Source organism: Aythya marila (genome assembly GCF_965140915.1).
Source record: "Aythya marila genome assembly, chromosome: 3".
NCBI lineage: Eukaryota > Metazoa > Chordata > Aves > Anseriformes > Anatidae > Aythya > Aythya marila.
In genome coordinates, this window is record NC_139044.1 from 45,899,135 (window position 1) to 46,043,313 (window position 144,179).

The following is a 144,179-nucleotide window of genomic DNA, read 5'->3' on the forward strand; positions in this document are numbered from 1 at the left end:
GCTAAATCTCCTACTTCATTCTAGATATGTCATTATCTGAGTATTGGCCTCACTTCCACAGTCACAGGGATTATTTTGTTGTGATTAGATACTTGTAACTGGTATAATCCCTGCACTTTCTTACACAACACCTGTCCAGAGCTTCCCAGTTTGTCTTCTGGGGGAGTGTAGATGCAGAATTATGTGGCCTTTGTTTATCAGGCGATGGTAGGGAACAGCTGGGCTCCAACTGCAATTTTGGATAGTTCCCCATCTGTAGAGTCATAATTTCTGAGTGCAGAAAGTCTGGCTGCTGCCTGAGCTAGCACGTGCGTGTGTTTATGTGCACTGAGAGCAGGCGTAGGCTGAAACTGGAAGGAAGAGTGCAGATAAGCAGAGGGAATAAGGCTGCAGACTGTGACACCCTGCTTCTGACTGCTGCAGTCCTGGAGTCTGTGACAGCTGCCTGCAGGAGCTGGGGCCGTCCCAAACTGAGGGTGTGTGTGACATTTTGAAGCCCTCAAGTACACATGCAGCAAGTCTTCTCAGTCCTCAGCCCCTCAGCAGGTGGTGTTTGTGCTTGCAGGTGTGGATGCAGTCATTCAGCAGGCTCTGGTTTGCAGACAGAGCCACAAAGGTACCTCTGCAGGCAGAGCATTATGCAGCTTGCTTGGTCTCCCCTGATGGGGCTGCAGCCATGGTGTGCTGCGTGCAGCCACACCTTGCTGTGGGCTACGCTTTCCTGGACCACTGGAGGTATGGAGGCAGGTTTAACTGGCTCTGGTTACACAGCAAGGGAGAGCATAGAGCAGGAATGACACACTGCCCCTTTTTTTAGGCTTTCTAATCAGGGATGGGGTGCAGCCTGAACAATGGCAATCAGGCTTATTCACAGCATCTCCATCAGCTCACTGCAATCCTCTCTGGTTCTGGATCAAGGAGGTGTTTTCAGCATTGTTTCTCATGGTAATTTGCACATTCAAAGCTGCTTTTTCAAGGCTGTGTAACCAAAACTGCCAAAACAGAAAGCTCTCGTAAGAAACCAAACTTCAGAAATTAAAGGAAATAAGCTTTTGTTCAGAGAGAACAAGAGGAAATGTAAACAGTGCATATAATCTACTCTTCCTCCTAGCTTTATGCTCCCTCTTGGGCAAGGAACGGCTTGCTTGCTTTTTCCTAGAGAAGCAGATTTCTATAGACACTCTCCAGAGCCAGGATTTCCTGATCCACAGATGCTGTTGGTAGACAGAAGGCAGCTAGATGTCTCCACTCCACTGCAGTTCTGACCAGTTCTTGCATGGGCATTTATTTGTTAGTTTTAATTCATTTTTTTTTCCAAATCCAGTAGATGTGAGGGAGGACTGCACCAAATGGTAGTTAAACAACCCTGAAATTTGTTTTCTTTCTTCTGCTATAAAACTGATCTTTTGTCCAACAACCTACAGCCTTCTTGTAATACAAAGACACTGCATGATTTGCTAGTTATTTTAAGATCTATGTGCAAGCCAGATAGATGCAAATATGTGCAAAACAGGAAAGCAAACTTTGCTCAAGTGAAAGCTCACCTAAGAGGTCCAAGAATAGGTTAATGGCTCATGGCTCACCAGGTACCCAAATGTTGTGTACTCAGAGTTGGAAGGACTATTAGGATGACTGTCTGACGTCAGGAATAGTGGAGCCCACAGAATCTCACCCCCAAAATTCTTTAGCAATATGGTAACATCTGGAATGATGTCCAACAAGTCTTGAGCTTAAAACTCCAGACAGAGTGGATTGTGTCCTGGGGAAGCAGATGCAGTGGTTAGTTACTCTAAAACATGGATGATCTTGTTTAGCTTCATTTTTCAGGCATTGGATCGAAGTTTGCACCTTTAGTGTGTTGTTGTTGTTATTATTTAGTGTTTATAGCTTGATTGGCATCACATGGAAGTGAATTCCAAAGACCTACAGAAGCCTGTCACCTCAAGATGGTTCTCTTTCAAGACATACATTTATAAATCAAAAGAAAAACAAACAATAGTGTTATTTGGGGCCTGTTTGGCTCTTTCTATCAAACAGTTAACCAATATTGATCTTGTTGCTCTCCCTTAATTTGCATATACTTGCATAGTTACTTCCTCCTAAGGCATTGCTGTTGTGCTCGTTGCACTATAGTAACCATGTGTATGTGCTCTTAATGGTAAATGAGGGGGGGGATACTGGCTGGGGTAGACTGCAGTGAGGAGGAGGTGAGCTCAATACAGTTATTTTCCATTTGTTGTCATCTCTAGCCATCCACATAATCACCCCACCTCGGGTGGCAGATAACTGGGGATCCTGGGTCTGCTCTTTTGCTTTTCCATTGTTTTGCCTAGGATCATCGCCAAGCAGAATGACCCATGGCTATATCCTGTTTATATCTTTTTTCCCCCCTATAATATTGGCACTACAGTAGCTTTTTTCCAGTAATCTGGAACTTCCAATTGACTTTCCATTGACTTCAGTGCATTTTGGATCAGGTCTTAAAATGAACATCTGGTTGCAAATTCATTAGCCAAGGCCTAACAGGACAGCCTCCGCAAACCAAATACCTTCAGACTTTTTGCTTTAATACTCTTTGAATGTCTTATTGTCAGTAAAAAAAATAAAAAAATAAAAATATGGTGGTCTCAGGAAATGTAAGACAGTGGCTCCAATAGCACTGTCAGCGTGGCATTGACAACGTGCTCACCTGCTGTTCTCTGATTCTGTTATTTCCTCTTCAGAAGTATAGCTGAACATATTTCTGGCTACGCTGCCCAACACACAGGATTTACAGCTCAGCTGAGCTAATGTTGGTGTTGGAAGGCTACCTTCTTAATTTCTCCCATTCCCTTTCCATTTAGTCAAGAAATCGTGCTGCATTTTATAAATTGGTTCCAGGTTCTCGGTAGGTGCTAGGATGAGAATTCCCCTGCTCTCCCCCAGCCAACAGGTTAGCAGCAGGCACTGGCACCACCATTTTTATGTAACAGTCGAGTCCTCTTTTAGAACCTGGAAGGGATCTAGGAGGTATTTTAGGCTTTGAGGGTTTATTTCATCTGCAAAGAAGATATTCAGCTTTCTAAAACTCCAAATAAATGAGAGTCAACCTCAGCTATATATGTTTGCATTTATTACTATAAATACACAGGCATATAAAAGCAGAGAAAATAAAACCTGACCCACTTCATCTATCCTGTTTTAATTTGCTTCCAGTAGTTTACGCAAGCAGGAAAATACATAGGGACACAGGGGAAAATAGGTTTCTAAAGAGATTGCATTAATCTGAAAAAAAAAAAAAAAATCCCAACGCACATTAAGAAAGGCAAATTTGATAGTTCATTTAGCAAAGACATCAGTGCCTGTAGACACAGAATTTTTACAGCTCTGCTGGATTCCAGTCTTTAAAAGTTTTTTTTTGTTGTTGAAACAATAAATTTATAAATGTTGTTCTCATCTTTTTTTGGACTTTGTCTAATCAGTTTAAAGTGTATGCAGATTATCTAGATCTCTCATGGTGTGGATTTTTCTGACTATCAGTGCATTTATAGTTAAACAAGTGAGGCATTTGGACTGTAGTCATTTTGATTTATAGCAGCAGGAACAAAGCGAGAGAGTACAGACGTCAGTGCTGCTGCTGCTGATCTGGCAACAGAGACTTCCTAATGTACAAATTACGTCTTTCACCACACAATTCCCTCCCTACCCTAACTAGAGACAGGGAGGCATGGTTATTTAATGTGGTGCATGCAATCTTATGCAAAGGTGTATGTACAGTACTGAGTGGATATTGTATAGCTCATTTTAGGCACAGTTTATATTTCACTGTGCTTTTCCATTTTAAAATGAATTTTCCATAATAGCAAATATGCAGTAGTTCAGTTTCCTTGTTCCTTCTAGACAAAGCAGTCAAGTGTGAGTTAAGGCCAGTTGTGGAGGCGGCTGTAGTGCTTTACTGATGCAGCCACCTGTCCCTGAAAAACTGCAGTGAAACTACTAATTCCTTTCTGCATAGACACCATGATATTTCATCCATGCGTGGCCCCGGAAGCATTTTAATAAGGCTCCAGATTTTCTTTGCAGCTCCCTGGACCACCAGGAGGAAGGAGGGCTGTTTTGGGAAGTATTATTGAATATGGGTGATGGAACAAAGCACAGCTCCAGAGATCTCTCACAGGTGGGATTTCAAATTCCAGGGCTTCCCATAACTGTCTATACCTCCTCCTATTCTGTATATCCTGCCAATTTTATTTTTCAAATGGCACCAAAGCATTCTGCTAACCAAAAACTAGAGTCTGCTTAGCTGGACAAAACAAAATCTTCTGGCAGTCATCACACCGAGGGACCAGGCATCACACTGCTTTGGTTAATAGGTGGCTGCATTTCATTAGTGGCTGAAGTGATTCCTGTGCATATAGCACCATAGCCCATGTATCTGCTAAGCCTTTAAAGCACTTTGGGATGAAAATAGCTCAATGCAAAATAATGGTCTCAATTTAGCACTGCAATCTGCAGCCAAAGACTTGGAGCAACTCCCAAGGCAGAGCAAAGATTGACTTGTTTCAAACCCGCTTCTCTGAAGACAGATCCAGTAAGTGCAGCTCCATATTCCCTGCAAAGGCAGGGAGCTACCCTGCATCCATTAGGCTGCCACTGTGCTCCCCTCTGGTGCGCTGACAGGAAGGAGAGACTATTTCTGAACAGACAGCAGGCCAGTTCCTGCTCCGCAGGCAGTGTTCCTCCTTCAGTGTCATATGGCACACACAGGCAGTGGGTGCCCTCGCTCTTTCAGGTCAGCTTTAATCTGGGGAAATAAATAGTAAAGTCACTGTTATTAATATGTATGTGTGCGTGCTATCAGCCTTGTCTCCCCCTTAATGTGCTTGGGTACGGATGGCTACTTCGTTCATAACACGCAAAGCGCCCGATCAAAGCCTGGGGTTGGTTTTGTTGCCCTGGAATGAGACAGTAAGGAAAGTGGAAAAACAGCAGAGTCACAGCAGCAGAATCTGAATGATTGCTGGTGAGCATGGGCTCTTGCTTGCTCCTGGGAGTCCATGGGACCTCCTCCAAGGGTCTGCTGCTGCTGCTCCTTGCTCAGGCTGTGCCTGGGACAGGTCAGGTCAGTGAGCTGCTTGCTGGCCAGGAGAGCATGTACCAGGCCATGCTCGGTCATTTCCCTGAGAACCTCTGTCCCTAAGGGGTGCTGTGGCCTGGTGGGAGGGTATTTGGGGAGGAGAATCCCCACTCATACATTAAATGAAATGCCTTAACAAGGAGGTGATGTAAATGCAGTTTTATGTGTAACTTGGGTATTAAAATGCGTAAGCATGTTTCTGTTGGATCCTTATTGCCATGCAGCATTGTTTTTAAGACACCAGGTTTGTTTCCTTTCTTTGTATAAAAAAAAAAAAATAATAAAAAAAAAATAATGAATTTCAAAAGCACAGTGGAGCCCTTGCTGTGCATTAGTTATTCAGTTGTTAGATTCTTTTTTCCCCTTCAAAAATCTAGCTCATGGTCTAATTGCTTGCCCTTTTTAGATTTTTTTTTTTTTGAGGTAAAATGGTTATTCAAAGTAGTTGGTACTATGGAACTAAACTGTTTCTGAAACTCTTGCTTTTCTAGGATGGACAGAGAAAAATACACTACAATATAATTGTTAATGCAGCCAACCCTGAGCTGGAAGGGAGCAGGGGTAGGTGCAGCTCAGAGGCTGTAGAAATGGCAATACCTTCTACCACAGGAAGCAGGGTGGCCCCAGGCTCGTTTGCAGTCTGAATGAATACATAGTCTTCAGGCTGCTCTGATTTATCCCACTGATCCCCGACCTCAGAAGACCTTTATCTGCTGGGGACGTGCAGGGAGGTGGGGGCTTGTTTCGTGCTGCTCACATGGCGGTGTTGTGGGGTTGCAGGGTCTGCTCCAGCTGCTCAGCGTCACCAAGGGCTCCTGCACGGGAGGGCAGCGCGAGCTGCGCCAGCAGCATTTGCCAGCGTCAGAGCAGCTTGGCAGGGCCGCGGCGAAGCTGAATCGACCCGGGGCAGGGTTTGGCTGGAGCAGAGCCCCGTGCTCTGCCAGCCAAACCCAGTGACGCTTGAATTCACTGATTCCCATTGACTTTAATAGGGCCGGGATATTGTCTGCTCTGCCTAGCTGAGCACAGATACCTTCCGAAGTAGGGCAAGGTCTGACCCTACAACAATGCAGGGAGCTGTGCCATCACATTCTCCTGAGGAAAAGAAAACGGGGTGGAAGGCGACACTGGGGCAGAAAATGTAAATAAATACGCTAAATGCGCTCTGGGTTTAACTGTGCCCTCCAGCCTTCCCTCTGACCTTGCCCAGCAGGACAGAAACACAGGCTCGAGGCTGGGGCTGGGTGTGCAGCTGAGGACACAGAGAGAGCGACCATTTTACAAACCATTATTCTTTAAAACCATTATTCTGCAGAGCCCAGGACTTGATGATTAAGGGGGGGGGGGGGGGGGAACAGTTGGAAGATGAGAAATGACAGTGAGTGATTTTTACATTCAGACAATGTAAAAACGCTGAAGGAGTAAGCTATTAAAAATGGAGGTGTGGTATGTGTGTAAGAAAAGGTTGCCTGGTTTTCAGCGAGGGAAGCCCGTGGCCGTACATCAAGCCGGGAGTGCGGGGGCTGCGTTTCGCTGGGGTCTGGGCACAGCCTCCTGCTGCCAGCACTGCAGAGGCAGGGGGGGCGGCGGCCGCAGGCACCTGAGGAAACCCACGTACATGCGTGACGTGGGACAGGAGGGAGCGAGAATAAATGTGTGTTGGGGGGATTACAGTCCTGATTCTCAAAATTTATTGTTCTAAATGAGAAAGGGAATTGGGGGGAGGGGGGGGTGGGCACACAAAGGAACCGTTAGCTGCGAACGTGCCAGCAGCACCCGCCTGACGGCCTGATTTATAAGCGGGATCATAAAAATCCCATTAGGCTTCTCATTGAGAAAAAAAAAAAATAGAGAAAAAAAAAAAAAAGAAAAAAAACAGCCGAGGAGAAAGGAGGGGGCGGCGGCTGGGGGCGGGGGAGCGCAGGGCCCCGGTGCGTGTCACTGAGGCAGCATTGACGCAGGCAGCTCTGACGGCAGCAGCCGCCGCGGCGGGGACGGCGCGGGGCTGAATGGCAGCGGCGGGCGCGCGCGGCCGTGGAGGCGCTCCCTCCGCTACAGCCGCCGGGCGCGGGCGCGCGCGCCGGCCCTCCCGCTCTTTTTCCCTTTCCCGCCGCCCCCAACCGCTGCTGAGCGGCCGTTGCCGCGGGGCTCGCTGAGGGGAGCCCCCCCCCATAATCCACCACCACCCCCATGGCCGCTGCCCCTGCCCCCCATGATGCAGAATCACACGCTGATAATAAAAGCACTCAGGGGTTACGTGTCTCTGAAGCTGAGTCGAGCCTTCGCAGTGAACTCGAATCCCATTCACAAGCTTTTCCCTGTGACTGCCGTGTAACCATTTGTCTCCAGCACCTGAAGGCTTCCCTTAAAGCTGTAAAAGGTGGCAGCGCTCAGGTTTCCTGCCGTGGTGCTCCAGCTGCTGTTAAGCAGCACTGGAAATACCTCGTCTGTGTGCCTGGGGTGCGCTTCCCAAAGAGCGCTTAGAAAGGACCTCACGTTTTGGGGTCATCGGTCCGGTAACTTCCAGCCCCGTGTTCAGTACAACCTTTTTATCAAAAGGACAGCACAGGAAAGAGTTTTTCGCCTTCTGCCAAGCAAGGTGATTTCTGAGGGAAAGCAAAAATGTAGCCCACAGGCCCTGGCTGAAGAACCAGAGGTAAACGTGGCGCAATCTGCTGCAGTACTGACCTGCACGAGGGCTGCTGCGGGCTGTGTCCCAGCTAGTGCCAGTATTTTTTTTTTTTTTTTTCTCCAGGCAGGATAATTGTAGGAGCATCTGATTGTCCTCTCTCATCCACCAGTACAATTCAGGGGCTTTTTTGGTCAAAGCAGTAGGCTGACCCTGGTGGAAGGGAAGGAGATGAGACCAGGTTTCCCAGCTCAAATTACCCTCTTCTCCCATATATTATATATATTTGGGAGAGCAGAGCTGCTGCTGGTCTTAGGCTCAGTAGGAGCCGGATTCTTCCTTCTCTCACAGTGGTTTTACACTTTCTGGCTATGGGTGTGGTTGCTTCTGCCTTACACCTGCATAAGTGAAAGGAGGAAACAGTGCTGCTGAATCAAAATACACCTTGAAGGGGAAATTCTTCTCTGTATGAAATACTTTGTTATAACTACTCCTTTAATGTTACCGTGTGTTTATCTATGCTACACTTAGAATGCAATTTAAATTTTATTTTTGTTGCCATATATATTCAGATAGAAATACCAAAAATTAAGTCTCTGGAAGACAGAATAGTAAGGGTAGGTGATCTGCTGTGGAGAAGAAATCCTAATAGTAATTGTACTTGTTTCTGACGGCACTTGTTTCTGGGTTCCTTAAAGGGTTAAAAAAAAAAAACATTGGAAATAGGGAGCGCAGCATATCTTGCAGAAACATGCAGTTAGAATTGATTTTTTCCCCTCTTTCCACATAAAATTGTGAAGAAACAAAAATCCTGTTGGTTGGACACTGTGGCAGTGGTTTAAAAGCATAACTCCTATGAGCCACCGAGATGGTTAACGAGGTGCAGATAGAGAACAGGATGAAAGCTAAATGAAAAGTAAGTGAAATGGTGTGTTTTTGGTGTTGGAATTACTCATATTGACTGAAATATCTACCAACCACTACTTTATTTTATTTTATTTATTTTTTTTTTTTTTTTACAATCTCAAATGAAGGTTTTTGACTGAAAGCCACGGAGAACCTGATTTTCATTTGAATTTGAGAGGTTTTACCCCAGCTAAACTCACTGCTTGCAATACTTGAACTCAGGAGATACTGAGGCAGGCCCTGTGCTGCCAAACATGCAGGCCAGAGGAAGTGGGGAGACAGCTCAGGTTTATAAGCCTCCCTGACACCTCCTGGGCAACAGCTTCAGAGGTGAGGAGTGCTTCCCAAAAAGCCCAGGAGGCCCAGGCCAGCTGGTGCCACCACGGGGGAGTGGGAAGCAGAGTGGGGTGCTGGTGGCGCTCCCTGTGGGACAGCTCCTTGCTGCCACCACGGGCTGCCTGCATCCCTCAGGGGCTAGGGTGGGCCATCGTGTCTCGCAGTACGATACAGACTGGTCTGGAAAGGAGACTATAATGAAGAGGCATGTGGAAGTAAATATGTAGCTAAACAAATGGGTCTTGGATCACTGGGAGAAAGTGTCATGGAAAATGCCAGGGACAAAGCCCAGAGTGGCAGCGTTTGAGGACAAGAGACCTTTGCAGGCTCTTTTCTCCTATTACAACCCTTTTGGTTACCCAATGTACCACAGATTATTTTTAAAGCATATAGTATTTCACATACCCCCATCATGGAAACTCTCAGTACTGACCTTCTAACGCTGGGCTACTGTTTAAGTACCTAAAAACTTGCAAGCAGAACGACCTGCAGCCTTTTACAAAATATATCGTAGTTACTGCTTCATCTCACAATGGTGCCATGGACATTGGTAAGGGAGGTTCGTGCTTTCTCAGCTGTGTAAGCGATAGTGTATTTTACCTCCCAGCAGCAAAGGAGTTGTGAAATTCCTGCCATAGGAACAGAGGAGGAGGGGGAAGAGCTGGAACAGGGACAGGGAATGGGGGGAAAGTGCTGGAGAATCAGAGTTGCTGCCACTAAGAGATGGGGGGAGATTTTGTACACTCCCCCCTCAATCTTGAGCAGTAGCTGCTGCCCTGAACACTTCCATCCTTCCCAGCAGAGAGGTGTGTGAAAATCCAATCAACAAATTCACAGTTCTAAAAATTGGTTAAGGCTCAAACTGTGCAAAATCAGCCACCATATTTTTTACAATTAAAAATGCTACTACACAAGTAGTATCTCTTGATAGAATAGCTAAGGTTTCCTTATGAGGGGACATGGATCAAGACTTGGAGGCCACTGAAGTTGAAGAAATAGGAAATGTTTGCAGGAGACAGAAAAATGGACAAAATAACTTTATTCTTCAAGGTGGTAACACCCAGTTCTCTCCAACTTAATGGAGCAAATTCAGCATCTTCAGATTAATGTACTAATTTTGATGTATTCTATGCAAATTCAAATGAGTGTTATGAAGTTAGAGTATGAATTGCATGCTGGAAAAACAGTATTTAAAAACAGAGGCGCTTTTTTTTTTTTTTTAACAGACTTTGTACAACCTTCCCGGTAGTGCTTAATTTCCTGTGAAACTTAAATGTGCTTTCACCCTCCTTGTTTGAATTCTTAAATTAGGAGATCAAAAAGGTGGTCATTTTCATAGCACAAGGAATTGGGAACTGCGTCAGGCCTCGGAGTTTTCTTTGTGCTACATGTCAACTCGTATTGTATGTAATGTCAGTGCAGCGGGGCTACTTGATCATTATGACCTCTGCAAATTAGCTTGTGGGGTAAAAAAATGACAGATACGGAGGCATGTTCTGGGTTTTGTTTTTGAATTAGGAAAGTGGGTGAAGCAAAAGAATGAGACAGGCATTTCAGTTCTAAACCTGCACAAAACTCTCTGCAAGGCCTCGCTCGGATCACTCAGTGGAAGACACCGTGGTTTTCAGCCATATCAAGTAGCATCTTGTTGTGCAAGGATTCCTACTCAAAGCAGTGGAACTAGCCAGGGATTACAGCAGTAATCAGTGTGAGTAAAGATGATAGAACAGACTCTTCACCTCTCTGTTCCTGTTTCCCAATTTATAAAATGAGGATAATAAAATTTACCAACTGTTCTGGGTGTTGTAAGGATACATTAGCTCATGCTAGCAAATCACTTTGAAGACAAAACCAAATGCTATATAAATGCTAAGTATTCTGTTAAGATGTGCAGGAGTGTATTCACAGTTCAGGGGCACTTTACCAAAATAACTGCTTTGAGTTGGGAGAGGGCTTTAACGATACAGATGTTTGCAATATCTGGAACACTGTTTTATAAGTCTCCTCCTAAAGACATAAGAAGTAAAAATTGGGAACTGCTCAGGAAAAGTGATAGTATAGCACGGCACGAAAGAGAATTGATTCTTTCACTGTGCCGCTTGCTAAGTATTGGTAAGTATTGCTGGGTCAAATATTTCTGAACTGAGTTAGCCATGGGAGAAGAAAGTAAGAGAAAGACGACTTGCAGTGCAAGATCTCTCTAGGTCTTATGTCTTTGGTATTGGGTTCTGTGTAGTGTGTATTGTACAAAACCAAGTTTGCCTTAACCAATGCTATTTCTATCTCCTCTGAACTTTAAATTTTATGTCCTTTTTTAAAGTATGTTGCATTTAGACTGGCTAGGTACTGAAGAACACCATGAACACTCCTTTGTGAAGATGATTGACATGCTAGGCTGGTAGCGCTTTAAAAAATAAAGCAAAAAATAAAGTGTTTGCAAACTGAGCTATATTTATTGAAGGTCTTTTGACTGATGATTTCAGTTATTGACGCATGTGAGGCAAATACCCAGCCCAAAGCCCAAAAGTGCTTCAGGTCTACATCTGAATGTGACTGTGTTTAGCAGGGCCTTACCTCCAGGTCACAAGGCCTAGCTCTGGAAGCCCAAAGTGTGGGCATCTTTGGAGCCTGATGACTGCAACGCAAGGGTTCCTGCTCACCTTCGCAAGGTTTAGATCAGGACCTTACTCTCTTCTAATGAAAAGACTTTGGACTTGATATACTGAATGCCACTTGCTTAAGTATGGTGACATTAAGCGGTTCTTTGGCCAGTCCACCAAAACAGTGCGTGTAGTCCTATCCAAAAAAAGTTACCAAAATCATTGCAAATGGTTAACATTTAAATGAAAGAGACCATAGAAATTAATTTCTTCTCAAGGCATGAAAAAGGAACTAATAGCAGAGCTCCCAGGCACCGTATTATACTTTCTTCCTTGAGGCCTGAGGGATAGCTACTTATAGTGCCAGGCAGAGAAGGGAGGCAACCTTCATCTGGAGGTGGGTGTGAGAGCTCTGAGCACATGCAGCCAATGAGCAGCACTCCATCTTCTGCCCTTCATCCTCCCTCTGGGATCGTCCCAGAGAATTTTGAAGCACAGAGTCAGTGCCAGACTGTGAGTAAAGAAAGCCATTGTTGGTACGGAACATGGAAACTGGCGCTGCCTTGCTGTCTTCTTCCTTCGCTCCTGTTGTACACCTCGGCGTTTAACTGGTGGAGAAGGTGGTTCCTTTAAACAGCCCAAATCTTGTTGTATGTGGTGGGAAGAAATTAAAAGTGCTCGGGGATGATGATGGAAAGCTTTCCTTTGGCAAGATCTAATAGGATGGAATAGTGTCTCAAAGGGAGTTAGACTTACAGCTTGACTTGGTACAGCCTCAGAGACTGTTGTGGATGGAATTACCCTGTTCACCCCCAGGCAGTGATCTGCGTGCTGTATTTCCAGCCCTGGTTTCCATGATTCCCTGATAAGAGCATGATCTACCAGCATGATAGAAACTTGCTGGAAATTCTTGTGTAAAGGCAGATCTTGACGGGAACTTCCTAAAACACAGTAGTGGGATAATGCAATGTTTTGTATTGTGGTAGAGTATCGCTTTCTGTGTGCTGGTGGGTGAAAATAAAAATAAATTAAGTACAAATTTAGTACTTTAGAGGAAATATAGAGTGTCATAGGATTGTCTCTAAAACTTGACAAGTATGTTCAATTCAGTTCCCTGTAAATTTTTAGGGCGTCTCTCTGAAGGAAGGGATGTGCTACTAGGTCCTGAAAAACTCCGCAAATCATTCACAAAAATAGGCATTTTGCTAAATCAGACAGCGTAAGAAAGCAGGCATCTCCTGCTGCCGATTGGAAAACCTCCTCCTTTGCTTTGCAGCCAAATCTTACCACAGCCTTATGTGGGAGATAACAGATATATCAAAGGCCAGTGTGAATGCCGAATTTAACATCCATGCTAGCAAGAGTCTTTACGCGTCCTCTGCTGCCTGGCGCGCCTTGCTGTTTTCCCTTCTCCCCAAGATAAACTTCGAGAGGAGAAAGGACTCGGCACCTTGTCAGCGTTCCCAGCAGACAGCGAACCTGACTCAGGCTTGTAGCGATCCCACTTACATCACCAGCGTGTCAAACTGTTCCAGCGCGGAGTCGGCTGAATGCTTTGGGCAAGTAGCCACCGGCTGCCTGTCAGCGCTGGAAGGACACACGGGCCGTGCCCCCGGGCTGCCTGCTGCGGCGGGAGCACCCGGGGCGCAGGGCTGGGGGGCGCCTCAGGACTTTCCGCAGCGGGCGCCGGCCACCCGCGGCCGCGGCCGAGGCGCGGAGCAGGGGCGGCTCCGCTCCGCAGCGCGGGGGCGGCGCGGACACGCGTGGGCCGGGGCGGCCCCCGGGGAGCGCGGGGCCGGGGGGGGGGCTCCGCGGCCGCCCCCAGCACGGCGACGGGGGGAGACCCCCCCTCCCCGGTATCGGCAGCCCCCGCATGCGGTGGAAGCCGTGGGGGTGCGAGCGTGACCCCAGGTGGAAGGGAGCCGGCTGGTTCGGCTCGGCTTTCGGTTGGCTTTATTTTATCGTGTTATTATAATTATTTTTATTTTTGCCTTTGTAAGCACCTTCCAGCGCTGGAAATAAATAAATAAATAAATAAATCGCTGCAGCCTGCACAGCAAAAAATTGCTACTTAAGAAGATCAGAAACACTTCAGCATGCACCCGATCCTAAATATATTTGGAAGGGTGGAGGGGGGTGGAGGGGGGGGGGGGAAGGGCACTTTTACCCGGCTCTCATCAATGCCTGCTTGAAGAGAGACAGAAATAATTAAAGGGAAAAAAAAATCCCTCCCCTCTCCCCCCCCCCCCCCTCGCCACCCCCCCGCCCGAGCAATCATAATACATTGAAATTGCCCAAAGTCTAGTCAGCTGCAAAAAATAAATGTTTCTGGAGCTGGAGGATCATGTTGCAGAAGCGTGTGACTGCAAGACCTAGATTCCTTTCCCCGCTCCCCCGTCTCTTTCCTTAGGTGCTTTTTAGCATTATTATTTGTTTTGGGAGGGGAAAAATCATCTTCGCTTCAGTCTCTTGCTAGAGGTCCAGACTGCTTACGTCTGAGCGCCCCTTATCATTTCAGTGAATGGCAATTGCAGCCTTGGTGCTGTTATAGCAATGAAGCTACAGACGTCATTGCCTCCTGTTGGACGTGAGATGTGTCCAAGCATCAGCCCCTTTTGCTTAAGAAAAACTCTTTAACTTCCACGCAGCCGACAGGCAGGCTTTTCTAAGATCCTATGGACCCACCACCGTACTGATACAGTGCCGTATTTTTATTTATCTATGCATGCACATGCACACAGGTGTGCGTGTGTACGTGTGTTTGTGTGTATGTGTACGGAGAGACAGAGGGAGAGAAATTAAAGCTGCTGCTGTAGAGCGAGCTCCTCTAAAACATCCTGCTCGTCAGAGTAGCTCTCCGCATCGCTCTGTTAAATACAGCCGGGCGGGAAAGCCATCATCAATCAATTTCGGGTAACAAGGAAGACTTGTTGAACACCTTGTTCTCCAGACCCCGGGAAGATGCTGGGCTGCCGGAGCGTGGACGAGCCGGGATTGTGCCCTGAACTTCACCCGCTTGGCAGCCGCTGTTCCTAAGCCATTTCCCCTCTCCTCCCCTGCCTCCTTGCCTCCCGGACCGGCAGTCTGCTCCTTAAAGTTGATCTGAAGGGGAAAGCAGAGACGAGCTTGTGCATAGTTTGGAGGGTAAGTTGTGTCCTCCCCCCTCCCGCCCCCCCCCCCGCGAAAAATACCCGCTAGCGAGCCTCCAAGTGCGCCAGGAGAGGGGGCAGGTGGCGGGGGGGGGTGCGCTCGGGACCCCCAGGGGACGGCATCTCGCGCCCGGCACCGAAAGGGTTACCGAGGAAGACAGACAGACAGACCGACCGACGGACCGACCGACCTCCTGCGGGGGTGCTGGCCGGGGGCGAGCCCCCCGCAGGTGCCGCAGCCCCCGCCGAGCCGCCCCCGGCCCCGGCCCTCCGCCGCCGGCCCCGGGGAGCCCAGGATCCCCGGCTCCCGCAGCACATGACCCCTGCAGGGAATTTAGCCTCCCTGCACCTGCAGGCTCTTGTCATCCCTCCTCCTCTGCTCCCGGTTTGCTTTTTAATCCTCTCATCCTCCCCACTCCCTCCCCCCCCCCCAATCCATTCAGCTTTTACCTTTTTTTTTTTTTTTCCCCCTTCTTTTTTTTTTTTTTTCCTCCTTCTTTCCCCTTGTCTTTTTTTAACCAGGAGGAATCCCAACAGGGGAAGATAATATCAATCGTCTCCCTCCTTTCTCCCTCCCCCCATTTATATATATGTATTTATATATATATATATATATATATAAAAAAAAAGCACCACCCGCCAACATTTGGAAAAACAACAGAGGACGGTTGCCTCTCCAATTTTCACTCACACACGCTCAGATGAATGAGCAAGGAAGGGGGGGACCTAAACAGCCCCTTTAGACGTGGGGCTGAATTGATGGGATTGTGATTTGTAGGATTTCTCCACTTAGTCCCTGCCTCCTACTTGCTCTCCAGCCACTCCAAAGTCTCTTCCCCTCTCTTTAAGCAGCGATTTCTTTCAATCTCTCTCTCTCTCCCTCCCCGTGTCTCTCTCTCACACTCTCCCTCTCTCTCCACACACACTCATCTCCCCGGAGAGAGAGAGAGGAGAAACTCAACTCCCAAACACCGACCAGATGTCGAAGAAACGCAAAGCCTTGGAGGGCGGCGGAGCCCGGCTCCCCCCCGAGGACCCCAGAGCCCGCTTTGGGGCCGGCGAGGAGCAAGGTAGGGCGGCGGAGGCCTGCAGGTGGCCGGGCGGTGGGCAGCCGGCAGCCCACCGCAGGAGCGCGTCGGCCCAGCTGGCCTCCTGCAGCCCACCGACAGCGGGGTGACTTGGGCGCGTAGGCCAGGCTGCTGCCACGACGGGCTCCACACAGCAGGGCTGGTCCCCCCGTGCCGACGGCGAACTTCTGCCAGGGGAAGGGTTAAGAGGGGCATGGGGATGGAGAGAGGGAAGGGGGCGAGGGTGGGGAGCCGAGGGGGGCTGCGGGTCCACTGGGAGGTCCGGCTGCCTTCCCCGCCGCTGCTCGTCACTGGCGGTGGTGTAGCCACGCTGCCTCATTGATTTGTAGCTCGTGTAAATCTGCTTGCAGGCTGTGCTCGGCTTGGGCAGCCGGTGAGCTGGAGGCACCTGGTACAGGCGTTGTGGTTTCGCGTGGGTCCCGCTTCCTTCGGCGAGCCCCCATCCCTGGTGTGATTTCGGTTGCGTCATGTCGAGGCTTCCAGTGCTGCTCTTGCAGCGCACTTTGCATCCAGCTAAAGTTGGTTTTTCCCCAGCCTTGGTGCTTTGCTGTAATTTTCAAGCTCCAAGTATTTGTGGTGAAAGCTGCTCTGCACTTTTTTGACAAGATAATATCGATGTAGAGGCTGGGTGGTGTAAAATCAGCTATGCACACAAGTGTGAGGGAGGGCGTTCTGCAGCCGAATTTCTCGCTGCTCAGCCAGCCCAGTGGGTTCCCTTCCTTGTGTTTGTTTCGACTAAGTGGGCCCAGATGAACCAAGCTCAGCTACGGTGCTCTGGGGCTGGAGCTGTACTGCAGGGAAGAGACAAAAATACCAGTTGGATTCAGAGCAGTGTTTCAGGCTGTTGCAAATGGCTTTGGAGACCACGATGGGAGGTGGTGGGGGTGCGGTGGGTTCAGGTGGCCCCGAGAGCCAGTCTCTTTGTCTGCTGGGATTCAGAAATACGCAGCTTCTGTCCGGGCAGGTGTAAGCCTGGGCAGACAGCCGGCAGGGATGGAAGGAGTGTGTTCTCCAACATGGAGTCCGGGGCCCTTTTTGTGAAGGACGTGGAGGCTCGTCGTGTCACGAGTCGCCCAGATCATGAAATTCACTCACCACCATGGATGTTTTTGCTTTTTGCAATGAAATGTCTCCAATACAGTGACTGGTGTGCTCTTCTGGTTTTGTTAGGAAGGAGCACTCCTAGTCATTCACCATCTCTTTCAAAAGATATGGCTTTGGGTTTATGTGGTTGTTGGTTTTAAATTGCTTGGCTCTCCCACAAGAAAATAAGATTCATGTCCAGATTTTCTTATCATTTGTCTGCTTAAGACCAATCTTGACATTTGAGGGACATTTTCAGGCACTGTGAATTACTTTATTTGCATGACAGCATTCAATGTTTTTTGCAATGTGGAATTTTGCTGTTACTAACCTGGAAAATCTTACCTCTTTGTCAGCAATAGACGAGGTTAAACACAGGAAGGGCATTCAGCAGAGACCTGAAACTTGGCTATAGATTACGTGTAATTTTAATTTAAATGTATGCCATTAGTGGGTGTAGGAACACCTTACAAATTATTGTGATGCAGTGGTGTGTGTCTGGTTTTCCTTTTTTTTTTCCTTTTTCTTTTTTTTTTTCTTTTCTTTTTTTTTTTTTCTTTTTTTTTTCCTTCCTTTCCTTTTTTTTTTTTTTTTTTTTTTTTTAACTCCACAATAGTATTTCCTATGACACTTCTGGTTATGTAACAAGAAACAGAAAACAAAATATAACTTTAAAATTGGATTTTTTTTTTTTCTTGATTTCAATGTGCACAAAGCAAATGAAATAGAAACCAAAGAAATATTTAATTAAGCATTGATGTGTATACAAAGAGAGAAAATAAGGTATCGTTTTCCTTCTAAGTGGACACAAGGTATTTTGTAAATCAAACTGATTGAAAACCTGCGCTGTACGTAGGAAATCCGGGCTTGTGTAGTCCTTGGCACAGTAAATGGTGAAATTGAAATTAAAATTTAGTTTTATTTCTGAGCTCAGATTTTATTTTTATGAACTTTTCCTCTGTTTATTTTCTGCCTTGTGTTTCACAGGAAGGAATGTGGCTTGTTAATTACATTGTCTGTGGGTACGTAGCTGTAGAAACCATTAGGAGTGTGCCATGTATCACAATGCTGTGGTGAGCGTGTTTCTGTGTGAGCTGGTGGGTGTGAGGCTTTCTGCAGGCGTGAGATGCACAGGTGATTTTTTGGATTAATCTGAAGGATTTCAGAGCAAAGCACCGTGTCCCTGCAGAAGGCTTACTGCCCCTGTAGAGAGGCATGCTTGCTAGTTTGGAGGGAGCGTGTGCAGCCCTTGCCCAGAAGTATGGAAAAGCCATGTAACCACCGGGCTTCAGCATTAAAACGTGTGCGCTGGGAGCAGGGAGGCGGGGAAGGGGAAACGGGCATTAGTAAACGAAGGGAAGAAAAATAGAGAGCTCAGATTTCTGGAGGCTGCCAAATGCTGTGTTCCTGCAGAACTCAGGCGCAGGAGCTCTGCTGTCCTCGGCTAACGAGGTGACTTCTCCCAGCGGCACAAGCGTGAGGGCGGGAGGGCCTGGGCCCCGGTCTGCCATCTCAAGCCTCCGTGTCGCCTGATGAAGCGAGGGCACACGTCGCTAACAAGTCCATTGCTGCTTTTCTGAGGGTCTGCATTTCTGTTTTTAAATCATGAGAGGGCACGTACTCATTCTTAGCTGCTCCAGACTCCGTTGGGTTTGTGGCCAACTGAAGCGTGTGCTTGTGGAGTTTCATTCAGCTCTTGTTTATCCTCCGTTGGCAAAGCTGTGGGTGGACAGACTCTATGTAGGCCATGATATGGATTTTTTTTGAACTTCTCTGGTGTGATTTTGGTTTTACTTTTCTTCAAAGCATTCTGTGAAGGGCTCTGTAATCCATACCATAACCTCGCCTGGTAGAGCAGGGTCTGATACTATGGATGCCACATGTTTCAAGCCTCGCTGTTGTGGAGAGGAGGTAAGGGATGAGAGCCTTCAGCTTCTCGACAGCGAGCGCCAGAACCCATGTGTCTAACCCACGGCACTTTGCTGCATCACCACGTTTAGAGGTGAGCCTCTAAGGCTCATACCTGGAGTCTGTAGAGACACAGTGGCATTTCCATAGAAAGCTCAGATTTTACATGGGCCGAATTGTCTCTTAGAGGTGCCCAATGACTGTGCATGGAGCCTAGGGCAACTGTACTGGTTTACTTGTATCTACCTATTTTGCAGAAACTCTGGCAAAGCTGAGAGGGCCTCCCCAGAGAAACCAGATGTGGTCATTCAGGGTGTTTGTGGCACCTTGTTAGTGACACCCAGCATGGAGAAGGGGATATTCGTCTGTTGAAATGCAGCTCTCTGACCTCCCTTTGTTGTCAGGAAGCAGAACATTTCCAGGGTGCTATTCATCTCTTCCCAAAGTGAAAGTCTATGTTTAGTCAGCAGAATCACATCTGAGAAGTGCTGTTTCTGCCAATTGAATACAAAAGTAGTCCAAACATGTAGCATAGATGTAGGCAACAGTATTTCAGCAGATGACTCCTTCCTTTTTGACCAGTTCTTTCTGGCTTCAGCGCCAGCCGATGGCAAAGATATTTTTCAATTGCATTTGAAGCAGAGGGCTTCCCTTCTGTGATAAGCCCATTGCTCAAAATAGTGGCAAGGGAAGGATCTTATTTTCCGTGAATCCCTGTTTTCTACGAATGTGTTGAAAGCTAGCGTGGAAGATGCAAAAATGGAGGGTGTTGGTTTAAAAACAAACAAAATATGGACACTTCTCAGGACATGACATTGTGCTTAAATTGTTCAGTAATGCTGCTCATCATTATCCAGCAGTTTCTGGGTACAGAATACAGTATTCTGGACATTTTCTTGCAGAGATTTCTGATTATGATGGATTTGATGGATCCAGGGGAGGAAGAAACTCTAAATCCTCATTGGGCTGCTCTTTCTGTTTTTTTTTTTTTTTTTTTTTTTTTTTTTGTTTGTTTTGTTTTGTTTTGTTTGTTTTTTTGGTTTGGTTTGTTTTTTTTTTTTTTTGGATTGTGTATGAAGATAAATAAATGCATTTTTTCCTCCACCTCCCCGGCGGTCCAGTTTTTGAGGGTGCTGAATGGTTTCCATTGTCATAAATATGAGTGATAGTTGAGATACTTCTGCACTTTACAAAACTGTTCTCTAGAGAGGGAACTGTTGCAAAACACTTCCAGAGGCAAAGTTGAACTCCTAGAAACACCTCTGCCCAAGAGTGACTTTTAATACATGATTAATTTCTTTGAATTCAGTGTGACTGGCCACATGCATAGATGTTAATCATGTGCATAAGGAAGTGCTTGCAGGATTTTGAGGGTCTCAGTTATTATTAAGGGTAGCCCTCTGGAGAATCATGTCTATGCAAAGGATACTTCCCTAGTAATTACTACAGGGAGCAGTTAATACTGAACTAGTCTTTGACTAATACTAGATGATCTGTGCGAGTGCTTAATGTTCACATTTGTCTTGAACACATTTGTCTGGTGTGAAGCTATTGATTATTATTAAATCTTAATTTGGGATCATCAGACATAGAAAATTGAGTTCTGACCTTTTTTTCAAAGCTTGCATCGATTTAATGGAAATCAGAGTTGAACCCAAAATTCTGCATTGGAATTCTGCCCCTAACCTCATACTCTGTCATTATCAGTTCAGTTTCAGTCTTTACTCCATTTGTGGTTTTATCACATATGGGGCAATTGGGATTTGAGCTCTGCATGCTCTCGTTCTTCACATTTCTGTGATGCAGGTGGAAAAGCAAAGCGGTTCTTCCCTTGTGAGTGCTATTAGAGGCTTCAGTTTCTCTTGTACTTCCTCCTCTCCATCTTTGGTGTTCTGGTCATTCTTTTTTTTCCACTTAGCTTCTGATCCATGAAACAATCAAGCCCACTGTACCTCTGTATCCCACTCTGGAAGATCTGCCTGCTTGGAGTTAAGAAGTTTAACAAGAGAGGCTTATGCATTTGTGAGGGCATGGGTAAGAGAAGGGACCTATTGGGCAGATTTATTTATTTATTTATTGTGCCAATATTATAATATAAAGGAAAAAAAAAAGTGATAGTTTTGACTTTGTTCAGCAACGTTTGTCACTGGGGGAGGGGGGGAAGGAGCGATGGTAGGGGCACAGAAAAGTAACAACGGTTCTGTAAGGTGTTTTTTTAAAGGGGGGAAAGACCATGCTTTCCAAGATGATTAGCTCAATGGTTACTGATTGTTTCTTGTGTTACATTTTGATTTTTTAATTACTTTGTCCTGCAACAGTCAAGGATTTGCCTTCCAGATGCTGTGGAAGGAAAGATTGGGTCTAACTTTTAGTTTCAGAGGATCAAATGCAACATGCTGAAAGGGAAGACAGCTTCACCAACCCACTTCAAAGTATGTGGAGCTGCAAACGGAATGGTGGAAAGATGTAAAGCTAAGGAAAACTCAGAATGCTTGGGAAGAGACAGAGCATGGACAGGGTACATATGCTGTAAAATAGCTTTGTAAGCACTACTGGGAAAAAAAGTGTCTTCCTCAGGTTGTTGCTGACTTGCTTTCTCATCCACTGTCTCATAAAGGTTGTTGAGGTGCTCTTCTGTTCCCATTTGTTTCAGAAAGGTATGTTAGTGTGTGCAGAGGTACAAATTTATGAGCCTTGTTTGAAGTAAAATAAAAGGCTTACTCTTAAGCATTGTGCTGAGTTGGTGTTTCCATGCAGGAGAGGGCATGTGCAGTACTGCATAGCACAGCTCGGTCTGGAGCTGCTGCTAGCAAGAAGTGAGGTCACTATCTATATTCTAGGGGAAAAAAAGCTATCCTGACCAACATCATGAGGCAGAGCCACAGGGACAGTGCTGATATTTTAAGTACTTGACATAGTCGCTTTGGTTGGAAAGCATGACTTTGGATGAATTACGGACTTGCCCTAGAAATAAATTTATCAGAACATTTTAAAAATAGGGATGACTTTTAAATTATTTGTGGGCATTTGGATATTTCAGCTATGTTGCTCATGTAGCATGTATGGTAATGCTATAAAAATGCCTGGAGTGTCAGAAATTGAAGTTCCAGTGAAAAACAGCTGAGAGGTCTCCTGAGTGTATGAGTGACTTTTGAGAGCGGGACTTTGATTAAATAACCATTTCCCTGGAAAACCATCTCCTGGGTCTTTGTGATGGGACTCCAGTTATGGCTCCATGAAGCTGTAGGATAATTATTGTCGTGATGATGCTGTCTCCCCATTTCCATCTGGCTGCGAGCACAAGATGTTCGTTAATCTGTTCCTCCTGTCCTGGCCGCAGCCCTGAGACAGCGATGCTCCAGTCTACCAGTGAGCAGTGACTCAAGGCAGCAGCTGCTGTTGGACGCAGTCAGGTTGTACAGTTGGCTGAGTCCACGCCTGCTTCTTGCTGTTTGCCTGCCCTAGTCAATGGAGAGGGAGCAACTGTGGAAAAGATCTCCCAGGGAGACATCCCACGGACTGCGCAGGGAGCCTGAGCGGCCTCAGATGCTTCCTCGACTTGTAGTGGTGTTGCCTGGGCAAGAGAGACCCTCGCTGACACAGAGGGAAGGCTCTTAGAATACCTTCTAAAACTAAAGGACAGCCATAAAGGTGGGAGGATCAAAATGAAATGAAATTGAAAACATGTGGCTAATCTTTCAGATGAAGCAAAGTAAAAAGTTAGCAGTTTTTCTTTGATTTCTGGTAGAGTGAAGATCTATATGAGTTTGCCTGCATTTCCCTGACCTTACATTGTATTTTTTGTTTATTTTCCTTAGTTATTCTTCTGTTATTAAAAAAAAAAGAATAAATGAAGCAGCTTCCCTATTCCTGGTCAGCGAAGGAATGTGCGTCTACTACCCTTACTAGTAATGTGCGAGAGGATCCGTGTCCGCCTTCACCTGACAGCACAGTATTGTCAGAGGGCTGCATTTTATGGCTTCATCACCAGCTTGCCATGGTCTTTGAACATATCGCAGGCAGGTGCTTTTCTATAGGAAAGGAGGAGAGCTGCGCACACCCAGTGACATGAAATTGACGATTTATTTTTTAAAAGGCATTGTGTTAATAACATGCAAAAACAGAGGCTGTAATGATCGCTAATAAAGCACTAGTTTATTAATAAAGCTGCTTTGTGTATTCTCCCCATGGCCTTAAATTTTCTGTAGTATTTGGGCACAATCATGTTCTCGGGTTACTAGTGATAATGCAGAAACCTTGGCAACTCATTGAGCAACAGTTGTGGCTTATGCTGGAGGAGGAGAGGAGGGACACTGTCTGGGTTCGATGGGCTTGAATACATTAGGTTTGTGTGTTCATTGCGTCAGTCACAGTGTGATGGCTAATATTGTTGACATTTAAGGTGTGCCCACACATTAGGCAATTGAGCTTGCCTTCCTAAGCTCATTCCGAGTATGTCTGCTAACATGTGGAGTAAGCAACTGTATTTCATGTGTCAAGCCTTCCACACTGTGTTTGAGTCAAGTCAGCTGAGGGTCCATTAGTAATAGATTGATTCTTACATTGTTTTCTGGTTAGTGTTTGGCCCCAACATAAGAGGAGAATTAAAAACTAAAAAACAGTGCCATGAAGATCAGAGGTGGAGGAGTCATACATGACAGCAATATGAAATGCTAATAATGATAAATAAATGAGAGAGGAAACAGAGATAACCCTCAGATTATACTGGGAAATCACTAAAAATGGTGAGTCTTCAAGGGAAAACTTAATTTAGAGATTAAAGCTGAAATACCCACAAAGCTAAGATGTCAGTGTGTATGGAGATGGCAGCCTCTGCATGAGCATGGACTAAATGTCAGAAGTATACTCTCTTCGAGAATAGACCTTTTTATAATCATTTTTACAAAAATTACTAAATCTGTATGTAGCTTTTATGTTAGCATAACCAAGTATTAGGAGTATCTATGTAAGGTAAGCAAATTGACTGTTCTGTTTGTGATCAGGTCAGCTTCCTTGACCATTCCCATGTAAAGTCCTGACTTACATTTCACTTTTTAATCCTTTTTCACCTGCAGTGTCTTTCTGTTATATTTCCTTTAGCTTGATTACTGCCAAGATGGGCTTATGCTGCCTATAGTTATTGTTCAGGCTTTGCAGATCCACTCTGTATATTGTTAATCTCTTTCTAATGTTATGCTTAGTAACTACGGTTTACAAATGAGTAAGAGTGGATGGTAGGTCTCCATTGTAACTGCCCATGCAAGTTCTCCAGCTGTTTTGGGGAAGAAAATTTAATAACCTACAGGTGGTTTTAGCTCTGTGTGACATTGCCAGGAAGGAGACTGGGAGCACTCACACCTAGAGGCTGTTAACAGGCAGTTGAGTAAGTTGCCTTTCTCCTGCTTTTCTGCTTTTATTTTCTATCTCCAGACAATATTTTATGTAAGGATGTGCGAGTGCTCCCAGTCTCTTCCTAGGCCAAATCAAAAAAGGGCTCATCACAGTTTATCTGGGAAGTGGTAACTAACAGGTGAGCATGCCCATAGGACATGAAGTGTCCTCGGCTGTGTGGATGGAGCTGTGGTCAGTTCTCACTGCTCTGCCACTCTCCCTCATTTTAAGGTACGCTTGGCTTCTTGTGAGGTTCAGTAACTTCTTGAAAATGCAAAAAAAATTATACAGGGCAAACTTTGCATTGGATAAATCAAGGTCCTTGCCATTAGTATTTTGGGGATGTTGGTGGATTTTTTATTGTTGCTTTGTTTTGTTTTGTTTATGGTATGTGAAGAACTACAACACTTTCTTGCAATGGGACTTCTGAGTCCAGATGACAGTGCTGTGGCTCAAACAAGGTTTTAAGGCCAATAATGGAAATTACCTTGGGTTTTGGTGATGGTATGTGAAATAGGCTGATTTCTAACATACAGATACCTTGTCTTCAGAAGGTCCTATTCAGACATTCAGCATTGTTGCACCACTAGTTCTTTGGCTTGCATGGCCTCTTAGTGCATGCTATGCTACTTTTTTTTTTTTTTTTTTTTTTTTTTCCCAAACTGTATATGCTTGAATTAGCATGAGGAAGTCTGAAAGTGCTTGGGATTTCAGTGCAGTATCTAAGAACTGCATGCTGAGATTTAGGCAGAGTTGAAGATGCACGTGAGATGCAGGATTTGACTAGATGGGAAACCTACAGCTGGCACAGCAACAGTGGCAGTGTGCAGATGTAAAACTCACAGGAGGACAAATGACCTAGCCACATGCCTTCCTCTGCCACATCTCAGGGAAGAAACCCACTGCCGTTTGTCTGCATAGGTAGACGGAAAACTACAGGTAGTCATCTTCTCTCTGCCCTGTGAAATATGAAATCATGATCTTGTCCAGTGGTAGCCAGTATTTACGAAGAAACCTCAATTACAGTGCAACTAATACTGCACGTGAAGATTTGGCAGGGTTTTTATGAGGATGTGAAGCTGCTAAATCCAAGAAGGGAAAGAGACTGATGCAGTTATACATATACAGATGTATTGTCTGGAATGCTTTTATCAGGTTTTGAAAGGCCAAAGCATCTATATGATCATCTATCTAGGCCTTGGCATCAAATGATGCGGATGGCTTCGGGTATGCAGCTTCTTATAGGGTGATCTTGGCAGGTTCCTTTTATTCTGTAACTACAACCCAGCCTCGGGTGTCAGCGTTCTGGAGATTTTGTGGTCGGACAAAGTGTTCCCACCTTCTTCTTGTATCACTTCCAGGTAAACAGAGATTAATTAGGAACTGGCTATGTCTGGCTGTTTTTTTAAAGGCAGATGTGCAACACTTTTAGCCTTTTTTAATCATTAAAGAATGATAGCAGTCATTTTTGGCTGGGAATCTGCAGAATAAGCACCGCTAATCCTAAAGCATTATGTATTTTTAATTTGGGATTATAATAGACTATGAAGGAGAGAGGAATAAAAATTGTAAAGCTCAACATGAAGGAATATTTATTTTTTTTTCAAGAAAGATTTTGGCAAAATCCCCTGGATCTGCACAGAACCTACAGATTTAAGATGTCTTTGCACAGCCAGAGGCTGAGATCATGGCTGTCTAACTACAGTTGGATATTTTCATATCTGCCAAGTTTAGCCTTAAATAAATAAATGAAAAAAGGTCATGCTTCATGCTTTGTACAAACTCTTGAAATGGTTCTCACTTAATATTCAGGGGGATAGTGACCTCCCTTTGAAGATACTGTCCTCCTGCTCAAAATCCTGCATGGAACCAGGAAAGTAGCTCTTTAAATGAAGCCATGAAATGTCTGAAGGTACTTTCTGGAATCCCTTAAAATGACCCCGGATCAAGAAATGTGCCCTACTTACTGCCATGAGTGCAGTAAAGTCAGTCACTGGAAATCTATTAGTTGTGGGCAATTGCAAGCACGTTACCCAACATTAACCCACAAAAAGGAAAATTAACACAGTTAAGAGCAGTTCTTGCCAGAAAAAAAGATGAACAAATAGGAGCAGAAGCTGAGTGGGAAGCTTCTAGCAGCAGGAGGGGGGGACGGTAGAGATCATCTGTTCAGACGTGCTTTTTTACTTCTCTCCCCCTGCTACTCCCCAGGTATCTCTCTTTCTCTCTCTCTCTTTTTTTTTTTTTTTTTTTTTTAAAAAAAGACACAAATATACTCGATAGCTACTGTGAAATCCATAATAAGGATCAACTATCCAGGAGGCAGTTTTCAAGGACCACTGTGATGAAGGGGGATGTTTTTAGAGTGAGGTCATGTCCAAAGGCAGCTTCAGCTGATGGCAAGCTTGTACTTGAGCACTGAATAAGCACCTTGTCTTGCGTGGTCCCTGCTCCAAGGAGCCTGCAGTCTTGTAAATCTGACACACACGTACAGGGCTGGTTTCTTTAAAATGGCTTGTTTCAGTTTTTGTGTGGTGGTATTTCTTTCAAGTCATTGAGCTCTTCCTTCTATGTCTCCCTCTATTTATGAATCTCTTCTCTGTTTTGGTAATCCAGCAAGCCATTTGTATGCACTTTTCTTTGCCATGAAGAAATACTAAGAAGTCCTGAGCAGACAACCAGGAGGGGACAGAAGGGAAGCAGCAAATGGGACAGACTGTGTTGTGATGGGCCAGCAAAGTAGGCAGGGAGTACAGGCAAGAAAGTTCTGTCTCTGTGCTCCTACCGTCTCCCTTATGTGCCGTTTTCTGGTACTATTTCCATTTTCATCAAAAATGCCTGTCTCTGTGGTACTCAGCTGCATCTGTGCTTTGTGATAACGTTGCTGTTCAAACTGTGGGATGGAAAAGGACATGTAGGTGAGAGGAAAATATCTAAAGCCAAACGCACTGAAGCAGGATTGGGCTCGAATGTTTTTCTTCAGAGCTTCTAAGTCAAAAAAGCTCAGAAAAAAGTCTTTTGCCATGTTTTGTGTTCATAGTCATGGCAAACCACCTAATATCTTAGACGGCCTTTGGTGACCTTTGCTGCAATTGCCTCTGTTTGCAAACACACACATAGACTGTTCAAGTCTGTGTAGGTATGTCATAACTCAGCCTGAATGGTACTAGTTAGTTTATACAAACTCAGCTGGGACATAGATCTTGGCCCATCCTGGTATGGTAAGGTGGTCCTTTGCACTATATTGGTGTTTGAGGGTGACTCTGTTTCATTGACTTTAATAACCTGTCTCTTTTTACTAAAAGCAAAAGTCAGTTTATTTATTTATTTCTGAAAGTAGTTGTATTAAGCATACAGAACATCTTGTTTGATCATTATTTCTTCTTTTATTGCTTGAATGTACTCTTCTTTAAGATAAACTCAAAATGTTCATCCTTTATTCTGCTGTGAAAAGTCTCATTAAAAAAAAAAAAAAAAAAAAGGAAAGAAAAGAAAAAAATCATTCATCTTCAGTAATTGAAGCACCTCGTTGGGGTATTTAGAGAGACCTTGTGTTGATAGTGAGGGAGTACTGTTTTAGGATGTTTGGGGCTGTTTGTTTGCTTGCTGCTGCCCAGTAAATCTAGTGGAGGGAGAACAAATCCACATGGTGATGATTTACTGTATTTTTTTTAGCATCAAGCAGGGGAACTGACCACAGATAAGGGGCTTGGTTAAGTACTACTGAGGAGGACACAGATAAGACTCTAGGAGTAGCACACGTTTAATATAGAGGTGTTTTTTTTTTTTTTTTTTCTAATATCTCTGTTTGGAGATCTATTGGTTGTTGTGGTGGGTAAAATTTGTGTGTGTGTTTCAGTATGACTCTTGAAACACAAGTTTAAATTGCTTCCTCACAATAAAGACACAATATATGTTTCTAGACAGATTTATTGAGTATGGAAATGCTGGAAAGTTTCCAAACAGGGAATGCTGTGACTTCATTGCACCCTTCACCATATTTCTGGTGTTTGATCTTGGATCCTCCCTTTTTATTTTTTTTGTCTCTAAAATGACTCTTCACGTTCTGTGGCAGGACACTGGCTGTGCTTTCCTTCTCTCCAATTGCTTATGCCTAAATTAGGAAACCTAAATTAGTGCTGTGATAAAGTAGTACAATGTGGTGATTTTTCTTAACCATTTCTTCCATCCTTCAGATGTCTCTGGAGTACCACATGGTACACAAAGTTTCATTTTAAATGAGTGCTGGGCTGGAATATATAAATTCTGTAACTACTTGGATGTCACTTGGAGGAAAAATCATGTTAAGGACATCACTGGAAACTGCTGGCACAGCTCTACTTTTCAGTAACTTTCAGTATTCTTAACTTTTCACATTTTATTAGAAAATAATAAGGGACATTAAGTAACTTCTTATCTACTTCAGATACTTGCATAAAAGTGAATGCTATGCTGGTGTTGTTAGAAATGGTGTTCAACTGTGCAGCTGTTGTACTGAGAGTTATTAGAGATGGATTCAGTCTGGAGCATGGCATTTGTAAAACTCCAGAAGTTAAAACTAAATCCTTGCATGTTTTTGTAGTTTGATATAACAAAATGCCTACACTTTTCTTTTTTTTTTTCTTTTTTTTTTTTGTAATTAGCTTTTTGTTTCTTTTATTTACATGTCAGATTTTGTCTCAGAAGTCTCTGCTTACTTTTATTTAAATGATGACCAGATGTAGTGAGTCTTATGCTACCGTGACCAGCCCCTCAGCTGAGGTCAGAAGCTATTAACTTCTTCAGCTGTTTCATCAGCTGGGTGAGATTGGTACCAGCAGATGTTCTCTCACAATTTGCTAAGCATTGAAGAGTACAAAGATAACCAGGCAGTGCTGAACTAAACCCAAATATCTTTTTGTGCTGGCTACAGGTTGTCATAATTACACCTATCTTTGCTCATCTTGTTTTCTCTTGTCTTTTCTCCTCTTTCTAAATCTAGCCCGATTTGCTCACAATTTGCTTTCTAGATGAATGACCACCATCTTGTCAGATTTGGGACTTGGTAAGAAGCAGGGTTAGGAACTGAAGAAGGAAGAAGAGATGACTTGTGATGTCATCTTTATCTAATTCTGCAAACCTAATTATCATATCCACATAGTGGTGTGTTGCATTTGGACATTTGTATTTTAAAATAACTTAAACTCAGGAGTTTTTCTGTCAGGTAGCAGAAAATGAGAAACACCTGCTCAAAAAAGTCAATTGAATTATCCAGGTGGAGCAGATGATGCTTAGTAAGAGTTGAAGGATGTTCTGAAAGGATGTTGGAAATGATTACAAGAGTGGAGTGAGTTTATATACGTATAGTAATAAGATAGTTTATGATTTGCTGCACTTGTTAAGTCTTAGCTCTCTCTGTGAAATGGCTGCTTTTGCCTTTCTTTCTCTTGTTTCAGAATTTGTCAGCTTGACTGATGGTATTGGTTAACTGCAGGACAGAACTCATCCAACTACCAGAACAGATACTTTGAGTAGTAGGTGTTTGTAGAAATATGCAATAATTTTATTTCTTACTTTGTTTTTTTCTTCTTAAAGAAGATGATAAAGATGAAAAGGAGCCTCAGGGCCGACCTTATTGCTTTTTATAGGTACCTAAAAGGAGGCTGTAGTGAGTTGCGGGTTGGTCTATTCTCCCACGTGCCTGGTGACAGGATGAGGGGGAACGGGCTAAAGTTGTGCCAGGGGACATTTAGGTTGGATATTAGGAAGAACTTCTCTACTGAGAGGGTTGTGGGGCATTGGAATGGGCTGCCCAGGGAAGTGGTGGAGTCATCATCCCTGGAGGTCTTTAAAAGATGTTTAGATGTTGAACTTAGTGATATGGTTTAGTGGAAGACTTGTTAGTGTTAGGTCAGAGGTTAGACTTGATGATCTTGAGGTCTCTTCCAACCTAGACAATTCTGTGATTCTGTGATTTCTGCTAGCCTACAAGAACTGATTTTAAGTTGGTAATTCATCATATATTGATATACAGCCTTGTTTTCCAAATCATGAGTTAAGTGCAATACTTTGAATTGGAGCATATGTAGTAATAGAATTTTACTTCTGAAATTACTGTTGTTCTTTTTGACATGGCACAGAATATAGTACATGATGTTAAGTCACATCCTTACTTAGTGACAGCCATCAAAGTTAGAGGTATTCCATTGGCCAGAACAATTGGGTTCTACGTAACTGCACTAGAGCACCAGTTTGATACTGCTTGGGAAAACAAGATTGGGATGAACATTCATCCACCATTCATCCAAGGGTCTCACCCTTGCATGAGGTGGTGAGGGGCCTACTATGAATATTCTTGGTGTGTTGGTTAAGGTGATTGAGTTGGCTGTGGCATGAGATTCTAAGCAACGCTATGTGAAAAAATATTCATTTTGAATACACTGCTTAATAACTGTTTGTTGAACATTTTATTTATTTATTTTGTAGTAAACTTGTACAGCATTTGAATATTGTCACTGTTTTTCCATGGAAATTTCACATTTCAAACACCTTGTATGTGTTGTGAGAGTCCTTTCCCTGCAGAAGGCAAATTACTGGATTATCCTTATTGTGAGTGGGCTTCTTTCTTTAGCAGCAGTTGCAAACAGGCATGTTTTCTATTTTGGCAGTTTCATCTTCGTGTTATTCTGGAAGTCAGTCGTGTTTTTTTTTTTTTGTTTGTTTTTTTTTTGTTTTTTTTTTTTTTTGCTTCCAGTACTGGATCATTTATTTTATGGTAGCTTAAACAGATGTTTTATATCATGGCTACTGACTTCTCTTACTTCTTGCCTAAGTGACAGACAGTTAGTATAAACAACCCCTTCCTCTGTGGAAAGTCCTCTGGATCACCATGAGATGAGAGAAAGGGAGATGTGGTGTTTTATTATTATTATTATTATTATTATTAATATGGACATGTGAGGCATGCCTTCTGTTGTGTGTACTGGAACTATCTGCTGAAGAAGCACCATCGCTAATGGTAGTTCCCTTAAGAGACAAGATGGTCTCTTAAGGGTTTTTGTTCCTTTCATGGTTTCAGGTGTAAGTAGATTTTGAAGAGGTAGATTCTGCCTGCAGTTGTTGTCAGGACATTGTCAGGACAGCATTGGAAAAGAGAAGATTAGATGCTTCTCAACTTATGTTATTTAGGTTTTTCTTGTATCCTAAGAAGAGACAAAATACAGTCTCTCCTGAGAAATGTTACTTGCCATTTCTTGGCAACTTCACTGGATGTCCAAGTGGTTGGTAGGAGGTCCAGCTTTTCTGGTGTTCCAACACTATGGAATAATGCTTCTTTCATCTGTTGCTTACAGTCCTCATGGCATTTATTTCACTGAGAGTTTTAATAGTCCTTCTTACTTGCACAGGTTTTCTCCATGTGGTGTCTGTGCCCTAGTAGAAACTAACAGTTAGGTGAGATGTGCTGCCTGGTGTGAATTATAAAGGAAATGTGATGTCGTGGAAAAAATATGATCCCCAATTTTACTGAGGTCAGGATGTCACAGAGCAGACACGTTTCTGTTTTCTGTCCTGGAGTCTGCTCATATCACTGCATATGTGTACTCATACCTCTTGCAATATGTATTGAAGACAGGTGGTCATTTCTAGGGGCTTTGCTTTCAACAACGTCTGATATACAGAGGTCATCTTGTACACTTCTTCAGTTTTGTCTTGCCACAAAACTTGTTTTGCAGAAATGTGTAAGGGTGGCTTGCTAGTCCTGCTGGAAAAGTATGGTTCATAGGCTGTTGAATGACAACTTCCCCTGTGGGTAGTTTTTCTTTTGTGTAAAATGTGTTTGCCTGAAGAGATTCCCAACTTTGGCACCATCTCCTAAAAGTGGAAAGTGGATTCCTTTCCCCCATCTTCTTGGGACCCCACACCCTTTGCTGTAAGTCACAGCCTTGGTAGATGCCATCATGCCAAGTGCTGTACCGATACAGGTCTCATAACAGTTCTTTCTTCAAAGAGTTTGCAAGGTGAAAACAAACAAACCCTGGCAATAATGTGAATGTTTAAGTAAAACAAGGTTCTGGATGGATGCAGGCCCCTCTTAAACTGTGCAGTTTGTTCCACCCTGTGCTAAGCAGAAACCCCACGGCTTAGTCCTGAGTTTGGAGACTTCTCAGTATTTGAGATGCTGAGGTTTGTGTCTCTGTTTATGCTTCTGTCCCCAGGTATGAATTTGCACCAGTTCTTCAGGACTAGCGTAAGCTCCCGTGTGGCAGTATCACCACCAGTATGATGAGCAGTATCTCCGGTACAAAGTGCAGATGTGAACTTCTGTTCTGCATCTGGGGAGAGAAAGAGAAGCCGTTTAAAGTGACATTTAAGCTGGAGAGGTCTTTCATAAACATCTTTGTGAGTAATAGCAACCTTCTGCACTGGTTGGGGGGGCTGTACTAGAGCTTTCCCTGAAATGCACAAAGTACTTAAGCCTGGCTTTTGATCCCATTCCTCCAACATCCAGCACGCTGCCTTCGGCTGGACTTTTGAGGGCCCTATCAACACAGAGGTCTTTCTCCTTAATTCAGTGTTTTGGATGGCCTGTCTTTTACGTACTTGATCCAGAGCTTTTAGGCCTTTCTTACATTATTCTCTCCTTAGGCTGCATTTTGAAGTGCTTGCCCCAAATGTTAAAATTGTCCTTTCTTCCTTTTTTTATCTATGAAATGAAAGTATATTCAGTTGAAGTTTTGAGGTTTAGGTCTTTTCTGTTCCTCGTGTGATTACTAAATTTTTATTTTTTTATAGATTCTTTCTTTCTGCTCACTTACCCAAGCATCCAGTTAAAGAATAGGGTGAACTTATTTACTGAGAGGGAAACCTGTGGTGCCTACTGATCTCAGTGGCTAGCTTTTGGCATGTTGCACGCTACAAAGCATCTTTTGGTCCCTGCTCTGCTGTGCACAGCACTGGATTGATCAAGACCTGACTGCTGGCAAGGGCAGTGGTATAGCTCCTTCTTCTACACGGCATGTGGCGGTGAAAGGGAAAGAGAGTGGAAAACTGGTTAATGTTAGGTAGGGAGTAGCTGAAAGAATGGTCTGCTTGTGAGGAGTGTATTGCTAGAAAGGCTGATTGGGGTGCCTGGGGCTGAGATGGGGCATATTTGGCTGGCTTGGGGTGGGAGATTAAATAGTGACAGATGGTTCACATGGTTTTCTAATGCAGGAGAAGGTATGAAGCACGTCTGTGTTTGTGAGAGAGAGTGCCAGAGCTCAGAGGATTGATTACGTGTGAGAAGCTTAACATGTGAGCACAGTGTTTGTGTGCAAGCATGCAGAGGCAAGAGTGTTTGTGTCAAAGGATGTGTGTGTGAGAACTTGTCTAGCTCTGTGTGCATGTGTGTGCAGAAGGGGGATTCTTATATTGTAGGAAGAGAGGACCAGAACATATTTGTGTAGGCTGGTAAGTTTTGTTGTGCTTTTTTTTTTTTTTGTAAAAAAAAAAAAAAAAAAAAAAAAAAAAAGTAGCTTCCCTCACTGTAAAACTATAAATGCTGCAAAGATGTATTTCCCTGCTGAAATGGTCTTTCCTGCAAATATTGTAAGTTCTTGAAACATCATTATTTTTAATAAAGCATTCTGTCAGAAGACATAAATGTTTCTCTTCTGATATTTTGAAGTATGATGAAGCCAAGTTTCGCAGTACATACCTAAGTCATAACATATAGAAGGCACTTAATTTGTGGACCATTACAACATACTTTGGGTCATGTTATGGCCAAAAGCTGTGACTTAATTTACCCAACAGAAGTATTGTAGTCACATTGAAATGCACTTCCTGTACTCTTACTGGTTTTTATGGGCTATTTTTTTTACAATAAGAAAACAGTCAAGTCTGTACATTTATTGTGCAATGATGAACAAGAATCTGATATTGCTGACAATCTGTCAGAAAATTTTGGTTCTATCTAGAGTTTTCCAGTCATGTTATAAAGTATAGCAGCATGTAGTAGCATTTCACTTAGCTAGATTACTTGGACAAACTGATATGCCATAAAAATAATTGTGGAACATGGTCTTGATGGTACCAAAGCTTTACGACTTCCTCACAGCAGTGTTGTTCAAGCAGGATACTTTAGAAAAGCAAAAGCAATTAAAGAACATTCAGACAAATTAAGAGTACAGAGTACATCTTGTCAAAATCAGTTTGATGTTATTCTCTCTTTGCTGTAGTCTTTCTTGTGTGTTTTACCATCCTTTTCAGATCTGAGGTGTTCTTTCTCTTAATTCATGATCAGCACCTTAGACTCGTTCTGAGAAATATATGCAGTCCTCCAGTCCCTAACTTCTTCTAGGTATAATACAACATCTCTTCAGAGGTTGTTCTGCTTTTGTGTGTGTGTGTGGGGGGGGGGGTGTTTGTTTGCTTTAATTATAGGTCAGCCTTTGCATTTGCTCCTCTATAATTCTAATTGACTAAAACAAAAAATCTATGAAAAATTAAAGCTCCATCCGAAGATTCTAGTTGCAGAGATTAATCTAGGAGCAGTTGGTTGGGAGTAGGAAACTGAACATATTTTAAGGATGGCCTCACTTTGGCTCTTAGCATAGTGAACACATTGTAAACTTTTTTTATTCTAATACATATAAAAATAGTGTGCCAAGAACAGCCAGAGAGAGAGGTGTTGAGCATAAAGTTAGGCTATTCTTTTTTTAACTTATTAGATAGTCTGACACGTTACTGTTATGTATTCTGCTGCAGTCATACTGCTCCCCCATCAGCTTTATCCTGCTAAGCAGGGAAAACCGTGCAGCGGGAAGCTTTCAAGCCAGAACTGGGTACTATGAGAAGTCACCTGGGGAATCCACAAACAGCACTGCCATTCCTGTCAGTGCCACAGCAGTGCCCTTGTGTGCTGCTGAGAGCAGTTGGCTCCCCAAAAAGTTGTAGTTGAGACAGGGAGCCTTGACTCCTCAGGGACAAAAGAGTTGGTGTTGGACAGCTGATAGAACTGCAGTCTTGAGAAGTCTCAGATGCTCCCAAAGAACAGTCGAGAAATTCCTCTGTGGGTAAACAGGATGATGGGGGCAGTTCCTGACACCTGTCAGCAAAGGATTGATCTCTACTCCAGAGTGGAAAGATTGCTCCTGCCTGGTTTGAGTAAATATTCTCATTGTTCACATTTAGCAATTTTGATTGACACTAAACTCATGATGACCTCAGTGCAACTGCATGGGAAATAAGTTTCTTGAGTTGGTTTGCATTGGTGGGAGAGGGAGGGAGGAAAAGACGGATTAAAGACATAATTGCTGCCTTTGGTGCTATTACATGGCAATGAGTTCCTGAAGATATTCCTTCCTTAAAAACTAAACCTTTACTAAAATATTTCTTCCTTTTGTTTTGTCCTATCACATCACTCTTGCATTGGGAACAAAATTGATTAGTTGCGAGTGCTTGGGATTGCCTGGTTTGTTGGGGCATTCATTTGCACTATTTCCTTATAGATCTACCACAACACCCCACTGAAACTTCTGTCTCCAGAATCCTATTTCTAAAAGGGGGATGGGAGATTCACTGCTGTCTTCTTTTCTCCCCCAAGCTTTAACCATTGCTTTCCCTCTCCCTTTTATCTTCATGTTGGCAGAGGCATAGCACCTTGCTTCTTGACAGAAGGTGCAGATGATCAGGGTTGGCAATTACAGATTCAATGGATATATGTGGGTGGGTGGGTGCAGTGACTTATTTATTTATTTAGGGGGAAGGATGCATTTGCTTATTTGTTTAAGTCTTAGATCAATTATTGGCTTCCTTTCTGTTTTAAGAATTAACTTGCCTTAGTGAACCCTTATCAAAGTCTGCAATAGGACCAAGCCCATGTTTGGAACTTCCCTCTTGTGTTGAGTTTTATGTCACCACAGAAAGTAGCCCTATATGGACAAAAAAGCATTTATATCCTAGTTGGAAGCATGTCAGTGTAGCATAATATCCATTTTAATTGCTGGAAACTGGAAGGATTGCTCAGATTACAACTGGTTTCCAAATTTATTATCTTCCATTTTTAACTGTGAAATGAAGGAAATTCATCTTGCTTATTGCTGTCGAAACTGACTTGGTGTTAGCAAACTCTCTCATAGTAACTGGCTTTTTTTGCCTCCTCAGACTCAAGAGGTGCAACATCCAAAGCAAAATGGAAGTGAATTTCTTTTTTCATTTCTTTTATTTAACTCTGGTTGGTGCTGAGTCTGTGTTGGTATCTTAAACAAATCAACAAACAAAACTCATTTGGAAGGCTAAATCAAACTGCTTTTTGTGAGAAGCAAAGTGGAAATGGTGTAAATTTATCAAAATGTTGATTGTCAATAATGTTTCTACAAGCCCACTGAATTTAGTGGACAACTCTTACTGACTTCTTCAGCGGACTTTGAATCAGACCCTGCGTGCTTGTTTTAAAATATTTGATGCAGCACATGTATATTGCAGAAAACACTGTTAAAATGTAGGAAGGGTGGAAGCAGCTGAAACATGCTGTAATCCTCGCCAATTGTCTTGGGGGAAAAAAAAGAGGAATATCTAATGAAATATTACACTGTTCAACTGTACACATCCTGTTCCTATTAAAGCTTGCTTATAAACATTTCAGAACTATTTCATATAGCTTATGGAATTCATACCATTTTACATATACCAGTGCTACAACCTGTCTTCAGGGTTTTCGATTCCGCTGTGTCTGTTACTATGAAAAGGAGCTTTGTCAGGTGCTGGCTTCTGTTAGAGAATTCATAGCTTGTGGTAATCTGACTTGTTTTACTGTTAGAAAGTACATAAATTTCTATTTTGTAAGTTTTTAAGAGTGACTTTATAAAAACAGAAGTCTAGAGCTTTTATCCCTGTTACTCTGGGATTCTGTGCTGCAGCATCATGCTCTTTTACATATCTGAACACAGGCCAAAATGCTGGAGTAGTTTCTGCAAAGTTTGGGTGGAGGGTTAGGGCCTGGGTCTGAAAATCACCAAAGCTTTTGCTGAATGGCTCAGTCTCTTCATTTTACTCTTGAGCCTTTGCTTTCTGTATGCATCCAGTGGTTTATTATTTATGTGTCAGTGGTGCTTAAAAGCTGCATTCATGAACTGAGATGTCAATATGCCTTTGGACTTCATACAGATTGAAAAGATTGGTTTTGACCTGGGTTTTGAAAATCTGGTGGTACTTTTTCTCTCTTTTTTTTTTTTTTTTTTTTTTTTTTGACTCAGAGTAATTTTTTATATTCTGAAATGCTTGCCTGAATTGCAGGTTGTCTTTCTGTCTGTGTGTTTTTTGATAAATGGCAGTTTTATTTACTTAACTATTGCTGAGTATTGTTATCTATTTTTAATGTCTGTTAAACGAACTTTTCATCATTTTACTGTTCCAAACCTTGAGAAAACAAATGTTGGACTTTTTTTTTCTCCCCCCCCCCCCCCCCCACACACACACCCCCACAATCAGGACTAGTAAAATTTGCTGAAGTGAAATGATGATGACTTTGTTATAGCGCAAAATTGCCCCATTTAGAGAGCAAGTACTGGGATCTTGCTAACGTTTAACCACTAGAAGTTGTAAGGAAGCCCTAAAGTGGGTTTTCTATTCATCTGTGAGATTACAGTGGAAAAAGTTTTGGATAGCTAAGCCAGGCAAAAGGAAATTTTATATAAGCCTCTTCTCTTTCTCTTTCATAATTATGGCTTTTTTTCCCCCCTTCTATTTGAGGGAAACGGGGACTTCTCATAACATAACATAATACGTGATGATTTTAACTGTAGTTACAATGAATCAATTAGAGCTTTCAAAACTTCAGTCATGCAAAATAGGATGGCATTTCAGGGTAAGACAGAGAATATAATAAAGCACAAGAGCTGTCAACACAAAGTACTAGAAAAAATACAGGAAAAAATATTTTCCCAGAATACAGGATTAAATCTGACTGAACATGCTTGAGGATATTCACAAGACTACAACTCATTCAAAATTCTAAGAGCCTTCCCCTGTAGTTTTTGATTTGGCCTTGTTATAGGAAAAGCATGGGCAAACTTCTTTTAAAACCAGATGTGTTATGCACATTCTCACATACGAAACAATATTTCATAGTTCCTTGCTCAAAAGAAAAATAAGATCTGACAGTATTGGGTATGTGTCAATATAGAAGTCTAAATGCTCTAAAATAAAGCCCAGACTCTTAAATCTTTTTGTTCATACTGAGTAATTTCCTATTTTACAATTAGCCAACAGAACTCCTCTGGAGCAGAGACTGGTGCTTACTGAGAATAAACGTGTGTCTTGGTCATTGTTAATTGTAAAAGAATAAAGTTTTCATATTTGCATAGCTGAAATGTTAAATGTTCCAAGGGTGAAAGAGCAGTCAACTGTAAAATCTTATTTTTGGTGGTTTTGTCATAGACTTCTATAGAATCTGCTTGTCCTTAGTTGCTATTGACCTTTTTGAACGTTCTCTCCAACTGCAGTGTTCCATGGTTATGCTCTAATTTTGGGTCGTTCTTTGTGGCCAGGGAACTTCCTCTCCTCTGTGGGATGTACCAAACAGCTGGATGCTGGATATCCAATTAATGAAAGGGAAAATGGCTTTGGGAGAATCTCCTCTGGAACGTGGAGAAGGGAACTTTTTAGTATGTATAGGAAAGATGACATTTCCTTTAGGAAAAAGTTATGCTGAATTTATTAGACAAGTAACCAATACAGTTCTATAGACCTTCTTTGATGACATTAATTATTCAGTAGAAAATAATGTTATTTTATGGGTTTTCTTTTAAAATTAACCTAGAATGTTTTACAGTGAGGATAATGTTCTGTATAAACTTTCAGGTCTTTACCCCATAAGGGTTGTTATGGTTCTTTCAAAATGTCCTTCAAACTTTCCATTATAAATACCTTCAATTTCCCTCTGGGTTTGTTCTGGCAAAACTGAAGTCCATTTAACTTCTTACTTTTTTAATAAGGTTAATAGCTAATTCAGAAGCGCTGGCAGCCTGTTGGATAGGGAGCGAATTATGTTCTTTTGTGTCCTGCAGTAAGTTGTTTGGAAAAGAGGAGTGCTGGACAAAGCTGGACACATCTTGCAGAACCTTGCTGCAGTTACCTGTTTGAATGTAAAACCCACTTGTGAACAGGTTTCAAATTTGGCTCTCTTAACTCTGCTGCCTTAATCGTTAATTCTGACCCGAATTTCCACCATATGTGGCAAAATACACACATGCATGCATAGGGTTGCTATTAACTAGGATTTAGCTGCTTCCCCATAAGCATTCATGGGAGTGCATTTTCTCAAATAAATATCTTATTTTGCTGTGGTAGATCTGAAATGAAGGGTGCACTGTTGTAATTTATGCTTTTGTTATGCTATGTGGAGTGGAGTTCTTTATGTTTGGAGTAAAAATTCAGAATCAATTTTAAGCTGGGGCATGTAAGCCCACCCATTGCTGGGGAATATATGAGTTGAAACCTTTGAGAAGGTAATGGGAAAGATATGACTGAAAATGGAACATTTCTAATGAATGTTTGAACCTATGAAGTGTCCCTATGTGTTTATTGGTTGACAGCTATAATATGTAGACTTGCTTTAGTAAATTCAAGAATATTGTTTTCTTGAGAATTTTGTTGCAAAGTACACATTGAAAGGTTTGTATCTATAGATTTTAAAAGAAAGTCATAGTTAAATATAGAACTACCATGTGTGTTAAAACTCCTTTTCCTTAATAGGAGTTCTTACTGTGCCTCCTGGGTTCTCAAATACCTGGAATTAAAATCTTGTGGTACAATATAAACGTGTGTTCGTGCATCTATATAACTGACTAGTAATGGGTCTGTACATGGCTACAGATGTGCCATGCATCAAAAGTACATTAGTGTCTTTTGAGAATTAATTCTGTACTATATATGTTAACATTTATTTTGCATTTCTGTACACTATAAAGTACTTCTACTCCAGCAGAAAAACCTTCAGAACACAAAAATGAGTATGTGAAAGCTGTGCCATTTTCTGTCTTTATTGGTTGGTCTGATAACTGCTCTCCCTATAAACTGTTTATATCCTGTTTATATACCACCGATACAGTATCCTAGTTGTTACAGTGATCATGGAGGTATCTTACAAAGCATCCATCTAAAAATCCACTATTTTTCACTGCATGTGGTTACTGCAAAATGTCTAGCTGTATTTGTTGTCCTCTTCTTTTCCATTGTATACTCTGAATCTCAGCATATTACAGTCCTGTAAAAGTCAAAAGGTGTAGAGGAATTAGTTGTCTATTGGAATGGAATGTTGCTTTGGGTATTAAAAAAATAAATTAATTAATTAGATGTGTTTTGCTTTTTTCCAAGACCACAAATATTTGTTTATCTGTATACTTTGTTCTGAGGAAATGTTTACCTTCACTGTCACAGAGCATGACTTCTTACTGCCTCTGGTAAGTTTTCAATATTAAAGAGGGGAAAATTAACTCTTACTTATGTATTGATGTTTATCTCAGTTGAAGATCTCAGCTCAAAAAAGCTTTTTTGGGGTATGGGTTCAGGGTCAGTACAAGGAAGCCTACTCAGAAAAATACAGCTTTCACATCTGACTCACTTTATGGGCTGGCTAAAGAGACTTATCTTCCTGTTGTCTTTGGAAAACTAGGGCATGATATGCTCATCCTGGTTTCTGTTGCCTTTACAAAGGAAGGGCATGGCTAACAGGGAAGTTCGGCCCTTCTACTGCTTGCCGTTTCTGCTAATGGAATCCCTTGATGAAGGTGTGAGTTAAAGTAGTCTCGCAACTGTCTTCAAGTTATCCAGAAAATGGAACTCTAGATGTGAATGCTTGACAGTGCTGTAAATGTTACTATAGACTGAAGGTGTCTGGGGAAGTTTCCTAGTGAAAGATGTAGGTTGCTATGGCCTCTTAACCATGAAAAGCAATAAGGCTGGGTTTCTACACTTGCTGTTGGGAGTTGAGTGTCTAAGTTACATTTTCAACATGTAAGTGCTTTTCAAAGGTTTCAATGTTGTTTGGAAGCTTTATCATTTCAAACTGCTGCATATAAACGCTGAGGTGTTTCAAGTTTGTCTATCAAAAGTAAAAACCCTATTGAAGGAAAACTGAAGAAATGACAAGCAAAAGTTAATATTTATTAACTTTGCTTTTCAATCAATGTGTATATCCCACGATATGCTCTCTGACCTTCCCTTTCCTTTGTAACAAAACACTTAACAGTATAAATAAATACTGCCTGTTTTATGTTTCGTGATTGAATTCACATGGGTGGTGTCCAGGTCCCTAATACAATCTTGTTGCAGGGCAAGAGATTAAAATACTGTTAAAAAGAGAAGAGGAAAAATAACAGCAAACTTAATTTGACTCTTTTAATTAGTATAATACTTACCGTTAAATTTCAACTTTTCAGATGAAAGGCAATGAAATTGTTCTGATGATAAAATTGTTTTGAAAATAATTGGTATAATAATTGGAATAATTGATTGGTCTGAAAGAAGACTTAATTTTTCTTTATTATTTACATTTTTTCTTTCCCTCCAAGTTCAGAGGAAATGTGTTCTAGCTGAAGACTGTTTCTAAGGAAAAATTACGTCTAGAACTTCAACTGTGTTTGTACATGTTCATGTCATTTTTTTTTTTGTCAAATAAATTTTCAAACATCTCTGAAGTTCTTAAATAATTTACAGTACATAAAATAAGAAAAATGTATTTTTTTTCTAGATGACTTGAACATTAAACCCATTTCTCCTTTACCCGTTATGGTCTTAACATAAAGCTATCAAACTAGAAATATCCTCATGCTAAGGAAAAAAATGCTATCAGCTTCTAATTAGTCAGCTGTATTTCAAGACAAAGCTACTACATAGATTATAATCCGTATAACTGATTGTAAAACTGTAGCCATTGCATTATGGAGTTCTTACTGCAACAAAATATTGAACTGTGTAGGTCAAATTCTAAGTTACTCTCATTTTTAATTTTTTATGTGTTATGCAAAGGTCTCCTACACCTTCATCCAAAATTAAGAGGCTGACTATTAAGAACGTTGTTCCCACCTTAAAATGGTAAAATAGAAATAAGACAAGAACTTTATCTTTTGGGGGCACAAATCACTAATGATGAGCCTTATCTCTTTCACATTACAGACATATCTCTTTAAGATGTGTAATCATAGCCGGTCAGCTTAGGTTGCCTTTGTATTCAGTGGAGAATATATGCAGTGAAGTTCAGTGAAACACAGGCACCACCAGATGGTGATTCATCTAATTTATTTTAGACACCTATTTTAAGACATGATGAATCACCCGGTGAAGGGACCTTTCTCACAGAATCACAGAAAAATTTAGACTAGCAGGGCCCTCTGGAAGTCGCTAGTCTAAGCCTTGGCTCAAAGCTGGGCTCACTTCCAAGCTAAATCAGATTGATCAGGGCCTGTGCAGTTGAGTTTTGGAAATGTCCAAGGATGGACAGTTTACAGCCTCTCCATGCACCTTTTTCAGTGCTGAACTATCCTCACTTTGATTATTGTTCTCCTTTTGTCTGATCAGCGTTTTAAGTGTGACGATTTGTGACCATTGTCTCTTGTCCTTTTGCTGCGCACCTTTGAGAGGACTCCAGTGCCACGTTCTCTACAGCTCACCTTTAACTCATTGAATTCAGTGACTGGGAACCTGTTCCCCCTTAACCTTCTCTCTCTCTCTCTCTTTTTTTTTTTTTTTTTTTTTTTTTCCAGACTAAACCCGGTTCCTTCAGTCTCTCCTTGTATATCTCCCAGTACCTCCAACTGCTTAAGCAACTTGCAACTTTCTTAGTGCTTTAGTGCTCCCCCACTGGACTTTCTCTACTGCGTCAACACTCAGTTGTATCAAAGTTCTTTTTTTTTTTTTTTTTTTTTTCTTCAGTCTTGCCAACCTACTGGTCCCTCTCTTGCACTGATTTTTTTTTTCTCTCTGCTAATTGTAAAGGAAATCTATGGTGACTAGACTTACATGTTAAAGTCACGTAAATACCACCCTAAAAGCTGATTTCTATGACTTGAATAACTGTTGAATTTGGATATGTTGCTATACTTGTGTTCTTAAGCCTTGGAATCCAGCCTGCTTATTAAATGCTCAGTTTGGATGTACCAGATGGGTGCGTTCAGCAATGTGCCTGCTTGGACTGAGTGCCACGAGGGCCTATCCTGGAATCTGTCCTGTCTAACATCTTTGTCAATGACCTGCAGGAGGTGATTTAGAGCTCACTCTTAAAGTTCACAGATGACACCAAACTGGGGGGGCAAGTCAATATGCTAAAGAGCAGAGCTGCCATCAAGGGCCTAAGTAGACTGGAGGGATTGGGCAGCAGGAACTTTGAAATTCAGCAAGGACAAAGGCCGAGTCCTGCACTTGGAAAGAACTGTCCCCTTGTGACAGTGCAGGCTGGGGACTAACTGGCTTGGGGGCAGCTGTGCAGGGAAGAACCTGGTGGGCCTGGCAGACGACAAACTGAACATGAGTCAGCAACGTGTCCTGGCATTAAAGGCAGTGGCCAACAGCATCCTGGGATATATTACCAGAAGTGTTGTGCAGAGGGACATGATTATCCCTCTCTACTAGGTTGCCCCTGGAGTACTGCATCCAGTTCTGGATCCCCAAGTAAAAAATAGATGTTAATGAATTGGACTGAGTTTAGGGGAGGGCCATCAAGGTGGCTGTGGTTGGAGTGCTGGCCAGGTGAGGAGAAGCTGAGTGACCTGGGCTTGTTCATCCTGGAGAAGAGGTGACTTCTGGTGGACATGTTGGCAGCCCCCCAATTTCTGGAGGAGGTTGTTGAGAAGACAGTCAGGCTCTGTATAGTAGTGCACAGTAGGAGAATGGGAGCTAATAGGCATAAGTTGAAATGAGAGGTTTAGACTGCATATAAGAAACAGTTTGTTCAGGTTGAGGACAGTTGAGCGGTGGAGCCAGCTGCCCAGAGGGGCTGCTAAGCCTCTATTCTTGGAGGTCTTCAAGGCCCAACTGGATAAAGCCCTAAGAAACCTGATATGATCTTAGTTGACTCTGCTTTGAGTAAAAGGCTGTAGTAGAGGTCTCCAGAGATTCCAACAACCTGAACTAAGAGCTGTGTTTATCAACTTCATCTCATGTTTTAAAATTATTTTTGTTTGTTCCCTTTGGGGAGAAGATGTAGGTGCAAAATTATGTTTTCTTGCTTAAAATACTGAGTGAGAAATGAGGAAAAAGAACGTTAATTTGTGAAAATATGACATTTAGGTATGTCATAGTGAATATATTTCAATTTCAGTTTTCCTTTCCTTTTTTTTTTTTTTTTTTTTTTTATATAGTAATATGGCCTATAAAAAGGTCTCTTTTTAGAAAACATCAGTTGCTGAAAGAACCCTCAGATGAACTGGTTAAGATGCTACCCATACGTTTACTGGGTATAGATAGAAATATTGCTTTTCAGACTAATGAGTTTGTCCTTCATGTAGTCCAAAACACTTATGAATACAGTATTTCTCCATTCTGCACTTTTCCTTAACACAAAAATACCACCAGCTAAAGTCAGCTCTGCAGTTACTACAATCTCAGGCATATCTCTGCAATCTCGTTGATTCAGTGTTAGCAGCGTATAAAAAGAGAAGCAGTTGAATAGGTTCTTTAGATGTTAATGGCTAAGGCTAGTGAGTTATTTCAGGAAGTAAGCATTAAATACTTCAATGTGGAATTAGACAAGTATCGTGCTTTAAAACGAAGGCACAGATGAACATAATTCCATGTTCAGTCTTGATCCAAAGGGGGCCATTGCTGTCTATCAATCTTTGCAATGCCATCCAGCATCGAAGTTGTTTAGCTAGGGCGGGAAGGTGTAAGTGTTGGAGGGGAGTAAAAGGGTTGTTTATACTCTTAACCAAGTTGAATCTTTCACCTCACTCACTGGGTATGTGAAATTGTCTTAAAGGGCTAAAATCATCCCCAGAAAGAACGTTTTGTACTAGTCACTGCCTTGGAGGCTTGACAGACCTTGGGTAGGCCATTTTAGTATTAAAAGGATGCTCATGACCCCAGTAACAAATTTCAGAAGGGGAAGGCAGTTTCTTTACTTAGGTTCTCATCAGTCTTAGCTGGTCAGTGCTGCGTGTGTATGACTTGTTCCAAACTGCCTAGGAACTGGAGGATTTCTCACCTTCAAGTATTTCTTGGCTTCCCCAAAGCTGTGTGGTTAATACCACTTGACTGAGCTTCCCGAGGCTGTAGGCAAGCCAGCTGAAAATCTCAGTTCTGCAAAATTGTAGCCATATACCTGCTCACTTGCTAGCATAGCTACCTGTTAGCTTGTTTATGCTGTAGCAAAGCTGTATTTTCATCATCTTTAAAACAGTGTCAACATGTTTGCATCTAGGATATGGATCAGGTGCAGTATGGGCCTTCTGATTGCCCAGACTGAAGATGTATCCTGCTGCAGCTCCATATATGCCTTCATTCCTGTATTAATTTCCTAGGGAAGCCAAGGTTGGGGCAAGAGGGAATGTATGCCCAGGTCTCACCTTGAGATGGGGGTTGGTACCCCTCTGGGCTGTATGGGAAATGACCTGGCAAATGAGATTTAGTTGGAGTCAACTTTATGAGAGCAATTATGTTAGTATGTTGCTGCCCATTTGGAAAATAAATGACTTCACTAGAATATATGGAAAGCTTATTCTGAGGTGTGTTAATTATAGCAGAAATATCTTTGCCCAAAGAACAGATGGTTCACTGGGCTTTTGCCTAGGGAAATATTCTTGCTGGACCCATGGACAGTATCACATAGAGACTCCTCACTTCTGGTAGTATGACAGAATTATTTTTCACAATTAAAAAAAATATCTCATTCAGAAACAAAACACAAAATAGCTTTTCTAGCTGATGGCTTTAGCTTTTTCACCTCTGAGTAACAGTACTGGAACTGCCTGGCAAGGCTCCATGTGACTGTCTACGTACCTGATACAGGACCTCTTGTGTAGTATGAGGTTGTTGGCTGCAGACTCCTGTTAATAACATCTGCCCTTATCATGCATTTGAGCTTTGTACTGTGCACTCTTGTCTGGCTAACCTATATGTTTTGAAATTCCTACTACACATGTTCTGCATGATGACTCATTCACAGCAAGCTGTACCTTAATTCCACCCCGTGATGTACTTAGCCTAGCTGTTGCACCTCATGCTAATTGGTGCCATCTGGCAGGGGTCCTGTGTATCACAGAGGACATACTTTGCTGTTTTGTTTTCTGTCCTAATAGTTTGCCAAAAACTCTCTGAAGTGCAGGACCTTCATCTGTTGTTTGGTGTTTTCACAGTATCTCACAAAGAGAGATTTGAGCCCATGAGTGAGAGGCACGGGTGCTTTTGCACTACAGGTGAGAAGTGCTCAAGTGCCCAGTTTGAAGGGATTTCCTTCAGTCAAGATTCCAGAATCCCAAGCATACAGAAACTCTTTTTGTTGGTAGGTATGAATTGATTGAAATTGGATGATGATCAGCTGCAGTTTTTATTTATTTAGCATTCTAGTAGCTAACTCAGCTTAAGATGTGTATCATGTAAAGATTTTAATGCTTCTTATGGTAACTGTGCCAGAGAGAGAGAGTACAGTAGCGTAAAAAAACTATTTTTCTCTGAAAATAGATTGAGTCAACATCTAATGTATGAAAAAAGTTCTTTTTTTTTTCTGCGTATATATCAAGTAAATCTTTCAATGAGATTGTATTTATTTAACAGTAATGTTATGTATATTATGGATTTTCCCTTTTATTTTTAATGAAATTATTTCTTAATAGTAAGATAACTTTCCTGTCTTTCCTTCTAGTTAATTTCATGGGTGCTTTGTATGTGACTATACCCAAGAATTTAAATCAGTTGAGTTTGGCATATGTACATAGCCATACCTGTGCTTCTTTGAAACTATGATCAAGTTCTTCCAGCATCTGTTTTTGTTAAAAACAAAACAACTTTGAGGTGTCTTTGTGAAAAACAGTGAGTTGAATGTATCCAGATCAGGAGGGGTCACCATATGATCTGCAACAGTAACTTCGTGAGGTGTGAATTAAAGCAAATTTTTTATCTTTTAAAATGCCTTTTTTGCACAGGCGCATATAAACTGTATAAAATGTAAGGCTGTCCCAGAAGTGCTTCAGTTTTGACATGCTTTCACTGAAACCCATGTTTCTTGCTGGCTTACTGTCTGCACTGCAGACTCCAGGGCCTCCATGCTCTGCAGACTGGGCAGCTGTCCCAGGGCTGCTTCTCCAGGCTGGGGACTCCCTCGCACTTCCAGCTGGGGCAGCTGCTTGGGAACTGGTAGACCATGAGATCAACATCTTGATATCAGGAGTTTGAGGCTCCTTGCCAGCTGCCTGGGAACTCTGGCGGCAGCCAGTGCACTCAGGCTTCGTGAGGCTTATTCCTCCTGTCAAGGAGCGAGCACATTGCAGGGTTTCTTTGAAGCAAGTTCTGAGTCCTGACCAGCTGTCCTAGCAACTGCTGCACCCAGCCAACTGAGTTGGATACTCTGGACAAAACTGCTAAGCTGTTGAAATGTGTTGACATGAACCATTCATTGCTCAGATTTAAAAAAAAATAAATAAATAAAAGAGGAAAAATAAAGTAGGAAAATTAGAAAACATGTCATTACTTGTGAGCAACTTCTCATTTTCATGCTCGCTAGTGGGGTATGTTTTTCTCAAGTGTTTTTTTTTTTTTTCCACATCTCTGCAACAGGGAGCTGACTTGAGGTCATGCCAAGCTCTGCAGCAGACAGTTTCAGGAGCTAGGGTAACCACAAGTGACAGCATTTGAAACAAGTCACAACCGGCTATGAGCAGCCACTTGTGGGGGCTTGTGTGAAGAGTCCTTGTATTGTGTCCATCACGTTTTCTGCCATGTCTCTTGTCTCCAACTTCTGTCCTGGTAGAAATACGGCTGCTGGGCACTGTTTGTGGTCATGCCTCATTATTAGGAGTCAGTGAGGGGCTGTCAGGGGTGGCTCAGGGCTTCAGCAAGAGTAATGCCCCTGACCGCCTTGTACATGCAACTCAGGAGGATGTTCTGCAGACCCCTGAAGACATTTTGCATTATTTTTAAGCGTTGTTGAGAAAATAAGCACAGATCTTCTTTGAGAACTGTAAAAAGAAACAGTTGGATTACAGCAGCAGCTTTCCATGTAAACATGATATCTTATTTAATGGCTGTGAGCATTCTTTGCAGTAGATGGGTGTGCAGCAGAAAGAAAGTCATTTAACAGTATCCTTCTGGACCAAGCTTAAACAAAAAGCTAAGGCTTTTTAGCAACCAAAACTTGTGTTGCCTAAGGAATGAAAACTCTTCTGGAATTCTTCCTGCAGTCAAATGTAAAAATAAAGATACATTCTATTGTAGAGATAGTGGTCAGTTTTGCAAAAAACAAACAAACTCCAAGATTTTTAATATATAATTTTGAATTTTGAAGCCCTTTGAAGCATTAATTAAAGTTAGGGGCATCTATGCATCTACTAAGATAAATATTTTAGATAAAACATTTAAAAATACATATCCTTATAGTTACAAAGCTTTCGTTTCTGGTTTTCCAAACGTGCATTTCAAATTCAACTTTTCTCTGTGTGTATGTCATTGCCCTCTACTGGACAGATGTAGAATAGCTTTTTGAGCAGCGCTGCCTGCTTGCTTGGAGTCTGTGGCTGTTCCTTCAGCGTAATCGGAAGAGGGATGCCTTCACACTCCAAGTGTTAAACAAACACATGGAAAGATCTCTGTAAGGTGGGTAGGTTTGTCTTCGTATTCTGTGTGCTTGGCCGGTAGCTTTCTGGTTTTGTAACAAAAACATTTTGAAAAACTGATGTTTTGAGACATTTGTTTATTTTGTGGAAAGTTATGCAAGGTAAGACGGTTTATCCCTACTATAAGCAATCATTTATATGGGATGGATGTGGAAAATTCTCTTTTGGATTGGTTAAAACTCTCCAAAATTTCATAAAATAAAAGGATTCTGAAAATTATATTGGCAGTGAAAATATAACTGTAGTGAGTAATCTACTCTTGTTGTAGTTCATGGCTAGGTCAATGTCATATATTCTAATCCTTAAAATGTTTTCAATAAAGAGGATTAGAATGGGTAAATAATTAAAAACAACTGTCTCACAGTTTTCATGCTGCAGTCTTGGGGCTTGATCCTGCCTTGTGCCTACAAGAGCTGAAAGCAACCCTCTGTTTACTGACAGCTTGGTCAGGACCAGCTGTTTGTTGGTTAGATGGTTTTGCTTTACTGGTGTCTGGCTTTATCCTGTTTGTTAACTAAACCTTCCCTGGAGTTGATGTCATCTCATGCTGAGCAGGGGCAAGACTTGTGTTGTTGCTGCTTTGAAGATTTAGGTTATGTTTTGTTTGTTTGTTTGTTTGTTTTGGTGGGAAGTAGGTAAATAATCACACATTACACCTCTTCTGTAGTGAGGGCTGCACTAGTTGTTACCAAAAAGAGCGGAAGATGGGTCAGGTGAGGCAGGAGGAAGGTGGCAGTTATCACTAGCTGAATGGAGTTTTCCTGGGTGCTGTGCTTTGGGATGCTTCCCCCCCATCTGCTCACCCAGCTCACAGCAGTCACCCCCTGTGGCTGTGCAGAGTGATGTGTGTGAGCACTTCAGTGAAAGGAACATTTGCACGTGGTGGTCCTCCTGTACGTGAGCTCTCTGCCAGAAGGGTGGTGCTTTTGCTGGGGGAACCAGCAACTTGGTCTTAGTCTATTGCTCTGTGGCTAGGTGGATGTCTAACCACACTGAAAGGAGAGGAAAACAGTGATGCTGTCTCCATAGACTGTAAAGTAGAAGTTTTAGTACAGTGCCACATAGAGAAGTTTTGGTTAGCCAGAAGGAAATATAAAGGAATGGGCATTAGATGATGCACCAGGATCTCAATATAGTTGTGATGGCAGCAGGCAGTGATGAAGGAAGCATCAGCCCTTGCTGGGGATTTACTAGTGGAATTCCTTTAGGATTAGTCTTGGGCCTTCTGCGTGTAATTTTTGATATTGACCTCAGGCACAAAAATCGTGAGTAATGATGAAATTGGATGATGGCACAAAGTTGAGAAGCACTGTAATACAGAGGAGGGTTAGGCTATCACACAGAGATAAATGAACTATCTCGAGGGCTTCAATAACAGTAGAAATGGGATAAAATTTAATAATGCAGAGAGCAAGGTCATATTTGAAGTTTCTTTCTGGTCCTTTTCTCATCAAGTAGACATGTAACAGATATAGGTCTGCAGGCCTAGCTGTCTGAGATATGGTAGTTAGTGTAGTTCTTTTTAAAGCAGAAATAGATTTTAGTAAATTTAGTGGTATGCTGCTGCCAAACTGCTGTGGTTTGGTTTGTAGTGGGTTTTGTGACTGACTTTGGTTGGTGATGGTACATCATCTTTTGAGTTGTGTGTATTTATTCATGTCCTCTTTATTTAATTACTCATTCACAATTATAAACACCAACCACAATTGTAAGGGAAGATGAGAAAGTAAATTGTATTCTTGGGACAGAGTGAGCAAGAAATATCGCATTACTTTTAGATGATGGAAAACATCTTGAATTACGTAAAAATAATTTAATTCATGAAGGAAAATTCTGTCATTCACTTGTTCCTGTACATTTTGTAAGCTTTATTTGAGACTTGGATCATGTAACAACCAGATTGTGGAAAACTGTTCAGTTCTTCAGAGGATTTCCAGCGTTCCCTTTCCTTTACCTCTTTGGAGTTTGAGAAGGAAGAAACTTGGATACCAGATGCTAATGAGACTATCCTGAATGTGTCAGTGATTCTCTCTGTTGTCTGAAATTCTGAGCTCTTTAAGAGCCTTCTGGGGTTGTTTCCAGTTGCGCACTGTATTTTGGAATTTGTTGCTGGCCGATAAAGAATTAGACCAGGTGGTAAATAAACATAACTTCCATATTTGCCATTGTTGACATTGACAACAAAACAAAAAGGAGGCTAGATAACTCAGCTGATAGAAGAAACATACAGTTAAATGATACGCGGAATGGAAACGTTATCTGGACTTTGTGCAACCCTTGTTAATTTCTCCAAATAATTTTAGAACAGCAATATGCTATTACGGTAGAAGCACTGTGAAGCAATATGGAATGAGAGCTGAAGGGAAGCAAGCCTGCACTGAGTTTACCTGTAAGATGACGTGGATTTTTCCAGTTTTCTGATGCTCACTAGAATTTGTGTATATTAAGATACGTATCATTGTGCAATTAGTGCTATCTTGGCAAAGCTTAATGTTATTGACATTTCAAAAACAACTCTTTTTTTTTTTTTTTTTTTTTTTTTTTTACTAACATTTTAGTGTCATGGATTTGGATACTCAATAAAACAAATGAACAGAAAGGTTTGCATACAGGATATGTGGCTTTTAGGCAAGGTTAAAAATCAAACCCATCTGCATCTAGCCAATGGAGGACCGTGTTTGCATGTATAAGCTGTCTCACTAACAGTGCTCTGGCTCTTACTATGTTATGCCATTGAGAGGGAGTGTAGCTTGAAATGGTCATGAGCTATTTTTAGCTTGCATTTAACAAGGGATGGGATTGAAAGGAAAAAGAAAACTAAGAGCAAGAGAAAAAATGAGGCTGCCTATCTATTTTAAATGTTTGAATGCTATAAGGTGGTTATTTGAGGTAGCAAGAGTTAGCAGGAAGTCATTTTTACCAAAAGTCACAATGTTATATGTAGGACAGAGGGCAGTGCTGGATTAGTGCTGGAATCTGGAAGCAGTTTATTAAGAAATATTCATTTTTTTTAAACAGCATGTACGTCATACCAGTGATGGATGATGAAGTGAACAGGGGACTTGCAGACTAGTAGGAGGGTGTCATTGCACTGTACTTCCCAGAGTATGTCAGATAGCAGAGAAAAGTGCTTTATATGTGCTGGGATTGGAAGTTGTCTCTGAGAATGGAGTGAGAGCAGAGATCTGGAGAGCAGGAGTAATGGCTGAAAACACACTGGAACAGTGAAAGTGGTATCAGTAGTTACAAAATCGTGACAAACTGATCGGTGTTGTCATACAAAACATGAAATACATGGAAGGATCTTCTTTGTCAGAGACTCATGTTGCTGTCAGAGAAAACCAAGCTAAATATTTCTTGTCTGTTGTAAATGTGAGATTTTAAGTCTAGGGATGTTACTGATATATTAATCCAAAGTATGAAATGAGGAAGTGTTCAAAAAATTACTGCCTGAAAGAGTTCATGTAAGATCTACTGATGAACGAAGAATAGTTTAAGTAACTTCAGAATAACTGAAGTTATTAACGAGCTTTGCTAGCAGATGTGATGACTTTTTTTCTCACTCTGTGGACTGAGTGAGCAAACATGGGACTTAATCACAGCTGAGGTAACCTCTGAGATGCAACAATGCATGAGGACATTCTGAGTATGTAGGAAGAGCAGGTAAGAAGAGAGCTGTCTCAGGAGGCAATCTGGCAGCAACAGGGGCTGTCCAAATAGTAGTGTCCTGCACGCTGTGAGGCTGGGCTGGTATCAAGGCAAGCAGGGGCAGTGCGGGTGCTGGCTACAGAGAAAGAGTGGTGTCAGCGTACTGCTCATAGGTGTGTAGGCTGAAACACGTGCAGGTTACCGTTTAGGAAGGATGACTAAATGCAGAAAGCAGCTGGTTGTCAAAGCACTTTGTTATTCATTCAAGGGTATTTGCAAACATCTTGAAATTGCAGGAATTTCAAATAAACCCATGCTTTCTCTGCTTCTTAGATAAACTCATAAATAGGGTTTGAAAATACAATTCTTCCACCTAAACTTTCTGTTTCACAAACTCCATTCATAGCAGTCTCATTTCTTCTATGATGCAGTCATAGAAGATGCAGGCATAGAGCAATGAGCAGTCTCATTGCTCTAGCAAATACAGTACTCTGCCTGTGAGAGTTTGGAGGAAGAATATATGGCATCACTGTTTTTTTGGTATCAAGGAGCTTAAATGCTTCCAATTTGACAAAACAGTAAAGTGTCTGTTTGTTTTGAGAAACTCATTTGTCCATGTAGCAGGCAAAATTTGCTGTCTGCCTGTCTCCCATTTAATGGTAGAGGATGTCAGTACCTGTTTTAAGCATGTATCTCTGTCTGTAAAAGTCAGTGTTATTTTGTATTGGCATTTTAACTTGTAACCTTCCTTTCTTTCCTTTCTTTTTTTTTTTTTTTTTTTTTTTTCTTTTTCTTTTTCTTAAATCTCTCTAAAGAAAAACAAGTTTATGGCCTGAGTAAAATCTTACTGATACACAGAAAACATGTTCAAGTGATATGCCCACATCTTCATAAAGAATATGCTATAAATGCCAAGACACCAGGGTCACCTCAAATAATTTAGATGAGAATCCATTTGAACTGTGTGGCTTGTTTCGGTGCCAATGTCCTGCTTTTTCTACGAGCAAGGAAATCCTGCTGATGTCAGTACAATTCAAAGTGTGCATGCCAGGATATCAGAGAGAATACTTGTCACACTAACTCAAATCGGAGAATACTTATTTATCTAGTGTTTACAATTCCAGGACTCTGGAACTTGCTCTGTTTGATGGTTCACAGTATTTGGTGATCCTGTGGTCACTCTGGGGAGGAAATTTGTACTACAGGATTTTGGATGGGACTAATCGTATATGCCAGAAAGCAACAAAAGAGTGGAGGGGCAGAGAGGAGCTTTTGGTTTGTTTATCTTTATGTATGTGGCAAGTTGGCAGAATTTTTGCAGAACAATTGCTGCTGGAATTCTGTTAAAATATTGTGAAAGGACTGCTTTGAAGGTTTTGTTGTTCTTCTAAACAGGAGAGGAAAATATACTTAGTTAAAGCTCTGGACCTGTGCATAAAAAAGAAGGTGAGTGTCATTATTCCTGTTTCACAGATCAAGGAACTGAAGTGTAGGGAAGAGAGCTTGGTTTGCCCAAGATCATGCAGCATGGAGAATCAGAGGAAATGGTAGAACCAGGAGAAGAATGTTCCTTTTTTACTCCCAAGGAACATCCAGTCCATTGGAGAGGAAGGCTTCTTGGTGGCCTTGCTGTACTCAGGTTTGTATAAAAACATGCAAAATCTCAAATCAAACTTTTTTGAACTGAAAACTCAGGGGTCGGTTAAAATAATATGAGAAAGACAAAGCTCGCTTGCTGATATCAAAAAAATAAATAATAGAACCCAGCTTGATTATTTTTAATTATTTTTTTAATTGAAATACGCTGGAAAAAGACTAAAGCAAGTAGCAAACTTAGTCTGTTCTTCCACAATATTTAGTGTATCAAAAATATTAGAGGAAGAGAGGAAAGGGTGATAGCTGTACATGGGCTTTTATTTATTTATTTATTTATTTATTTTCTGTTGTGATTTCTGGGATAGTTTTACATATGGTTTGATCATAAATTCAAATGCAAAATGAAGCTACTGTGTCAATGTTAGCCATGGTTATGGCCCTGGCACCCAGTGCTTTTAGTGATGTTTTTTTCACCTGCTTGGTTTTCTGAGTTTTAGAGTCCTTATGCTTGGCATCAACAGATTGCAGATGAGGAATTGGCTGTAGTCTTTTCCAGCAAAATCTGTAATGATTATTTTTCTTGTATGGTTTTTATTTTGGTAGAGTGCTTATCTATTCAAAAGTTAATGTTCCCATAGCAATGTTAACATGGCCACATTGCACATATGCAGTATTTTCAATAACTGTTAATTTATGCTCTGCTATATATCTTAAGTGTGGCTGAATTACTGTTGCTGTGGGAACCTAAACTTTTAAGCCTCCTGACTTCTTTGGCTAGTTTTATGCCCAATTTTAAATTTTTGCTGTGAAAAAATACTGCTTATACTGAAATCCATTCTTAGTTTCCCAAGAGTGGGTTGTGTTAGGAAAGCACAGGGCAAAGTCAAAAGAGATTCCGAAGGTATGGATTCAAGTAAAGGGGCTTTAAATTGTACAGCCAGCTAAGCTAATTGTCTAGGACAGGTGATGGATGCAAAGTTCAGGGCATGCCCCCAGTTCCTTCAGAAGTCAAGTGGTGGTATAGCGTATTGCTACCAACATTTACCTCTGCAGGCAGGATTTACTCTGGTGTAAACCTTGACAACAATTTCTGACCATGCGTGTAGAGGAGAAGGCATTCAACAGCATCAGTAGTATGGCATATCCTGTGTTGAGGCACGTGTCAGCTGCAATACCCATAGCATTCTTTGGAAATCCCTTGACGTATCTGTGATTTCCTTCAGTGACTTCTGTGTAGATGATTCAGGGGAATTATGAGCTGTTTTCCTTGTAAACCAATGTGGGTTCTTTAAATGAAATGGCAGGGGTCTCTAGTTCTGCAACAAGATCTTCCATTCTGTGCCTTCTAGTGGCACCACAGGTTAAGGATTCGCCTTCTTGAGGAAAATTGACTGGCAGGACTGTTCTCTTTTAGCTATTAGGGTATAATTTAACTGTTCCAGAATAACTCCCACACGTGGATGAAATATTCCAAAATAAAAAATGATTTTATTCTGTAACAATTATTTCAATTTGGAAGTGGAGTAATTATCCCAGAATAAAATAATCACTGTGCTTCCAGAGCAGAATAATTGTTACCGAATCAGAGTTGCTTATTTTGGACTAGTGCAGGAGCACTGAAGAGCTGTCATGGAGAAGTTATTCTATCCTATTTGCCTTCTCTGGTTTTCACAGGCAGGTGAATCCTGCTGGTCACACCGTGTGGTTGTGCTGGGGACCATGTGTGCTGCAAGAGGGGTCTTTGGTCATACAACCAAAGGCTTCATCTTAAAAGCCATCTTAGTGTAACAGATCTTTGAGCCCTATGCTTATTTTTAAAGGTTGGTTATGAGTACGAGTGATTCAGAAATAATTGATTTAAATAATGTGTCCCTTAGTACCTTGACCCAAGGCTTTTTGAGGTTTCTAAAGAAGGCCTGCCGATGGGCCTTACCAAGGGCTGTGCAAATTGAGGATGAAAACACGCCCGCACAAGGTCAGTTGGGCAATGGAGCAAGCTAGGGAAGGAAAAGGGGGATCTGCTCTTTTCGAGGGTCTCCAAATCGACATTTCTAGGAGCTCTGGCCAAACCAGGCCATGCTCCCCAGGGCAGCAAGAGCTGTGTGGGTTCAGCGGCTGGAGCCGCGCAGGCCGTGGCAGTGTAGGAGTGGAGGCAGCCCTCCGGGTCCACCCGGGCCAAGTGTCGGGATGCCGGCAGCCGGAGGAAGCTCACCACATTGCCAGAGTTGGCGCGGTTCGCCAGTGACGACATAGGATCGCTGTCACCTAGGAAATGAAACGTGTTCCCATGGCAACCCCACGGCTGCATTATTACTCAGCTTCAGAGCGTTGACAGTTGGAAAAAGGCCTCTTCAGATACCACCCCCCCAAGTTTTCTTTATTTATTTTTTCTTCCCCCCTTAATAAATGTGCTTTGTTATTTAATATGAAACAGTCAGGATAAAGGCATATTTTTAACTCACGACACTTATTGGAAATAAACCTTTTGGGGGAGAAAAAAAAAAAAAAAAGCAGAATGTTTTACTAACTAAAAGACTCCACTACCTCTTAAAATAGCTCTAGATCCTGTGAAGGTAATTTTAATGAAGTGTATGGCACTTTAGTTGGCTTAAATCATCAGACAGCTCCTGAAATTATTTTGCTGGATCCTTTTACATAGCTTGAATCACTCTGAAAGTCTCCAGCTGTAAACTGTAGCTTTGTTTTGTAACCATGTAAATAACTGGAAAACGAACCCTTCATTTTGTGGTAGCACGAATGGAGACGTGCTTGCTATATGCTGCCTTAGCATTTCTTCAGTGTTTGTTTTCCATGGGATTTTTCTTTCAGTTACCTGCTCAGATCTTTCCTTCAGTCCTACTGGTGATACTTGTGCATGCGCAGAGGCCCAGGCCAGTCAACGCAATGGGTACAGATTTGTAGGGAGCAAGTGCTGTAGTTTATCGTTTGTGGGGAAAAAGCTTCAGGGGAGGCTTCTTGTTGAGAAGCGCACAGGCAGCAATGAGAGCTTATGCCCCACAGCAGCTGCTGCTGTTTGTATGGGGCTGTGTCCCATACCTGCGTGGCTTTAGTGAGCTTGTATGGAAAGGAGGGTTCCCAATTTGTTCAGGTGCTTTTTTTTTTTTTTTTTTTTTTTTTTTTTTTTTTTTTTTGCTGTCTCAGGTCTTGTTGGTGTTAATAGTACTTCTGAAATTCATGTTTTCTGCATGTTTGCATAAGGACTCCCCGCTGCTTTGTACTGAGGTTTTTCGTGAAAGTGCTAGGGCCATCCTGTGAGGAACACAACCTCTTTTCTTAGAGACAGTAGTACTTCTCAGCATGACCTGTTGCTAGCTATTTCTCCTCCCTTTTACTACTTCCAGTAGACTTGTTCTTCCATTAATTAATTATTTCCTACATGGCATTGTATCAAACACTTCTCAAGCAGATGAGAAGTACCACTTCTGGTTTTGTTTTGTTGTTCTTTTTATTTTTCTCTGGAAAGTTACTTTTAAAAACGTCCAACAAGTTATAGTAGCATGGCCTATCCTTAGTTTGTCCTTATCCTGTTATCTGTTTGGCTCCATATCTTTGTTTATTTGTTTATCTGTTGTAAAGCTTTGCATGCAAATAAGAATCCCATGTCTTCTTTGGTTCTTCTTCCCCACCACGCTTTGGAAATAAAGGTCCTATGTCTTCTGTTCTTCAGCTGATATTTTCCTATGCCTGACTTCTTTAGGAAGATATAGAGCTGAACCATCAGCTTTCAGATCTTTCAGAGTCCTAGCATGGTTACCTGTCTCCTTCTCTGCCACCCACTCACACATCTGTAAGTACATTGAGTTTTTTGCTTGTTTGCAAAATTTGCTTCCATATCTTCATTCTCTTTATTCATCCTGCTATAATACACATCTTTGTTATCATTCTTACTGGTAACTTGGACAAAGCATTCACTTAAATTTGAGATCCTAGCTGTATTAGTTTTTACACTGTGTCAAATGCATTGTGCCCTTTCTTTCTCTGTCTTTATTTTCTTATTTATATAGAAAAATAAATATTTTTTTCTTTTAACACACAGCAAAATATGTCGTGGCTTGATTTTTTTTTTTTTTTTTTTTTAGAAGGGCAAGGATATGTGAAAATTATCAGTGTCTGGTATTAAGAAGATTGCATTCCTTAACATTTTGTTCTCTCTTCTATTCCTTTCTAGGCTCTCCACTTATTCTTAGTATCTTCCTTCATTCATCCGTTAGCTACAATGCCCCTTAATACAAGTCTTCCTAATTACTGAAAATATAATTTCAGTATTTATACCCTAGGCACCTCTGACTTGGAGAAATTCCAGACCTACTTTATAGTGAAGTTCCTGACATCCTCAGTCCATCTGATTTTACTAATAGAGTTTATCAAAGCTGTCTGTTTTCCTTGTTGAAATCTAGTGTGGACTTGCTTTTTTTATATTTCCAGTTAATTTAAATGGAGCTCTTGTGATCCTTCTGTCCAAGGTCACATTATACATCCAGATTTTCTGTAATAGCGTTACTTCTCACTTAAATCAAATCTAGATATGCTTTTGTTACTGCATTGAATAACTGAAGAGATCAGAATAGCTGATTGAATCTGTCATCTTTAGCTCCTTAATTGCTTGAGAAGGTTTATTGTTGTTAATATTATCACTCCTTGCCAATGCTGTTGAACAAAACCTGTAATTTTACAGTGAGGTTTTGTATTTATTTCACTGTAAAATGGTGAAAGTAATTTCTGATATAGTATGGAAGAAAGTAATTTAGAACAGCTCATGACTTTGCATCTGTTTAAGTTTTATGTACTCAGTGTAAGTGCTGAAATTTCCACGTACTGACTTCATTCTTGATAATATTCTTCATAATATATGCAAAACAAAAATAAATGATGTATATTGATATATACACAATATAAAGGATATATTCCTGTATATTGAGAAGATGGTGTGGACTTTTGCAGTGTTTCACTACCTGTGCTTAAGCTGCTGCTAACTTAAATGGACATCAGGATTTTTCCCTTGACATTTTTTGTACTGAGGAATCTTTAATCTGGAAATGTAAAGTAATTCAGTAACTACCTCACTATTAACTCTGCCTGTAAAGCTTGATATTGGCAGTATTCCCACCAGCTGCTGGTTCAGAAGATTCTGACTAACCTAACTACTGTCAGGTAATCTCTTGTCTGTGACCTCAAGTCAGCTGAGATGTTGTGAGGTTAGTAGAGAGATGAAATGACAGATTAGTCACAAGGTTCACTGTAAAGGATTAAACCTTCCCAAAGATGGTAGAAAATCGTGGTCCAGACCAAGACTTTTTATTTAGCCTAACACTCAGAGATGATTTCAAGTAGATGATTTTTAGGTTTCTAACTACTGTGGAGAACAGTAAACGCCAATAGATCAGGACAAGCTTACTTTGCTGGATACTGATCAGAACTGCATAGCAAGGTGGAGTCACGATACAGCAAAATAAGAATACAACAGATGCGAGGTGTCCCTTTGTCAGGTGCTTAAATGCAGATATCTGAGGTAATGTTAAACTCTGATTGTTGGAAGAATGCTTCTTCCTGGCATTAATTAAAGCAAATGAAGATTAAAATATTTGGATAGAAGTGAGACTCTTGAGGGACCAAAGAACAGACATACATATTTTAGATGTTCTGTGGTATCTGAGACATTGTCAAAGAGATAGCAGATGTGATGCAGGTTTTATGGGGGACACACGCTTCTCTAGGGCAGCAGCTGAAAGCCAGGCTGAATAACTTACACTTATAAAATGCTCCTCTATGTCTAAGTTTAAGCACTTGAGTCTCTCTCCAGTGGTGCTGTGGATTTGGGCTTTACCCTTTAGCGTCTGTCACTACTCTGTTGGATGCTCATCTGCTGAGTCCGTTCACACAAATGACTGCGTGTGCAAAAGCTGTGCTTACGAGTTTTTATTTTCCTGTCATTTTGTCTTGAACAATAAATTTTTCAGGTGCTATGAGAGCTCTGAGTCCTTGCTGTTTTGCTTGTCAGTCCTTATTCTTCTGTCTAAGAGAGATCCTCCTCCAAAGCTCATCAGGGAAAAGGAAAGACTCTGATAAGGTCATTGATTCCTCTTTGCTGACCTTGACAGAAGGGGAATAAGTATTAGATTTCTATATATTTTTATTTTTTTAATTTATTATTATTATTTTTTAATAAAAAATAAACTTCAACTTCTTTCCCTGTCCCTCATGTTTTTCATTGACTACCTAGGTCAATGTCCTGTCTCTGGTTACTCTATAAGGTACATCTCCCTAAGCCTATGCAATCATCGGAGGGCAGAATGTCCTGCAAGCTTAGCAGGCAGTGCTGTTTCTGACTAGTGAGTCATAGTTTGCAGACTGATCACTGTGAAGACCAATAAGATATTAGAGAACAGGGAGATTAAGGGGGAAAAAAAAAAAAAAAGGTTGCTGAGCAACAACATGACATAAGCATGGTTGCAATCTATTTTTACAGCAAGAAGGTTGCAGAAGACTATAGCAAAAGGATTTTTTTTTTTTTTTCCAGATCCTTATTCATATCTGTGAGATGACAGTGGCCTGAAGGGAAGAAATACTGTACTGGCTTGGCTAGTAGCTATGCCCTTATAGTTGCCGTGCTGTATGGCCAGGAGTTAGCAGCAAATAAGAACAGCCATTTACTATGGTCATCCCATTTTTTTGGGGGGGAAAAAGGCCACAGCTCTAATGCAAGCAGATGGAGCAGAGAAACAGAACTACCCTTAACATCCAGACATCACTTTTTCCATGTACATCAGATATATGACATATTCCTTTTTTTGGAAGTCCAAATAGGTTGACATATCTTTTCTTCAGCCAAGATATCTGCTCCATGAATTGTTCTGTGCTTGAGAAAAGGATGTGGTCATCTTTACCGGCTTTTCTTTTCACAGACCTTCTTGATCAGGTCACCTTAATTCTGGTCCCACTGATTTTATGTCCAGAATAGGGCAACTTTAATCATGCAGCTTGTGGGGGCACTCAACAGCAACCAGGAGGGAGAGTCAGGTCTGGCCAATGCAGTGCAAATATCCCAAGTTGAACTACCTGGAGTCCTGAAAGCAAACCGGGCCATGCCAACTATGGCTTCTTCAAAGCTGATGGATGCTGTTCAGCCTTTTTAGCAAGGAGGTCATTGCAAATGATTGACATAGCCCACAACTTCAAATCCCTGATGATGTACCAGCTCTACTAGCATGTCTCTTGGTTAGTTTGGTGTTGGACAGAGAAACAAAGTGGTGAGGTAGGCAGAAATTGGGAAAAAAATATGAGAAGAAGCATATGTGGTATGAATTAAAAATAAATACTTCATCTAAATTTATCATAACATTGTTAAACTGCTTGAAGGCACAGAAAGAAAAACTTGCATGGTAGCAGCATCTCTCTATAAAGCTATTCATCCCTAGAAGCTTTATGAACGCGTCCCTGTTAAAGTACTAGATAACTTTCAGTTAAAGGTTGCTCTGCAAAACTTACATAAAACCATATCCCATTCCATCCTAAAAATGTTCTTACTTGTATATTTTTTATAGTTTCCTATTTTTTTAATTTAATTATGAATATGGCATTTGAAATCCCATCTTTCGATGTCAACATCTCACATGAAAATTTGAAAAAGCTGCCATCAGATTGTCTGGTGGTTTTTCCATGTATTTTATTATATTTTTTGCTGTCTTCTGTTTAACCTCTTCATTACTCAGAAAGCTTTATGAAAAATTAAAAAAAGGTTGAGGCATCAATTGTGAATTCCCATGCAAGACATATGTACAATTTACTTATGTGTAATTTTTAAAATAAGCAATGTTTTTTTTCATTGCCAGTAGCGAATGCCCTCAAAAAAATGAAACATTCTACTTCAAGTATTTTATGTATATTTTGAATGTACCCAAAGCTGGAAGAGTATTTCTCTATTGAAGAAAAATTTTAATTTTTCTTTGGTTTAATTTTTGGACACCTTTTCCCGTTAACACATTTAAGGGTACAGTCTTCAGTTATGATTTACTGTCATGTCATACAAATTTGTTCTCCATCTCAATTTTGCTAAGTATTATTTACTTTGGATCAAACTAAACAAGTTGTTAATTCCTAAGTTACTTGTGATAGAATCCCGTATGATTTGTTTCCCTTTAACAATAATTTTTGAATGTCTTTGACCTGCTATGGCATGGATTCAAGCATTACTACTTTTATGTGCCTGAGCATGTGTGTCTGGGTCTATGCATTGTAAAACTTAGATTACAGTTCAGGAACTAGTCTTTTTGTTTTAAGTAACAATAATGATTTACATATATGTATATAAATCAATTGTAATATGCATTGTTTTTTTTCCTCAGCTTTTTTTTATCTTCTAACATATACTGCCATCCTGTGGTATGTGGAGAGAGGCACACACAAAAATATGTTTGTAGAGTAACATAAATGGATAATGTTTAAACATACGGGATGAAGGAAGCAGTAGGGGTGTTGAGAAGAGGGGAAAAAAGAAGGCAAACAGTCTTCATTTATTGCTAGTTTGAGCAGTATAGTGTGCATGATTTTCTGACAGCTACCAGAAAGAACACGAGCCACTGGAAGAATGGGGGGGATGGGGGGAGGGGGGGAGAGATTTTTCAGAAAAATTCCTTAACACCTTCTCTCTTACAGCTTAGCTATTACAGTGATAAATGCTTTAAGATCTGTCAAGTATCAGATGCTTGGGGAAAAAAAAAGTTCACAATGCTACAAAGAAGGGAGCATTGCAAATGCTGCTGAGCAGGAAAGCCAGGTTCATATATTGGATTGATCTGCAATTATAAGGCAAATATAGATCCTGTTTTCGTGACAAATTGAGAAAGAGGGCTTTAGCTGGTTTCTTAGTGTCTCATGTACTTACATTGACAGTGCAAGATCCAGCAGATATGTCTAGGATCTTTTCTGTCTTGTGTGACTGCTACCTCTGCTAGGAGGATGGTACTCTAAAGACGACAGAGGATAGGAATGTCTCCATGTTCCTTTTAGCAATAGAGTTCAACCTGAGTCCAGGAAGCCTGCCTGATAAATGTTATGGGTCTTTCTTGCAGAGGGCTTTGGTTTCAACAAATTTTCATAATCTGATGACATATCATTTAAAATAAAAACTCAGATCAGTTATAAAATTAGTTTTAATTTTAATTTTTATATTTTAATATTTCACAGTTGTATGTAGCTCTTACCACCTGAAAGATAAAAAATACTGCCCCTTCTAAGGGTCCAGCCTACAGCCTCATAGCTAGGACCAGCCTGGGCAGGGCTCCTATGAGGTTTCTTGCATGCTAGACAGGTCAAAGGACTTCTTTGTGATTCCTTGATCATACCATGACCCAGCCAGTGGTCCCCAATGCTGTAAAGCATTTCAGGATAAATGGATTAATATGGACTGTATATATATGTGAAACGTGAGGTCAAAAATTTCTAGAGGGTGACAAGAAAAGCAAAATTCATGAATAGTATTGTTCTTATTTTAGGCATTTGTTCTTATTTGAAGTAGGCAGTCTGTGCCTTTCCTGAGGCAAATGTAGACTCATTCATATACAGGAAAGTGGTATCTTGTAGAGTCGGATGTAGGGGAAATGGCACTAAACTTGAGTCTAGAACTGTTTGGCTGTGTGTATCAAGTTTCTGTTATCTGCCATTAGTCTTTTCTGGTAAGATTTGTCCCCTTATTCCTCTTGGTGAGGTTTGCCTGACTGCTCTTTCCTTCTTGCCTTTTCAAGAAACAAGAGACTGAAAAGTCTCCTGGCAAGGTAGGAGGCATTCAGATTTCCCCTTCTCAACTGAGAAGAGAGAACTGAACATGTTGTTCTCTAATGAGTGCTGTTCAAAGTACTTGTTGCTTCTGGGTTTAGTGCAAGGTTGGCTGTGGTGACTGGAAAACGTTTTGTTTGTCTTATTCTAGGTGAAAAGGGTGGAGATCAGAACATTTATTAGTTCTAGCAAAGACTGGGTGAGGTAGTAAATTTTAACAGTCCCACACAGAAGATCCAAGACAGCCTAGCAGTGAGCCAGCTCTCTAGGAAGAGATGAGATGGGAAAGAACGCTCCAGGAGCATATCTTCCTGCGTGCCATTTCCAAATATTAAGGACAAGAAGGTGATTGAGAGTAGTTAGCATGGATTTATGAATCGGAAATCATGCTTGTCCATCCTGATAACTTTCTGAGGTGAGATGGCTGGCTCAGTGACTGTGGGGAGAGCAGTGGATGATGCTTATCTTGATTTTAGCAAGGCTTTTGAAACTCTCTTATAAGAAACTCTCTTATAATATCCTCGTTAACAAGCTGATGAAGTACTAAATAAGTGGACAATGAGATGGACTGAGGAATGACTTAATTGCTGGGATTGAATGGTTGTGACCAGCTATATGCTGTAGCTTGGGTGAGGGGATGGACGTAGGTGATCTCCAGAGACTACTTCACACCTCAACCAGTCTGTGATTCTGTGACTGCTGAGCTGAGTAGCTGGTAAACGTTGAGAGAAGCAATTTATCAAGGCAAAAACAAACAAACAAACAAAAAAACCAAAGCAGAGGGATTTTATACTGTGAAGGGTATTAGATATAGGTCCACAAAGAAACAGAAACTCATGCTCAATGGGATAATTTGTATCAAACATAATATTTTCATCCTTAAGACTTTTTTTTTTTTTTCTCTGCTTGCTGCAACCTTTTTCTGCCATGTTAGTGAAGCAGTACCCACAGATCTCCCTCAAATCAGTAGCACCAATGACTGCGTGATTTTGGTAGCAAGGGGATGTATAAAACATAACCATGAAGCATGTTGAATATCCTGCCCCTTGTTCAAGGGTGTTTTTTTGGCAGGATTGGGACTTGCTGAAAGTGGGAGAGGCCAGTGATCTGCATCTAGGGAACGTGTGGGAAAGACAGAGGACCCCTGAGAACAGGGCCTGCATTGTTGTCAGGAATAACAATGTCCTGTAGGGCACTGCCAGCCCTGACTGTCCCTGGTTCCCCACCTAGGCCCAAGACCCCTCATCGGCCTGGGGCTGCAGCCCCTGCACCAGCAAGGCCGCAGCAGGGCCAGGCTGCAGCTCCCTGCTGGGCCTGGCCTTGCCCGGCCTGGCTGTGGGCCATGTCCCCAGGGAGGTGCCTGGTGCTGGGGTTGCCCTGGTACCCTCCGTGCCCTGCTCCTGGTGGTGTATGGGGACAGGCTGGACTGCCAGGCGCTGTCCTGATAGACCCGTGGGGAGCTCCCAGCCCCACTGTGTCCTGGAAATTCTCCACCACCTTCCTAGAGATGTTCTGAGACTGGTTTACACGCATTTAAAATTCATGCTTCCCGAGGATTTCTCTGGGGTTAAGCTCCCAGTGAGAACTCCTAAAGGTGTGCTGATCACAGCTTGCTTTGCAGAAGCAGAGTCCTTGGGTAATTTTTTTCTAAACCTTACCTACGTTTTGCTGACTTTGAAAGACACTTGTTCTGGAGTCAAATTAGAAAATGGAATGTAGGTACCTTGAGAACTTTATTCCTTTTATTTCTGTGACAGAGGCTCACTATTAAAATAGCATAATAGATGTTCACTAGGTAGTGCATTAGAAGGAAAAACAATGGGAAACTAACTTCTGAGAGGCTATAGATAGTGCACTAAATGGTGACTTTTTTTCTTGCTAACTTGGGTATCTTGTCATATGTTAATTAAATGCCTGGAAAAATCTTTAGGAGATAATAAGAAGATAATAGTGCATAGACTTTAATGTAAATTGGAAACATTACACAGTATCTTTTCTTCTCTCTTACTTTTAAAGCTCAGTAAGAATTCTTTGTTCAAACAATTGATCTTAATGTACTAAGAAGTAGGACAATTTAAAAGTAAATTAGAGAGTTGAAAAGCGAGCTTTCTGAATTCAAGTGATCTGATCCATCTTCATCATATGAACTCTCTGTCTCCCACTTGTTTATGCATCATTTCAGAATTTATATAAAGGCTATCCTTGTCCTAGCTCATATTTTCCTATTGGGAAACATTGGATCTCTTACGTATTTCTTTGTTCTTCCTTTTCCCCCTTTCTTCTTTCACTTTTGGAAACCTGCTTGCTGCATTTCTGATCATAGTGCAAAACTATAGTCTGTGTGCATTCATGCACAGGCATTGGGACGCTCTCTGCCACGGCCATAATGAACTGAATTGTTACCCTTGGCGCACAAGATCGGAGAAGGACACGGCTTCTGATTGTTCTCATGACTGCACTGACTGGAATTTGTCATCGTAAAGGCTGATATTTGCATTCCAGTAGGGCTCAACACTAATTGAGGACTGCTCTTCACTCTGAGGAGGAATCCTAGCTAGGCAAAGCTGTGCTATCCTGTCACTGTCCTGTTGTCTTGCAAGACTGAATAGTCACTCACGTTGGATCCAGATAACAAGGGGATGTTCAGTGTGTGTGTGCATTCAGGCCAATATATTTGACGTATAAGCTCCTGAATACTTTGCCTTTTTTGCTAAGTTGACATCTTGTGTGGCCCACTGGAGTCCTTCAGCAGATGAACATGTGTGTCCGAATACAGGGAAAATAGGAATTTCTTTTAGTTGCTTTCTAATGTCACTCCGTTTCTTTCTTTCCTTCTCTTCCTTCTTCCCTCACCCTCTCTTGGGAAGGGCGACTTGACACTGTGTTCTGTATTGAGACCAGTTCTCACATCTGTCCAAAGCATTAAGTCTGAGAAGGCAATCCTGGCTTTCAGCTCTAGCTGCGGCTGCGCTCAGTTGGAAGGAACACTGCAGCTGGCCTCTGGGATGCTTGTTTCTGTGTAGTGTTCACGCAGACTATGGAAATGGTCCACTTGAAATCCCAAATGATTTTCACTAGCAGTTCAGGATATTGTCATTTAACGTATCAAAAATAAAGAAATCATTTACATAATGTTTAGTATTGCAGCTTGGATCAGAAAACAGAGATCCTTCTTTTCCTGTGTTATAGGACACGTATTTTCTGAAGCAGTTTCTGTCTTATAGATTCTGAAGGTTATTTTATTTTTATTTTTTTTTTCCCCTCATGTTTTTCGCTTAAAAGTGAAGAGAAGGAGATGGTTTCTTCAGGTTGGAACATAATATTCATAGGAGCAGCTTTATTCTGTGCCACAGCAGTGGTGATGGTAGTCCAAGAAAGACTTCAAACTGTACTCATCTGTTTACGAATCTTTCAAGGTTGATAAAGACTCTTTTGTGATTCAAGGATTGTGGGTTCCAGGTATGTGCAGCTCAACAAGGTAATACCTTTACAATCAAGGTATTATGTTAGTAGAGACACTAGTTTCTGTAAGTGAGTGCCATTCTCTTCAGCATTATTAGTGGTTTTGGTGACACACTTCTACATCAGCAAGAGGCTGCATATAGGCAGTTAAGAGTATGTCATGTCCATGTTTCACGAAACTCCACTTTGGGAGCTAAGAGCTCTTTGTTTTTGCATGCAGAGATTCTTCTCTTATTTATACGATATGCAACTATTCAAATTAGCAATTATTGCTCTTTGTTTGTTTGTTATTAAAATAATCAGATTCTCCATTCATCTTTTCCCTTCCAGCTCAGTCATCATATCATAGTACTGGAGGAACCTGAGCTTTCCCGGTGCTCACGTAACTGTCAACTCAGCTTCCCAGCCTCTAATTGATGGCATCTTTGCATGCAAGACTAACTGTTTTTTGTTTGTTTGTTTGTTTTAATAAGAGAGAGAGAGAGCACTTATTTGTTCTTCCTTTCCTCTGTTCTAAATGATGTTAACATAGGATTAATGGGCCCACTTCTTTGAATTGTGAGTTTGTGTTATGACTTTCATTGTTTTCAGCCAAACAGTTTTTATGTTAGAAACTGTAGCAAAAAGACAGGTAGATGAGAGAGGAATGTAGGGACAGCAACACGATCTGAAGTATTGTATACAGGTTAATTGCTTTTTTGGATCTTCACTACATTTTACCTCATAGAGAGGAAAAGCTTATAGCTGAGATTAAGTAGCTATACAGTATTTTTCCTTAAAAACAAGAACAAAAAAGGGCAAAACTAAATTTCAAAATTTTTATCCTCATCAATAAATTCTGTTTTTACCTGGATTAGATTATCTAAATCTCTCCCATTGTTTTTAATTTATGGGAAGAATGTGAAAGGTCAATCTATTGCAAAATAGCTCTTCAGAGAACTGAAGATCCTGTGCTAGAGATACATGGGAATCTCAGTAAATAAATAATGGAAAAAAAAAATTACCCATCATTACTTAATGGGTAGTTAGGTTCGTATGACACTTTTGTCTGTGCTCAGATCCTGTGCATGTCTCCTGTGCTACAGTGGATCAGCAGTGATAGCATTTACACAGAGGGAAAAAAATTTCTAAGTAGCACTACCAGAAGTGGTGAATTCTGTGACACTGAATGGTTTGTGCAGAAGTGTTCTTGTCCACCTGTATTTTGTGACCATGCAATCTATTGCTAAACAGTTGAGTTCTGTATCTCATCTCAGAGAGAGCAACAGTTAAGGTATCCTTAACCTGGGTATCTTTTTGAAGGTACAGACAACTGGGATAGAAACTTGATTCCCAGTTAATTCTACTGGTTTGAGGAATCTAAACCTGTATATCACCAGTGGGAAATGTGCATGCAACTCACCTCAGGGACAGCAGCAGCTGTAAGTAAAGTGTTGCCTTCTCCTTGGTGTCAGTAAATTCCTCTTTTGGCTACCAGGTTGATCCTGAGCAGTACTGAAAAGAGTTTTGCAACATGTTCTTATTTGAAAATGTGTTTAATAGATGCAAAGAGTTTTATGAGCTGTCTTCTGCCACAAGGGACATGATTTTTGAATCTATTTTTAGAAGTGTACATACAGATCTGATTTGAAGTTATTGCAGAATATGAGTTTTCTTTCATGCTTGTTAATAGCAGGGTCTTCTAAATCCATGGAAACATCTTCTTTTTAAACTTTATAATTTGTAACCTCACATCAACAATCACATTTAAATATAGATACTTGCACATATTTGTATCAGTAGCTTTAAATGACAGAACCAGAGGAAAGAACTTCAGACTTAAGAAATACTTGTGTGTATGTGAAAGTCAGAAGAGACATTAGTTTAATGCTGATAGCCTCCAAGAGCCCCATGTGGGACCAGGATGCTGCTTTGCTGGTGGTTTTGGAACCATGAAAATCATCCATGCTGTAACTGTGTAATTGGTTTTTATGTAGTTTGAATAATACTGAGTTGAAAAAGTGCAAGCTGTCAAGGTATATTTAAAGAATCACTTTCAAAGGAGGACTATTCACATATTTGTCTTTCACATCTTTTCATTTTACTATGGTTTAACACTCTTCTAGAGTGGAGTCAATCTGTAGAGCTATTTTAAATAAGCTATTTGTAAGTGACATCTATACAAAATGCATAGGTAGAAATGGAAGCAAAGTCGGAGTGCAAGATGAGCATATCATATTATCCTGTAACCAGAGAAGGGAGGTGAAGCTAGCTATTTGTGAAAAGTATTGCTTTTTAAGAGTTTGCTGGGGAGGGTTACCTAATCCCCTTCCTCCTCTCTCTTTGGAAGTAGGTTTTAATTTTTTAAACCAGGAAAATAAATGGACAGAGTGCTTCGCTTTCCTGTCTCTCACTTCTAACTCAGCAGGTGAGATAATAATTTATGTGTACAATATCCCATGAGTGTCATGTACAACTATGTGTATTAGCTCTATTTGGTCACAGTTTCCTAAATGAGGTACACTAACTCATGCAACAGTGAGTTCAGCACAGGATTTTCCTTTACCACCTCTAGTTCTTTCAAAAAGTATTATGAGTATGTATGAACCCTTTATGAACCCTTGGGCTGAAAGGTGCAGCAGCAGCTTTAGCTGAGAGTATCATTTGCGTCAGCATTGAAATTGGAGCCTAAGAATGTTCATTTTGCTACTTCATGCTGTTTTTAACCATTCTATTTGCACAGAATCCCTTCCAGACTTCTTAACAGTGCTATGAATTTCTCTACAGGGAATATAGCAATTATGTTGTGGTCACTTATTTAGTGGTTTGGTTGTTTTTGCTTCTTGGACTCATCTCCTGTGCATTACTTGGGAATTGGTCAAGGGTACGTTCTCTCCTCAGATTAGATTAAGAAATTACTTTTCTAAGAAAAAGTAATTTGGAATATTAAAAGATTTGTTTCTGCCAAACTATAGCTGGATATGCTGGCAAACTCAGTTTATTTTGAGGTTATTTTGCTGCTACAGTTGTTTTAGGAAGTTTCATTGCTTTTTTGACCTTGCTCAGCATTTAAACAAGTCTCTCAAAATGGCTGGTTATCCCAACATCAAGGATGTTCAGATTAAGAAACACTCTGAAAAACCTTTAATTTGGTTGTGGCTCTCTGATTTGAATAGTAGTTTTCCTACATTCACCTACTCTGAACATTGAGGCCAAATGAGCACCAGGTGTGGGACATAAGACAAACAACCCATTTCTAGCAAATCATCCCCAGAGAGTGCAGACCTGCTGGTAAGGCACTCCAAGCCTTCAGGTTTTGACCCAAAGTGGTGGACTCCCTGTTTCTTCTTCAGTTACCTAATTCCTCACAACTTTCTATCTCATCTGGCCAGAATGGGGTCTCCCTCCCATTCTGCTGAATGGTCATCACCTGAGGTGACCATGCCGAGGTGGCTACTATCCAAATGGTAGAGAAACCTACTTTTTTTTTTTTTTTTTTTTTTTTTTTTTTTCCCTCCACGTAAGGTAGGTGAAAAAGATTTGAGTTTTAGTGAAAGTTGAGTGAGATGGATCATTATAACTAAGAGCCGGACAGATTCTGCCTCACTGTCATTTCAGCTATGTTCAGACAATACTGCACCAGTTGCCAATCATGTCATATCAGAAAGTATTTCTGATCATGAAGATATAAATGTAATGTGGAGTTACAGTGAACTACAGCAGCTAATGCCATGTTTAGAACAGAAGACAGATTCTCTGGCAGATCCCCTGGCTCTTGGAGAGTGAATTTGAGTGAACCCAAATGCAATTTTTTTTCCACTCTCTGTAGGCTGCTCCTCCTTTTTTTTTTGTATTGTGTAGCAACCACTGCAGTGATGGATGCATAAATATTCTTCATGTTTTATTCTCATTTATTTCAATGCCTAAGGGAAAGATTTAATTGAAAAACTTGCAAAAAATAATTTAGGCATCTACAGAATACAGAAAATTTGTGTACATATGTGGTGGATATATAATTTACCAAATATTTGTGTGTGGTTATTCTCTGAGCAGTTCAAGAGCTGAAGGGATGAGGAAGACATTTTATCCATATATATATATATATATATATAAATAAAATATGGTGTGTGTGTATGTAAATATGCTGTTTTTGCCTTTTGGAGAAGTCTCCATGAGGGTTTTCAAGTGTTTTAGAGGTCTGTTGTTTTACATTGTCTGTTATTTCATAGCTGAACAGGACAGCTATCACACTTCTCTCTGCAGGTCCCTTTGGAATTAAGTTATGTAGCTCATTTAAGTGAATAGTGGAAAAAATACTGGTTCTGAGGTGAAACTTAATAAATCTGTAGGACTCCTTCTGCCTGGTCAGGGGGGAAACCTAGAATCATAGAATCATTAAGGTTGGAAAAGACTTCCAAGATCATCTGGCCCAACCATCCCCCTACCAGCAATGTCAGCCACTAAACCATGTCCCCAAGCACCACGTCCAAACTTTCTTTGAAATACCCCCAGGGATGGTGACCCCACCACCTCCCTGGGCAACCCATTCCAATGCCTGACTGCTCTTTCTAAGAAGAAATGTCTCCTAATTTCCAACCTAAACCTCCTCAGGTGCAACTTGAGACCATTCCCTCTAGTTCTATCACTAGTTACCTGTGAGAAGAGGCTGGCCCCCAGCTCCCCACACCTTCCTTTCAGGTACCAGTAGAGAGCAATAAGGTCTCCCCTGAGCCTCCTCTTCTCCAGATTAAGCAACCCCAGTTTCCTCACCCACACGTAGCTTTGTAGCCCTTCTCTGGACATGTTCCAGGGCCTCGATGTCCTTCTTGTAGTGAGAGACCCAAACCTGAACACAGCACCCAAGGTGTGGCCTTACCAGAGCAGAGTACAGGGGGACAATCACCTCCCTGCTCCTGCTGGCTACACTATTCCTAATTGTAGTGGGTTTATGTGGCAAGGTTTTGGTAGCAGGGGGCCATAGGGGTGGTTTCTGTGAGAAAGATCTAGAAGCTGCCCCATGTTTGGGAAGGGCCCCATTGTTTTCCAGAGCTGAGCCAATAAGCGATGTTGTTTTGCGCCTCTGTGAGAGCATATTTAAGACAGGGAAAAAAACGCTGCGCCACACAGCAGCCGGGAGAGTGAAGGGAGTGAGAAAACAGCCTTGCAGGTGCCAAGGTCAGTGTAGAAGGAGGGAGAGAGGTGCTCCAGGCGCCGGAGCAGAAGTCCCCTGCGGCCTGTGGTGAGGACCATGGTGAAGCAGGATGTCCCCCTGCAGCCCATGGAGTACCACGGTGGAGCAGGGTTCCACGCTGCAGCCCGTGGAGGAGACCACGGTGGAGCAGGTGGCCCTGCACCGACGGAGGCTGCCGCCTGTGGAAGACCCCTGCCGGAGCAGATTCCGGGCCGGACCTGTAGCCCGTGGAGAGGAGACCACGCAGGAGCAGGTGATCTGGCAGGAGCTGCTGCCCGTAGGGGAGCCAGGTTGGAGCAGTTTTCTCCTGAGGGATGGACCCCGTGGTACGGACCCATATCTGGAGCAGTTCTGGAAGAGCTGCTGCCTGTGGGAAGCCCACGCCGGATCAGTTCACCAAGGACTGCATCCCATGGGTGGGACCCCACAGCACAGGGGACGAGAGTGACCGAGAAGGAGCGGCAGAGAAGAAGTGCTGTAGACTGACCATAACCCCCATTCCCCCGTTCCCCTGCGCCGCTCGGGAGGAGGAGGTGGGAGAGGGTGGATGGGGGGGAAGGTGCTTTTTTTTTTTTTTTTTTTTTCCTTTGTTTTCTCACTTCTCTCGCTTGTTAGTAATAGGCAATAAATCTTACTATCTCCTTATGCAGAGTCTGTTTTGCCCGTTACTATAATTACTGAGTGATTTTCTCGTCCTTGTCTCAACCCTTGAGCCCTTTTCACATATTTTCTCCCCATTCCTCTTTGAGGAGGGGGAGTGAGAGAGCGGCTGTGGTGGAGCTCGGCTGCCCACTCGAGCGGAACAACGACACTAATACAACCTGCGAAGAAAGCTAATACAAAGGCCTTATTTTTCTGTTTTTCTCTCCTTCCATTACTAAGAATTTCCATTTCTTAATTGTGCTTGCTGTTATAGCAAACTCTTCAGCATACCTTTACTTGCTTATTGTTTACTGATAGGCTAAAATGCATCTCATTCAGTTAGGCATTTGCTGAGCCTCATTAGTTTCCAACCTAGCTTGCACGTCATACGCTTGGTAACAAGCTGGCTGGAGAACAGTGCTGGTTCCCTGCATCCCCACTGTTGTGCTTCTGTGTGCCTACTGTGTGCTCTCCTCACTGCCTTAATGTGGGCTCAGTGCCAGCAAACAAAACTTGCCAAGGTGGCCAGCGTGAGCCCTTCGTTCTCCAGTTCCACAAAAGAATGTGAACTTTGCTTGGCTTTGCTGCTGGCTGTCATAATTAGCAGCTGTGGCCCTGTCTGAAAGTCCCGTTTGTGGTGCACGTAGTTTGGTTGCTGAAAGGTTATTCAGCAAGGGTAGTCCCATTGAAGTCATCTGGTGACACGTATCTGAGGAAGAGGCTTGTGCAGTAGCCCTAAGTAACTGTGGCACATCTCAGGTGAGAGGGATCCAGCGGTAGTTAAACCTAATTTCTTAATCTCTTATCTGGCTACATGTCTGCATGTCTGTGTGTCTCCTCCCTTTGCCCTTTCCACTTCCCTTTTCTCTATTTCCCCTGACTTTTGGACTCTCAGGCTAAATTTAACTGAAGTTTAAAAAGGGATAGAAGTTTTAAATAGAATTAACCTCATGAGTTTCCATTGCAATGTTGGTGGAAGAGAAAGACCCAAATTAGTGCCCTGGCTGAGGAAAAACTGGGCAAACTTCAACTTCTCTGTGCTGTATCAGAGTATCCAGCTGGCCAGCCCTTCCCTGCTCAGGCTGGATGGGGAGCTGCCATAGCACATACTGTCTCTTACACCCAAGAGAGGGCTTGGTGTTATCATGGGCGTGAGAAAGCCTTCAACGGTGTAGGACACAACCTGGCAGACAAGTAATCTTGCCTGGTTTGTGGGACAACTTTTGCAGTTAGGTATGAGAAAAGGATCAGGCAACTTGTACAAGCAACTGCTCTATATTAGCAGACAAAATGTACCCACTGGAGTAATGCAGCTTATCTGCATTTGTCTCCGTGGCATGGACTTGTGGATATTATCCATTTTATGCTGTTCTGTGAGACCAGACACAGCCTCGCTTGCAGGTTCCTTGGCTGTGACAGTTTGCAGATGGAGTTCTGTGGGACTCATTTTCTAAACTTCTCATATAAGAGCGGAGGGGAGATTGTGCAATTTTATTCCTCAGTTCAGAGTCCATACTACAGCTTTTCTGTGTTCCAATGCAATTAATAACAGACTGTCTTGTTTTCTTACATTTCTTAATTTTCATATTTTTTGTAATAAATGTGTGATTATGAAACTCTATTATATACTGCCTCTTCCAGAATCTTCCTGGAACAGATTTAGTTTGAAGTGTTACAGAAACAACTTCTGTCCAAACATAGGCAGGATGACTGTGGATATGGAAAATCTCATGGGATTTGGCTGTCAGGTGATGCTGCAGAGTCACATATGTGATTTCTATGTTATACAATTTTATATTTTCAGTTGATAGCATTTTTTTATTATATTTTTAATTCTTCTTATTATTTTTACTATTTTGGAGAAATCTGTTATATTACTTTGATCACTCCAACCAGTGAAAAAAGAAGGTAATGTCTGATTTTGACTGTTTGATAAATATATGTAAACAAAAATATCTCAAAGAAATATCATCAGGGCTGTGTGTTATATTAACAAAAACCATTGCTTTTAGCAGTAAACATTGAGCAACATTATCCTGTTTAATCAATTTTAGTTACTCTGGCATTTATACCACATTCAGTTTATATTATACATGAAATATCTTATTACAGCTTATGCTATCGTATTAAATTATATAATGTAATATGCATTACAGGCTTATTTTGAACAGTGACACAAACATTTGCTGTGAATGTGCTCCTGGGGTATCCTTCTGTTTTCTGTGTTTCCTATAATCCTCATCAGTGTCAGAAGCAGTTTTCAGATCTGGGAACATTCTTAGGAACAAAGATTAAACTACCTCTGAGTCACAGAAGGCAAAATGAAGAGCTCCTGACCGCTGGTCAGCATCGTGCTGTGTACATGTCCACACAGTGCTAGGACTTTGTAGAGGACACACGTTAAGTCAGTGATATCCAGATTTGAAGTTAAAGGTCAAATAAGCCATCTGTGTTATTAAAGAATGAGCTTAAGCTTAAGTGGAGTGTTTTTGCCAAATTTATTGTTAAAGCCTTTAAGCAAGCAGCAATTGAGAGGGAATGACCGAAGTTGTTACAGAGACAGAATAACATCTCTCTCTGTAAATTACTTTCAGACTGTTGGTTGCTCACAGGGTTGATTTGTTTCATATTTGCTGTTCCAAGTGAAGTGACTGGTCCAGTTCCCTGGAAGTTCCCTGTCATGTCCTTTTCCTGATTTGGTTTTAAAATTCCCTGAAAGACTTCATAATCCTGCATGAAAGAGCCTATTTGTAACAATGCAGGACTCAGGAACAAGATTCTTGTGAATGACAGATGAAGGGCTGAGATGAATAACATCCTGCTGACTTGGTAGCAAGGTTGGCAGTGGAAGTAAGCTGCTTTTTGGAGGGGTTACTGATTGCTCTGTGGAAACAAGTGAGCAGAAATCTGTGTGAATTTACAGAGCAAGGCAACAACCAACATCAGCTGTCACAGCAAACAATACTGTAAATGTGTTGAAAAGCAGTTAAGAGTCTTAAGTGTTTCACATAGCTTGTCCTGTACCTCAGGTCTGCCTTCACAGTGTTTGGGGAGTGTATGTAATACATATGGAATATATTACAGATGTATTTTAGGGTTGGTATTCCATCCTGGGTGCTGCCTGGGAATTATGTCCCAACCATGCATGCTGCAGTTGTGTTTCTGTTCTCTATCAGCATGGTGTAAAGCCACAAAGGGCCGTTTCATATTGCTGTTAATGAGACTGATTTGAGGTTTTTGCTATGCTGCCTCCTTGATTTTGTTGCAGCAAACTGACCATAAACTTAATAAGAAACTGAGGACACTTGCAAGCTACTCTGTTGAAAGGCAGCTATAAACAGCTCTGCCTATGAAGTGGTTGGAGGGTATTCCTTCCTAAAAATGCTCCTGGAGATGTGGTGTTTCTGACAGGCTTTGTGATCCCTGCAGAGAACCTGTGCCCCAGTTGACGTGAGACACTGGAAAGTTCACCGCAAGGGTAAGGCTCCCACCTTGCACGTAGGCTGGCTTTACAATGCAGGACACATCCAGCTGGAGCGGAAAAGCTAGAGGCTGCTTAGGAAAGTCCCGTGGTAGTCATTACAGCTCCTAATTCCTGGTCTGACACTGAACCCTTTTTTTTCCACAGACTGTCCGACAAATAATGGCTAGTCGGTGATTGATGCTTGTTCATCGTTTCCTTTCAGATGTTTTGAGGTTAAACATAATGCTGTGATTTGAAATTCATGCGGGAACCAGAAGTCTTGTTGCCATACAATCCTTCTGTTGGCTTCTTAGCTGCAAACAGGCCCTGCTGCCAACAGTTTTTACCAGATCGAGCTTTCCCCAGTTTTCCTCTGAAGTGTAAATTGCATACTGGTCAAATTGGGTAAAACATGCGCTCCCTTCCTCCTTTTCTGTGTCACAGTCTTTCAGTTTAGATCACTCCTGCTTGGCAAGAAGTCTAGGCCACAGATTATTGCACTTGTTAGACTGCAGCGATGGAATTGTGAAAAGTACCATATGATTGACAGTCACAAAAATGAATCCCACAGTGCTAAAGTGAAGTCTTTCCACTTTTCTTGGCAGGCTACTGATTTCAGCTATGGTTTGCTTAAAAGATAGAGAATTTCTCAGAGACTCGGAAGCTGATCAGCGTTGATCCTGATAGCAGCATCTCTGTGCATATTGTCTTGTGCCCCAGGTATCACTTTCTTGCAGAGCCCTGGGGCAGGCCTGCATTGCTGCTCTCTTCATGCATTGTTTGCTGGCAGGGCAGTATTTGGGGGAAATGTTACTCACCTAGAGTATGAAGTATATAGAGAATAATCCCCAGCATACTGTAATAGTGATGTTTTCGGATTTGAAATATTAAGCGATCAGAGTTCGGTGCTGTGAAATTCCTTAATTAAAAACAAATCTGCTGTGTTTATAAAATGTCTAAACGTGCTGTTATGGTTAGAAGAACAGAAAAGAGAAGGCTTTGTTGAAATGTAAACACTATGTGAATTATTACTGCAGTGTGCTGTCTGAATGCTCTCATCTAATGACACAGTCCCCAACATTCAAGTGAATATAATTGTAGCAAAGGGCTATTAGGCTCAGATTCAGTATTTAGGCTCCTAACTTTCTGCTGAAACACTTTATTGAATCCAGATCCTTTAATTCCTCCCCTCCCCCCTCCTTTTTTTTTTTTTTTTTTTGGCATTTCTGTGAGCTTTTTTCTTCTTAGGGTAGTTTCTTACAGTGATAGAAACTAGTAACGTACTCTGTTTTGAAGGTCATCATGAAAGATTCATTTGCTGACAGAGTCACGTTTGTAAATGGGATCTTCAGCACAGTCTTTTTCTCTAATACCCTAAGAAGAAATGGTGCTGTCAGCATAGGCAGAAAGGTTCTGGGAATCAAAGGAAAATGGTTCCCCCAAAGGATAAATAAAAGGACTTTGCTTATTTAGGTCAGAACGTGAGTTTAAACTAGTTTCATCACTTGCCAGCGCACAGCGTAGAGGAGCTGTTCTAGTGCGTTTGGAGATGTAGGTTGTTCAGAAGCAGCTATCTGAGAGGTCACCGGTATAAATGCCACTGGACTCCTTGGAAAACCTCATCTACTGGTCTTGGCTACTCACAAAAGTAAGAGGTAGACCTGCCTGGTATCCCAGCTGGGGATGGGTGCTGAGGTGAGCAGTTCTTACAAAACAAGATCTTCTGAGAAATGGCAGCACAGCAAATATATAGTTTACATGGTCGAGCAGAGTGTCTGCAGATAGAACAGTTTGATCACTAAAATCCTAGCAAACTACCTTAAATCTCACCACAGGGAACAATGGCACATCAGAGTGTCTTCAGAGTGAACCATGGAAAGTTTGGATGGGTTTCAGAAGGAGAATAAGCTCAACTTTCTATTCAGAATTTGCCTGATGAAATTTGTAATTGAGTTGTCTCTGGCACAGATTAAGTGCTTGTGGGCATAACAGAGCGTGATTTTAGTTGGGATTTCGAAAAGGGTAGTACAGGCATGGTAATAAGAACTGTGAACCAACCATCTGAAAACTAGATGGCTGGGCACTTCTGTATTTTATTTAGTATTGGCTGCACAAATTATTCCAGATTTGGAGATTCAGAGGATTCAGTTTATAAGTGTTTTAGTTTTATGAAGTTATGCATGGTTGTTTTTTTGTTTTATTTTTTTATTTATTTATTTTGCTGATTTGAACTAATATGAAAATACAGAGGTGTGCCACATTAACAGCTCTCTTCTGTTTTGGAAACTGCGGAGTTGGTGTGGATCTTGCTGAAATCGTACCCACAGCTAAAATCTTGCCTGTTAAGTGTGCAGATGGTCTTAAAAGGCGACACCAGTCTCTGCCTACAATCTGCAGATAATACTTGTACAATTAGCAGGTCGGGGCTGAATAATTTATCCTGCTAAAGTGGGCTGCATTACAGGCAGCCAAGGCTTGGAGGTGAGAAGGTGCTGCTGTGGTACAAAGAGGTGGCGCGTTCAGGGGGCTGCTACCCAGGGCTGAACACCAGAGGGCACAAACTCTCTAATAGTCGCCTCGTCTCTTCGGGCTCTGTCAATGCCAACATTTAAAGAAGTCTAAATACAGCCAGGCTTAGAAAAGCAAACACAAAACTTCACAGGGAAAGCAAAGGGAAAGTAAATGTGCTAGGAGTTTGAAAGCATGGATGAAAAAGTCTCCTGCTTGCAGCATTAGTACAGTTGTACCGTGTGAACTGGTGTCAGTGATGTGTGTGAGGTACACACCTGCGTTCTTATTTTTAAATGCAAGGCCACGTGTTAAGTGTGTTGCCACTGCTTGTTTATGACAGTTGTTTTATGTATGAATGAGGGATTGCATGGATTAAGCAGCTCATTCGGAACTATAAGTGATCAAAATAACTTCGTACGATGTATTTATTTCTGTATGCTGTGCTCTGTAGAAAGATTGTTCTAGAAACAGGACAGGGAAATATGGAACCATTTACTCACCTGACCATCTGGTTCTCCTCACATGTAAAACGATGTTCTTCTGTTATGAGATTTAGTCGTATGGAATTGCAGGGATAAATTATTGGTACTAAATCTAAAGACTTTTCTAAGCCATCTGTGAAATTATTGCCATGTTAGCCTCTCCTGGCCAAGCCCCTAAGTGAATTTGCAAGTGGATGCTTCTGAACTGTCAGTGGATTTTAGAATGAATCTCTTGCCAGACTGTGGTCTTAGAGTTGTTACCTTGGGACACTCCAGGCCTCAAAGCAAGTGGTTATCTCTCCCTTTGTCAAGCTTCTGCTGTAGCAAAGTGTAATGCTACTCTTTTGAGTTGTGTGAGGCTGACAGCCTCACAGTGCTAGAATTAAATCAAGAAGAAGTAGACTTCAGAGCTGACTGCAATTTATCATGTGATACAATCTCAGTGTATTTTATTTTAAATCGGAGTCGAAAACCAGTGAATAAAGCTGTAATCATGTTGTCAGCACATGTAACTACTTTCAGAATTAGACAGTGATCAGTCTAAGTGAATAAAATTTGGTTGTAATTTCAGGAATACCGTTAAACTTCTAATTTCTAGCAAGTGAGGCTGGTCCAGTGCTCCCAGAGCATGTCAATGACAGAGGAAGCCCAGGGTTAATCCCTAGGTGTGCCACGGGCTTCCTGTGGACATTAATGTCTTGGTGCTTTAGGTCTAAGGCCTTCAGAGAGGATTAACTCCTTCAGGAACTTCAGTAGAGTTCAGGATACTTGAAAGTACCCTGAAAGTGTTGTTAAGGGTGCTTATCATCAGTCTGGCTCCGTCAAGAAGAGCTCAAGCTGGACTGAGTAGATGGCAGACTGGAAACTAGAAACGGAGCAGCCTGTGTCTGTGCAGAGTGGCAAAAGGTGCTCTTTACTCCATGGCAAGTGGTGGCTAGGGCAGAGCTTCTGGCCTGCGCTCTTGGCCTGTTTGCCTGGGGCAGTCCAAATGGGAAGCTGTTTTGGAATGGGAAAGAGTTTTCTGTTTTGGGAAAACTCCTGCTTTCCCTGCAGACATAACAGCAAAGTGGTGGTAGTGGCAAGGCTTCAGGCCAGCTCTGCACTGGCCAGGAGGTGGCTGAGGCCACTGCTGGGCACAGCATTAGTGCCTCAGTGGCAGGCCTGTGGCCTGAGTGGCCCTGCGAGCTGGCTCCATGCCATGGGCTGCTGGCTGGGCCAAGCTGCTCTGAACCAAAACTGGCAGCCCCAGGTGAGGAACCTGGGTGTGAGAAGGGGCAGGTGCCCTCTGCGAGTGACAGGGACAGTTGGAAATGCCAGCAGCGCTCCCTTGGTATTAGCACCCGCCTTACATGGGTTAATATGCTTCCCTTGGGGAGCCCAATCTCCGTCACACCTGCCATTGCAGGGCTTCCTCTAGTCCCTTCTGTGCTTCCACTCTGATCTTTCAAAATTCGTAGCAATGCTGTTAGTAAAACTGGTGATTGGCTGTGTCTTCCAGCTCTTTCTGAAGAGGTGTCTCAGAGCAGGATCGTTTGGACAGTGTCAGTAGACTGGAGTGTGTTGGTACAGCTGCAAAGAGTTATTTGCACTATGCCTGCCTCTAGCCTGTGCAAATAGCAGGAGAAGCGATTCCTTGCTTCCGTACGACCTGACTTCATTCATGTTTAACTGTGTGCACCTGTGCATTTATGGAACATAAACAGACTCTACAGTAGAGTGGAAAATCTAGTAAGAAGCACAAAAGTACCTGTTCTGTTTCTGAGACCGCAAAGGCACCCAGGAGAGTGTAGAATTTGAGCAAGCTGGAGAAATACATTTGGAGTGTGTTACTAGACATTTTTCAGGCATATTTAAAAACAAAAACACTCCCTTAGAAATAGTTGCCTTTGATCTCTGCTTCTTTCTAAGCAGTACTTCTCTGCTTTTAAAGCAGCTAAGATTCTGCATGCATTGGATAGTTAAAAATCTTGTGCAAGATCAGGAAAGTGACTGTAAGAAGTGTCTGTCCCTGAATTCAGTGGTTCTTTTATGAGTATATTTATCAAGGAGGTAATGGACAGAGAGATGCATTTAACACTAACGTTATTCATTAGCAACACATTTCTGAATTTTAATGAGTACTTTCTAAGCTTTAAAGAGCCTCCTGTTTTGTTCCCATAAAGTGTCCAGGCCTTTCCATATTCCAGCTCTGTCACACCCATCAAGGGCAGGTCTCTGCTGTCCTGAGCTCCTGGGGGAGTGAGCAGCTGTCTCAGTGGGCTTATGGAGCTGCATCCACACTGCTTAAAGTTCAGACTGTGATGTGAAGTTTTTAAATAAATATTTTTAAATATCACGTTTAGGTTTTCAATGCTTCTTCTTCTTTAGCTATTTAAAAATCAGATATGTGCTATTTCATACTTTTGGTTTAAGAAAACCCATACAAGACTTTTATTTCATATGTTGTTCAAAATTATTTATTTCATATTAAAATATAAAATTATATTTTTATTATATATCATTTATAAAATTATTTATTTCATATGTTGTTCAAAATCTGAGCTGTCCCCAGCTCTCTGATCTTCTTCCTTGTCCGACTTCATTAAGTCCAGCTAAAGCAGTGACTACAAAATCCTTGGGGTAGACACTTCATTTCTTTTACATGCTTCATGGATGCATATTATTAGGAATAGTACCTGTGGTGCAAATAATAATTCCATGTGTTGAAAAATAAGTGTTTACTGAAAGTTAAGACTTGCAGGTAGTGGTCTACCAAAATTGTGTTGGCTTTCTATATTGTGCTGTAATCTGGGAGAAAATCAGCTATACCCCTGAATGTCCACAGCCATTCTAAATAAAGACCTACTCCTCTGTAAGATATATAACAGTCTGTTATTTTAGTGTACATCAGCATTTTAAATGCAGCTCCATTCACTAAGATGCTTCTAGGCTTGCCTGGAGATCAGTCTCACTTTTTCTGTAAAAGCATTGAGTGAATATTCTGGTAGGGGGAGCTGGACAAGATTTTGTTATCTGCCTTTTGGCTTCTTGCCAAAGAATAGTACTGGAGCATTCACTGCTGTTTATATGATTTTCATTGACTTCAGTGGGCATTGAATCAGGCCTTACAAGCACAATTTCCTCATTGTTAGCAGCTGTTCATTGCTTAGCATTACTTGAGCCACTATTCAGCTGGCCATCTGTGATCTGGGACTTCTCAGGCTGCAAGAAAATCATTAGCTGTTCCATTTTGGCAGGAGAATATTGTAACTTATCTTGGGGATCTATTTGTACAAGGAGTAATAATGTTTTTCCCCAATAACTATTGCTTGTCACTTGCCCATCTGTAGTTCGAACACACAAATGTTAAATAATAAATACAGTAATAGAATCTGTGCTTCATACGTTCATGTTTTTCACTAGGATGCTGAGAAGTTAAGTATGTTAGTAAGAGGCAGTCCATATTATCAGTATACATACTTGTTCATCAGTCTCTGACACTAGTCAGTCCACACAGACCTAGCGAATGTTTGCAAAATGACAGAAATAGGTTTCTGTCCTGTAGAACTTGGATGGTGAGCTATGATACCAAATCATGACTGAGAGATTTGGGTGTAGCTGGACCAAACATTCTAAGACAAGCATCACATTAAGCTTGCATAAGGCTAAGAGCAACCAGTTACAGGTAAAAGTATTATCTTGTGATAAGACTCGAGCAAGAAGCAACTGTGGAAGTGGAGGTCTGTACCAATAAGTCAGCATTTCAGCTGAACTGTTGAGTTACCCTAACTGGCTGAATTCCTTCCAAGATTCACCTGTACCTGCATTCTGCTTCCTGCAGGAACCACTTGGAAATTCCTGATGACAAATATTTCCCTTAACGCTGCACCCCACCTTTTAGAAGGGTTAAAGGAATGTAGTGAAGCACAGAAATGAGGAATGAAGGATTGCTTATGGAAGTTTATGGAAACAATTTATCAGCCCAAGGTAGTAAGTTGATATCTATGGTGAGCTTGCTAGAAGGGAAACTATCACTAGGTGATATTGGAGGTCTCTTCCACCCTAGACGATTCTGTGATTCTTTGATTTTTGTTTAGGAATATTTTACCTGTATTTATTATAATTCTTGGGTTAAAAGCTGCTCCTCAGTTTGGTTGTGCAGTAAAGTAAATAGCAGAAATCCTTAGCTTAACTTTTGTAAGTTGTCTTCTGTCCAATATGTTTTCATGCACGTTCTCATTAGATACTGCAGATGCATACATTTGGTGTTAGGGAAAAAACCTCAGTTCTCTCTGGTCTCTGAACTCTGAGCTTCTTTCACTTTCAGTTTTTCATCTAAAAAAACAGAAATCAATTCTAAAGCTGCTGTGGAAGCTTGACTGTTCATTTATATGAACAGAAACACAAAAGTGAGGTTGGAGGGGGGGAAGGGGATGCAATACAATTTCCTTGATTTCCTGAAAACAGGATTTCGCTGTGCCCAGATTTTCCATTTTTATTTATAAGAAAAATTACAGTATTTCACCAAAGATCCCTAGCCTATGGGAACTTAGCGAGTTTTATGCAGATCTCAAAAAGAGTTTTCCAGATGCCAAAATAAATGTCTGACTTCATTATTCCCTGGGAGGAGAGCCTGCTGAGCTCTCCCGCAGTAGGAGGGAGGGTCTTTGCACTGCACTAGGATCTTTGTTGACTCTGTGAGTCTGTCAGCAAAGTTTTGGAGAGAGATGATATACAGGACTGTACCTTGCTCTGGGAACTGCCAAGAGAAGCACAAAGACTCCATCCTATAAACAAGACACGAGACACAAGTTCTCTCTTTCCCAGCCAGTTCAACAGCTCAGAGACCGTACCCTCCATTAGGCGACAGGGAGGGTGGTGAGGGAATGTTCTTGCATCCTCCAAAGTGTATATTAAAGTAGTCTAAAATAATGAAATAACAGGTTTTGCCATATTCAGGTTTTGTTTGTCAAATCATGAGGTCTACATAGTAAGTAAACCTTACAAAAATGTAATATATCTTCTACATATTTAGCAGATGTTGGTGGATTTATCCACTATAGGAAGTTATATATCAAACTGTACAATTTAGTGCCTGTTTTGTGTACTCAGTGAATCCCAGACATGTTTAATATTTCTCCCTCTGAGGTTTAACAGCGTATAAATAACATTTAATAAACAACCTTTAACTTTAAACAAACGTATTCAGACGTATGAAGTCTGCTCAGATCTTATGTTTTAAGAACACTTATAAATACTGGACGGGACTGATTAAATCTAGCAATATGTCTTTAATTTACATGCATTCACTCTCTCCCAGCATCATCATTTTCAGTGTCACAGTGAAGAATGCATTACTTGTGTTATGAACTGTTGTTTCAAAGGTGGGCAATTTTGTAATCGTGATTTGCAGAGAATTTAAACTTGGCACACGAACAGCCTGCCCAAGAGCCATTTTTCCCCCTAAATGTATTCAGAGAAATAGTTTATTCTTCATGTTGTTATGGTGGAAAAACATTGCCTCAGAGCTTTCATTCCTCTGATTTTTGTGCCTATAAGCACTGTGCTTTAAAGTGCAAGCTTGTAAGAAATGCACTAGGATCTTATACTACTTTTCAACTAGAAAACTTAAAAAAAATAAAAATAAATAAATCCCCATGTTGCTCTTTGTTCTTTTTTGGTTTGGGTTCCCACCACACAAATTTTTTTCTATTGATCTATCATTTTTAATGTTTCTTAGGAAGGAAGTCTTGCCATTGTAATTTAAGATAGTTTTTCAGGTTTCTAGGAATAACCAACTGCTATAAACACAATCCTTATCCTACTAGATATTGACCATTTTCAGCTATCATTGGCTTAGGTGGACTTCTGGGCACTCAGCTGCTGTTAACATTGTCTTTGTGTAGCATTCCTTGGTGCAAGGAATACGTGGGGATGAAGGAAGGGTTGATTGACAGCTCATTGAAAGCCCACTCGAGCTACTGGAGATGCTAACACCAGCTTCAGTGAGTGTTAGACTGCGATTTCTTGATTACAGTCCTGTCTGGGGATTTTGCTGTTGCTCACCTCAGAATACAGATGTCTTTTTGAGAATTGCTCTGATGTATATAAAAGGACATTTTGAGTATCTGTTGCTTATCATTTGTGTTACTTAATGTGCAAGTTTTTTTTTTTTTTTTCTGTGATCATATGAAAAAGGGTTCGTTAGCATTTTGATTAGATTACCTACAGTTAGAGTCTGTAATTCAAAGAGACAAAGACATGCAGCTTGCATACTGCAGCTCCCAAAAGCTCAGATTTATGATCCTTTTCAGAATGCAATGTACTGTGTACCTCCTATTGCTAATGAGCTTGTTAATGGAAGACTAAACCTAAGTGCCCAGAGGGTATCAAGGCAGTCATACTTTACATATTCTGCTTCCTAATGGTAAAGGCAAAATGTCTGTTCCATGTTTAAAACTGCACTTCAGTTACTCATGAAAATGAGAACTGTTCTGAGTTTTATTTCATATTATCCACTGCCACTTTGCACAGAGCTGCATAGGTGATGAGGTAGGAAGAAGGGATTTTTTTAGCCCCTAAATTGCCTATTCCTTCAGGAGAGAATTGAAGGTAATAATTCTTGGTGAATCCCCCCTGGTGAGAAGTCCTTTGCCCAGACATAGCAGCGAAGTCTCTCTAAGTGCTGTACTTTGTCTTTTTTCATCGAAAACCCCAGAGGAGCTTTCCCAGAGTAGTTCTCTAGAGATGCATGAAGCGAGTGGTGCTCTGAAACAGTTTGTGCTTGGATTTGAGAGCACTTTATCGTCAGGTACAAATATTAACACCAATATGAGTGAATTGGGTTAGTAACCTTTCACCTAAGGTGTATTGGTAGACACCCCACTATTTGTTGTTTGCTGGCTGTGTTCAAGATGAGGTGAAATGACCCCAGGGAGAGGAGTCAACAGACCCTTTGATTCCATGTTCCATTCAAAACTTCAGCAAAGAGATTGGGTGCATAAATTACAATGTTCCCACAACCGGTGCTGTGCTGCTGGAGCAAAATATGGGATTTCCTGGATTAGTTGTCAACTTAAAAAATGGTACAGTGGGAATTCTAAATGTTTTGTGTAACCATAAATGAAATATTCACTTTTCAATATTTTAGCTTCATTTCCTCTTTTTAAACTTGAATGAATTGAAAAATTCTGTCTTATAGCAAAACATTGACATGTAATAAAGTGGAAATGAAATGTTTCAGCATTTCTGAAATGAATGATTATGCTTAGAAAATGCTGAAAGAAAACCTTACATTGTTTAAAACATTTTTTCCTGACCAAACATTTTCATGAGATGTGACTTGAAATGGGAATGGTTCCCTGTTTGTACCCCTCCCTCCTTTCCTCTGAAATTGTAGGTTTTGGCTAATTTTAGCTGTTTATGAAAAGAAAAATAGCTAAGTCTGTCTGTACTTACCACTTACTTTTATAAACTTTGTCCTCCCTGTGAAATGAAGATTGGTTTCTCAATGGTGTCTTCCACTCCTCAGATCTTTAGAGGTCAAGGAGCAACATGTAGGCGGGGGAAAACAAAACTGGTTCAAAGGAGAAGTAAACGTAAATGTAGACTAGTCATGTCAGTTTTATGCTTATTGTGAAAGGGCTGAAATACTTCACCCCAGTCCTGGCCGGGCTCAGGCGTATCGTCGAGTTGCTATGGCTGGAGGAATTATTACACATTAGCTGAGTTGCAGAAAGTAGTCGACTGATCTGGTAGCTCAGGGCAAGCACGAGGTGAGACAAATTTGTCTGAGCCTCTTTTGCTGAGGTTTATGCTAATGTCTTTTCCCTCACGGTCACGGCAAGCTGCGAGCGAACTCTCAACATGCTCAGCTGACATCATTGGGTCCCAGTAATCAGAGAGAGGGATCTTCCTATTGCCAAAATGCACGGTGGCCCCTAGGGATGGTGTGAATAAAGGCCACCACGACAACCGGTTGGGAAGCTTATGAAATGAACCCAAAGGGCGTTTTTCACACGCACTCTTTCCTCCCACATTTCAGCTAGCTCTCAATGCAAATTGAGCCCAACTGTAGTGGTGGTGAGTGGTGCAGACCAAGAAAAAGCAATTAAACGAAGTCTTAATTTATTTTACAATGTCAAGGGTGCAAGGAGCATTTTCAGCTCTTTGCAGCCAGCGATCACATTTCTCCTGCATGCTCGCAGCCTGTCTAGCTTCCTACAGGTCCTAGCTTGAGCCTTAGCAGCTGCAGAAGGCGAAGGGTTGTGCGTGAGGCATCTTGATCAGCTCCCAGCTGGCTGCTGCTGCTCTCCCCATCCCCCTGCGAATTACCAGGGTTACCGCCTGGCTCAGATTTGCTCAGGGTTACGTCTGCAAGCGTCACCTCTGCAACTGTAATACAGATAAGAATTTACCAACAATCTTGAGAGACATTCCCTGGCCTGAAGTGTTCAGAGGCATGTGACAGCAGGATCTAGTGCCGTGCTACCAGTGAGACAAACAAACACAGTCACATCCAAGCGGTTGTGTTGCCTCGGCAGACCCAGCAAGCCAATGATATCGTTCAAAGAGTCCTTCTTTCTGAGCTCTTCAGAGAGCCACTGGCTGGGAAGGGTTTTATGCAAAGACTTTCTACATGTTTCTTTAGTCCCTGCAGGGGTTGCCTCTTGCAGTTGCAAGAGAAGGAGGAAACTGGTGTCCCCAAAGGCAGTTCCTGGACAAAATGGGAGCTGCCAGACCAACCTGTGTGTATGTGGGGGGAAAAAAAAAAAAAAAAGCCTAATTTCAGATCTGCAACATTTTCGCTAGCAAATGTGTGTCTGATTTGTAATTGGTTCACCCTTATCGGGAAGACAGTCTGAAAGTTTCCATATAAGTGAACTACTTCTGGCTATGGATTGTCACCAGGCTGTGTGCAGAGGGGGTTAAGCTTTGCCTCAGCATGGTGGGGAGAGCATCACTGGGCTCTTTTCAAAGAGTTTCTGCTAGCTGCCACACTGTCCTCTCTCTCCTGGTCTGTGTCTACTGGGAGATGGGAAGTAACTGAAGAAGGTTACAAGACACCCCCCTTTGCCATACCATGAAGGTGACTTTGAAGGATAACCTGAAGTGAGTGTCAGCTCTAGCATGCTGTTTTACTGGAGTAGATGAATGAGGGAAGCATGTGGGACCTGTTGGCAGCATGGGATTGGAAACAGAGGGTGTAAATCATGCACCCACGATGATGACAAGTCACGTTTGATGACTTGGCCATCTGAATGCAGGTAGGAGAGGAGATATCTGAGAAAGGGAGTGGGTCTGGCAGTGTGGCATCACTAGCTGCCTGCTGCTGGGGCTCCCACAGCTTAGTGTCTAAAGAGGCCCATGGGGGTCCTTGGATCCAAGTGTGGTAGGATCCAAGATCTCCTTTTATGCCAGGTTGTGGGGCCTTAATCCATTTTTGTGCAGGATTGTGTTTGTTCTCCTGGCTGGTGATGCTGTTCCTAAAGTAATTCAAGTAAATGAATACAATATGTTTGGTGAGTATATTGCTGTAATTAAGATTCCCAGTTGGGTTTCTCATTTAAGCAGCAGGATGGTCTAGAGAATTAAATTAAGAATTGGGAACTCCTCCGTCCTAACCTTGCTCTGTAGAGTGATTCTTGCTGCAGGCAGGGTCTATTCACTGCGGCCAACCCCTCCAGACTTGGGTGCCTAAAGATAGGCACTTGGATTTGTGTTTAGGCTTTCACATGAATGTTGTTTACTTTGTAGAGGTGCAGCTCCCTGAGAAGGGAATGGGTTTATAGGCATTTGGCCTTTCTGGAAAATGCGCCAAGCTTTAGGCACCCAAGCAGTAACTTTACCCTTTTGGGGGCACAGTTCACTCATGTGAAAATAGTGATAAACACTTCGCTGCATCACAGAAGTAGAATGAGGCTGAGTTGCTGAAGTTCCTATTGCAAGTGGCATTTTGGAAATAACAAAGCTTTTGTTGCATGTGTGCCTGATGGCAATGTTCATAGGAGAGGAGGCATAAATTTATTATAGAGAAATAATGGAGAAGGCAAGGAAAGCAGGAAAAAAAAATAAATCTGACTTTCTCGACTTAATTATATGTTTAAATCTCAGCCTTAACAAGGGTCTAAATCTCTATCAATTAAGAAAGCTTTTTCCTTTTCTTTTTTTTTTTGTGCAATATGGGAAATAATGAATAGGCAAGTGTGATTTATAAGGGAGAAAAATCCACCAACAGGGTTTGCTGAATTAAGCAATTGAGTGGCATTCCTGTGGAGTGGTTTTACAGTGTCACTTGAACCCCATGGTTAAGCAGTCTCTAGGTAACTGGAGGCAGGTCTGTTTTCCACAATATATTGACTCAGCCTGGAACTAAAAACACACACACATAAAAATCCTCAAACCTTGCTGTATCCACTGCTGCAAAAATAATAGAGCCTGTTTAAAATCTTGTGCTTTTTATCCACGTCAAGCAACTTTAAAATGCCTTGGTACATAAAGAAAAGGGAGATTTGTTTGGCAAGTTGTCCCAAATCGTAGTTGCTTCTTGATATAAGGCATTTGCGAGAGAAAATGTATGCTCTGCTAGAAGTGCAGAATTCAGAACAAGATGCGAATTTTCTTTGGCTCCAGGACAGCGCTTTGGGGGAAGCGGGCAATGAGGGAAGTGCAGTACTAATGAACATAAAGCCTTACATCGAGGGAGGAGAAAGGAGCCTCATTGTAAGAGGACAAAAAAAAATGACAGGAGGCTGATGAAAGTGAGTGCAGCTTGGGAAATATTGGGAATCATCACGGGAGAGAGCAAAGTAAAGTAGTTGCTGGAGAGTTTCGGAGGTATTTATCCAGAAGCAGAATTTGGTGCTCAGTTTGGTGAAGCCCCTGTAAAAGGCTGGAAGGAAGTCAGACATGGCAACAAAGCATGGAGGAAGCCCAACTAGAAACAAACTCAAAACTTTTCCTGCAAACAGTGCCAGATGCTTCTGGCAGTCTCACTGGCTCGTGAGTGTTGGAGTTCATGACACTGTTTGCAGTGTCTATATTATTCCTTGGATGCTGCTTAGAGGAAGAGAATGCTGCCAGGCTGAATGACTGTTTATCCTAGACTGGTTGTAGGAGATTGCATAAGGGGGAGTTTACCACCTTTTGCCATAACAGCCAGGATGGGAAAGTTAGAGAAAACTGCCTTGAAAAATCAAATTTGGACTCTGTTAGAGATGCGAAAGGCACAGGCTGTGTATGTGCAGTAGTTAAAAACGAAAGGGAAATGCAAGCATGTTTTTACTTCTAATTCAGTCACTTCTCACTGTAGGCAGGTTGACGAAATGTTGGATAGCTGCATTTCCAATAAGGAGGGAGCTGACACCGTGTCTGTTGTACCATCTGTTTACCAGTTATCAGTGTACTGGAGAGGAGCTTCAGTGAGAGTGGGAAAACTTCCAGGGTTCACAGTTGTGTTTAACTGCTTGAATGCCAGTAACGTGAACTCAACGTATTGGCAAGCCTCTGGTTTTTGGAGCTAAAACTACTGCGTGTAGATTCTCCTTTTCAGCTAGCACAGCTTTTCTGGCCAGGGTGCTTCTCCCTGCTGCTGTAGTGGAGGGAAACTGGTCCTTTCTAGCCAGCCAGTAGTGGGACAATTTTCCTACCTGTCTTCTAACTGTTCTGTGGCGAGAGTCTGCTTCAGGCAGAGAAAAGAAACCCCACAACCCTGCTAACTGTGGTATCAGAATAAAAGCTGGAGAAGAAAGTTGTTTTGCTGTAACTGTGTTGGCCATTTCCCCCATCCAGACAAAGCTTTTATCTGCCTGGTACATTGCTGTTGTAGCAATGCTGGAAAGTCAGTTTATTGGTGAGTTAGTGGTGTGAAATTAACAAATATGTGATAAATAAAAGCTTAAAAGAAGCTAGTGGTAGCAGTTCAGATGGTCTTTCTGTTCCCCCCTTATTTGCAGTTTCACTTTCAGATTGCAAAAAGCAAGCAAGCAAACTCTAGTAAGCTTCTGAAGTCACTTTTGGACCACTTCTGTTTTCTTTTCCTCTCTCAGCTTTTTCCACTCCAAAGCTGACAATACCTGGTGGCTGCAAACAGGCTTGAGTGAAAGCTGCAGGCTCTCCATATCCCTAGAGATGAAAAGTCTCTGAAAGCTTCAGAGCAGAAGCAGGTACAGAACATGAATTGTCTAAGTAAAAATTCCAACTCCGTAGGAGGAATAAGCAGAATTAGCTTCAAGCTGATAAGAATTTTAAGCCCAGGAGGATGGCACTGACTACCTTTGCTTTCTGAATACTTAATTTCCTTATTAAGTCAGTGCAGCTCAATTATTTTTGCCTCTGTCTCAGAGTGTCAAATCTTGGGCAAACTGTCACAGTTAAACGTGGAGGAAAGTTATAATCTCTCGCAGAACTTTCTAGGTTTGGAAAATCCTTAACAATTTTAGTTGCAGTTAGTTTCACTTTGAACACCGTCTCTATCAGGAATGAGACTACATCTTCTGCATTCCTCTAGTCTAAATCTCCCTCATGTTCATTTACCCTGGCTTGTAGACAGATGCACACTACAGATCAACTCTGTTGATCCATCAGGTCCAGTTAATTTCAGACACCTGCAGTTCTTCCTGTTGCGCTGGGCCAGCAGTGAGCCAGACCCATCTGTCCTGCAGTATCTGTGGGGCAGATGTGAGCTCATTCTGCAAGAAAGCCATGCAGTCAGTGAACCACTGAGCCCCGGTTAACAAACCTGTCTGAGAGGCAGGGCATATAGTTTTTGCTTGAGATTACACTAACTGAGCCAAACGTTTTATAGCAAGCTCAGGACTGGACAGAGTGATCTCTGTCTGCAGAATAAATTAAGCTTAAATGATACCGTGCAGCTATCACTTTAATTTTAATAATGCGCTGAAACCATTTAAAAAAAAACAACAACTCTATGTGAACAGCTGCTCCTGAGGCTCTGCCACTCCATGAAGGTAACCCAAGCAGGCTTACATGTCCTCTTGTCTTTGTTTCTTTTCCATGTGCAACTGCAACTCTTCCCCCTGAGAGAGGGGGGAACACTGGAGCCTTTTGATCTCAGATGCACATGTCTTCTAGCACTGTCTTAACAGCTCTCAAATGCTTGCAGAGAAGAGGCTTTTTCATGACAGTCCATTTCCTTCTTGCTTGTATCTCCTGAAAGTGCTTGTAAGCCAGTATCTATCAAGCGAACATCCTCAGAGCAAGGCTTCTTATGCTTGCTAGCAGTCACAAAAAAAAACACTTGCAGGTCTTGCAGGTGAGTGTTAAAGCACCATGTTCACACAGAAGAGTTCCCAACTCCTTCCTGACAGTTTCTGTGGTGCCCTTCTTCAGAAAGAGGGTAATATTTACTGGCATTTGAGATCCTAGCCAGGAAACAGTAGCTAAGAGCTCTTGATGCTTCTGCTCCCAAGGCACATTGGTTTTGGATGCCAGGGTGTGCTTTGCTATGGAGTTTGTATAGCTAGCCCCTCAGTACCAGTCAGCAAGATGTCTAGGTTTTTTTTGTTTGTTTGTTTGTTTTTTTGTTTTTTAGGAAAGAAATGAAAGAAAAACAAAAGAAAAACCTGACTGCAGTCCTTATTGAAAGCTAATTTGCTCTTCCTGTGTGCCAGTTCCACTGGGCATGTAGGATTTGAGTACATCTCCTGTTAGTGTAATCTCTTTTTCTCCCCCTCAAGGAGTAGCTTGAGTAGCACTTGAGTGCTTGCTCCTGCCAGCATGGAAGCCTACAACTTCTGTTGCAGGCCCATGGCTTCGATTCCTGTCCTGCCCTGCTCTGAGCTGCATGCCATCCTTGCTGGGAGCAGTCTTGGAGCATGGCATGTGCCCATGCCAGCATCGACATGCAGCGGTGGCAGGAGAGCTGTGTGGCTGCTGGGCCCTCCTCCATCTGCTCCACTGCTGCAAGCTTTTGTTTCCATGGGGCCATTTACAGGGCCTCCATGGTGCTGTGACAGTGGCAGGCAGGGTATGTCCCTTGTAGGTTATGCTGCAGGCAGTAGGAGCACCCCAGGGGTGTAGGGGAGCCAGACAGGGAGAGAGAGGCAGGGGCACGGGCTGTGGGTCTGACGCAAGGCCTGCCTTGCTCTTCTTCCTGTCCCCCTCTGCGCCGTTTCATTGCCGTGGTGAGGTTTGATTCATGAGCTTTCTCTCGGCTTGCTGCTGAGCTGGGTGACTCAGAGCACACAGGCTCTGTAAAGGCTTCATTAATGGAGATTAACGTCAGCATGCACCTTTTGTTTGTACGTGGTTCTTCTTCCCCCCTCACCACCTCCCCTCCCTAAACTCCCCACCTCGTAGCGGCTTGAATAGCAAGTATCACTTAGGAGAGACATGGCTGTGTCCTTGCCCCTTCCCTTGTTGCCGTGAAAGTGGGCAGGTTTCCAGAGATGTAGTTCAAGTGCCACCAGCTACCTCCGATTAAATCTGAAGTGCAGGCTAGACGTAAGCTGAAACCTCCTCCATCATGAGAGGGGCTGCTGCTAACGTCAACGATTGTGCTACAGATCTGTGATACTGTTCAGCCTCGGAAGGCTCGGAAGAAAATACTCCGGTTTGGGAAAGGTGGCCTTTGGGGCTTGTCCTCTGTTCAGAAGGATGGGGGTAGAGTAGCAAGGATGTCATGATCAATTAAAGAAACTTGTAGTGTGAAAATGCCACTCAGCAACTTCCAGTGTTGTAACAGAAGATCCAAAGGGACCTGATGGATCTGAATGGACCACTGTGCTGGTGCGGCCTCACCTTGCATACCATGTGCTGTTTTGTATAAGAAGGGTATAAAACTACTAGTGTCCAAAGGAAGGCAATGAATATGGTGAATACAGGGCCTAGAGGGAAAGATGCCCGAGGATCAGCTGAGGTCCCTTGGCTTGCTCAACCCAGAACAGAGCAGGCTGAGAGGAGACCTCATGGTTGCCTGCAGCTCCCTCAGGAGGAGAGCAGAGGGGCAGGCGCTGAGCTCTGCTCTCTGGGGACAGCGACAGGACCCGAGGGAACGGCATGGAGCTGGGACAGGGGAGGGTCAGGCTGGGGATTAGGGAAAGGGTCTGCACCCAGAGGGTGGTCAGGCACTGGGACAGGCTCCCCAGGGCAGTGGTCACTGAGCCTGCTGGAGTTCAGGAAACATTTGGACAACATTCTCAGAAATGTGATTTGATTTTGGGGAGTTTCTATGTGGAAACAGGAGTTGGACTCAATGATCATAGAATCATATAATGGTTTGGGATCACAGAATCATAGAATGGGTGGGGAGGGAGAGGGAGAGAGAGAAGGAAGCGTTGTGGGTTCCTTACAAGTCAGGATATTCTATGATTCTAGTTCCCTACTGAAATTGCCCATAGCACAGACTTACACCCTCTTGGTGGGAAGAACTGTAGCCAGCTTTTCATCAGTACCCTGTTCTCTCCAGTTTGCTGACGTTGGTGCTTGGAGTGCGGGATACATTTTTTTAATGATGAAGGGCAGTGAGGCACTTTGGTTTTGCTTTCATCTGTTCAAAGTGGCAAGAGAACGAAGAAAATGTGTAGTTTCAGAGCTGGTGAGGGCATGTGGGGTGTGATCTCCGTCTGTGGTCACACATGGCTTAATTCTTCTAAATCTGGCTTAGCAAACTGTAGCTGAAAGCCACTGTTGTGCTAAGGTGCTTTGGCAATTTGTAGCCAACGTGTTTCTTGTCTTAATCCAACTCTGATGTGTCCTTCCTCAGCATCAGAAGTATTGTCGCTCCTTGAGTCCTCTTGGGCTGTCTCAGCACCAGAGAGGTCTGGGAAGCGCAGTGGGAGCTGCGAGAGCTTCATCATCCCCCAAAGATAGCCACTCTAGGCCAGCGGTGAGGTGTTTTAGATGAGCAGCGGAAGAAAGATAAGCATTGCACTCAATGATCCTTGTGGGTCCCCTCCACCTTGGGATGTTCTCGGATATTCTCTGGCTCTAAGATTGTGCTTGGTCGTTACGTCTGCTTTCTCTAAACTGCCAGTCCAGCACTTCCATTGGCACTGACGTTTGTGTTAAAAAGAAAAAGAAAATAATGCAGACATAGAAAAATATCTTACTTTACCAAGTAAAACAAGAAACAGGATACTGCAGGAAGTAGGTGAGACGTAGTCCATGCTGTGAAGTGCAGCCTGTTTTAACAACCAGTCGAGTGAAGTATTGCTGCATAGCAATCCAAAAGAAGCAAGGCCGCAGCAATACAGGCTTTGCTTCAGCAGCTTGATTAAAAAAAAAAAAAAAAAAAAAAAGAGAGAGAGAAAGCAACTGTGCAGTTGTAAAGTAACCAGACCTGCTTGCGGTACATCACAGAAACTTAGAAGTGCAAAAAATCAGTAATCGAGGTTGAATAATATACATCCAGAAGAGCTGATAGGCATGCGTTCAGCAAACTGCTTGACCACTTAGTCAAAATAAGCACATAAGGTGGGAATGCAAAAACAAGTGGAGAATATATGGGTATATTGTGTTGAGAAACACAGGCCTAGAAGCTGTCTGAAAATGAAATGGTATCTTTAGATAGATAAGCAACAAAAAGACCTCAGAGAATGCTTTGAAATCACTACCAGAATGTTGCAAAATGGCAGCTTGGGCCTTATGCCATAAGGCTGCAACACTTGTGGGTATGCAAACTGGGTGGCAGGCTTTTGTGCTAGACAGGGACATTTAGCAAACAACAACATTAGGACAAGGCTGTATTCATTCTCTAATAGATAGCAACAAACAGAATAGCTTCTTGATTCTTTTGTCCCCTAAATGCAGGGTGAGGTGGTTAAAGTACAAGGATTTCTGATAAGTGTTTATGTAGTTGCCTTATTCTGATGCTGTATTTCAGTTGTAGGTGTTCCTTTCTTAGTGGTATAAAATTCTGCAATAATGAAGAATTTACTCCTTCAGGCTGAAAATTGAAAGGGTAGGAAAATGCAGAGAGAATAAATGCACAGAAGCCTGTTATTTCATTTTTGTTTCCATTGAACTTTTCAAATCAATTTGCAAATAAATATCTCTACAGTTTTTTGGTGGAAGTTTTAGCCTGTTCTTCTGAAAAGCTACATGGATGTAATCATGGGAATGAGACACAACCTGCCTATAGATTTCTCTGAGACAATAACTTAGTGGCTTCTGAGATTTCTCCTGCAAGACTCTTGATACTAAACCTTTCTGAAGACCTCCTGGAATTAAAAAAAAAAAAAAAAAAAAAAAAAAAAACACAAACAAACAAACAAAAAAAGCACAAAACAAACAAACAAAAAAACTTGGAAATCCTTATCTTATCCTAAGAATCCTTATGTGTATATGGAAACACATGCAAATATGATGTGAATTTGTTCTAAACGAAATAGCAAGACATACTCTAGGGATACTTCAAAGGAGTGAAAGATGTAAACTGAAAGCTCACCAGATCTCTTCATCACCTTTTTGTAGGAATGTAGAATAATTCTAGTCAGAAGGGACTTCAGTAGGTCCCTAGTCCAATTTCATGCTCAAAGATGGGTCAGCTCTTGGATGAGACCAGCTAGCTCAGGGCTCCATCCACTGACTGCACAATCCCTCTAGGCAAGCTGTTCCCATGCTAAGATGTATTTACAGCTGTTTTGTTCAGAGGCAGACTTCTTTTTTTTTTTTTTTTTTTTTTTTTTTTTTCTGAATTATATATGTAGTTATATGTTTACACACAAAATATAAAACATGTATGTATATATCCTCATAAATACTTATAGATATTTATACATTCCAATGAAAATGTGGCAGTTAGCTCTGTGAAAACAGCAGAACAGCACAATAAGGGCAGATAGCAGAATCAGTGCTTGCTTTAGACAACTGACTGGCCATGGTGCTGGTGGAACCTGGGAACAGAATTGCTGAGGCTGCTGATGGATGTTGGATACCAGAACTCCCAACTCTAAAAACCTGTGTGTCACATAGACTTATGGAGTAACGCGATAGCTGTTACTGCAGTGGTAACCAGTGGCTTTCAAATATTTTTGCTTTTGGTCTTCTAAAAACATTCAAGTAGAGCTAGAGACCCCTTTTGTCATCAGACTTCCAGCACTTGCATTTTTGTGCCCTTTCAAATTTGTCTAGAGATCCCTGGGTTATATGCACCATAGTTAAAAGATACTGCTAGGAGTCTTCATCAATTTTTATGTATTTCTTCTCCTGGAGAGTTACTCGTTTATCTGTAAATACAGGGGGGGAAGTCGTTTTTCAGTGTTATGGCGAAATCATCCAGGGCAATACCTTAGTCCTTTTTTTTTTTTTTTTTTTTTTTGCATATGGCAAACAGAGTTTTCTGATTCTTGTCTCAAGTCTGTAACTTCCCTTTGTGCTGCTGCAGCTCTTTAGAAAGACGTTGAGAATTAAATAGCAGACACCAAATGACAGACAATCCTGCACATATGTTGATAAGGTTTTGCAAGTTTTAAGGTTGCACTAAATGAACTGAGAGGTCTTCTCCAACCTAAATGATTCCATGATGATTCTACATAGTGCAAAACTGTCTTTAGTGTGAAAACTTTATTCAGATGGAGTTTTCAGTTCTGTAAAAACACTTGGTCTTTCCAGGGCATTTTACTAATTCCAAATAGGTATTTGGAATATGGAAAATATGGTGACTTGAAAATGCTGATGAAAATGTGCCCCATTTCCTGTTGGCTTGTTTATCTCCTCGGTACCTTCTTTTGACAAAATGCTGTATGAAAGAATTCAAATATTTCATTAAATTAAAAACTAAAAGGAATCGGTCATAAGTTCTAAATACTGTGTGTGTTAAAATAAATAATTGTAAAACATTTCAATCTTTCATTTTCTGGTAGCAGAAATTGTTGCAGCAAGAGCACAAAATGCTGCCGAATGATTTATAAATTTTACCAGGATGTGCACAGAAGTAGCACAAGCTTAGTAGAAGAAGCCAGGGATACACTGATACGAGTTAACACTCATGTATTTGTATTTTCTTCTACTTCTAAATTTTTCTTTGGCTTCCCCAGTCTTTTTCACTTAATGGTTTCAATGTTTTCTTTCTCTCAGATGCTTAGTTTTTTTTTTGTTTGTTTGTTTTTTTGGGGGGGTGCAGGGGGACAGAGGAAGAGGGGGGCTGGAAAGGAAGCTAGAATAGGAAACAAATGCTTGAAAAAAACTGATTAATAGTGGATGTTAGGAAAGGAAGATTAGGATGATGTGGAATTCTTTAGGAGTATTCTTCCTTAGTGATTATGAAAATCAGACGGCATAATCCTAAGACTGGAAATATGTCTAAAGGTAGGAAACAGTTGTAGTTCTGCATCAGTGCTTGTAGTGCCCTCCTCCACTCTCCTTGCTCAGTAGAAGACACTGACTTGAATAAGATTAATTTATGCATTTATGCTTTCTTCTGAGTTTTACACCCTGACTGCTTGGGTATTGATAACAAAAAATATTTTTCATCTTTAAAGATCTGGTATCACTGATTTAAACTCGAAGTTAAAAGTCAAATTTATACTAAGTTGTGATCAACCGTTTCCTGAAATTTAGGTCTGAAACAAAAACTCAAAAACTAAAAGTTATTAGAATCTGAGAATAAGACACAATGTAATATATAATATAAATATAGTTATAATATAATGTTCAATATTGAGGGCAGAATTCTTTAACATGGATCTAGGCTTAGATCCTTTTCCTATTTAATTAGCAAATGCTTTTGTAAACTGTCTCATCCTCTTGCACTGTGAGAAAGTAAGGGTAAATTTTACAAAAGTTTATTCAACCATTTCTAAGCCTCCACCCAGGAACTATGGTTTCCAGAGCTGTCTTTTGTAAGCATCAAAATATAAAACAAGCAACAGATTCTTCAGAAATTCATTTTATAGTGTAATCTTCAGTGTCCTAAACAGATCTGAACCTGTGTGGACTTGTAGCTTGCCAGGTTATTGAATGTTGAATGTCTCTGAAGCTGCTCGATTATTATTACTTATTGCTTAATACTTATTATAACTTGTAACAACAGTCTGATTGCATACCCCTGGTAGGGAATTACAGTCTCTCTCTAAAGGAAGGTTAGTTTCTCAATTGATTTGTGTAGAGTGTCCTGTCTGCAAAACAACCAAACTGAGTCCAACAATTTTCTCAGTCTGGCTCGGTCACTCCTTGATTAATTTTTTCTTTAGAATTAGAAGAAAACTTTCAAGAATATTTATTAACTGTATAATATAGTTACATTTTGGATTCAAAAATCTTAATGTTTTAATCATACGTGTATGGAAAATTTGAAGTGACTTGGGAAACTTGTCACTAAATTTCCCGAAACAGTAGATTTCTCTGAAATCTGAACATTTCATCTGGGAAATGAAAAAATATGAATGTATATGGCAGTGCATTGCAAAAGAGCAGAAGGCAGGCAGGAAATTAAAAAAAGCTGGTGGGGTCATTTATAAAAATCTAAACCATCTTGACTTGATTTTGAGACTGAAGCAGATGTATGTTCAGAATATGTATAGTGATCTGGAAAAGGAGCTGCAAGTTTTTCCTTTGGGGCACTGAGAACATCAGTGAGTTGCTTAATAATGTAGAAATGCCTGAAATAATTTCTCTTATTGTCTTTTATTTTTATTTTTCCTATTTTCCTTCTTACCTCAGAACCACTAAGTTTTGTTTTTTCCATTTTTACTAGAGGCCCACTTGGAGGGTATGGGCAGTAGAAAGCCACTTGGAAGGGCTTAACTGAAGGGGCTGCATTGTTGAAGAAAGTTATATTCAAGTTTGTCAGGGGCAGAAAGAAACTGATTAAAGTACTTCTCTGTGTTTCTAAGGTACAAGTTTTATGTAATCTCATCATTAAAAGAGTTCTTGACAGAAATTGAGAGAACTAATGCATGTTAGTATTTTTATTCCGTCTCATTTCTTTAGCATCAAATAGTTCAGTTGAACTTCTTTCTTTCTTTATTTATTTTTTTCCTGTTAACAAAGGTGAAAAAATGGATAACTCAGAATTGCACTACATTTTCCAGATATGTTTCAAAGAATGACTTCTGGAGATGTGGTATCATCTCATCATAGCTTGTATGCTCTACTCAGATTTCATTGTATAATTGTCATCAGTAGAGGGTTTGGGGGCAGCATAAAGAAAATATTAGTCTTGGTTAGGTAAATATTTATTTTTCTTTCATTTGTTATATTTATATAACAAATGCTATATATGCATTTCTGGCATAAAATGATTATGTAACAGAATCTTCTGCAAATAGTAGGCATAGCCGAATATCACAGAATATCTCAATGTTATTATTAAATCAACAAACAGTTAATTTAATAGTATGCTAAAAATAATCATATAATATGCTTGGTCTTAAGGAAGTACAAATTCAGGAGTTTGAAATGCAAAATTATTATAATCTTTATTTTCATTTTGTAAGCCATGAAGTTTTCTGGTGATTTTAGAATATTTATAGTATCTATTATAGTCCAAAAATATGTTTTCCAGGTGGTTCTGTCTGAATAGTGTTCACAGAATACAGTATTTAGCCTATGTGGATTTCTGTCTCCAAAAATTATGTGTGAGCTACATCTGATGTTTGCAAACATCGTCTTACAGAACAGCTCCAGACTAGACCTCTTAGTGATTTGAGATACTCAACGTTACAGATATGGGTATGAGTTGCTATTATCTTTCTGCTTTCCTGTAGTTCAGTGCATAAAACAGAAGAAAAACAAAACAAAACACCTTTGATTCACTGCTCACCTTCAGCAAAAATCTACTAATTGTGTCCTTTTTCTGTTGTATAATTATGTAATTAGTTGATGATATTCTCAATACATAGAACAGTAAAAATATGCTTTTTACAAGATTGCTAGAAGTAGAAATTTATTTTCTGCTAGTGAATGTTGGTTCTCATTTTGAGTATGAATGTATGTATGCACAGATAAAATGTCCTTTTGCACATAATTTTTGCACAGCCATTTTCTGGACTGTAGAACAATAAAAGCTATACAAAATACTTGGTTAAATGAGATTAAGTAGATGAGGCTGACAGAAGTTAGCAAAGATCATTTATATCTAACATCAGAGTTGAATGCATGGAATTTCAAAACTTTACAGAATCCAAATACTTTTAGTTAGGTTACAACAATATATCAATAGGAGTAGACTTTAAACGTTTTAAATATTTAAGGACTTTATATATGTATTCAAGTTGGTACAGTACAGGAAAATCTATTAAAAATATTTTAAAATTTTATACTTTCATTTGTGAATGAAATCTGCTGTCTTAATTTCATTTCTAAATATCTAGACTTACAGATCTAAGGAATAAAAATCTTCTTGCCTTGAGTTTCTAATCATTGTCAATCTGAGTTAGTTATTCCAACTTTGTCTATTTCCAGATGTTTTTGCTATCCTCTTCCCCTTCCATCACTACTACTGACAGCTTAGATATTGTGAATGTCAACCATATCTAGACCATAAAAAGGGAATTATCTTCTTTGTGGGCAGGTTTTATCATTATTGCTGGCATCTGGTGGAAGCATTAGATTACATTGCTTACAGTTAACAACCAGTGCATATTTCTTTATCTTTTTTTGTCCTTTAGTCTGTGTTAGTTGTCTCTGTCTTTTATTACTAATTTAAATACTCTGAAATCTTTCAGAAAGCTTTATAGAAGATGGGGTAATTAGTCTTATCCTTTGAAATGCTTTCTGTGTGGACAGCAGAGTAAGGAAAACTAAGTAGAAGATCTCAGACTGCGGAAACAGGTTCATATGATGAGTAGCTTTATGGATATTTTGGAAACTGGGTGCAATTTCTCTTGAAACGTGCTTTGTTTAGCACCTGTCAATCTGCTTTGTAATGGTATTCATTGACAGCTCTATAGAGCATTCTGTGAAAGCTGTTTTACCCTGCAGAAATTTAATCAGTTAGAAATTTGTTACCAAATTGAGGGAGGAGTGCTCCCCCTCCCCCTTCTAATGAATGTGGCAGATGATATCCCTTATATGAAGAGATCCCTGAAATGATATCCCTTGTGAAGAAATCCTAACCCCGTTATTTGATGAACATACAGTCTTCATCAGTGTCAGAGTAAGATGGTGCTGAAGACTCGCCTCAGGTTACCTCTGTACTGCTAATACAGTGTCTCAGGGCTAGTTCTCTGGCCATGAGACCAGGTGGCACAGACCACCATGTCCGTGTTACATAGCCCCAGGGCCTGCATCTGACGTGAGCCCATGCTGTGCACCACTGGTCCCAGGACGTCAGAATTAGTGTCTGAGAGGTGGTTTGAGGGAGGGTCAGCTTTCAGGTGACTTTAGGCCCTTTGGTCCACATTGCAGCCTGATGGTTTTATAGCAGGAAGATGAAGTAGAGCTCTGCGTACCCTGGGCTGTGGCACGAGGAGATGCTGGGTGGGGAAAAACCTGCTAGGTAGTGTTGGAGGGCCCTGTGGGGCAGGGGAAGCCAGGCAGGGTGCAGTCTTGTCTATACTCCCACTGGGAATTGCCCCGGTGTCCAGGCACTGTGCTAGCTGACATAGGCCAAAACCCTTCCAAGGAGCATGCCAACCATTAAAACCGCATGGGGGATTTGTGATCCCATGCTCTAGCTCGCTCCCTGGCCTTGGCTCGTTTGTCAGTATAGATAGATCTAAGTGTAAGATCCTCATCAACCTTTCCACAGGGTCTTTGCAAATAGTCTCTTCTTTTTAGTGCCTTTTTCAGCTTTGATTCTGAGAATTCAGAATATTGATCTTCTTATTCCCAAAGACATTCTGGAATTTTCTGAATTCCTGGCACTGTAGAGGTATGTTTATTTCCTTTGTTTTTATTGTTTTTTTTTTTTTGTTTGTTTTTGTTTTTTTAAATCCATTCTTTCTCATATACATTTTTTTTTAACTTGGATTAATATAGAAGCTTTTATTTTAAATGCCATTGTTGCACCTCTCATGTACGAAAGGTTCCATATCTTCCTCTTCCCACCCTGCTAAGTGCAAATTTAATCTTTTCAGACTGTCTGCCCAGTGGCATGGGCAGAAAGATGTCAGCTTTCACACATAGAGTGAGAGGGGGTTGTGTGCTGCAGCTGGGGCTGCGTTTCCCTGGCTGCTCACACCGTGCTGTGGCTTCAGAGCCATACCATCACCCTGTGGGGACAGGTGGACACTGGGTGACCACTGGTTTGGGGTCACATACCAGCAGAGGCTGCAAAGATGCAACACAGCCTCAGGCAAGCTCCTGTGCTCCAAGGAGTCTGGCGGATGGCGCTTTTCCCAATTAGCTGATTGTGACATTAATAAAAGGCGTAGTGTTTGGAAGGAGAATTGGTCGCTGTCAGATGTGTGTAAAGGGATGAGCCTTTATTTCCTTCTGTGATGCAAGGGTTCTCTGAATCTCCATAGAGCCCATATGGATCAAGATAGCTTACTCACTGGCTGGGCAGCCCCACTAAGTCAAGACAAGACACACTGTAAACAATTCCACCTCTATCACGTTGCATTTCAAAAGCTCCTTGGAGAGGCACAAATGAAGGAAGGATATCTTGGATGCTTTCTAGAATTGCAATTCTTCCTTTCTTACTACTTTTTCTAGAAAGTGGTGAATTCTTTGTATGTTTTCTGATTTAGAGCACAGGTGGTGATTATCAGGCCATTAGGCTGGACAGTTTAATGAAAAAATTCTCTCTCCCCATATGTTTTTCCAAGAAGGAAAAAAACAAGAAAACAAACACACAAAAACCACTAAGAATGAAATACTTGCAGTAATTACTTGCTTATTCAGATTGAATTGTAACTATTGATACTGTGATATCAAAGCACCTCTGAAGGTTGCTTTGCCCAAGCCCCACTCAACAAGGCCTAAATCTGAAGTTACATAGAAAGTACTGCTCGACTTACTTACAAAATAATGCACTATTAAGTTACTGACTTCTAAATAATTACAACTTTTTCTACTAGTGGAGTTCTGGTGCACCTGGAGGTTCTTCAGTGCTTTTTTGTCATTTGATCATCTTTGTAAATTGGGGGAATTATAGTGCTGAAAATAGTATCAAAGCTGTAGATTAATTAGTGGAAAGAAAGGTTATAGCCATAGGGCTCAAGAGTAGTGTTCTATTAAATAAACAAAAAGAAATGTGCAATTTTAGACACTTGTAATATGATTAATGCAGCATATTACTTGCCTACAGGATAAACATCCACAGAATGTAAAAAAAAAAGTAAATGCACAATATCAAAACTTTGAAAATGAAGTGACTTCATTTGAAATAGATATCTATTATAGAAAATTTTCTGAAAGGTTGACATGTAGAAATAATATCATTTTTAAAGTCTAAAAATATATTGCTCTTTGTTAGGAAAGAGAATATTTCATTCTCTTTTAAATGTCTCTTTTTCTTTACCAGACCTGCAGTAAATGTGATAGGGGTAAAGTGTATTCCTCCCACAAACCCGTCAGTTAAAGTCCCTATTATTTTCATGGTATTGGCCACAGTGGAGGTGCAGGGCAGTTACCACAATGAGAGTTGCTTGGGCTTTGCCATGTTGTCATGTGCAGAAGGTTGGGGCTGAGTCTGAGCATCTGGATGGAGTGTCATCCTCCTTGGCCTGTGGGCTGGGTGACAACAGGTTGCAGGCTCTGGCCAGCAACTTTGGGGTCCTACTTATGGGAGCGTTAATAGGACTTCCGTAACCAGCTCGCTTGTTTGCATACAGTGGTCCTGCAATGATCTCTTCAGTGCTTCTAAGAGAGCCTGGAAAAGGAAAGCTGGTTTTGGAATTTGTGTCTTCAACAGCTCTTCCTGAACTTCTCTTTTGATCTTAGGAAGGAGGAGGAGGTAGGCAAAAGCAATGGGAAAACAGGCCAAATTCCTTTTTTTTTTCATCTACAGTGTTCGGCTGGAACAGAAGTTGTCATTACTACATGTTTTTTTTTTGTTTGTTATTGTTTTTTTTTTTTTTTGGTGGTGTTTTTTTTTTTTTTCTAGCAGTGAGGAAGAACAGACAGTTTATGTTAGTGGACTGCGGAGGAGTAGAAGAATAGAATAAAAGGTGAGGTTTTTATATATACAGACGTATACTTGTAAACATAAATTACTAGCAAAAGGGAAAAGGCTTAGACTTGAAAGCCAAATGCAGCATCTCAGCCACCAAAATTCACCTGTGGTCTCAGTAAATCCCATAATCCTGTTTGTCTTGAAGCCCCATCCGTAACATATGACAAGTATTTCCTGCCTCACAGGAACATGATGTGGGGAAGGCTCATTCATGTGGCAGATACAAGTGTTGATATTGCATGGATGAGGATGACACAAATCCATGTAGAAAGAGTCCCATTGCTTTCAAGAGTGCTAGCTCTATATTCTAAATCTTTGTGAGGAAGCAAGACTGCTTGAATGAGGTGCCCCACTGCAAATAGAAAAACATGTACTGGATGATGGAAGAAGACTAAAGAGAACTAATTTAAACTTGTGATCTTGTTAGGCTTTTTGGTAGGTGGTTTTCCTTAAAGTATTGCAAGCACACTCTTCCCTTCTCTTTGCAACTCCAAAATAGCGGCATAGTGACATGACAGAAGAAAAAAATGTCTTCCTGCATCACGGCTTCTACAGTTACAGCATTGCAGATTTCATGGCCTGTAATTTCTGAAATGTGTTGCAGAATCTTTGGTGTTTTTTTTTTTTTTTTTTTTTTTTTTTTTTTTTTTTTTTTCCTTTTAAATCCCAGGAATCTGTTGTCCATCTCTTGGGAAATTTTTTGTTTTGCAAAGCTCAGCATAAGCTTGAGCCCTCTGCGTCTTTCTGAAAGCAAGATTTTCCTTTCAGTGAATGCTAGAGCTGTGTGCTATTCTGTACTGCCATGGGTGGGAGCTGGCTGTTTGGCTGGTAATAAGATACTCATGTAAGGGTACGCTCCTACTGGTGCAAGGGCGGTAGAAAAAAGGTCAGTGGTCTCCGTCACTACTCCAGAAGGTCAGCTTTATTTACAGGAACAGCAGCAGGCTTCTTCAGCTGACTTATGTTAACCACCTTTTTCAATCCTTTCCTGAGTGAATAGGACTATTTAAAACTTCAATGGAAATCTGCATTCAAAGAAGACAACGAACTTTTTATTGCATAACTTAAAGATATCACTGATCTTTCTCCCTCCCCCACACCGACAGAGCTGTCAAATTGAAAACATTTGCAATGTGGAGCACAAGCCTACTCCTTTCAAACCTCGTCAAAATTAACTTGAGAATACTTTTAGAGGGAGAGAAATGCTGCAGAGAAACAGCTGCAGCATGCTTGTTCCTGCTTTCTTTTGGGGGACCCATGAAACTGTCTCAGTTTAGATCTCTGAAAGGTGGTAATTAGTTAAAAGTAAAAGTGAGCACAGCTGGTTGTGAAACAACTCTTGGTTGGGCTGGTTTATGTGGTCAATTGAGAGAGATAAGCAGGTTTGCAAGAGAGGTTTGTTTACTTCTGGTATGTAGTCCTGGAGTCCTCATAGCATGTGTGTCCTCAGAGAGGAGCCAAGTCAGAACAAAAGTTTCAGCCGTGATAACAGAACCGTTGACCAATGTCCAGCTGCATTGGTCAACAGGTTACATATTCATGATTCAACTCCCCCCCAACAAGTTCCTAACAAGCTCTCAAGTAAGGGTTCAGAGGAACCTCAGGGACCGAGGAAAGGAATGAGACGTGTTAATCTAAATTAAACTATGAAAGAGAGAATATTCTGGACTCATTGCATCTCAGTTTAGGCACCAGCCCATGGTATAACTCCTCCAGGGACAGTCTTTTGCTCTAAACTACCTTATACGGCATTTTCCTTTCACACATACAGCACGCATAGCCTAGTAAGAACCTCCATTCCTAAATTAAGTGGTTCTGTGCATGCAGCAGCAGTGTTTCTCTTTAAGCAGAGAGGTTTAGTTGCCCAACATTGGGTGGGATGAGCCTTGGCTGAAAAGTCTGGGAATGCTCCTTGTCCTCTCCTCTTCCAAAAAGATCTCCAGCTGAGAGATGTCCCCCATCTCGCTTGTTCATGAGCTAGCAACAGCACAGTGGATGGTGTCTGCAGTTTCTATCACTGTCTTGTGATGATTTTCTGTAGATTGTCTGATCGGTAATGATTGTGAGCGGTACAGCCAACTATGTTCAGGAGCAACTCAAAGGTAGAGGCAAAAGATTTTACTTTTCAAAGTACACCCTTGTTCATCTGTACTACATATGGTTTAAGTGCAAACTTGGCTCTTTTAAGCTCACAACAGTTTGATTTGGGCTTAGGAGAGGATGGCATCATGCATTTTCTAGCAATAGGCATTTGTCACAAAAGATCCCTCTTCTGTGAATTAGGCTACGACATCTCTGAGAAATTATCTTCACTTTAGTATATGTAATGCTTCTAGGACCTTTTTCTTAGTAGTAACTGCAGGATTAACATTTAAGAATTTAAGACATATTCACATGGCTGGTAGCTTCATGAAAAAGTCCCGCTCTGCCAAAAACTGGGTGTATAGCACAGCTATTCTGTAATTTTCAAAGCCTCGCTTTGGTGAGTGGAGACTTGCCCAAAACACATTACTAACTATATGTTGAGAGGGGGGAACAGTTCCAATTTCTCGTTTACACTTTTCTCTTTCTCCCATTATTCTACATCTGTCCAGACTAGTGGGGAACCATTGGCAGGGCCGTAGGGGGTGGGAGTCCTGCATGAAAAGTTAGGCAGCCAATAGGACAATCATTCATTTCATTACAGGTTGCATTTTCAAGGACACTGTCTACAGCTCAGCAGTGACCTGGAACAAATTCTCCAGCATGAGGGGAAAAGAATGCTGCCCGAATGCCTTCCTAATGAGAGCAAAACAGAGGGAACCTGAGATAAATTCAGAACCTGAACTACAAAGCAGGAGAACCAACGGGGAAAGTGAAGCAACGGGAACTTGGCGAAAGGTGGCAGAAACCCTCCCCCAGTGCATTTGCTACACAAAGCTGTTGAAATATTGCTCCCTTTCTGGTGGTAATGCAGCAGCCTTTTTAATGATGGTTGCTGCAGATAATGTGGCAGCTGTAATGGAATATAACCCAGGCAGTGAACCAGAGAGAGCTCCAGACTTGCTGGAGACTAGGAGAGAAAGGATAAGCACCAGAAATGACTGTGAGGGTAAGTGGCCAGCTGAAAAGAGCTGAAGGACATCCACTAATGAGACAGGTAGAAATTCATAACGCAAAATGGAAGTAAATAATGGACCCCAAAACATTCTAAGAAATCATTCCTAATGAAACTTACCAGGCCCCCAGGAAGTTTTGTGAATCAGAGTGTTCAGTGTCAATTAATTTAAGGAAAAATGTAATATGTTATGACACAGAAGCCACCGACAAATTTTGAAATAATTGGGGTTATATCAACCAATAAACATTTCTTGGGAGGAAATGGTAGTCTTTTCTGGTCAGGTACAAGACTTATGCTTGTAAACTTATTTCCAGTCTCACACTTGCCAGCAGGTTTCTCTGGCACCATGGACAAGGTTTTCGGGCCCTTTTTCCACAGCCAGCCCAGTAGCGTCAGAGCTCCTTGCAAGCCAGAATATGTTTTTTGTAACTGTGTCACTGTTTTCCATGGCTTCGGATAGGAAACTGGCTGTACCATTACACAGAAAAATTGTAGGAGGACTGGAAACTGGCTTGAAGCTTCAGGATCTTGTTTAGATGTTGCTCTTAGGAGCTTTTGTTCTTCAATCATTCTTACTATGTATAAAATGAAGTGAATATGCTCCAGCTCAGAAGATGTAAGAGAATTTTGTTACATTAATATGTAAATACAAAAGTAGCAGAACTGAAAATGTCATAAAATGTTCTGTTTGTTTTGCTAAATACTGCATTTGTTTTAACATCGTTAGGAACATGGATATAATGCCACAATGCTTTTATACTTATAGCAAATTTGTGAATTTCACTTCAGCTGTTCCAGGTACCTTCAAATCTTGCATGCTCCATTTATTCTCAGATGTGCATTCAATCCTCGGAGCTGAGAAGCTCTGAGGTCTGGCAGGGCTTTGAGGCACATAAGATATTCAATAGCTCTTAGGATTGAACCCAGCATGAAAGAATATCAAAGGCAATATATTTCCAATCAGGGACAATTTAATATGACTATTAGACTTTGTTTATTTATTTATTTATTTATTTATTTATTTATTTTTCCCCCATGTAGAATGAGTTTTAGCAACACAGTCTGCATTCAAGCTGGAGGAATGGCTTGTGGGGTTAAAGTGCAGCATACGTGACCTTTGTCTGATGAACTTCGTTGGGAGTTTCTGTGACGTTGAACTCGCCCTTCTGCTCAATCCAAATACTGGTCATCATTTCCATACTGTGTAAATGTTCGTCTTGATGATGACATTTCATTCCTGCCTTATCCCAGCTCACGTTACTGCTTTGGGAGTATCTATTGTAACTCTTATCCTTCCACACACTGTGCTGTCGTCACCACTGCTGTAGCTAATCCACTACTATTTGGCAAGAAAACTGTTTATCCATTCTGCGTTAGGGCAGATAGCTGAAGTAAAAGCTGGAGGAGGAGGCAACCAGCACATTTGTTCTGCAGCGTATTAACATGCTAGCTGAGCTAACAAGTAGAAGCAGAGCAAGCGAGTCAGTTACTATACTAATTTTGTCGTGGGGTTTGATGGCATGCTCCCAGATATGCCGCAAGGTTATGGGGATCAGTCAGAAAACACTTACACAGTATGTGTGTAGTTTTCTGAACTATACTGCTCTTTTTCTATACCTTGGCTTGTAGAGAATCACTTGCCCTTATTAATAACACTGAACATCTTGAATCACTGTCTTAAAACAAGAATGGTGATGGCTCAGTGTCTCCTCTATTTCTTGCTGTGTTTATGTTTGTTTTGGCTGCTAATGACTCGGACAGCAGCCTTTCAACCACCATAAGCCCCAGCATCATGTAGGAAGAGAAGCACGCCAAGGGCCTTCCATCTGAGGAACAAATGCAAACAGTATTCACCCCACACTCTTCCTTTTTTAGTGTTTTTGTTCTCACATCTTTAAAAGTTTCTTTATTTCATTAAGTATTCATACTAGGGAAGAAAAACACAAATCAAGTCAAAATAAAAACCAATTGCTTTATCCTCCCTCAGGAAAAAGAGAAAAGAAAATCAGCAAGGCAAACAATCTTAAAAACCTTAATCTTTAATTAATCTTAATAAAAATCTCCAAAAACTTAATTAGCAAATCCAAAAGAATGAACTAAATGTTGTTACAACTCATATTACCATTCACTTCTTTAAACACATCACTTCCATTTATTGTCCCCAACTAGGGGTTGCTCATTATCCTCCTTGAGTTCTTGCTCTGATATGTCCACTAAGCTCTTCCAACAAATAAAGTTTTACTTGAAAATATCCTTGTCTGTGTTCAGTACTTGTGCATTCATCACCTTTTGGAAAAGGTTTTCCCTCTCGATTAAGCAGCGTCTCTTTTGTCCAGCTCTACCTGCTGAGGGGAACGATTCTTTCTCTTCTGTCTTCCAAGCAGCTCCCTGGTGCTGTACTATTTCCCTTCCACCCGTGCTTTTCTTGTTCAACATGAAAAAACAAAGGTAAGAAAACCCCAAAACTAAAATGACACCAAGCCTTTTGATGGTAAAAGCACTGCTTATGTTTGAACATTTGAGTGAATACCCCTGCAGCTTTAATTCTGCCACCTCATCCATATGCTTGACAGTAACCTTCATGTGCTTGTGCACCCACACAGTTTTCCCTGCCCTCCTCGCCGGAATCATAACCTGTCCTGTCCCCAGTGTTTTCTCCCAGCCCATGCGGAGCACTCTGCTCGGCCCTGCTGCAGTGGAGCTGGCGTGCCGCCGTCCTGCTGAGCTGGTGTTTGAGAACCGGGAGTGACCAGGTGCATCCAGGAGGCACTGAAAGAAGCTAAACAGCAGGAAGAAGCTGCATTTTAGACAGCAGGAAAGCTTTTTTTTTTTTTTTTTTTTTTTTTTTTTTTTTTTTTTTTTTCTCTTTAAGTGTGCCTAAAGCTGAAACAATCATCCTGTTGGGGAGAATGCAGTCCTTACTTTTACTTTCAGCGGACCGTGCCTGTTTTTCCCTGTTACTGATGGGGAATGATGCAGAGAAACATGCTTAGTCAGAGGGAATGTCTAGAGATCTTACTAAAGCCTGAGCTTAATGTGGTCAACAGATGGTGATTTACTACAGCTCCTAACGTGATCCTTTCTGAATGAATATTCAGAGGGCTTGCAAGTGACTGCAGACCTCACAGGAGTTCCCTGCTAGATTCACGTTTCTGATGCAAGTCATGGTAGGGTTTTTTTTCTCCTAAAAAGAAGATTCACCTTTTTCAAATTGTGGAAAACGCAAGGCATGGTCAAGATAAATAAACTTCAAAATTTTAATTTAAGCAAGATCTCAGATGCTCATTGGGACTCAACAAGAGGATTAGGTTAATCTCAGCCTTCAGAACTTCTCTGTGACCACAGTATGTTCTCTGTGGCATTATATTTAATAACATTCTGCTTGTGAAATACAGATACAAGAAAGGAATGAATTATTCTGTTAATTCTTTTTTTCTGATAGCAAATATTTCTGGGCTCTGTCACCTTATTTATGGAACTACTTGTTCTCTTGCATTTTTCAATCCTCCAATATATTTTTTGAATTCTTATTGTTAAGTCTTATTACTCCTAGCTATTTGTGCTTCATTATTCCTTTATGCACCTCAAGTACCATCGTTACATTCGTTTAATTTTTCTTTTTAGAAGTAACAATGCTGTAGTTTCATGCTCCCTGTAATTTTTAGAGCTCCATTTTTACTTGCAATTAATGTAACCAACTTGTCACTCAGACTTATTGGTTTTGAAATTCTGTGCTTAATTTTGCATAATGGTACACACTCCCCCTGAGCCACCTTCATCACGTCTTTAAAGTTTAGCCAGATTTTAATAACTTATCAGCATACCACTAATAAGCTTTGCCAGTTTATTTTTCTTGTATTTCTCAGATTACAGTTTATTTTACTCAGATTTCTAGCTGTACTCCCTCCAAAAGTTGATACTAAGAACATATTAAATAGTAAAAAAGCGGTTCCCAAGCAGTCTCTAGCTCTAACTTCATTTCTGCTGTTTAAAACATTTTTAAAGATTTCCTTTGCTTTCTGTTGTCTGCAGCTCAGACTGCTGTGAAAGCAGAGCTTCTACAGGACTTGAAGAAGTACTCCTCATGCGATGCTTGAATACTCTGTTCTTCTGAGGTAAATTTAATTTATCTAGGTGTGTTATTTCTAACCTCACAACAGTTGCTAGTTCTGCAGTTGTCACTGAGGCTGCTTCCGTCACTCAAGCAGCCTGGTAAACCATTTTCTCTGAAGAAATGTGGAGACTGAACCATTGCAGCATAAGCGTCCACTGTGAAAGTGGTTATGATAGAAGTAGGTTATGATAGAAACCAGCTGAAGATATGCCCTGGGGTTAGTTTAGAGTTCAACTCACTGGCCTGAAGAGAGGCCAGTCCTCCTCCACTCCCTTCTGACAAGTTCCAAAATAAATTTAGTTTTTGTTAAACAAGATAGATTTGGAGGTTTTCTTTTCAAGTTGGGACTATGCAGAATCAGCTTGGACTGTACTTCTCATGTCCTCTCCTTTAGTTTAAAGACTATTCCTTTCCTTCCAACTTGCTGCCTAACAAATATATTCAGCGACTAATCATGCTCCCTCTCAGTTTCTTTTTTTGCAGAGCTATGTAAGACAAATTCTCTTTAGCCTCCTCTTGAAAGGTAAGGTTTCCAGTTCTGCTTTTCACAGCATCATTCTTCTGTTTGACTATTTATTTCTTGTAAGTGAGTAACCAGAACTACACACAGAATTGCCGAGGAGAAATGTGTCAGATGTCTTATCCAATGCACTGTTAAATCACATTTGCCTCTTTCATGGCTGCTTGATCCATGATGGCGCACTGTCATCTCTTCATCGATCCTGTGATTACAGCCTGCTCTGCCTCTGTTGTCAGTTCCAAACAATTAACTTCTTCTTCAGGGTTCTTAAGTTTACCACTTTATGCTCTTATTATCATATTTCAGCCTGTTTCTGAACCCTCTAGTTTTTCCTGAAGATGCTTCAATCACATCAGTATTAGTGAGAGTCAGGGCTTGGCCTTTTCAGCAGATTTCATCATCTCTTGCCTATTTTTTGTTCCAAACTCATTATAAAAAATGTTAGTCTCAAGATTAAGTCTGGGGTACTCCATTACACTTTCTCTGGCTTGGAGAACAACTCGTAGTATCCCCTTTAGCCATCTTCCTACACGTAATATTTCTGCATCAGTCTCCATTTTAACAATTTTTCCTTGTGGCATGTCACCAAATGCTTTATTAAAATCTATGTAGTTAAGGTCTACTGTTTTTTATTTCTTAAGAAAATTAGCTATCCTCTGAAAGAATAGGCTGTTCTGAAACTACCTGTCTTTGATAGATGGTAATGTTATCAATTTCATTTTTTTCCTATGTCTTTAATTGTCTTTTACATTGGTTTTAAAGATTTCTATGCTACTGTGAACAAACTAATAGAATCTTAGGCCTGAAGTTTAATTTGTGGCTACCTCACTTTTTTTTTTTTTTTTAATGTAGATGCTGTGTGTTGTTCCCCAGTGATGTAGAATAGAATGGGATAGTTCAGTTGGAAGGGTCCTACAAAGGTCATTAAGTCCAACTGCTTGACAACTTCAGAGCTGACCAAAAGTCAAAGCATATGATTAAGAGCATTGTCCAAATGTCTCTTGAACACTGATAGGCATGGGGCATCAACTGTCTTACCAGGAAGCCTTTTCCAGTGTTTGAAAATTGTAGTACCATCTCTCTCTCTTTCAAGGGAATTCTAGCGGGAATCCCTATTGAAAGAATTTATAGTATTAAAAATATATTCTCCTGTATTTGCAATTTCCTATGTCAGGTGTTTTAGTGTTCTGGGAAGGAGATTATCCAGTCCCTACTTATGAAACTGCAACAAGCACACTTGTTTCTTTCCATCTTAGAGGTGGTGTTTTCTGTTTTCCAATCCTTCAATTTCCATACATAACAGCGATTTTCAGTTTAGAAACACATTGCATTTAAGCTTCTAGCTTGTCTGTGAAATCATATAGACTGTATTTCTTCCTATTTTAAACAGGGGCAGACATTATCTCCTGATCGAAAAAAAAATATATATATGAATTTATAGGTGTTTATCAGCCTGATTAATTATACCATTAGAATTATCTATATTAGATCTCATGTGGTGTGTGATAGTACATGGAATGTGATAGTAAATGTAAAATTTCCCTCCCCCCCCCCACCCTTTTTTTTTTTTTGCATTGATGCTGGGGAGAAACTGATGGACTCTTCATATTGTTATTTAACTTTTGACCATGAGCATATGCAGGTGTTGCCACTAATTCACTGCTGTTAATGTAAACATTAGGATGTGATTAGTTTGATGCATTTGTAGGAAAGGAAGTGAAAACCTTGCAGAAAGAAGGCTGATACCCATGCATTTGGCAAGTAGCAAAATCGTTGCTCATTCATTTACCTCTTGAGAGTGAACTACATTTAGGCCTTTTTCTGGTGTTTTTTTTGTCTGTTCCTCATTGATTAAGAATTATGTATTTCCAGTAATATGTAGTTGATGGACATGGGTCTGGAACAAAAGGTTATTTATTCCTCTGGCCAGATTCTGTGCAGGTCTTTGATTTTGATGAGACTAAGTGTTTGATGAGAGCATAAAGATGGTATGTTCAGGGCTATCTGTATTGCTAAACAGGCTGTCACCTCTTATGCCAGATGGAGAGTTTTTCAGGATGTGTGCTTTCACTTCCAGATATGAATTACAATAATCAACTTAGCTGTGCTCTGCAAAGCTTTCCCTTTTGTTGCCTAATTTTAACTTTCACCACAGCTGTTAAGACCCTCTGTGATAATAAATATATACAGCTCTATTATAATGGAGGAATTACTACTTTCATTGAGCTGCCTTTTTAAAGTTAGCTTTTTTTCCTCTCTCTCTCTTTTTTTTTTTTTAAATCTGCTTCTTTTGCTGTGACTCTTACAGACCAGCTTCATGTTCATGTGCTCCCTGTGGCCTTTGGTGAGTGCCCTTCTCACATGCAACATCAGCAGAAGAGCCAAGAATGTACATAAATTGTATTTGGATATAACTCTTCTTGCTGACTTCTCAACCCTAGCGTTTTTGGAAAGGCCTCTCTTTGATACTGATTACAGTCATGTAAATAAGATATATAATTATTATTATTATTAAGATATATAATAATAATTATTATTATTTTTAAACAATACAAACTATCTTTATTTAACATTTAAGGGCTTAAATGTGTTTCACTGTCACTTTCTTTTTTGCTTAATGCAGTTATTGTTCAATGAAGTCATTTTTAAAATATGCAATGACCACATTTGAGTCAAATACCAATCTTGTCGGACTTAAGTCCCTAATGAAGGGAAGCAACATCTGCTCTGGGGGTGGGAAGCTAGTACCTAAAGTATTTATTTTGAAAGTTCAGGGAACCAGAAAAGGTAAAAGCCCTTAATTTTCAAAGCTTTCCAATATGTGAATTTCTCAGGAAGGCTGCTTCTGTAAGGAAACCACTGTTTGACTTGATACAAGTACAAAGGCTTGTATTTTGTTATTTTTTTTTTTTCTATACTTTTATATAAACAGCTTGAGAAATGATGGATTTTACTTCTGTGCTGTGTGTCTAGTGATTAATCCATCTCTCCTGTAACAAAAAGAAAAAAAACAAACACACACACACACATATAAAATCATGTTGAAGAGAATCTCCTTTGTTTGGGCAGATATACTTGGGAAGTAGGCTGAAGATGACTTGCCTATTTGAGTCCAAAGGTTTGTAACTAAGAAGAGGGATCTACAAATTCATCTAAGAGTAACAAAGCATGTTTCATAATACAGTTTTGAGTTTTGAGTCATTAGGTCATCAGTGAACAAGACTTTCTGGATTTTTTTCCTCTACAAGTACAAAAAATAGAAATTGCTATTATTTTTAATGACTGTTCAGATTCTTATACAATCACCTGACTCACCTGATTCTGTAAGTTGGTGCTTGAAGATAAATATAAAGTTATCATGACAGCTGTAACAAAAATGCAGTACTGTGTACCAGGAGGTAGAGAGAAGGATATTAGAGCAGCTTATTTAAAACTTATTACTAATAAGAAGTTAAAGGCAGGCATATGGCTTACTGTCCCCAGCAAGGGAATATGACATTCCAGTTGTACTGTTTTTAGATCTTTACATCTTTTTAATCTGTTTCAGCTTTTAACTTTCCTTTGGCCATCAGATGAGAGAAAGAGGAAGAGAAATTACTTTAAAATGTTTAGGGCTTTAATGTTGTTTGATAATGTAATACATTACATGATATTTTAATACAATACTTTTTAATACAATACATTATATTTTCAAAACAAATGTGTTGAAAAATACAACGATTACATTTTCCAAAGGCTATGTACAGTCCTGCAGAATGAATTTAAAACCCATGACAATAGGCTTTCCCCCAACCCCCTCTGATAGACCTCTAATACTGCCCCCTTGTGATCCCACAAAACAATTTCTGTCCCATTAGGGTCCAAGCTTAATGGATTCTCCTCGTGCTTGACTGGTCTCGTCTTTTCTCTGTTTGTGCTGTGGTAGAGGCTCCAGAGGGTTGTATCCAAAGGGCTTTGGAGGTCTGTGTTGCTATTTCTAGTGTCACTGAGCTTAAGGGACAAAGAAGCTATTCTGGTGTCAGGGTGCTCCTCAGGAAAATGAGAGGAAATGCAGATGAATGGAATTTACTGTTTCTAATGTGTCCACTTTAGCATGTACCCATCTCTCCTATCTGCCAGACAGGTGAGTTTTCCTGCTTTTTAAAATGTGCCTATGCACTCAAAAGATTCAGGAGAGATTTGGTCCTTACCACAAAGAGATACAGAGCAAAATGGGCAGGCTGGTGTCTTGCTAAAAATCAAGCAGCGCATGGTACAGCAGGGGCAGAGGAGTCATCTCCTGACCCCTGGTGAAGCAGCACCTCTCTGGGGGCCTGTTTTATGATGGGGGATGTGATGCATCAGCTGAGAACAAAGAGCAAAAAACCTTCAGAGCACTTTCAGAGTTCTCCAGAATGAACTTTCCTGTGACAGAGAGTGGGTTAGTGGGGTTCAGGGACCACAGTGCTGTGACAGTGCCACAAAGTGAGCCTGCATAAATTTGGTGGTAAATTTGCAGGGGAAATCCTGCTATGGAAAAGCACTCTGCAAGGGCAGAAAAGGGACCTGGAAAATAAAAGTCTACAGAGGACAATCGAGGTAGCAGTGTCAAGTGATGGTCTGAGTTGATGCTCAGTAAAGTCCATAATGAAGGAAGAATTTTGAGAAGTTTCTTTTATTATTATTTTTTTTTTTTCTGAAGAAAATAACTAAAGCAAAGCCTGTGTTTAACCTCCAAAGGTGTAATGGAAAACTTCTGGTTTGTACAAAAGAGGGGATGTGTTCAGAATTGATTAGGTTTGTTTCTCCAGAAACAGTCTGCTTGTTGCTACTTGTCCAGGTCCAGTACTAGTTCTTTGATTTGAAAAGAAGAAGAATTAAAGAATTAAAAAACAAAAAAAAAAAGAGGTCTTTTTTTCTTTTTTCTTTTTTTCCCTGTCTTGTTTCTTTCTATTTTAGAAGTTACAGGTTTCCACCAGAAAAGTAAGCATCTAGAATTGCTCTTTGTGAGTTTGGTTGTATTTGCGAGTAACAATTAACCGTTGGGTGTCCTCTCTTGTAATTGTTTTCTCTCTGATGCAGAGCATCTGTCATACCCTTGTTCAGATCTGGGAGATGCCTTGGGACTTTGCTTCTTGATTATGTCCATTTTGAATTCTGATCTTGCATTGTACTTTCACTACATAGAAATAAAAACATTTATGACCACTAAAACAGATCATTTGGCAACCTTTATTTAACTCCATAAATAATAAACATCTGGTGAAAAGATACACATTCTTTGAAAATTCCAAATACTCAAATATGAGTGATTTTCTCTACTTTTGGTTATGACTTATTTGAGAGGGGAGAAAAAAGAAAGTAAAGTAAATAAAAAAAAGCACTAACATTTTATATCACTTAGCATGGCTCTTCAGTTTATTTTCTCTGGGCTATTGTAGATTTAACACAATTTATAATATTGATTTTAATTTGCAGAGGGGCATAATTAAATTATTTCAACCTTTTTGAAACAATTTAGAAAAAAGTCTTTAAACAAAAGACCATACTATTTTTGTTGATATTCTGCTACAAAATATTGAACTATTTAAGAGAAATATTTATAATGTGCTGCACAACTGTTATGGATCATTACTACTTTGTTTTAAATTCTTCAATCTCTTCAAAGACAGTTGTTTACCTAATTGGTTCAGTTTTTGCTGTATATGATGTAGAGATATATTCCCTTTTTTTTTTTTCAGATTTGTTGTCATAAATTCAAGGCTTTTTATTCTCCTGCTTTTGTTCTCTACAATGCTTGTTAACATGAAAGAAAAGAGAAAGGATTTCAGTTAGAAGGACTCCTTAAAATGTGAGTTTCATAAATTATTATGCTTTCCAAGCATGGTTCCGTCTGCCACGGATATTGGTAGCAAAACTTCCTGTGGCTTTAGAAGCATGTATAAATTGTTGGTCTATGCAATTACATTGACTTTGTAGTCTCTTGAAAGATCAAGCCTGATTTATATGTGCAAAAGAAAAATATCGATGGAGACAAGTCACTTTCCTGCCGTGTTCTGTAACAGTTTATACACCTTTCATGAGGTCTGTTTTATCCTCTTCCTGAATCATGACTTTGCCAAAAGTGTAAGATAAGAATATAAACTTCAGCCTGACTTTTTTTGTTGTTTTTCTTCCCAAGCCCGACTCTTTTTCTCCATCCATTCTTCAGTCTGTAGACTGAATCTGTAAGGCTGACTATTTGTATAAAAGGCCTGCTAGGAAGCTTTATGTCTCCTTCCACTTCAGTACAGCTAAGCCAGATTTCAAAGAATTTAATCTATCCATTTAGACAAATGGTTCTGAAAATCCATGCCCAAAATTAAGTGTGACTTAAACTGTTACTGAAATGTGAAGGGTTGGATTAGACTGTAAAGGCTGCATCTGGAGAACAAAATGAGGAGGATGGATGGGTAGCAAGAAAAAAATGAAAGCTTTGCATGTTCTAGTTGCCTATACATTTAAAAGGGGCAAAAATTTCAGTAATTCTGTTTCAAAACAGGAAAAACAAAAACAAAACAAAACAAAACAGCAACTCCCTATTCCTTAGATCTGGGAAGAGAGAGTTTTCCTGCTGCTTTTTCACACATCGACTTCTTTCTCTTTCTTTCCAAGATTCACTTCTGTTAAATGAACTTACTTTCTTCCAAGTATTTTTCCAGAGACAACTTGAAAATTGGGGTCAAATTCTGAACTCAGTTTTAACTGGAAGGGAGGAGGGAAAGGAGATTAGGTAAAATGATAGGACTAAAAAAGAATTTCCTTTCTATCTTTTAACATAATAGAAAACTTAAATTCTCTCCTACAGAAGTTTGAAATTTCATATTTTCTATTTGCCAACAGAACTGTAAACAGATTATGAGAGGATATTTTGAGCTAGAGAGAATGCAATCTCCTGTGTAGCAGGTGTCCTAGTTAGACAGAGGGTGCCCCAGCTCCCAGGTGTGTGTGCTGTGGTGTGGTCATTTTCTTCGGGTGTATTTAATTTTTCAGAACATCTCTAGGAGAAGAGGTAGTGGAGACTTCCACAGATATTCCATTACTGGAGACTTAGATATTTTTCTTATAGATAAAATAAATGCATTCAAATCACCTTGGGCACCATGAGAATTTAAACTGGATACTGAGATTGAAGGACAGTCTATGTGTATTGTCTGACCAGTCTTTACCAAGTTACATATTGGGTAAAGAGATTGGCAACCTTTCCTTCTTGTGAATCTGGTCATTCCTTGTCCTCCTTCTCTCTTGTAATTGTCCAAAGCAAATTACATCAGGTTATGGTGTGAGTGGCGTATTATTTCTTTCAATAAGAGGGAAGACTGGAAGTGAGAAGGGTTCATTTTACTGGGCTTTGTCTTGTCATCCTTCACATGCCTACTTTTGTTCCAAAAGAGAAATACATTTCAAAGTTAATGCAAGCCCAGGAATTTTTATTAGTATTCGACAGTTGAAATGAGAAAAAAATATATATACATATTCACACAGCTTTACTCATCATTCATTTAATTTAATGAGCATAGGATTTTTTTTTTTCAAATGTTAAATTCTTAATTGTAACATGATGAAAAAAGCACCAGACAATTAAAATGACTTGGGGTGATTGATTGCTGACCTAAACTACAGGAAGAAAGCAAAGATTGCTATTCTAAGAGATTAACTAAAGATTTTAAGAGTTTAAGATTTTTGATAGATATGTAAGGTAAGTGAGTTCTTATGTGTTTAAAACAGCAACGTGATACGCACATTTGTAATGTTCATGGTGGAAGATAGATTTTTCAATCCTTTAGAACTGAGTTGTGTTAGGTTTTGCATGGCAGTCTTAAGATTGTGTGAAGTCAAGACAGAAAGAGGGGTAGTAAAATAATATTCTATTATATGGAAATACAGATAATCAATTTTAAGTGGAATTGTAGAATTGGGAATAATAATTTTCCTGGAAGTTAATTACAACCATATTTCTTTCCAATATGTTTCTTAAAAGTCAGGATGGCAAAACCATAACAGATTCGCCATATTGTTTAATAATGGTATTGGAAATTGTGTTCTTTATGTGTTATATGAATATACATGTATTGTTTTACAAATAAATATGAAGACATTTCTCTTTTCACCAGTAACTTGCAGTCCAAGGTCCTGACCCTACCAAAATAGTTGTGTGTGATTCATAGAATGATCCAAGACGTAAGGCCAGAAGGGACATTAGATCGCCCTGTGGGATTTGTTCCATAGTACAGCTGGTTTCACGTTACCCATTTCGACTGTCTTGTACTGAGAAACATTTGTTTGGCTAAGCAGATTGTCCAGAGAAGCATTCAGACATGATTCAAAGATCTCAAGGGGTGGAGAGTCTGCTGCTTCACTTGGTAGCTAGTTCCAGTGATTAATCATCTCCTCTCTTTAGAGTTTGTACCCTACTTTCAACTTGCATCTGGCTTCAGCTTTCAGGCCCAGGGCTGGTCCTCTGCTGCCCGAACTATCCCGGTGCTGTGACTTCACGTCTGCTTTAACTCAGAGCATTATGGAACATCTCAGTGGTTCTGGTGAAACATCTTCTGTTCTTGAATAAATACCTTTTTTTTTTTTTTTTTTTTTTTTTTTTTTGGTGGTATATGTGTGTGTGTTTATCCCCACACGTGCTTTGGGAGAGCAATTGTTGCTGCTTTTCCAAGCAGAAGCTGAAATTGTTCCCCGCAGTAGGTCAGGAGAAGGGCCTGCAGTTTTTTCTCTTCCCTACCTGCTCTATATTTGCTTAAAGACCAGCTGTGAGCAGTTTTGAATATTTTTATTAAAGAAAAAATACTTCAATAGGCTTCTCTGTAATCTGTGATAATTAAAAGCATTTGCATTTTATTTCTAGAAAGTTGGTTGAGAGTAAACTTTTTTTTTTTTCTGACTTTACTCTGAAATGTTTCTTACATATGCTTGGTGTAATATAAATTTGACCCAAATGTGTCTTAATGGTATTGCTTGTGTATGTTAGAAAACCAGTGCAGCATGCCCTAAGCTGGGCTGTACTGCATGTATAATTTCTTGCAGTTGATGTCTGTATTGACTCATCCGAAAATTCATTCTTTGTTTGCTTTCCTGATGCACATGAAGACTTTTAATTTTATAGCAGCATCATACCATGTGTTATTGATTGCAGACCTTTATTTTCTAAATATTTTAGGTGTCAGGAAGGCATTTCCTGGGTCTGTTGGTTTGCTTGCATACATCTTGCATTGGAATATTCTTTAAAATTAAAGCTTGAGGGTCTTTAGACTCTTGAATTACAACAATTTAGTTTCATTTTAAAAAGTTTTCTTGTAGCCTGTTAATTTATTTTCAATTTGAGGTTATTAATCTGTCAGGGACAGAACCATCTGATTTGTTTCAAATGCAGACCTGCCTGCATCTACATCATACCTTATGAGGTGCGCACTCCACACACACTTATGCTGGTGGTAGCACAAATCTGCCTAGATCTCCTGGGAAATGTGCACCTGTCTATACTTTCACTGTATGAAAGGACAAAATGTGTTTTCTTCTCAACACCTACTGTCACATGTGCAGCCCAAGTAAAACAGACACTGCACAAGTGTATAAGTCACTGTATAATGTTGTATAAGTCATCTGTGACTCCACTGTTGTGTTCAGGTATTACTGAATTTATTTTCTCATGGGTATAATTAGTTTCTTTAAAAAAAAACTGACCATGAGACATATTGCTTAATATCATTTGTGCTATTTATGCCTTGACCAGAATTTTTTCATGCTGCTCAGTTATATCTGAGCCAAGACACTGCAGGTGGATAGCAGAGGAATTGATTGTCATGAAGCAGAGCTTTGTGGGGCAGCTGCCTGTGTCCACTGTTTTCAGTAGCCTTGCAGTACTTGTGGAGCCCATACTGGCTATATAAAATAAAAATAGCTTCAGTGTGCCAGTGCCACCCAAGCCAAGGTATTTCTGTGCCCAGTCTGAGACAATGTCAAGGGAGAGAGGTCAGACGAGTGACGTTCAGCAGAAGTTGTCCACAGGAATCTTTAGGTATATATGCCCCTAGAAATACTATAGTTGTGTCCTATGACAATTTGTTTCAGGAGTATAAAATATGGTAAAAGTCACTGATCAACCATTTCTTTAAGAGAAAGATTTTTTTTAATTATTATTATTATTTATTTTTTTTTTAGAAAGGAACAAGGAGTTAAGAATTCCTTCTATCAATGTCTAACTTGCATGATACTGACCAAGTCACCCAAATTCATGTTTACTGATGTGTTTGCACTAATGTAGCATACTTAATATTCAAGAATGTGATGCACAATTCTCAGGCATGCTGGCAAGCTGAAGTTTTCAGGTAGGCAAATTTTTTTCAGAGAGATGGATCATGTGAAAATTAGACTTTTTCTTTATAAAACGGGACCCCAAATCCAAGGTATGCAGAACAATTATTGTTAAAACACATCTCATATAATGATCTTGTATCTAAACTCCAATACCAGGTAAGAGTCCTTTTGTGCTACGGATTGCACAGAACATAATCCAAATGTCAGTGTATATTTCAAAAAAGGTACACTGTGGCACTTAATAATAACTTAATTCCATTGTGATGGTGGCCTACGTGTAAAGAATGGTGTTATTAATCAATCATTTGTAACAAAATCATGGATGTAGGCTGTGCCACATTAAAACTTCTACAGCTAGGATAGGCATGTTTAAGATAATTCACTGGAAAAAAAAAAAAAAAAAAAAAAAAAAAGCAGAAAGTCTTAAAGAAAGTACTTACAAAAGACAAAGAGCTGCATGTAAAATGAAATGAGACAGCTTGTCAATGTATTTAACATACTGCTTACAGCTGGTATTTCAGATGGGTTGAAATACCAAGAAGTATGGTACACATCAAGGCAGTTTGTGTGTAAAATAAATGTTTTAATAAATATTTGTATTTGCCCTTTCTGAAAGACAATCTTATTGGCTTGACTGCTTTGTTTTTGTTTTGTTTTGTTTTATTTTTTAACTTCTCCACCTCCTCCCCTAGTTACTGGCAGCTGAAAGCAAGTAATGATCAAACGTCCTCTGTTTTCAGTACTATGTGATTAGTATCCAAACAAAGACAGCAGAACAATGAAATTCTCTCTGAAATAGTTTGCTGGCTTGCATTTTAGAAGTGTTTACTTTCCTGTTAAAAAGAAAACTTGAACACCATGCCTATGTTAGGATGTTGGAGTGGGTAAGGAGGGTGGAATTGACTCTTCAAGATAATTGCATGTAATGTGGGAAAATGGAATCCTGAAGCTGGAGTCTGAATTTTGTCACTTCTGTTTGTTTTCACGCTTTTTAGATAGAGGAATGCTACTACTTTCTGGTGGTGTTCCTCCTCAAATCTGTCATCTTTCAGTTTTAATTTTTCAGATGCTGTTTTAGTTGGAAAGCTTCAGGTAAAACGCTTGTGTAGCTTTCCTTGCATTTTCTTTTCAGTATTACATCCATGCCTGTAATATTGTTGTTAGCTGAAACATCATTTAAGGTGCTCTAACTATGAAGTATGGGAAAAGCTGGACTCTGCCATAAAGCAGCATTTAATAGTAGCAGTGTGTCCCAACCCAAAGCAAAAGCAGGTGATGGCCACCTAGATTTTGCTGGAGAGACAGCATGGCTCAGTCTGTAGCTGAGATGTGGGTCAGTAGTAGGTGCAGATACGCAGAAACTGGATGCAGTTTGTAAACCTTGGTCTAGTAATTAGGCACCTTGGTGAAATATCTATGGAAAGGTAATGTAGATCACTTCCAGTGCAGCAAGAAATCATCTCCTCTTAGGTTGTTGTTCCTTCGTTTCATAGAAGGATGGACATGGGTATTATTGGAATTACATCCACTTTCTGGGATTGCACCTTGGTGACCTGCTTCCCGTCAACTCTTCCCTTGAGGAATTCAGACTGCAGCACCCTAGGGAGGCTAACAGGACCATGTGCCAAGGCTGTCAATGGCCCAACTGCTTAGTGACTACTAATGAGATAACTGATCAACATCAGGGTAACATCCTACTGCCATTTTTACATGAACAGGTATGAATTGGCCCCTCTGTAGATCAAGATACCTGTGATACATGAAAAAAATGTTTGAAAAGAGTTCTCTTTCATGAAGAGCAGGATGGCTACAGGATGGCTCCCGGTCTTTCCAGGAAGTTTTATTTTCTTCCATGAAGAAATTTCTCTTCCAACCTTGCTAGATAGCACTCTCTCTGTTAGGGAAATAGTTTCTGAAAGCAGGGAGCTTAAACTGGAGGTGAAGTAAGAGGGAGATCTGTGCCAAAGAAAACAAACAAAGAAGGTGTTCCTGTTTGAGGTACAGGCCAGAAGGTCATGTGGATTATCTGAGACATGCCAGGATGCTGTCTTGAGAATGATTATGTATTTCAGAGAACATATTCTGTTCTTGTGCTCACAGAGACATGCAAGTGATTATACTACCCACTTGTTTTGTCTTACTGGAACCAAGATCAGGAGAATCTAGTAGAATTATTTTTTCTTTAGAGGCAACTAAACCATACAGTTTGGATACTGGTACATAAATGAGTTTTGTCTGAATTTGAGTTTGGTGTTAGTATTGAACCTGTTCAGTCCATCTTTGATATTGCCATTGTAATTTCAATCATTATTTTTAAGACAAGAGAAAACACAAGGAACCCACTATGTCAGTTTATCTTACAATAACTTCACTGAAAATTTCAGTTTTCGTGTTGCTGTTCACTTAATTAGCAGATCTGTATCTCAAATAATGTGAGCTCTTGTCTCTCCTGGTCTGGTGGTACCATCGTGGGAGCTATCTTGCCTGTTGTTGCTGGCCATTTGACCCAGATTGTGAGTCGTTCATATAGCACTGTAAGCTATGTGAATACTTTGAAACCTAAGCTATCCAGGTCAAACCCACTTACCTGTGAAATTGAGGCCTGAACCACCCTTTCCCACATACAAAGATATTCTATGTATTTGGAAGAAAAGTGAAGTGTTTTGAAAGAAGATCAAGTCTCCCACTCTTGCTGGTAATTAACAATTACCTAGGCAAAGAACACCCTTCCATGGTGAGAAGTGACTCACCACAGTTAGTGAGTTGTGTCATGCTTTTATCTATTTGATGGTCAAGCACAGACTTTTCATATGAGGTTGTGTTAGCTGCTCCTTTCCTTGTCCAGAGCTCCTGTTTAATCTAAGTGGCATTTGCACGCAAGTATCCAAGGAAGAATGCGTTCCACGCTGAGATAACTGTGTTTCGGTTTGTAGTAATCACGTGTTCTTAAATCTGAAGATGCTTCCCTCTTTAAAGGGCTGTAAAAGATTTTGGATGATGTAAACCTCAGAGCACCCCTGATTTTCTGAATATACCATACAGTGGGTCTCAGTACAGGGTGGATAGGATCTAGAAGTGTGGATTTAAGGTTTCCTCTGTGCTGCTTAACAAATCAGCCTAACCAAATACACCACATTGCACTAGTGGGGTTTAAAGTATCAGTAGTAAGTACAGAATTTAGGAGCTCTGATTAGTTGAGAAGGATAAGAAGAGTTCAGGTTTAATTTTCAGTTATTCATAAAATGATTCTGGTTAATGGACCCCACATGCTCCATTGTTGAGATCTGAGTCTTGTGTGCTCTTATGTGAGGGTTTAGTTAAGATATTCACAGTCTTCCTCCAGTCAGTAAGCAGAGTTCACACATACAAAAATAAAACACTGGCCTTCTTTCAAATTATGATGAGAACATAAGAGATGGCTTAATTTGACAGAGATGAGCACACAGGCTTTGAAACAGACGTTGTTTCTAACCTGTTTTCCTATATTTGTAGGTTGATAAGAAGCAGCAGGGGGAGAATATGAAATTGCACCAGTGCAACAGAAACTAACCCATGAGGATGGTTTTATCTGAACTGGGAATAAGTAGTGTTTGAAAATAATGAAACAGTTTCAAGGTTTGAATTTGTAAAGGAATATATTTTGTAAACAGACTAAATAAGGAAGAACCTTCTGAAAACCAGACATGTTCCAGGCAGCCTTTCCTTCCCATTGACAGCTTAATTTAGAGGTGCTTTAGAAGAAAACAGTTGTGTTAGCACTTGAAAAAGGTTTGAGTGTGTCTCCACTGGATGTCAGTAAAAGTCAAGGAACAGAAAACAAAATGAGGTATTGCAAATATGTTGATCCAATTCACAATGAAACGTCAATCGTGTGTTATCCACAAATCTGCAGGCTGTGGAATGACATTGTACCAGGTACTCAAATTATGGGGTACTGAACACATTGCCCTTGTCTTTTCAATGACACACAAACCCTTTTCTTAGAAAAAGTCTCAAGGGCTTTTCAGACTAGTCAAAATTGAACCACAAAAGTCACGCAACTGTATTGTCCTTCACTTTAGAGGGTCACAATTTGTTTGGCACTGACTGACAAGACTTCTTCCAAAGAAGCCAGAAGAAATAGCTGACCTGCTGGTCACTGCATCACTTCTTTGTACTTCAGCAAGATTCTTTGCCCAGAGATGCTCAATGCTAGCTTTTTTGCAAAGACATTGTCAGACATAATGTAAATCAAGCAACTAATAAAGAAGGTTAGAAACAGGACATCTACACTGTTGGTGCTTTTATTCAACTTCAAAGAAGGATCAGGCAGTACATGTTGGGGGAACTGACATGTTCATATTTTAGGGTTTGAAGATCTCTCAGCCCAAGAACTCCAAATGGCAGGCTTTGTTGTGTTGATGGCAGTATTCATTTAGTTTGGCACAAGATCAGGCTGTGACCTACAAAGCTTTAGTTTTAAAAAGCTGTTCCTGCTAGGTGCCAAATGCATTCATGTTAAGTAATTTTATTTTAAATAATACCTCCTCGTCTAAGCATGTTAACAGTCTGAAGTTCTTTTCAAGGACAGCCCCAATGTGGATGAACTGAATCTAGCACTGGGTTTTGTATCTGTTCTGCCTCTTGCAGTGTATGGGGTCTCCCAGCGCTGTTCACATGAAGGGGTTCAAAAAATGTCTGTGAAGGTTGCTGCAGTTGGGTGAAAGGAGCTCTCACCTGGTGATGTTCCATGTTAGGGTATTGATTCCCTGTATCTCTCCCAGCTGAAGAAAAATGTGCTGCTGCTTCTTAAGAGCTAGGGGTTACATCGGTAGGAGCATATTTAGCCTCTAGGATGAATATTAGCTTTCTGGAATCTTGGCTGAATTTCTAGTAGTCTTAAAGTGTGGTGTGGGTGGCTGAATCAGTAGGTGCAGCAGTTCATAAACGGAGTGAAAGAACTTTTTGAAGGTCTTAAATTCAACTCTTGATGAGGATGACAAACTCTGAGAAGCTGATTAAATTGTCAGTGATTCATGTGATGACTTAAAGCTCTTTGTGTTACAGTAACTTTGCTAAGGAAATTTAGTGTCATAAAATTTCCTCACTTTTTGTGTGTGTGTATTTTTACAAAAAAATTATTGGAAAAGATTCATAACCCTATTGGAGATTGTTCCAAAGTCCATTTGTAACAAGGCTAATCCTTTCACAATGTTTATATCTGTCTTTCCGTCCCTCCCCTTATCCTCACATAGCTTTTCTATTTGTTTTAATCCGTTTTCCACATATAGTGTTGGAGGGCTAGAAGAAATAAAGATGGTATTTCCTGAAAAAGAAAAAATGGATGACACCGTATAGAAGGGACTATCAAAAGCAAGGCTCCATTAAAATTTTCTCCTTTCTGTCTTCTCAAAGGTAGCGATCCTATTGCCAGCAGCACACAGGCTGTCAAGGCCTGTGCTGTTATTTGGCTAGCCCAACACAGATGGCTGAGGGAAACAAGCAGAGAAGGAAAGCCTCTTGGCACATGGGAGAGATTTAACCGAGCAGGGAAGCATTAGGAGCTGTAGAACAGAAATCTGTAGTAAACTATGCCACATTAGTTCTGCTATTTGTAAAACTGATTTTTAGGGTCATAGGTTCATAGGAAGATTGGGCAGGAGCTGCTGGAGGCCATCCAGTCCACCTCTTTGAAGGCTGGAGATCATTAAACACAATGATTTGTGATGGAGGTCTGTCTTCAGTGTCTTCTGTGACAAACATCCCACAACCTCAGCAGGCAATCTACTGTCATGTTTTGCTAACATCAACTTCGGAGTTTTTCCCTAATATTGAAAGAAAATCTTTCTTGCTTAAATTTAAGCTTATTACTGCTTAACCGGTCCATTGAGAATATGGAGAACTCTTTTTTAAGTATGTAGAAAGCTGATACAAATTCTTGTTGTGTCCTCTCTGTCTCATCTTCAGAAATAATCTTCAGAAAATTATTCTTCAGAAATAAACTTCAGGGGGAACTGGATCAAATCCTGACTTAACTTCTAAGGAGTTTCTCATCAAAATACATTATAGTGGTTGACGTAGACAACAGCAGCCATCATACCATATAAAAACATTCATGATACCATATGAAAAGTTATGAAATTATTTATATTATAGTCCATAGGCTGTCACCTTTTACAACTTTCTCTTTGAACAAAAAGTATTCTTTCTGACTTTCTCGCAGGAAGATTTTTTTTTTTCTTTTTAGAAACTTGAGCAAAATCTTTTAATAACTTACAATTTGGCAAGAATGAAAGTTTAAATTGTGCAGAAAAGCAAAATCTTACTGACTGACACACATGTGAATTAAAAATCACAACAAAGTAATAAAGTACTACTAGTACATTAAAAGTATTTGCTAAACTATAGTAGGTGGGAGGACTGGGTAAGGTAACCATCTTTCTTCTAGTCCAGAACATGTGTGCAGTTTGAATACTTGAAATATGTAAGGCGTACCCCATAGTCAACTTAAAGTTGCCTCTGAGTTCATCTGAAAGATGTGATTGCTAAATAAGATACTGCATGCTTCTTTCTTGCTGCTTTAGTTTTCTTTTGAGTAATAACTCAGTCTATAAGCATGTAGTTGTATTTGTGTTCTCAGAACAGCGCACCCACCCTGATCATGTGCCATACATGGTCCCATGCTAGGGAGGGAAATGTGAAGTTCTGTCCAGAAAACTCTACATAATCTTTTCCTTGAGGCTTGCTTTTTTATCCAAAGCACAGACTGAAAACCCAAATAAATCAACTGTAACTACTGGGTACTGACCACGAGGCCTTTCTAACACTGCTAGCTGCAAGAGCAGCATCGCAGCTGATTTGGTGCTGGAGTTTTCAGTTGACTTCTGTGTTCCCAAAGACACAGCTGTGTGAACTAACAAAGTGATTCATGATGTGGTCTTTGTAGCACCTCTATGATATCATGTTGGCTGCCTCTGAAGAGATATTGAGTGTCATAGAAGACTGTGGTTAACGGGTATTGGACTCAAAGGTCTGATAAACATGTCTATAACCAGCACTCTCTATTACTTGTTTTTGTGTTGTTGGTGTTGATACAGTGCCAAAGGGCTTTATTAGAAGTAGAATTACAAGACAAGGAAAGGCAGAAACTTGGCTGTGAAGGGCTTTAACGTAAGATGCAAACAGTAGGAAGAGGCAAGAAATGAAAGGAGGTTTGATAAGGGAGAATGAATCATGAAGTATGCTGTGGTTTTTGGAGGCTGCGTATATTTCTTTATGGTTTTAGCATACCCAGTCCTAGCTGACATGCATGACTACACAGTCTGGAATGTATTAAACATTTCTAAAGGTATTTAGAAAAGGGCAAGTTGAATTTAGTTGTCAGTGTGGTGTTACCTGTACTGGTGAGGTAGCAGCGTAATCTTGGTAATATTCAGTATATTATAGCAACGGATTTGTTTTTTTGAATACAATATGAAAGTAATTTCATGCTCACACTGGGCTGCTTTATACATTTATTCTGTTAATCAAATTTTCAAGCATAATCAAAGCGTTAAGAAATGGTTAAATAGAGATTCCTGGCATGCACAGATATTAGAATATTTTATTGAATCTTCTAGTTAGTTTTCTATAACTCAAACTATCCATCCTTTAATTAAAAAACTCTGAGCCTTAAAATTGCTAATTATGATAACTAATGCTTGGTTGCTGATAGTTTGTTGGACCTGCTGCTTTTCTTAAGAGGCAAGTGTTCTCTGTTTTCTCCATTTGTTTCAGAATAATGAGATTCAGAGAGGGCTAAATGCAGGTGCAGTTCTTATTTTCTCCAATGGAAATGTCATCCTCCTAACGCTGAATTTGATTTTGTCTGATGAAGACTGCATTCTGGCAGCACCTTGCGGGTGTGTCAAGTGCTTCTGTGTTATGTACAGAGTACACATGTAACAAAAAAGATGCTCCTTGTTCCTTATTGCTTAGGATTTACGTTTTAAGGAACTTGAAAAACATGATTCTCTTGACTAGCTATGAGAGTGGTGTTCCTTCCCCTCCTTCCCAAAACACTGGAAGCATGTCAGCAGTGTAATCTTTGAATTCAATAGGAGGGGAATATAATAGAGATATTATTGTGAAGGATGAATACCCTGGTAATTGATTTGAGATGGCATTCATATCTGGGGAGCCTTTTGTTTGGATGCTGTTTTGGAATGCTGAGATTTTGAACTTATAATGAAAATAAGATGGATAAAGTATGAATTATGATGAACATTGAATGAAGGACATCATTATGAAAAGAACAGGAAGAAAGGAGACTTCTGAGGCTTTTGTTTGTTGTGGGAACCTTAATGAGAGAACACGGTTAACAGATGCAAGGCCTCAAAGTCTGCAGTCACAGGCACAGTACAATAAATAGTTCCTGTGAACAGAGCAGAGCAGTAGGAACTTGGAAAGCTTAGGAGATGGGCAACACCAGTTAGCAGCAGGCATTAGACATGTACATCAGCAGGAATAGGGGAGATGGATAAGAAGCCACTCGTTAAAGGGAGCGGGTTCATCACAGAAGGGAACAGTGATCATTTCTTCTTTATTTCTTTTGCTTTGGGGTGTGGGAAGTTTTACAACATAGAGTTTTCAGGAACTAAGAGCAACTGCTTTCAGTCCGCACCCAAAATAAATGAAGAATAGCAATGAAATGGATGACTCAGAGAAATGACTGACTATAAATCCAGCAACTGATTGGATGGAATGCTTTCTTGAGTCCTAGACATCTGTATCAGACTTCTGAGCCTGTTTTGGTGCTTGCTCTTCCAAATATCTGGTAGCTGAATATTTTCCAATCCATATTTGGAAATAGTTGATTCATTCATAAGGAGAATATTCGTGCTGTTCAGGAAATGCAGTAGTTTGCTCACACAGATCTAATTCAAATGATGGTGTAAAACTAGCCATTATTTTAATTTCTGAAATAGTATCAAATCATATTTTGAGAACTCCGTGTGAAAGCACAAATGCTATGAGCTACCTATGAGTAACTCAGGTGAAGCAGAGGAAATGCTGTTCTTTTATTTTAAAATATTGATATTTAGTTAGCTACTCCTTGTCTTGAACTTTAAAACATTGCTAAGTGATATTTCCTTTTAACGATAAGATGGGGTCTCACGCATCACATGGGTTGGAATTTTTCCCAGACAAACCTCTGAACAAGAAATTGGCCACCATATAGTCTGCTCTTTGCTTACTTTACAAAACGCTTGAACTTTGCTGTTGTGTTTCTTGTGGGGTTTAAAAGTACTCTATGTGTGCAGGTGGAATAGCAGTACTTCATCCGTGCCATCAGAGGAATATCAGCTTTGAGTGTTTGCAATGGGAATATTGTGTGTGATTTCAAAGTTCTCTGATACAGTTTGAGTTAGGCTTTATGTCAGAGCTATAGAATAACAGAATAGACTTGAAGAAAGCCAGATCATTGCATTTTGGGGTACTGCAGACTGGACATGCACATTTGACTCAGATAGTTACACAGCTGTGGGATTAGTGTTTCTCTGCCAGGTGATGATGAAACCCTACAACCATTTGCCTGCAATTCCATACTTTCTTAAAAACACTAAACTCACTTTTGTTTCTTAACTTTTATTTTATTTTATTTTATTTTATTTTATTTTATTTTATTTTATTTTATTTTATTTTATTTTATTTTATTTTATTTTAATTTTATTTTATTTTATTGAGAGTGAGGTTATTCAGAAAGTCCTTCTGGGACTGGGGTGGGGAGAACAAACCAACCACCCTCAAAAATTAAGGTGAGGACTACAAATCTGAAAAGAGAGAGACTTTCCAAAGCATAAGTGGTGGTGAGATTCAGTTCCCTTCCAAGGTTACTGAGGGAGCTTATGGCAGAGCTGAGAAGAGAACACAGCCAAGGGCATGTAGTTTGGGATTTGGCGCCTTTATCTCCCCTTCTTGTAACATTTTTGTTTTCTCCCAATAGCTTCATGGGTTCTGTGTGCCACAAAAACAGTCAAGAAAAACTGCTTTTATTTCTGTTTTCTTGATGACCTTTTAAAAAGTGTCTGAACAGTAAGAATTGAGCTTGTTGCCATAATAATCAGTGATCGAATCAATAAAGTGAAGCCGGTTGCTAAGGGAAGGCCATGTATAGTCATGATGTAACCCCGACTGCAGCAGCCCGTCTCATAACCGGAGAGAGAACATTGAGGGGATGATTCCTCTGCAGGGAAGGCTGCTTAAATCTGTATTCAGTGTAGCAATGTTGATTTAAAGTACCTTTCTTTGTTATGGCAACAGAACGGAACTATCACATCTTTTGAAATATCTAATCTTACTTCCTTCATTGACCTTGTTCTTGATGAACAGGATTAAATATCCTTGTAGGAAATTTGCTTCAGCGAGCATGCTAGAAGTATCTACATAGATGTGTATAGCTGCAGAAGTGAAGTGTAGCAAGCTGCTTATAATACAAACTGAATTAGCCTTTCACCTTTTTCTCTTCCACATTCACCGTTTCAAAATAATCACCCCAAATACAACAGCTTTGATGTTACAAGAGGTTAGTCCTCATCCTTGGCTACTTTGGAGGCTTACCTCAACATAGTAAAATTTTTCATGGTTTTAAAGCTTTTAATCAGTAGTTGCTGTACTGCTACCAATGGCTGAAGTCACGCTCACTTGCTCACAGCCCAGCTATCACCAGCAAGTCCTTTGGCCTTTGGAGCTGCTGGCAGCTGGTCTGACTGAGAGGGACTAGATAACTGGCCTTGCTAGGTGGGTGCTGGCATGATGTTGGCCAGAGAATCAATTTTGGATGTCTGCATTTTTCCTTGGCTTTGTAGCAGGATTCTTGGCTGCAGCTGGGCCATCAGACCATTGTGTGTTGAACAATTGCTGAACAAAATGGAATTCTCGAAGCACAATATGGATTGTCAGCCCAAGGTTACTGCACAGTCAGAGAGAATAGTTAATTCATCATGTAAATATTTTTACCTTGGGTGTTTATAAAAGCCATATAGAGAACAGGATATCTCAGAGGTGTTTAATAAGAGAATCAGGAATGGTTCCCTTGAAGGCCTCTGGACCAGATATCTCTTGAGATAGCAGCTCCTGCAAACTGTGAATATTGAGCAAAGGAAATAAATTATTCAGTTGATTTTTTTTTTTTTTTTTTTTTTTTTGCACTCATTGCAAAATACTGATCACAGAACAGTGTTATCTACCATCCTTCTTAGAGAAACCAACAATTAAATTGCCATAGAGATTCTACCTCTTGAACTGCTGTTCTTCTGAGTTGGAGTTAGCACTCTTTGCCTTGTACTATCAATGCTTGTATCTACCTTCCTTTTTTAAAGAGTTTTAGATTCCAGAAAGGTTGGTTCACCGATCCGGAGATCAAACAAAACCTGAAGAACAAACGTCACTTGCAGTTTGTTCCATTAAGTTCCAGTGCTACAGTGTTCATCACGCTTTGTCCCAGCCTCAGAAATGTGCATGTAGGCAGGGAGAAACTCAGTATATCCTGTGGACAGATGACCTGGAGAAAATAGATTCATATAATACAGGGCTATGAAACTGCTTGCATAAGCAAGGCTTTACTGTCGGCATTTTAATTTTTTTTTTTTTTCATTAGGTTGCTGTGAGTCACTGCTGGTGAGATTGCAGGAAGGGGTGTGTTTCAGAGAAGGGAATGTAAAGGGTAAGAGAGAAACTGCATGATTTCCAGGTTTGGGGAGTATATTTTGGAAGATTTGGGCTCTACAATTGACAAGCTGTGAATACAATTATTATATTTTCATATTGCAAACTGATGGAGCTTTGCTCTCTTGGTTGTGCTGTCAATCAGCAGTCCTCAAAGAAATTACTTGTAAAGCTTTTATGCAGACATCATTTTGCTTGTTTTACTGAGGCTTTTGTTTATTTGTTTGTTGTTTTTTCTTCAGGGCACTCCATCAGTACACTGCCCACAAAAGATCTTGCTGTGGGTTGGCTGACAGTGTGGGTCAGAGCTGGAAGAGCCATGCTTTGCAGCCTATTTCACTGGGTAAATGTGGTCTTCAGGTAGGAAGCAGATAGCTTACTGCACATTTTGAAAAGCTCCTTCATCCTCCTCATAGGTGTCCAGCTGGCCAACCTGGCTGACATGCTAGGGCAGACCGGAGGCCCCTCCTGCTTCATTCCCTACTATTTTTTCTTAACGGTTCCTGGACAGGAGCTGTGGCTTCTCAGTGCATGTGCTACACCCATGACCTGGCATCTGAGTAGCTCTGCTTCATCCATACGTGTGTACGTAGGGCTCGTTTCTCCCGCCTGCTTGTTGCCCTATTGATGATAACAATCTAGCCTTTAGACTGTTTTCCACTTGGCAAAATCGCCCACAACCAACTATTGTTTAGATTAATGCTGACCTTGTAGCTTGTGATGAACCCAAGACCTACGCAAACAGAAAGTGAATAGCCACAGTTGAAAAGTATCTTATCAGATATTTGAAAGAATAATAAACAAGAGGAAGTGGATGGAAGAATGCCTTTCAGTGAGACCATATTAAAATCAAGCTTCGTAGCCTCACTTCTGTGATGACAGATGATAGGTCCAGGCAGAGATTGTGCTGAAGCAATGCTGGTGTTGTACTTTCTTTGAGGTAGTCATGATACTCCACTCTCTAGCCTGGCCTTGGCTCATAAATTGTGAAATTACCAGCAACTACACATAGATGTACTAACAGGCTTGAGGTTTTCAAGGTCATTAAGGTAGTATACTGGCAGAAGGACGTCCACATCATTGTCCTAAATCTATTGCCTAGCATTATTCCAGGGCCTGCTTTAGGTCATCTGGATGCTACACCTGTGCTTTTATTACTAGGTGTTTGACAAATCCATTAACATGCTGTACCTCAACATTTTCTTGGCCTTGCAGTGGTTGGTTTGGGGATAATTTAAATTTTTCTGTAATTTAAAGGGGGTTACCTGAGGAAAAAAGACTTCATGGTCAGATTGTCTTGCTTTGTGCAAGTTGCCTATTTGCTTTTCAGTTCAGTACACAGGCTTTTAGGCCACATTCTAGCTGCTTGGAAGCAAGATCTTTCTGGAAGGTCTGCAGGACTCAGCAGCAAGTAGCGAACCTGTAACAAGCACCCCCCAAACATGCAGGGAGGGGCCCTCAGCCCCTACTTCTGCTGGGGTTTCCCTGTCAGCGGGGCAGAACCAGCCCAAAGAGTGTTTAGGAATCAGGAGGCTGTCACACATTTGGCTCTGAACCTGTCATAGTGTGTGTTGCCTCTTGGCTGGCCTTTGGACCAAACTGAGCCAGGCTGGAGGCTGGAGGGAGACTGTGTTCAGAAGGATGTTTAGGGGATGGAGAAAGGACATAGGCTTCCAGCATATGAGGTCAGGGCTGAGAGAAAGAGCTGGAGAACTTGGAGGGTATAGAGGAGCACTGCAGGAGTAAGGCTTGTTGAGGTGATTGGTAGGAACGTGGCCTACATGTTCCCAGATAGAATATCTTTGCTGATTGCAACGTGAGATGGACAGAGGAAGAACCTCGAGGCAAAACAACCTTTCCGCCAAAAAGCATACTCTCTTCTTTTAGGGTCCTGGGCTCTTCTTTGTGAGGGACGTGCAAGGATAAGTAGTCTGACAGATTCTGTTTATAATACAGCATAAAATCCATTGGCAGCAGGCCAGCTGGTTAAAGGATTACAGTAGCTGTCCCAAGGACTCTGAGCAACAAGCAAGAATAAATGTCAGTGACAGCTCAACGCAACTGAAAGAAAGTGAGGAGGGTAACAAAACCTGATCTTCAAAACAGGTCTGTGTTCAAACCCTCCACTGCTAAAGCCCAAGGAGCAAATGTTCCCTTTTATATAGAGCAAGCTAGGAGCTGAACGTCATGTAACAGTTTGGCCTGGCTTGATCGATTGGTTAGGTGTATTGATGCCAGTGGGACTGCTGAAATTGAACACCCAATTTGCAGAACTGTGATTCACATGCTGGATGTATTACGCCATCTTTTCCCCAGAGATTAGACAGACAGTCATTGCAGTGTCTGTCTGTTTGCTTGTTTGTTTGGTTTTTAAAAATCTCACGGCCTTCCTCGGGGGAAGATGGCTGGTTTCTAGAAGCTGTTCTCACCGCAGGAAGTTACTGCATTTCCAGCAGCGAGGGCCTTCCCGCCTTGCAATGCTGTTAGCACAGCTTCTTGCTGCCCCAGGGTTTCTCCCAGGAGCCTGTACAGAGCTGGCACCTCTGAGAGGGTTTGGAGTTGTGCTTGGTTGCAGAGCGCTTTCTGTTTGCTTTGAAATAAGCCTTTAGGAGTGTTTGCAGAATGACTGTGGACCAAACGTGTGGGGCAGGGTTTGGTTTGTCTGACGTTTTGCCTTGGGAGAAGGGCCTTTCAGGGTGTGTACGGTGGAGAGAGAAAGCTTCAGCTCCTCCAAGTGCACCTGGAATGCCATTAACTGCATTCCAGGACGAATGAAGTGGTGGCAGCTCTGTTGTCTCCCCGGTGTTTCCTCCCTTGCCTCCTCCTGCTCCTCCTTGTTTGAAATGGTTGAAACTGCAAAAGCAATCCGAGACCTAGAATTGATCTAAATGGTTTAAACACATCTGAAGCCTTAAGGCCAAATGAAGCTGTAACTATTCATGTGAGTAGCTCTGTTGACGTCAGTGGGTTCTCTCACTTAAGCATACTAGATTTGACAGCTAGGTTAGAGGTTATCAAGATTTTATACCATTTGGAAAAGGGAAAAAAAAAAAAAGCAGCTAAACAGAAACTCTTGATGTCCTTTTAACTGCAGCAGGACTTGAGGGTGGGGGGACAGCAAGAAACATCTAGAAATGGAAGCAGGGCAATGTCTTTGCTCCATAAACATTTATTTATTAAGTGGAATAAAATGCACAGGGACACCCAGGTGCAGAAGCACATACGTGCCCTGGAGCTGCACAGGCTTCTGGCTGCTTTTTTTTTTCTTTTTTTTTTTTTTTTTTTTTTGACTAGAATTGTTAGGGTTTCAGATGCTCAGCTTGCTGCTTGCAACTTGGGAAAAAAATCAGGCAAACAAATGTCTAGTAAATGCAGTGAGGGGGGAAAATTACCTGAGACATTGATATTACAGGTTTAAGCTAAATAAATAAATAAATAAATCTTAACTCTCAAATTCCCATAGTATATAGCCTTTGTCTTCCTAAAATCTGAAAGAGGCTTCCTGTGCCCAAATACCTTTCCATTTTCTCTAGCATTGTCAGCTGACCCGGACAAATCTTGCTTCTTGCTCCAGCCTTTCCTCTGTTACACTGTAAGATCATTAGGCTACAACACTTACTGCTTTAAACTCAGTCATGTGTCTCTGGGAAATTCGTGTATGGACAGCTGCAGAAAGAGAAGTGCCTCTTATAGCTCAGGCTATACTGCTCTGCCCAGGAGTTCCTGCTGTGAATGGGCATGAAGGAGAGAGATGAGGCTGCGTGTCCAGCCTCAGCTTTTCTGCTGCCTGTCCCTTAGGTGCTTCACTGGGTGGCTTCTTCTCTGCAGAAACCCTTGTTGCAATGCACTGTGCAGAGTTTTGGTGTCATGCACTCAGAAGGGAACATTTTGAAGTTAATTTTCCAGCAGTTCTCCATTGTGCGAGGTTGAGGTTTATGAAGCCAGGATTGCGGTGCTGTAAAGCAGAGCAACTTTGGGGTTTCTGCAGTACCTAAGTAATCCCAAGAGCACTTTGCAAAGTGGCAAAGTACATGCGAATGCAGCGAGTGTGTAGGCAGGAGATAACGAGGAGCTTCGAGGAGAAGAATGGTTTTGCTGGGGAGGAGGTGGAACAAAGTGGGAGTGGGGCTTTTAGCCCCGGTGCAGACTGCACAGCACTCTCAGCTTCTCCCTGGCCAGCCGGGAGCGAAGGCCAAGGTGCAGAGGTGGCAGCAGGTGGTAGCTGCCTGGAGGCAGGGAGGCTGCAGACAGGACAGGCCGTTTGACAGCGCAAGCCTCGTTTTGTTCTGAGCTCCGGGTATTTTATTTCCCATTGTGTCTCTGCTGTACCAGTTCACAAGACATGACTGGCAGCTTTGCCTTGTAATTTATTTGATCATGGTAATTTTTTTGACAGGCTTCCTTGTGATTTTTTAATATATCAAATAGAGTTTAATAATAGCCTGCTATTAAGTCCTTTTATTTCTCCCTTGGGATTTACTTGTGACTGTTGCCTCTTTTACCCGTTTGAGCTCTGAATCTATTTTCCAGCTGTGAAGAACTTAGCAGTGTGAGTGCATGTATATTATGTAAAAACACGCAACAGAATTGTTGTTATGCTTGGGAATTAATAAATGTCATCATTGAACGTAATTGAAGGATAAACCAGGCTTGCTTAATTTCCAGGAGTATTCCTATCAAATTCAGTGGGACAGGCTGTCAGGAGGATGCTCTCCAGAAGGACTTTTTTTCTTCTAATTTTATTTCTACTCCTCTTTTGAAGATGAATTTTATCATTGGCTTCAGGATCAAGTGACCTCTGAAAAGAAGAACCTCAGTGAGACCAAAATTGAACAAGATAAAGTAAGTTGTGCAGTATAGCTAATAGCTCTAATAGCTTTGAAATATCAAAGATAATAAAAGAGGCTATGTACATTTAATCAGAGTAGGGTAAGCACATCTAAATGGCATCTAATGATAGACGATTACGTTCTGTAATGGGGGGAGCTGAAATTCCCTTGTTTTCCGTATTTCTCCTGAGACCATCAGTGCTATATCTCTTATTACCTGTTTTCTATCTCCACACATGCCAGGCCCACCTGTGGTTTTTTTTTTTTTTCTTTTTTTTTTTTTTTCTACTCTTTGCTTTTACAAGTATTTCCCAAGAAACTCAAAAAAAAATACATGTGATCCACTCATTCCCTTCATGTGTAGTGTTTATGGATATGTGTAAGCCTGGTGAATACTGATAATGTCAAGCCCCATCCAACAGATCAGGATTCACATGCACCAGATGCCGCTCAGACCTCCCCTTCTGTCTTCTCATCTGTGTGCTACCACTTAGGTTGTTTAGGCCCCAGTCAAATCATTCAGATTTCTCCTCCTCCTCTTTTCCAGCTCAGATTTTTCTGTGTGTCCCAGCCAAAAAGAAAACCTGCCAGATATGGGACAGGCTACTTTCCACTGAATTCAGAGTCAGATGGAGTTCACAGGCAAATACTAGCTTGTGCTAAGCCCTAATAACGTTTGCAGCAGTGTAAGGATAACGTAGCACTTTGTTAAACTGTGCATGCCAGTGGCAGACCCAGATTTGCAGCTGTATAATTCTGGGAGAGACGCATTACTACAATAATAGGATGGCTGGCACTACGAGCTGTACCAATACAACCCTCTGCCTACATGTTGGATAGATAAGTGCAGAAAGACCTAAGTGCACCCACCTCTATCAAAAATGAAGGTCATATAGTGTTGAAATTGCTTTGTGTATGGCTAAAAATAAGCTGACAATGGCTCGCAGAGCAGTTGCTCTTCCTCTGGTAGAAAGCTGAGACCTGAAGAAGTCCCCAGGTTCCAGTAACTATTCCCAAAGCCAGTTGATTCAGAAGCAGATGATGCGATTTCTTCTTAGCACTTGAACGTATATGGATTGAACAGATTTCCTGGTCTAAACTTTTATTTTGATTAAATGGGGAATATTTTCCAGGATATTAGGCAGCCAAGGATTATTTCTTTCTCTGCAATGTGAAATTCCTTTTTACATTTTCTCTTTTGTCTCTCCTTTTCCTCCTTCTTTGGAGTGGCGTTTATTGTGACTATTGGGAGGAAATGTTGTTCTGCTTACTAATATTTTGGTTCCTCTTACATAGCTAGAGGACTAGGGGGAAGACTCTGTTGAGGTCACATACCACAGCTGCATGGTGTTGAAGTCTAGATGAGAACGTCCATGAGCAAAATGGTGAGGCCCAGGAGATAAGTCACAAGGAGAGAGAGAACTTTTTACATTTCAAGACAGGTTAGGAATGGGACAGAAAAAGGATTACATAAGATACTAATATTTCTACTATGTAAAACAAACTTAAAAGGAGAGATAGTATTAAGGTTACAAATGAGGTAGAAGGCATGGAATAGGCACAGAAGTATAACTAACTGATCACTTGTACAATGCCATGACTGAGGTTCAAAATGTAGCCAGTCATATTGAAATTATTTTGGTGTGCATTGAAGAAAGCAGTAATTTGGAGGATTCCAGCAGTCTGCCACTTGCCTCAAGTTCCAGAAACATTAGTGCATTTGGATTTGATCTTATTATCCCTTTTCCCAGGGAACATTTATTCAGGCGAAATGCAAATAATATTATAAGTCAGAAAGTATCTTAAACTTCTCTGAATTTCCTCAAAGGCTTTCTGAAATAAATGAGACCTGCAGCAAGTGCCAAAGATGGTCAAATCCAAGTTAGTTTTGAACTAGGAAGCTATGAGCATTTCAGAGCCCTTAGGCCATTTCAGGGAATGCTGTGCAAGCTGTAGCAATATAGCATTTTTCCAGAGTGTTGATGAAGTGATTGATGATGCAAAAGCAGGGAAGTTAATAAAAATGGAAATGTGTATTTTGTAATCAATGGAAATATGAGGCAAGGAAAAAAAAAGCAGTGTTGCTCCAGTGAAAGGGTATCGACAGAAACTTCAATCCCCGCCTACATGTCCTATCCCATTCTGTTCCTGAAAGTAATCAAGACAAGAGGAGGAGAGAGATCAAAATTTATTTATATTTTTGGTACCAAGGATAAAAATAAACAACTGGAAGTCTGTGGAGGTTCTTTACAACTTTTTGAATTTCTGAATACAAATGGAGAAACCGTTATGCACACTTTTTCTTTCCATTAGTTTTTCATTGCCTCTGGATTTTTGTGTCTGAAGTGCTTGCTTGTTGCAGGAACCAGGGGACTGAATCATTACAGGCAGCCCACAGGTCTGATGACTTCATTTCCTGGGTTATATAAAATCCAAACTTCCTAACAAATTGTCTGCAGGAAGTGTTTACCACATTGCTATAGAACAATTAGAGTGCACAGAAACCTGACCAGGTTGAAAAAAACAATTGCATGAAGCATTGACGTTAATTTATGAAGACCTTTAACCATGGCTGTGGGGTTGCCAGCCAGCAAGCCAACCAAGCAACCTACCTACCTGAGTTCCTGGGCAGAAATGTTCAATTAGATGTCAAGGCTAGATTTATTGTGAAGGGCGGAGACCTGTGCAGAAGAAAAAAAAAAAAAAAAAAAAAATGTGATTAAGGCATTATGTCTGGTTTGTTACATTCCCTCTAATAAATTGTTTACCTGTGGGGGTAGAACAGATCCTGTATTCACATTATTCACATTTGTTAATATAAATCTTCACTAAGTCCCCTGAGTACCCTATAGTCAGTTTAGATTTGGACTGAAATTGTTATTTTGTGTAGGGAGAAGATGAGCAATATGGCTCCTCCTCTGCAGAAACTTACTCTTGTCTGAGCTGTTTGGAGCCCGTGAAGATGTCGGGCTCCCCACATTGGCACAGTGACAGTGCAGGAAATAAGCAGAAATAAGAACTTGTTCATCTCTCACTGCACAGAGTGAAGAGCTACCCCATATAAAACAGTTTTTCCCCATCCTATGTCGCCCACTGGCACTTGGTATCCTCTTTTGCTCTGAAAGTTCATCTTTTCCCTGAGTAATCATTCTTTCTAATACAAAACGGCAACTGAACAAAACGGAGAAGAATACTGTTGACAACTACGTAAAACATGCCACTTTCAAATATACCATTTTCTTTTCTAAAGACCCCAACCAAAACAAGCAACTTTTTGCTTGTTAAAGCTATTGTTGAAGCAGTGTTTGTAAGTCTTGACTTTCTGGTCACATTCTGTTAGTTACTTTCACAGTCTGCAAATTTTCATCAGGATGGCATACTCCTGTTCATTTAGTATTACAATTTATACTTCTTGTCAGACTTTGAAAAGGAGATACAGCTACTGTTATATGATGCCTAGCACTGTCTTTATGCAGAAGATGAAGCAGGAGAGGAATTGGGAAAAGTACATCTTCACGTTCATCTGGAAGCGTGAAAACCAGAAAGCAAATCAGCAAGCTACCTAACTGAACTGGTATTTAGCTGTTTTGCTAGAGCTTTAACTGAGATCTCAAGCAGATATCACATTGATTGTTATTTTTAACTCAGCAACGCAAAATTCTTCTCTGAATCGTTACTTTCTAAGGAGTTCTTGGAAAGTGGAGGTGATCCACTTCTAGGGAATTCCCAGTACTGTATTTATCCTTATACTCTTAAATCAGAGTCCTTGGTGTTACACAGGACTTGCTAACATTCGGCCACTTTAGGAGATTGCTATTATACACCAGAACA

General features: G+C 40.8%; 1 long non-coding RNA gene across 1 annotated transcript; it reads left to right on the plus strand.

Annotated features, from left to right (window-relative positions):
• The first annotated feature begins 14,254 nt into the window (after positions 1-14,254).
• Positions 14,255-108,630, plus strand: LOC309876265. Its single transcript, XR_014317139.1, has 3 exons — positions 14,255-14,731; positions 32,402-32,585; positions 108,443-108,630. It is a non-coding gene; the product is annotated as an uncharacterized lncRNA (long non-coding RNA).
• Positions 108,631-144,179: the final 35,549 nt, after the last annotated feature.